The sequence below is a fragment of the Salmo salar genome, chromosome ssa15 (genome assembly GCF_905237065.1).
Source record: "Salmo salar chromosome ssa15, Ssal_v3.1, whole genome shotgun sequence".
NCBI classification, from domain to species: Eukaryota; Metazoa; Chordata; class Actinopteri; order Salmoniformes; family Salmonidae; genus Salmo; species Salmo salar.
This window is the reverse complement of record NC_059456.1, coordinates 68,621,818-68,757,735: the sequence shown is the minus strand read 5'-3', so window position 1 is coordinate 68,757,735 and position 135,918 is coordinate 68,621,818. Positions and strand designations below refer to the sequence as shown.

Here is a 135,918-nt window from a genome sequence, read left to right as displayed (position 1 = left end):
CAGTATCTCTCTGTATGTAGCTTTTCCTTTTTCCTCACTATCCACCTTTTTACCAGTGGTTCTACAATGGTTGCTCCGTGGTTGTTCTATGATTGATCCATGGTTATCACCACAGATAGAGAGTCAGTTCAGTTCAGTAGAGTTTTGTTATCACCACCTGATCTAGCCCTCTCTTCTTGATCTACCCCCGCTAACCCACATTTCCTAATCATGCTCACCAGAGACCATCTCTGAGGGGTAAAGCAACCCAGTTATCATGACACACATGGAAGAGCCATATGGGCAATTACATGTTGCCCTCATATGATCATGCAGTGGTTCAGAGAGATGAGAGACGAGCATTGTGTTTTTACTCCCTGATTGCCTCTCATATCACTGCTGCCTTACTCCTCCACTCTAGAGTCAATCCACAAATGGATGTGTGGTTGACTTGACGGCATGTGTGTTTGTGTGTGTACGTGCTAACATGTGTGTGTATGTATATATATATATATCATACACACACATACACTCTTCATGTGAAGTGTGAATGTAGTGCACGTGTCTGGATGTTGGATTTGCGTTAGTCTCATCTCATTTCTCCTCTGTGTGATAGTTCAGTACAAATCCTTAGGGGGGAAAGGAAAGGGGGGTAACAGGGTATGTGTGGTCTCACATGTGTAGGTCTCTTCATGCTGTATCTATTTCTCTCACACTGGTTGAAATGTGAGGACATTTTCTGAGCCTGACCAGTTGAGTAATGATCTAATTGGGCAATACAGGGCTCAAGTGGTATTGATATTACGGTTAAGGCTGAGTTTTTTTAGGAAGCAATGTAGCTGTTGTGTGTGTGTGTTTATGCGCCGAGTGTAAGTGATTGTGTGGTGTGTGTGTGTGTGTGCTTGAGTGTGTGCCCACGCATATGTGTGTATTTTACCCTTCACAGGCATCATCCAAATAAAGGCATTATAAAAACGCCAAGAAAATAACATCCTTAACTAGCAACAATTTTTCTCTCTCGATCCATCCAATTATCTGTACAGACCCTATAATCCAGGGCAATTTAGAGGGCTTATAATTCTGCTGTCTTTTGTCATCTGATGGCACATCTGGATGTGCTTCTGATCTGAACCTGTGGTGGTTCAAAGCTTGGGGAGAGAGAGAAAGGAACACATCTGTACCCCATCAGGAGATGAACGACTTTGACCCTGCAGTAACTCTGCTGCGCGTGCGCTGTTGGGATGCTGTACCTCAATGAAGAGAGAGGGGGCACTGTAGCTTTTTGTCGTTGAAGGCCTTCTGACATTGCCTTTGTTGGAAAGAAGGCTGAAAAAGATAGTGGTAAGTGGTGTGCTATAGAAAGACCTGTTTTAGGCTAAATGACAGACCATGAAAACAATTCCCAAGTACTTTACTTCATTGGTAGAGAGAGAGGAGAGAGCGGGAGTGGCGCTTGGAGAGGGAAATGGTGATGGTAACATTGTTTATCCTGCGTGGAGGAGTAGATTGACAACTAGATGTCAAAATGCTTTCAAGGCTTTCGAGAGTTGCATCATTTTCCTGCAGCTGTATTCATTTGGTAATACATTCCAACAAGGATCTTTTAATGCTGGGAAATTGATAATGGATACAAAGCCAATGTTCTACCTACAGCATAACTTGCTCTGTAATGCATTGGGTTACTTAAATGAACAAATGCTATAATGGAGAGATGTATACTGAACCAAAATATAAATGCAACAATTTCAAAGATTTGGATGAGTTACAGTTGATATAAGGAAGTCAGTTAATTGAAATTAATTAATTAGGCCCTAATCTATGGATTTCACATGACTGGGAATACAGACATGCATCTGTTGGTCGCAGATTCCTTAACAAAAAGGGAGGGGCGTGGATCAGAAAACCAGTCAGTATCTGTTGTGACCACGATTTGCCTCATGCAGAGCGACACATCTCCTTTGCATAGAGTTGATCAGGTTCTTGATTGTGGCCTGTGGAATGTTGTCCCACTCCTCTTCAATGGCTGTGCGAAGTTGCTGGATATTGTCAGGAACTGGAACACGCTATCATACACGTTGATCCAGAGCATCCTAAACATGCTCAATGAGTGAAATTTCTGGTGAGTATGCAGGCCATGGAAGAACTGGGACATTTTCAGCTTCCAGGAATTGTGTACAGATCCTTATGACGTGGGGCTGTGCATTATCATGCTGAAACTTAAGGTGATGAATGGCATGACAATGGATCTGTCACAGTATGTCTGTGCATTTAAATTGCCATCAATAAAATGCAATTGTGTGCGTTGTCTATAGATTATGCCTGCCCATACCATAAACTTCACCGTCACCATGTAGCACTCTGTTCCCAACGTTGACATCAGCAAACCGCTTGCCCACACGAGGCAATACATGTGGTCTGTGGTTGTGAGGCCGGTTGGACATACTGCCAATAAACGATGATGGAGAAATTCACATTACATTCTCTGGCAACAGCACTGGTGGAGTCCTGCAGTCAGCATACCAGTTGCACACTCTGATCTGTGTCATTGTGTTATGTTACAAAACTGCACATTTTAGAGTTGCCTTTCATTGTTCCCAGCACAAGGTGCACCTGTGTAATAACCATGTTGTTTAATCAGATTCTTGATATGCCAAACCTGTCAGGTGGATGGATTATCTTGGCAAAGGAGAAATCCTCACTAACAGGAATGTAAACAAATTTGGGCAAAGAATTTGAGAAAAATAAGCTTTTTTTGCGTATGGAAAATTTCTGGGATCTTTTATTTCAGCTCATGAAACCAACACTTTTACATGTTGTGTTAATATTTTGTTTCAGTTTAGTAGATTAGTTGGCACTTGGCGACGACAGCAAGCGATTATGTCCATAACACAATTGCTGTAAAAAGACAATTGGCAGAATTCTATTTGTTCTTTTCAAATGTCTGTAGGATCAACTGATGGATTCTATCTCATTATGTGAGCTTACATTAAACCAGGGGCGTCAAACATATAGACCGCGGGGGAACGAATTCAATATACTTTTAAATGACTAAAACCAAATCAGAACTGTGTAGTAATGATAATGGTCCTCATACAATTTCTTGACTGGCCAGCTGCTAATAATCACTGAAATTAAAGCTAGACAGTCAGGGAGATTGGCAAATTCTAAGAAAAAAACAAAGGGTTGAGGACGATTATTTTGGCAATTTTGTTGGCGAGGAAATATCACCAATTTTCAGTGCCGCCCTCCAGACCTCGTTGAAGACCGAATGTGCCCCCGGGGCAAAATGAGTTTGATAACCCTGCATTAAACCATGTATCCTAAAAACTCTGGGAAGAAACTGAAATTAAACCTGTCTTTTTGAATAACTGATGCAGTTTAGGGCTTGCAGCACAATGTAAGTGCTTTGTTGATGTTATACAGTGATGTGCAGTGAGGTCGGTGGCTGGGTAGAAACTGGCTATTATCAAAGCCAGATTTACTCACAAATAAACCTTGATGAAGCCCAAGTTTACCATACAACAGATAGCTCAGATGCAAGCGGCAAATTATGAACACACGCCCAAATGTGCAGAGTTTACCCACACAACATGTTTAGGCAATACGCATGTGCAAAATATGAAAATTGCTCAATGGAACGAATGAAGCTAGGCAAAACAGCAAGGCCTATGCTGACCCTGTCCATCAACAGTGATTGGAGTCAGGAACGACCATGCGTGTCAACGATTGGAATGAATGGATGGACGGGAGGGAAGGCAGGACTACCCTTGCACTTTTCTTTAGCTTTTGATGCAGTTTTAGTACAATAAACACCAGAATCAAGAAAAATAAAATATTTGAATTGTATTTATTTCACCTTTATTTAACTAAGTAGGCTAGTTGAGAACAAGTTCTCATTTGCAACTGCGACTTGGCCAAGATAAAGCATAGCAAATCGACACATACAACAACACCGAGTTACACATGGAATAAACAAAACATAGTCAATAATACAGTAGAAAAAAAGAAAACAAAAAGTCTATATACAGTGAATGCAAATGAGGTAAGATAAGGGAGTTAAGGCAATAAATAGGCCATGGTGGCGAAGTAATTATAATATAGCAATTAAATGTATAATTGTATTTTGTATTTGGCTCTTATAACATCTTACATTTTTTTGTTGTTGATTATTACAGAGTAAGCACTGCCTACATGTCACTGATCATTTGTTTTTCTCTCTCCATCTTTCCCTCCTTTTCACTGCCAACTCCTTGAACGCCAGGCTGTGAGGTTGCCATGGTAACGTGGACTGGTGCATGCAGTGAGTTGCCGGGCGAGTTCCTCCGCCCCCCTGCTGAGCCCAGCAGTATAGAGAGACAGAACACTGCTCAGAGAGAGAGAGAGAGAGAGAGAGAGAGAGAGAGAGAGAGAGAGAGAGAGAGAGAGAGAGGGGCCACACGAGCACATCTCCTCCAGACAGACATGGTGTTCAGGAGATGAGGAGGGCTGAAACTGTGACATCAGTACTGACAGTGAAATCTGTACAGACAGAAGGAGGGAGATGGCAATGCGCCAAACAAGCTCCAATTTACACAATGCCGTTCCTCAGTCTCCTCAATTTTGGAGTTTGCTGTGTGGTTTTATTTTGTTACTCTGTTACTAATGACATTTAACAATCCTTTTGGGAATATCTCAGGCCCACAGCGGTATGTGTGTGTGTGTGCATGTATCTCACATTAATAAAATGTAATGGAGTCTGTTGCACATTCTGTTAATGTTGCCGTTCATATGAAAAACTAAAACATTTCAAATATATATTTTTAGGATTCATGAGAAATATTTAAAGTTGTCTAAAAAATATATAAATTGTTCATTTTTAAAAATGTTAAATACATTCCAACATGTATTTAAAATGTATATATGAATGTGAAATGTATTTCCCAATATATGTCAAATGCATGTATTTTAGAATATATTTCCACATGTTTATCAATGTTTTGTAAAATATATTCCAACGTTCATTTTTAAAAGTATTTGTAAGAAATATCTTTAGAAATTAAAACGTACCAAGTTATATTGTAACAAAATGGTTTCTATCTTAACAATTAGACTTCAGTAGGATCTTTTGGCATTACATGCGTTTACATCAGTCACAATATGATTAGAGAACGACCACAGAACAAAACAGATTAACTGGCATGAATTGTCATCACATGGGAGGCCAAAAAGTATTAAGCCACGCCCCTAACAAGCCACGCCTATGACAAATAAACAAACAAACTTGACAAAAGCATTGCAACCAATGTCCAACGGGCAGAACTTAACGTGTGCTGAGTTGTTCCACGAAATCAGTGCCTGAAATGCCCTTTAATATAGACCACATGGAGAATTCAATAAATCTGATTTTTAATATGAGTAAAGACTTGCTAGAATTCAGCATTTTGACATGTCCCTCCGTGCACCCTCTGTGATGTCTAAGAAGATTTTAATCCACTAAACCCCCCAAAAACTCAAACGTTTTCACCATCATTGTAAAGCCCTAGTTATTTTGTTGCTTTGACAAAGTTATTTCTCAAGATTATTATTTCATGTGATTAGTGATTCATTTACGTCTGCCCCTCATTTTATGGTCAACCAGTGGTGTAAAGTACTTTATATTACTACTTAAGTAGTTTTTTGGGGTATCTGTACTTTACTATTTATATTTTTGCCAACTTTTACTTTACTACATTCCTAAAGAAATTGATGTACTTTTCAAGCCACCCAAAAGTACTCACTACATTTTGACAGAAAAATGGTCCAATTCGCACACTTAACAAGAGAACATCCCTGGTCATCCCTACTGCCTCTGATTTAGCAGACTGACTAAACACAAATGCTTCGTTTGTAAATTATGTCTGAGTTTTGGACTGTGCTCCTGGCTATGCATAAATCAATTTAAAAAAAACAAGAAAACGGTGCCGTCTGGTTTGCTTAATATAAGGAATTTGAAATGAGTTATACTTGAAACAGAAATACTTGAAGTATATTTTAGCAATTCCATTTACTTGTGATACTTTTGATATATTTAAAAGCAATACATTTTAGACATTTACTCAAGTAGTATTTTACTGGGTGCTTTTACTAGAGTAATTTTCTATTAAGGTATCTTTACTTTTACTCAAGTATGACGATTGAGTACTTTTTGGTCAACCCTGTTATGTGAACTGAACTCTCGTATTAATATGCTGAAACTATTACTTTTTAAGTATTTATTTCAAAAGAAACATTGAACATCTGATAGTCAAATCATAGTGTAAAAGCAGGTTCAACCTTTTTTGACAAATTTCTGTTTTTTTGTAATGAAAAAACTGAGAAGGTCAAGCATAACACGTCAACCTTGTTACCCATAAATAGACAGGCTAGAAATGTTTTAACAACTGACATTTTGTTGTGAATCTTGCATTAAATTGTCCCCCCCCCCCCTGTTACATACAACAGGCTTATGTCACAAGGGGATTTATGGCTGATTTTACAAGTGTTAAAGGTGGGAGGGCTGTTCAAGTGGATTTTTCGCAGATGTGGTAAATTCCCACTTCCCACACACCATAACACCACTAACCATCCACTGTAGAGCCATCCACTGTGGAACCACTCATTGGAAGCACAAGACCTAGACCTACACTTTGACAGATTGTGGAGCGTTGTACGATCTATAGTTTCTGTTTAAATTGATAAAAACTCAAATCAAATAATAATAAAAATTGCCTAGTGCCCGATCCCATGCACTCGATTAATTTAATTTTTTAATGAAGCTGAAGAGAGGCACTTACAAAAAAAAGTCTTAATTTCTTTTACGTTTTCATAAAAAAAATGTAACCTTGATTTAACTCGGCAAGTCAGTTAAGAACAAATTATTATTTACAATGACGGCCTACACCGGACGACGCTGGGCCAATTGTGCGCTGCCCTATGGGACTCCCAATCACGGCCGGATGTGATACAGCCATCTAGAGATGGGAAACTTTGTTTTTATTAAGTTGAACAGATGGTCTTTGTGACCGAATGTAAAAATGAGGTAAAATCAAAGTAATGTTTTTACTTACCATTACAATTATATCATTGCCAAAAAAAAAATCTTGGGTAGCCCAAAAATTGATCTCCATTGATCAATACGTAAGGAGTAATTTAAGAAACTGAGTTAGGAACTACTTTAGCCACCCTGTAGACTAGATGTCATAGCCATGCATTTCTAAAATATTGTCAGGTATTACATGCATTTGAGCAAATATGCAAATGTATCTAAATGTCTTTAAAAAAAATGTATCACCTTGTTGTCTTTACAACTAGTGAAGTGAACCAGGCAGCATCACCATCAGTGCATATTCACAAACATCCTCTTGTCAGAGGAGCCTGGTTTGATGTTGATGATCATGTGTTTTCTTGTATACCCGAATATGCCAGATATTGTTTTTGTGAGGGGACACCGGACGGAGGTACTCATTTTAGCAGTGGGTTACTCTTTTGACTTTGCTGCCCAATCGCTGAAATACCAGCCCCTTGTGTCACGCATGAACAGCCTCGGTTATCAGTGCATACTTGTGGTGCTGCTATTTGGGAGTCTCGGCCATGTACTGTACATAGGCTGAGTACGTAGGCCTTTGATTGTGTATGTGACCAATACAATTTGATTTGAGTATGTGGCCTTATGATTGCAGGCCTGTACGGGACAAAGGAAAAGCAGCTTGCACGGACTGCTCTGTCAGCACTCATGGGCAGCCTAGCTGTTTGAAGAAAAAGGTATTTTTCTGTATCTATAAGTGTCCAGATATCCTTATCTTTGAAATGGTTGAATCCTTCTCAACTGTACTGTGATTTGTGGGGCTTATCAGGGGCTTATGATAGGGTTTTCACAAGCCCACTGTGGTGCGTGGTCTGAACATACCACTATCAAATGATTTGGTTTCTGTACTAGATCAGCACTCCTGCTCTAAGATGCTTTATGAGCACAGCACTTGCTGTGTGGGCTAGCAGTATGTGCAGTATACTATCCACAGTGTTCCTCCCTCCCTCCTTTCTCTCCCCCTTTCTTTAATCACTCGTCCTCCGCACGCCGCTCTCCGCTCCCCACCTTCCACCTCTGCGTATAACACAAGCGTCCTCCTTCAGGTTTCTCAGGGAAATGGTGGCGGTGGCGTTCCTCCCACCTGCCTGGTTTCAGAGGCACCATCAAGTCCCCATCAAGCCACCCATGAGAAGCCATTGTGAAGATGAAAGTTATTAGACTGGCAGACGGTGAGACTCACGGCCAGGGTCTGGACTATGGGGCTCTATGGAGGGCGCTGTAGATAGGGCTCTGCTGGGCATCTGCCATCACAACCTTACCTGAGGTAATGATGACCATCAAGGTGAAGCCCATTGTATATAGAATAAGGCCATTCCCCTTTGTTTGAATTAAGTATTTGTATCAACTTGAGAGGCTTATTATTGAAAGTTAAACAAGCAAGGAACACACTACCTCCCAGAACTACTCCACTATCTTCGATTGCACGTCTGGCCGTATCCAGGAATGTAATGTCCCGCGCAAACACATGGGAGGGTGTTCAGCGTTCTTTATCGCTTATTTACTGTGATATACACTTCTTCTTCTCTCTGATGCAGGGACTTGTTAGTCAGAGGGACTGTGTAGGTGAGTCACTGGCAGCTCCAGTTCTGCTCTGTGTTTCTGACTAATGAAGCAGCAACAAGAGTAGAATCACCCCCTCCACTGCCTTATAAGGCCAGACCAGTGTCAGATCCATTTCCCAGGGAGGACCCCAGTCTTACCAAGGCTGCCCAGAAGATCTGTGTCACAAGGACTGACCACTTAATGTGCCCGTTTGGAAAGAAATCATCAGGGAAATGCCATATTGACGTTTAAAGGCAGTTTAATCCTTAAGAGTGTATTGACGTACCTGTGAGTCAATCGAAGTAACATGATAAAAACATCTCCATCAAAATCTGTCAGTTTAAGCTAGAAATATGTCCTCACTGTAACTTAAATCTAGATTAGAAGTGAACAAGTCAATTGTGTCTCTGGGCAACATTCACCCTCATGTTGAGTATATGCTGTAGGCACTGTAACACCTCTGTGTAACATATTGTGCGCTTCTCCTTGCAATACATTACAGAGAGCCTGTTTTCCATCACAGATGTGCTGTGGTTTCTTCAGCTCTCCAGAGAAATGCTGATTGTTGAGTAATCTTAATATAACCTTTACATTACTCACTGTGTGTGTGTGTGTGTGTGTGTGTGTGTGTGTGTGTGTGTGTGTGTGTGTGTGTGTGTGTGTGTGTGTGTGTGTGTGTGTGTGTGTGTGTGTGTGTGTGTGTGTGTGTGTGTGTGTGTGTGTGTGTGTGTGTGTGTGTGTGTGTCTGTGTCTGTGTCTGTGTCTGTGTCTGTGTGTGTGTGTCAGATCAAACCAAGATGTATTTGTCACATCCTCCGAATACAACAGTTGTAGACCTTACTGTGAAATGCTTACTTACGAGCCCTTAACCAACAATGCAGAGTTTAAAAAAAGTAAGTAACAACAATTTGCTAAATAAACTAGAGGAAAAATAGTAATACAATAAAATAACAATAACGAGGCTATATACAAGGGTTAATGTGCGGGGGTACGGGTTAGTCGAGGTAATTTAGGTAATTTAGGTAATATACATGTCGGTAGGGGTAACTATGCATAGATCATAAACAGAGAGTAGCAGCAGCCTATGTGAAGAGTGTGAAGGAATGTGAATGTATATATATATGTGTGTGTGTGTGTGTGTGTGTGTGTGTGTGTGTGTGTGTGTGTGTGTGTGTGTGTGTGTGTGTGTGTGTGTGTGTGTGTGTGTGTGTGTGTGTGTATGTGTGTGTGTGTGTGTGTGTGTGTGTGTGTGTGTGTGTGTGTGTGTGTGTGTGTGTGTGTGTGTGCGTATGTGTGTGTGTGTGTGTGTGTGTGTGTGTGTGTGTGTGTGTGTGTGTGTGTGTGTGTGTGTGTGTGTGTGTGTGTGTGTGTGTGTGTGTGTTGGAGTGTCAGTGTAGTATGCGTGAGTGTGTGGTTAGTTAGGTTAGGTGTTAGGTTATGTGTGTGTGTGTGTGTGTGTGTGTGTGTGTGTGTGTGTGTGTGTGTGTGTGTGTGTGTGTGTGTGTGTGTGTGTGTGTGTGTGTGTGTGTGTGTGTGTGTGTGTGTGTGTGTGTGTGTGTGTGTGTGTGTGTGTGTGTGTGTGTGTGTGTGTGTGTGTGTGTGTGTGTGTGTGTGTGTGTGTGTGTGTGTGTGTGTGTGTGTGTGTGTGTGTGTGTGTGTGCGCGCGGCAGGTTAAGAGCGTTGGACCAGTAACCGAAAGGTCACTGGTGGAAAAATCGTCCGTTCTTCCCTTGAGCAAGGCAGTTAACCCCCAGCAACAACAACTACTCCCCGGGCACTGACAACATTGGTTAAGGCAACTCCCCGCAACTCTCTGCTTCAGAGGGGTTGGGTTAAATGTAGAAGACACATTTCAGTTGAATACTTTCATTTGTGCAGCTGACTAGGTATCCCCCTTTCCCTTTAATGGGCCGTGGTCTTTCAAGCTTATTCATTCATTCACGCTCGGCCCAATGGTTTTATGGTCAAAATTAAGGCACATAAGACAGTCACAGTCTTCTTCCAGTGGACCAGTGAGATTCTTCCATTCAGTACAGTGTCTGTTGCTCTTGGATTGATCCTCTGTGCTCAACGCCCCGTAGCATCATCACGTTACATCTTTATTGAGATGGTTTGCAGAGATGACACCAGTGTAATGCACAGTTAGGTACATCAAATTACAGCTGCACATCCATACAAACAGAATCTCATTCTAGTTCTGTGTGCACAGTCACATTTACCAGTTCCCTACAGCAAACACAGGAAAGCAGTATGTCCAACGCTCAATATCCTGTAGTTCAAGACCAGTTCAATTGTCCAGAGTTTGTCCTCCAAAAATCGAGCCTTTGTGTTCATTCATGGAATGTTTTAATGGCCATAGTTTTGTCTCTGTCTGTCTGTCTGTCTGTCTGTCTGTCTGTCTGTCTGTCTGTCTGTCTGTCTGTCTGTCTGTCTGTCTGTCTGTCTGTCTGTCTGTCTGTCTGTCTGTCTGTCTGTCTGTCTGTCTGTCTGTCTGTCTGTCTGTCTGTCTGTCTGTCTGTCTGTGCGCAAAGTATAACTTGTGTTACTTTACAACATCTCCAAACAAATCATCCTACAATGAGAACATTAATATTAAATGTACTGAGAGTAGAGCCAGCCTTGTGGCGCTAATCTGCTACATCTGAATGACTTACATCACAATGGAAGTGGAGGCCTTTGAAAACACCCACCTGGGTCCCATGCCTCCCGTTAGATGCCCCATTTAATTACTCTCAACACTCTGCAGAATACAAAATCACGCATGCACATGCGCAGAGGTATACCAGCTCCCCGATGTTTACAGCATTTTGTTTACACATGAATCCCTTTGTTGATGATAGACACGGCTGTATTTACGATTTGATTGGCGTGATAATCATACACGACATGATAATGATTGTGATAATTGACATGATAATCATATCGACCAAAGCCGGAGGGGAGACCTTGGCCTAAAGAGCCAAGGTGAAGCCTCATCCTCTTGGAGTTGTTTGTCAGTGTGGATGCTAGACCTGCTAGTACTCTGACGGGGAAGCGAAGAACAACAAGAGATTGGTAGATTCTTTACAGGGCGGCAGGTAGCCTAATGGTTAAGAGCGTTGGGCCAGTAATTGAAACGTTGCTGGTTTGAATCTCTGAACCTACTAGGTGAAATATCTGTCGATGTGCTCTTGAGCAAGGTACTTAACCCTAATTGCTCCTGTAAGTCGCTCTGTAAAATAGAATGTGGAGTCAACGATTGAGATCAACAGAAACAAACCCCTATCATCAATATTCCTCAACAGTGTTTTCCCTAGATAGCATGTTTCCTTGACAGGGCACAGAGGCACCTGATGCAGCTGAACTACCCTGTAATGTCATATTAGTGGGAAACACTGAATGCCACTATAAAAGTTCAATGTGACTGCCACACCGCCGCTTAATGACCAAATATTGTGTCATTTAGATTCCTGATATCTCGTAGCCTCACCTCTGGCGACAGCAGTGTCTGTGTTCCGCTGGTGTTAAACAATGATGTTACGAGCCTGCCGACCCGAGAGAAAGAGTTCCACTAAACACCTTACTAGAGTACATACCAGACCTGGGTTCAAATACTATTTGAGTCTTTGAAATCGTTTTAGCTTTTGCTTTCCCCTGCCTAGAGCACCAGATGTGCTGGGCTTGTTGTTTTGTGTCTATTCCGTTTGCTGCGTTGCGCCAAACAAGCTCAATCACACACAGATAAAGTATTTCAAATGATTTAATGATTTCAAATGGTACTTCAACCCACCTCTGATAGGGCTTCACCTGCCGTGTTCTACAGCTACTGACTGTCTGGCCAATGTCTGGCCAAAGTTATCTGTGCTTTATCCGAGAGTTACAGCCCCGTATCGAGCGCCTCGTGTCTTTACAGCTCCTGCTGGATTTATGGATGAGGGGCTGAACAGATATATGGGCGAAGGTAATTGTCCGGCTATCCAGCACACATCACCACCGCTCAAGGTTAATTGGCTGTTGGTCAGAGCTGCTGATGATACCTTTGTCTGCGTAACATTCATTTGACGTTAAAGAACAGGAACATACAGACCGTTAAATCTACTGCCAACTAACGATCAGCTGTAACCAAAGTATCTCTCCATCAAATGGAACAAGATGCTTTTTATTTAACTAGGCAAGTCAGTTAAGAACACATTCTTAATTACAATGACAGCCTAGGAATAGTGGGTTAACTGCCTTGTAAAGGGGCAGAACGACATATTTTTTACCTTGTCAGCTCGGGGATTCGATGTAGCAACCTTTCAGTTACTGGCCCAATGCTCTAACCACAAGGCTACCATGCTTAGCTTTGCTCTTGAACTTTTTTATGACTGAGTCAATGTGGACCCTTGACATTTCTCAACATTCGAAATATAGGCTACATTTCGGAGCACCCAAATAGAGACCAACCAGGAGAGGTCCCCAACTAGTTTTTCCAGAATAATCTCGACCTTCTTCCTCATTCCCACATTTATGATATCGAAGTAATTTCTCTCACTGTGTGTGCAAGCACACAATTATGGTCTGGGTAGAGGCAGAAGTGCTTACTCAAATTACAGTCCTCTGTTTGATGACACCGAAGCAAAGCAGTGTGGACCAAAAATGCAATGCTGCACTATCTGCCATGTCAGAACAGCAATTCCCACAAGAGATTTAGCCAGCGGAAAATGGAGCAGTGGCGTTCCACAGAGAAAGAAACTGCAGCTCTGTCAATTTATAGAGAAAAATTGCAATAGGACCGGAATAGGCCTACCTACAGTTGAAGTCGGAGGTTTACATACACCTTTACCAAATACATTTAAAGTCAGTTTTTCACAATTCCTGACATTTAATCCTAGTAAAATTTCCCTGTTTTAGGTCAGTTAGGATCACCACTTTATTTTAAGAATGTGAAATGTCAGAATAATAGTAGAGAGAATGATTTATTTCAGCTTTTATTTCTTTCATTACATTCCCAGTGGGTCAGAAGTTTACATACACTCAATTAGTATTTGGTAGCATTGCCTTTAAATTGTTTAACTTGGGTCAAACAAGCTTTCCACAATACGTTGGGTGAAGTTTGGCCCATTCCTCCTGACAGAGCTGCTGTAACTAAGTCAGGTTTGTAGGCCTCCTTGCTCGCACACACTTTTTAAGTTCTGTCCACACATTTTCTATGGGATCGAGGTCAGGGCTTTGTGATGGCCACTCCAATACCTTGACTTTGTTGTCCTTAAGTTGTCCTTTGTTGTCCGGTTTTGGAGCAGTGGCTTCTTCCTTGCTGAGCAGCCTATCAAGTTATGTCAATATAGGACTCGTTTTACTGTGGATATAGATACTTTTGTACCTGTTTTCTCCAGCATCTTCACAAGGTCCTTTGCTGTTGTTCTGGGATTGATTTTCACTTTTTGCACCAAAGTACGTTCATCTCTAGGAGACAGAACGCGTCTCCTTCCTGAGTGGTATGACGGCTGCGTGGTCCCATGATGTTTGTACTTGTGTACTATTGTTTGTACAGATGAACGTGGTACCTTGAGGCATTTGGAAATTGCTCCCAAGGATGAACCAGACTTGTGGAGGTCAACAATTATTTTCTGAGGTCTTGGCTGATTTCTTTTGATTTTCCCATGATGTCAAGCAAAGAGGCACTGAGTTTGAACGTAGGCCTTGAAATACATCCACAGGTACACCTCCAATTGACTCAAATGATGTCAATTAGCCTATCAGAAGCTTCTAAAGCCAGGACATAATTTTCTGGAATTTTCCAAGCTGTTTAAAGGCACACTCAATTTAGTATATGTAAACTTCTGACCCACTAGAATGGTGATACAGTGAATTATAAGTGAAATAATCTGTCTGTAAACAATTGTTGGAAAAATGACTTGTGTCATGCACAAAGTAGATGTCCTAACCGACTTGCCAAAACTATAGTTTGTTAACAAGAGATTTGTGGAGTGGTTGAAAAACGTGTTTTAATGACTCCAACCTAAGTGTATGTTAACTTCCGACTTCAACTGTATATCCCATCTGTCATTATTGGTCCTGTTGATTACTGGTCCAACAAATTATTATGTTGTAGTTGTATTGCTGCTGTCCTCTGGAAATTCAGTGCATTATTGGTTTCAATTATCTTTCGCAAGATAATAACTACGGCTATCGATTTGACAAGACATCCTTTGATAAGCTCTTGCCGTTTAAGCTACCACTGCATGCTATGTTACCGTTTATCAGTGTGGTCAATGACAATGGCAACCCCATTCATGTCAAACCTATCTTATCTTTCTCATAAAGGACTTGACAGGGCTGAGGAAGTCCAGCAACAAATCCACTCCCGACCTCACCCGTCCACACTAACCAGACCACGACTCAGACAGGCTGAGTGGATGTGACACATTCTGTGACATCACCGCCTAAGTAGACAAGGTCCTGACCTGGGCCATGGCTGGAGAGGGACAGGAGTGGTGGAGAGCAGTGGAGGGATGGTGACGACAGCCCCTGTCCAAGGACAGGGTCATCAGGGCTTGGTGGTGTGCGTGCCACAGACCTGTCTGCCTGGTACACTCTGAGTTGTTAGCCTTGCAGTCATCCAGTGAGACAAAGGGTAGGGGAAGAGGGATGGGGTGTCCTGTGCTGTTTGCTGTCATCTGGGTTTGGTGGAGGATGAGAAGGGTAGGCGTGGGGGTGAGGAAAGGTGGGGTCGGATGGGGTGAGAGGGGGCTGGACAGGGCGTCCTGAGCAGCACAGAAGAACAACACAGCTGGCTTTTAGGACTCGCAGGCAGGGCCCTTGGGTAGGGTGACATTTTCCATCTCTCCCTTTGACTAAAATAAGACCTGTACTTCAAAAAGGTGTGTGTGTGTACATGTATGCTGTCAAGAGAGCATCCTTTAAAGGGAGCATGTCCCAGTGCACACACATGCTCTGTTCTGACATGCTCTCTGTAGGAAGCTGATGCAACTCCTTGAGATTTCAAAGTGAAAAAGAACAAAAGCTACTGGTTAGAAGAGTCTGACGTCAGAGAGGTTTGGAACTAAAATTGGATAAACAGATATAGAATCTTAATTTGATCAGCCTGTTGCAGGAGAACCTTTCTGAAATGCAGGACATTTAAAACCTGTAGTGTATTTGAGATGTAAATAAGACTTTTGAAGATTGTAAGTTCCACTTTGAAATTTAAGGCTATAGTTTCCCGTACAAAACAATGTATCAACCACAACACAAATGTCCATTAATTATAATCCACATAATAATTCACATTTCCTGTTGCTGTAGGATTCTTTTCCTGCTGTAACAAACTGGCTCAAATTAAGATCCTACATCTGTAGACTTTGTTATAAGAGAGAGTTCAATACAGAGTGGTTCAGTATTCTCTCTGATTCCTCTTCCATCTGTGTTTGTCTGTGGTGGATCGAGAGTGGTTTGAGAGGTCTAACTTGTTAATCCCTCTGTCTTGCCCACGAGCAAAATTCTTCATTTCGGTTGTACATTAAAACTCACTAGTTCCCCATTAGAACTCAGATGTTAAACCATTTGGACCGCCGCCTTTAACCGTATGACTCCCGTCTCTTATAAGCATAACAGCAATTATCATCAGGCACTATATCAACCCACTACCTCATGCTTTCATGATAATGATGTCCTTGATAATCACTCCAGCTTGGCTTGGATGTGTGGGAGCACTTAAAAGAGGCAGCATACAGTTGAAGTCGGAAGTTTACATACACCTTAGCCAAATACATTTAAACTCAGTAAAAATTCCCTGTCTTAGGTCAGTTAGGATCACCACTTTATTTTAAGAATGTGAAATGTCAGAATAATAGTAGAGAGAATTATGTATTTCAGCTTTTATTTCTTTCATCACATTCCCAGTGGGTCAGAAGTTTAGACACTCAATTAGTACATGATTGCCTTTAAATTGTTCAACTTGGTTCAAACGTTTCGGGTAGTCTTCCACAAGCTTCCACAATAAGTTGGGGGAATTTTGGCCCATTCCTCCTGACAGAGCTGGTGTAACTGAGTCAGGTTTGTAGACCTCCTTGCTCGCACACGCTTTTTCAGTTCTGGCCACAAATTTTCTATGGGATTGAGGTCAGGGCTTTGTGATGGCCACTCCAATACCTTGACTTTGTTGTCCTTAAGCCATTTTGCCACAATTTTGGAAGTATGCTTGGGGTCATTGTCTATTTGGAAGACACATTTGCGACCAAGTTTTAACTTCCTGACTGATGTCTTGAGATGTTGCTTCAATATATACACATAATTTTCTTTCCTCATGATGCCATCTATTTTGTGAAGTGCACCAGTCCCTCCTACAGCAAAGCACCCCCACAACATGATGCTGGCACGCCCGTGCTTCGAGGTTGGGATGGTGTTCTTCGGCTTGCAAGCCTCCCCCTTTTTCCTCCAAACATAACGATGGTCATTATGGCCAAACAGTTCTATTTGTGTTTCATCAGACCAGAGGACATTACGAACTTTGTCCCCATGTGCAGTTGCAAACCATAGTCTGGCTTTTTTTATAGCAGTTTTGGAGCAGTGGCTTCTTCCTTGATGTGCAGCCTTTCAGGTTATGTCGATATAGGACTTGTTTTACTGTGGATATAGATACTTTTGTACCTGTTTCCTCCAGCATCTTCACAAGGTCCTTTGCTGTTGTTCTGGGATTGATTTGCACTTTTCGCACCTAAGTATGAAAATGGTGTTTATACATGTGTCCCATGGTGTTTATACATGCGTACTATTGTTTGTACAGATGAACATGGTACCTTCAGGCATTTGGAAATTGCTCCCAAGGATGAACCAGACTTGTGGAGGTCTACAATTTTCTTTTGAGGTCTTGGCTGATTTCTTTTGATTTTCCCATGATGTCAAGCAAAGAGGCAGTGAGTTTGAAGGTAGGCCTTGAAATACATCCACAGGTACACCTCCAATTGACTCAAATTATGTCAATTAGCCTATCAGAAGCTTCTAAAGCCATGACATCATTTTCTGGAATTTTGACAGCAGTGGAGGCTGCTGAGGGCAGCACGGCTCATAATAAAGGCTGGAACGGAGAGAATGGAATGGCATCAAATACCTGGAAACAATATGTTTGATGTATTTGATACCATTCTACTAATTCCACTCCAGCCATTACCACCAGCCCATCCTCCCCAATTAAGGTGCCACCAACCTAGTGTGCATGACAAGGTATATTTTGTGCAGCAGGTAGCCTAGCGGTTAACAGCGTTGGGCCAGTAACTGAAAGGTCGCTGGTTTGAATTCCTGAGCCGACTCGCTGAAAAATCTGCCGATGTGCCCGTGAGCAAGGCACGTAACCCTAATCCCTCCTGTATAAGAGCGTCTGCTAAATGACTAACATGTCAAATGTAAAGATTTACTGGGACATGATGTTGTATTGATGTAAATATCAGTCCCACTGGAAGATACAGGGAATCCCAGCTTGGTTGAATGATGACTTAAAGACAGACTGCCTGACGAACATGCACGTGCGTACACCGCTGTCATTCTAAACAGTCTGGATACTTTGATCTTTCAGCGGATGCCCTTTGTGTTGTATTAGATTTAAATCTTCGACAGGCGGATCTACAGATGATATGCCTGGCCTTAACGTTAGGATAACTTCAGTACAACCCTCCAGAGACCCAACTAACTCTCTGCTCGTCTTTAATTCAGGAGAGGAGCTTTGAGCAGGGAGAAAACACTTCTGTTTAGATCTGATTAAGGATCACTCATCTTTGTTTTTGTAGTTCCCACACCATTGGCACGCATGCTCACAGGCACCCAGGCAGGCAGGCAGGCATACACACGCCAGACGCACACACGCACACGCACACACACACATGCATGCATACACGCACACACACAATAACATACACACAGAAAACACTAACACTCATCTGCCATATTAAAGGGATAGTTCGGGATTTTGGCAATGATGCCCTTTATCTACTTCCCAAGAGTCAGATGAACTCATGGATACCATTGTTATGTCTCTGTGTCCAGTATGAAGGAAGTTCGAGGTAGTTTTGCGAGCCAATGTTAACTAGCGTTAGTGCAATGACTGTAAGTCTGTTGGTTTCTAGAGTTCATCTGACTCTTGGGAACTAGATAAAGGGCCTCTTTGCCAACAACCTGAAGTATCCCTTTAAAGTGATGCTCACTTAACCTATTATTTTGATCACATAAAAGCTGACAGTATAAATAACAATTTAGCCTTTACTGTCATCATTTCAATATTTTTTGTTCCACCTTTAAGCAGTGCCATAGATGAGGAAAGATTTGAGGTTTACATTATGAGGCCCCTAGTCAATGCATTCCATATCATAAATCTCCTTCCATCTTTCAATTGCCTTGGCAACCCAAGAGCCAATCCCATGAGTGAGGCTGAGACAGCTGAGGGATTGTGAGACGCTGGATAGGTGGGTGGGTGTGGTGCATTCCTCAGGAGGGCGGGGCTCTGAACGCTGAGGGGAGGATGGTCAGGAGGGCGCAGCGTTACACAACATTTCGATAGCGATGCTGAGAACTGACCTTAGATCAGCTTATGAATCAACATCCTTGATGGTATTTGACTGACAGGATTGGGTGATTACCACAGGGCCATGAATAAATTCATATCTCTCTCTCTCTCATTCTCTCGTTCTCTTTCGCTCTAAGACGCTAATGATATATCAAACCTTTTAGTCCTCAAGCCTATCCCCCATCATTTGGTGAATGTCTGATTTTGATTTCTCAGCTAGCACAGCCTAGAGTTTAGACAGATCGTCTGCTGCCACATGGCATCGTTAGCCTTGCTCGCTGGGAAAGTATCAATTGATCCGTCTCACCTCTGAGAGCTGTTTGGTGAATGTTACTATGGTTACCATGTGAGATTAAGGCACAGCAGAGATCTGTTTAGCTGTTTTGCTTTTGTCATTGACTCTGAGATGGGACTGTGAGGTGCTCTGTTTGAATGAAACATGAGGTTTTTATGGTCCTGGCTGGAAGAGAAAACATTGACTATTCGTGACATGAATAGGAGTCACAGAGGCTGGTGTGGAAATGTTTTGGTTTTAGAAGCTCTGTGACGTTAGTAAAGGAAGGACAGGTGAAACAAAATATGCTTTTCTAAACTTAAGGGCTAAGCTCTTTCTTTGGTATCTTCTCAGAGGAGTTGGTGCCAATGGAGAGGAACTTTCATCTCTAATTGTCATGGCTGTTCGAATGATCGGACCAAAATGCAGCATCAGTTTCGTTCCACATATTTATTGGACAGTGAAACTTAATGTGATACAAAATAAACTGAAGGAACAAAACAACAAACCGTGACGCAGGAGGAACAAACACACTCACAAAATATAATCACCCACAAAACGCAAGTGGGACAAACATCAACTTAAATATGGCCTCCAATTAGAGACAACGACAACAGGCTGCCTCTAATTGGAGGTCATGCCAAACAAAACCCAACCTAGAAATACAAAACTAGAAACTAAACAGAAATACAAAAACGGACAAACACCCCCCTGTCACGCCCTGAACTACTCTACCATAGAAAATAACAACTTACTATGGTCAGGACGTGACAGTACCCCCCCCCAAAAAAATGCGGACTATGATCGCACCTACAAAACCAACAAAACCCCCCTAAACAACAACCCCCCCCCCCAAAAAAAAATAAACACAATGGGAGGGTAGGGTGGATGACTAATGTCTATGGCGGCAGCTCTGGTTCCGGGCGTAGTACACCCACCGCCCGCTGATCCCCCCGCTTCTACATGTCCGGAGGAACCAGACCATGGATCATCGCCGGATGCTTCGGACCTCCAACCGCCGCTGAAGACTCTGTGCTAAAGGTCGCCGCTGAAGACTCTGGGCTGCAGACCGCCTCTGAAGACTCTGGGCTGCAGACCGCCGCTGAAGGCTCTGGGCTGCGGACCGTCGCTGGAGGCTCCGGACTGGGGAGCGTCGCTGGAGGTTCCGGACTGGGGAGCGTCGCTGGAGGCTCCGGGCTCCGGAGCGTCGCTGGAGGCTCTGGGCTGAGGAGCGTTGCTGGTGGCCTGATGCGTGGGACTGGCATAGGAAGCGCCAGACTAGTAACACGCACCTCAGGGCGAGTGCGGGGAGCAGAAACAGGACACCCCAGACTGGGCAGGCGCCCTGAAGGCCTGATGCGTGAGACTGGCATAGGAGGCGCAGACTAGTAACACGCACCTCAGGGCGGCACAGGAGGCACAGGACGTACTGGGCTCCGGAGGCACACCGGAGGTCTGGAGCTTAGAGCTGGCACACCCCGGCCTGGCTGGATGGTGATTTGAGCCAAGCAAGGGCGGAGCGCCGGCACAGGACGAACTGGGCTGTGCTGGTGAAAGGGGGGTACCGTGCATAGAGCAGGCGCAGGATAAACTGGACCGAAGAGACGCATTGGAGACCAGATACGCTGACGGCCAACTACCTGGCTGACGGCCAACTCTAGCACGGCAATGGTGAGGAGCTTGCACTGAGCGCACCGGGCTGTGAGTGCGCACTGGCGACACAGTGCGCATCACCGCATAACACGGTGCTTGCTCGGTCACTCGCTCCCCACGGTAAGCACGGGAGTTGGCTCAGGTCTTAAAATCGCCTTAGCCAATCTGCCCGTGTGCCCCCCCAAAAAAATGTTTTTGGTGCTGCCTCTCGTCCTTGCCTCTTGGTGGATATAGCGCCTCATAGTATCGCCGCTCCGCTCTTGCTGCCTCGATCTCCTCCTTCGGACGGCGATACTCCCCAGCCTGCCTCCAGGGTCCTTTCCCGTCTAATATCTACTCCCAAGTCCATTTTTCCCACTGCTCCATTCCACGCTGCTTGGTCCTTTGTTGGTGGGTGATTCTGTCACGGCTGTTCGAATGATCGGACCAAAATGCAGCGTCGGTTTCATTCCACATATTTATTGGACAGTGAAACTTAATGCGATACAAAATAAACTGAAGGAACAAAACAACAAACCGTGACGCAGGAGGAACAAACACACTCACAAAATATATTCACCCACAAAACACAAGTGGGACAAACATCAACTTAAATATGGCCTCCAATTAGAGACAACGACAACTGGCTGCCTCTAATTGGAGGTCATGCCAAACACAACCCAACCTAGAAATACAAAACTAGAAACTAAACATAGAAATACAAAAACGGACAAACACCCCCCTGTCACGCCCTGACCTACTCTACCATAGAAAATAACAACTTACCATGGTCAGGACGTGACACTAATTAAACATCATGTATTAGTGTGTGCATGCACAAGGATGCATTTGTGTGTACAAATGAATTTGACTGCAAGTGTGCAAATGTGCTCTACAGTATCAGTCAAAAGTTTGGACACACCTACTTATTCAAGGGTTTTTCTTTATTTTTTTACTGTTTTCTACGTTGTAGAATAATAGTGAAGACATCAACACGATTAAATAACACATGAAATCGTGTAGTATGGATTGCTTTTCCAACAGTCTTGAAGGAGTCCCCACATATGCTGAGCCCTTGTTGGCTGCTTTTCCTTCACTCTGCGGTCCAACTCATCCCAAAACATCTCAATTGGGTTGAAGTCGGGTGATTGTGGAGGCCAGGTCATCTGATGCAGCATTACATCCCTCTCCGTTTTGTTCAAATAGCCCTTACACAGCCTGGAGGTGTGTTGGGTCATTGTCCCTTTGAAAAACAAATGATAGTCCCACTAAGAGCAAACCAGATGGGATGGCGTATCGCTGCAGAATGATGTGGTAGCCATGCTGGTTAAGTGTGCCTTGAACTCTAAATAAATCACAGACAGTGTCACCAGCAAAGCACCCCCACACCATCACACCTCCTCCTCCATGCTTCATGGTGGGAACCACACATGCGGAGATCTGTTCACCTACTCTACGTCTCACAAAGACACAGAGGTTGGAACAGAAAATCTCAAATTTTGACTCATCTGACCAAAGGACTGATTTCCATCGGTCTAATGTCCATTGCTCGTGTTTCTTGGTGTCCTTTAGAAGTGGTTTCTTTGCAGCAATTCAACCATGAAGACCTGATTCACACAGTCTCCTCTGAACAGTTGATGTTGAGATGTGTCTGTTACTTGAACTCTGTGAAGCATTTATTTGGGCTGCAATTTCTGAGGCTGGTAACTCTACTGAACGTATCCTCTGCAACAGAGGTAACTCTGGGTCTTCCTTTCCTGTGGCGGTCCTCACGAGAGCCAGTTTCATCATAGCGCTTGATGGTTTTTGCGACTGCACTTGAAGAAACTTTCAAAGTTCTTGAAATGTTCCATATTGACTGACCTTCATGTCTTAAAGTAATGATGGACTGTCATTTCTCTTTGCTTATTTGAGCTGTTCTTGACATAATATGGACTTGGTCTTTTACCAAATAAGGATATCTTCTGTATACCCCCCCGCCTTGTCACAACACAACTGATTGGCTCAAATGCATTAAGAAGGAAATAAATTCCACAAATGAACTTTTAACAAGGCACACCTGTTAATTGAAATGCATTCCAGGTGACTACCTCACAAAGCTGGCTGTTAGAATGCCAAGAGTGTGCAAAGCTGTAATCAAGGCAAAGGGTGGCTACTTTGAAGAATCTCACATCTCAAATATATTTTGATTTGTTTAACACCTTTTTGGTTACTACATGATTCCATGTTTTATTTCATAGTTTTGATTTCTTCACTATTATTCTACAATGTAGAAAATAGTAAAAATAAAGAAAAACCTTGAATAAGTAGGTGCGTCCAAACTTTTGACTGGTACTGTATATATTTACACATACCCTTAGGATTTTCGCACTTTCTAATTAACCTGTGTGAATAAAGTTATAGAGTGAAGCGACGTGTCTTCCCCTTCCTCTCACTCCGTTTCGAGATGGCCTCCCGCTGAAAGGCGAGAACCGCGTGTTTCTAACGGGTTATCAAAGAACGCTATGTTTTCCCTCTCTCGCACTAGACAACGACAGACGGGACATCTGCTCTACCACAGACACACATAAACGCAGGTAAGCACACAAACACTGTTCCCTAAAACATCCGTCTTTTCTCCTTTTCTTGCCCTTTCCACATTTCGGCCAATGTCAAATTTCCTTTGTGAATTTCTGCCAATATTTCTCTTGGTAGGGTATTACAATTTGAGTCAATATCAGTGGCATTTTCTTGCTGGCATGGGGGTAGTGTTTCTAACAACCTTGTTGGGGAGGGTGACAGGAAGTCAGCAGAAAGGCTACATCTGAGAGGGGATGACAGCTCTTGTGGCAAAATTGCACAACTTGGCATTTCAGCACCGCATGCACCTGCGTGCACCTGAGGTATAGACAGTTCTCAGATGAACATGGGGAAAGAGAGGGATGGGTGAGAGAGATTATAGTGGAGAGAAGAAAAAGAGAAAAAAGAGAGAGCAGAGCAAAAATATCAGAGCAGAATTAGGCCCATACCCGCTAATTATCAAAATCCAGTCAAGAGCCGTTAAATTCTACAACCACCTAAAAGGAAGCGATTCCAAAACTTTCCATAACAAAGCCATCACCTACAGAGAGATTAACCTAGAGAAGAGTCCCCTAAGTAAGCTGGTCCTGGGGCTCTGTTCACAAACACACAGACCCCACAGAGCCCCAGGACAGCAACACAATAAGACCCAACCAAATCATGAGAAAACAAAAAGATAATTACTTGACACATTGGAAAGAATTAACAAAAAAACAGAGCAAACTATAATGTTATTTGGCCCTAAACAGAGAGTACACAGTGGCAGAATACCTGACCACTGTGCCTGATCCAAACTTAAGGAAAGCTTTGACTATGTACAGACTCAGTGAGCATAGCCTTGCTATTGAGAAAAGCTGCTGTAGGCAGACCTGGCTCTCAAGAGAAGACAGGCTATGTGCACACTGCCCACAAAATGAGGTGGAAACTGAGCTGCACTTTCTAACCTTCTGCTAAATGTATGACCATATTAGAGACACATATTTCCCTCAGATTACACCGATCCACAAAGAATTCAAAAACAAACCCCATTTTGATAAACTCCCATATATATTGGGTGAAATGTTAAATAGTTAAATAAAGGTTCAATATTATTATTTTTTTAAATACCAGTGTGCCAATCACAGCAGCAAGATTTGTGACCTGTTGCCACAAGAAAAGGGCAACCAGTGAAGAACAAACACCATTGTAAATACAACCCAACCCATTTAACTATTTGCACCTCCTTACAACACTGTATATAGACATAATATGACATTTGAAATGTCTTTATTCTTCTGGAACTTCTGTGTGTGTAATGTTTACTGTTTATTTTTGTTGTTTATTTCAGTTTTGTTTATTATCTACTTCACGTGCTTTGGCAATGTTAACATGCCAATAAAGCTCTTAAATTGAATTGAGAGGGGGGGTGGGGGGGGGAGGGGTGCATTCCTCAGGAGGGCGAGGCTCTGAACCCCGGGTGGGGGCTGGTCAGGAGGAAGCCTTGATGGTCTTTGACTGACAGGATTGGGTGATTACCACAGGGCCGTGAATAATTCATGTCTCTCTCTTGTTTGCTCTCTCTCGCTCTCTCTCTAAGACACTAATGGGATATCAGACATTTAAATCAAAGAGAGGGAAGATAAAATACATTTGAAATAAATAGAGAGAACTGGTGAAGCTAGGGGGAGAGAGAGGGGGAGAGAGCGAGAGAGAGAGACCTGGAATATCCTGGAATATACTGGAATATACAAGGTCTGAGGTCATCTGCCTTTGGCCTAAAGAGCAGGAACCCAGACTTCATCAAAGAAATTGGAAATATAGACATTGTCATCCTACAAGAAACATGTTACAGAGGAGACGGACCCACTAGGTTGCCTGCCCTCTAGGTTACAGAGAGCTGGTAATCCCATCCACCAAACTACCAGGTGTGAAACAGGGAAGTGTTTTTTGGTATAGAGTAGACCTAACCCACTCTATTAAATTAGTCAAAACAGGAACATTTTACATCTGGTTAGAAATGAATAAGGATGTCCTTATTAATTTCTAACCAGATGTAAAATGTCTCAACAGAGAAAGATTTCCTTATGTGTGCTACCAATGTGTGCTACCTATATCCTCCCAATAGAATCGCCATACTTAAACGATGACAGCTTCTCCATCCTAGAGGTGGAGATCAACCATTTCCAAGCCCAGGGACATGTACTACAGTAGTCTGTGGCGACCTAAATGTCAGAACTGGACAAGAAACTGGCACTATCAGCACACAGGGGGACAAACACCTACATGGAGGTGACAGTATTCCCCCCAAAATATGCCCCCCTAGACACAACTATGACAAAACAACAAACAAAAACAGGTCACAACTCCTGCAGCTCTGTCGCACGCTGGGTCTGTACATAGTCAATGGTAGTCTTCGAGGAGACTCCTATGGTAGGTACACCTACAGCTCATCCCTTGGCAGTTGTACTTTATCACTGACCTCAACCCAGAGTTTCTCAGTGTGTTCACAGTCAGCCCACTGACACCCCTATCAGATCACTGCAAAATCACAGTCTATTTCAACAGAGCAATATTCAATCATGAGGCATCAAAGCCAAAGGAACAGGGGGAATACGACGTTATAAAATCCATGTACACAAACAAGAAGTGTGCGGTTAAAATTGGCAAAAAACACAGATTTCTTTCCACAGGGCTGTGGGGTGAGACAGGGATGCAGCTTGAGCCCCACCCTCCTCAACATATTTATCAACGAAAATGGCGAGGGCACTAGAACAGTCTGCAGAACCTGGCCTCACCCTACTAGAATGTCAAATGTCTACTGATGCTGATTATCTGGTGCTTCTTTCCCCAACCAAGGAGGGCCTACAGCAGCACCTAGATGTTCTGCACAGATTCTGTTAGACCTCGGTCCTGACAGTAAATCTCAGTAAAATTCCATCGAGACACCGTTGCTCTAGAGCACACCAAAAACTATACCTACCTCGGCCTAAACATCAGCACCAGAGGTAACTTCCACAAAGCTGAGAACGATCTGCGAGACAAGGCAAGAAGGGCCTTCTACGCCATCAAATGGAACATCAAATTTGACATTCCAATTAGGATCTAGCTAAAAAAATACTTGAATCAGTTATAGAACTCATTGCCTTTTATGGTTATGAGATCTGGGGTCCGCTCACCAACCAGGAATTCACAAAATGGGACAAACATCATATTGAGACTCTGCATGCAGAATTCTGTAAAAACATCTTCTGTGTACAACGGAAAAACACCAAATAAATCATGCAGAACAGAATTAGGCCGATACCCGCTAATTATCAAAATCCAGAAAAGAGCCCTTAACCTCACGAGGGTAGGGGGCAGCATTCAGAATTTTGAATGAAAAGCGTGCCTAAAATAAACTGCCTGCTACTCAGGTCCAGAAGCTAGGATATGCATATAATTGGTAGATTTGGATAGAAAACACTCTAATGTTTCCAAAACTGTTAAAATAATGTCTGTGAATATAACAGACCTGGCAGGTGAAAAACCTGAGGAAAATCCATCCAGGAAGTGCTATTATTTTGAAATGCCTGTTTTTCCATTGAAAGCCTATCCACCATACAAATACTTATGACACAGTTCACGATCCCTATGGCTTCCACTACATGTGGCCAGTCTTTAGGCATTGTTTCAGGCTTTTACTCTGAAAAATGAGGGAGAAACACCACTTTCAATGAGAGGACAGTGGAAATTTCCAGACATGAGTCCTGCGCGTGACCGGGAGCGTGCCTTTCTTGTTTTTCCTTTTCTATTGACGAAGCTATTGTCCGGTTGAAATATGATCGATTATTTATGACAAAAACAACCTGAGGATTGATTATAAATATCGTTTGACATGTTTCTACGAACCTTTATGGTACTTTTTTTGATTTTTCGTCTGTCTGTTGTGACCGCGCTTTGTTCCAATGGATTACTGAACAAAACGCACCAACAAAATGGAGGTTTTTGAATATAAAGAGGGACTTTATCGAACAAAACAAACATTTATTGTGTAACATGGAGTCTTGGAAGTGCAATCATATGAAGATCATCAAAGGTAAGTGACTTTTGTTACTCCTTTTCTTGGCTGCGACTGTTTGTAATGATTTGTCTGCTGGGCGCTGTTCTCAGATAATCGCATGGTTTGCTTTCGCCGTAAAGCCTTTTTGAAATCTGATACAGTGGAAGGATTAACAATAAGTCTATTTTTAAGCTGGTGTATAACATTTGTATCTTTTATGTATGTTTATTATGAGAATTTCTGTTTTGTTGAGTTTCACGCTCTGCAATTTCACCGGATGTTGTTTGAGACATAAATATAAAGAGGGACTTTATCGAACATTTACTGTGTAACATGGAGTCTTGGGAGTGCAATCATATGAAGATCATCAAAGGTAAGTGATTAATTTTATCGCTATTTCTGACTTTTGTTACTTGACTACTTGGGCTGGTTACTGTTTGTAATGATTTATCTGCTGGGCACTGTTCTCAGATAATCGCATGGTTTGCTTTCGCCGTAAAGTCTTTTTGAAATCTGCCACTGTGGTTGGCTTAACAAGAAGTTAATCTTTAAACCGATGTATAACACTTGTATGTTTCACGAATTTTTATAATGAGTATTTCTGTTTTTGAATTTGGCGCTCTGCAATTTCACTGGATGTTGGCCAGGTGGGACGGTAGCGTCCCACACCCCCTAGAGAGGTTAAATTCTACAGCCACCTTAAAAGGAAGCAATTCCCAAACCTTCCTTAACAAAGCCATCACCTACAGAGAGATTAACCTAGAGAAGAGTCCCCTAAGCAAGCGGGTCCTGGGGCTCTGATCACAAACACAAAGAGACCCCACAGAGCCACAGCACAGCAACACCAACACAATTAGACCCAACCAAATCATGCGAAAACTAAAAGATAATTACTTGAGACATTGGAAAGAATTTACCAAAAAACAGAGCAAACTGGAATGCTATTTGGCCATAAACAGAGAGTACACCGTAGCAGAATACCTTACCACTGTGACTGACCCAAAATTAAAGAAAGCTTTGACTATTTAGACTCAGTGAGCATAGCCTTGCTATTGAGAAAGGCCACCGTAGGCAGACCTGGCTCTCAAGAGAAGACAGGCTATGTGCACACTGCCCACAAAATGAGGTGGAAACTGAGCTGCACTTCCTAACCTCCTGCCAAATGTATGATCATATTAGAGACACATATTTCCCTCAGATTACATTATAAATTCCCATATCTATTGGCTGAAATACTACAGTGTGCCATCACAGCAGCAAGATTTGTGACCTGTTGCCACAAGAAAAGGGCAACCAGTGAAGAACAAACACAATTGTATATACAACCCATATTTATGTTTATTTATTTTCCCTTTTGTACTTTAACTATTTGCACATTGTTACAACACTGTATATAGTCATAATATGACATTTGAAATCTCTATTCCTTTGAAACTTTTGTGAGTGTAATGTTTAGCTGTTTATTGTTGATTGTTTATTTCACTTTTGTTTATGCTCTATTTCACTTGCTTTGGCAATGTAAACATATGTTTCCCATGCCAATAAAGCCCCTTGAGTTGAATTGAATTGAGAAAGACTGCAGATGAATGTAAAAGCTATGCTGCAGAAGTAGCAGCACTCCACCCTGCTAAGTTGGGGGCTCTGTCCTAAAGCTCTGAAAAGCACAGCATAGTTATCTGAAAAGCCCAAATATTTGCTCAGCAGGGCCAGCGAGCATATTACATATTACCTCCATTGTCCCGGGGAGATTTTAGGAAGCCCTAACACATAACAATGCACTCTCTCTCACACACACACACACACACACACACACACACACACACACACACACACACACACACACACACACACACACACACACACACGCACACTTGCACGCACTTGCACTCAGATACGCACACAGACACAGACACACACACACACACACACACACACGCACACTTGCACGCACTTGCACTCAGATACGCACACAGACACACGCACACACACACACACACACACACACACACACACACACACACACACACACACACACACACACACACACACACACACACACACACACACACACACACACACACACACACACACAGTGATCTCATTGGCCGGTGGTTCCCAAATCCGGTCCTCGGGTACCCCCAACAGTACACATTTTTATTGTCGTCCAGGACAAGTACACCTGATTCAACTTGTCAGCTAATCATAAGGCCCTCAATTAGTTGAATCAGGTGTTTTTTTGTTGTTGTCAGGGGCTACAACATAAATGTGTCCTGTTGGGGGTACTCGAGGACTAAAGTTGGGAACCACTGTCCTAGGCAACTAGGATGTACACCATGCTGAGGCAGAGAACAGGGAAGGCACACACAAGTCTTCCATGATCACATCTATATATAGACAAGTAATTCCCCTGCAAAGTCCGCTGGAATTTCCCTTCCACATAAGTTTTGAGAGAGACATGGGAAACTGTCTGTATCATTACCATGATGGATGACTGTAGCTTCCCTCTTGTTTCTCCACTAGAAGCAATCATACTCAATTCTAGTTTTTTAGGATGGTGAATTATGTGGGTGTGTGTCTATCCTTTGTAATTACGTAATCACATTTTGATATAGTAAATGTAGATCACAAGGTTAGGATTCTTCCTTTACACAGAAAGGGATCACTGCTTATACACGTTTTCTGTATGTTCTTATCCTAGAAATGACTACTTACTGTAAATTCCCTTGGTTCATTCATTTGTGTGACGCAAATGCCGTTGGCTAATCCTGAGTGAGATTCCCAGATACAGTCCACCGTGTCACGTTATTGTGAAGTGCCTTATTTAAGAAATGCATGAAGTATACCTGTGAGGATGTGAAAACAACTCCTCTCTTCGGTGTGACATGCTAATTACACCTCTGTCTGTCTGTCTGTCTGTCTGTCTGTCTGTCTGTCTGTCTGTCTGTCTGTCTGTCTGTCTGTCTGTCTGTCTGTCTGTCTGTCTGTCTGTCTGTCTGTCTGTCTGTCTGTCTGTCTGTCTGTCTGTCTGTCTGTCTGTCTGTCTGTCTGTCTGTCTGTCTGTCTGTCTGCCTGCCTGCCTGCCTGCCTGCCTGCCTGCCTGCCTGTCTGTCTGCCTGCCTGCCTGCCTGCCTGCCTGCCTGCCTGCCTGCCTGCCTGCGAAATTCCCTGTTTGCCCATGTGTCAATCTCCCTCACTTAGATATGCTTATGGGAAATGCATCTTTCTCTGAGGTACAGTCGGTACTGTACAGTCTCCTCCCTCAGCGCTCGTAGGTCCTGTTAGTGAGATGTCTCTCCTCCTAGAGCTATTAGCTGTGTGTGTGTGCATGCGTGTGGGTGATTTAATATATAGAGGTGTGTAGTCTGTAATAGACTGTGTTCAGTGCTGTGTGTAGAGGTGTAGTCTCATTTGTGTTGGCAGGTTATTAGGTTTCTCTATTAGGTGATTTCACGGGAAATGGAGAAGGAGAGCAGTAACTTCACCTGGCAGTTTCGTGATGAACGATCTTAGCTAACAAGGGTTCCGGGGGCAGAAGTAAACCATGATGGGCCTCCCGAGTGGCGCAGTGATCTAAGGCACTGCATCGCAGTGCTTGAGGCTTCACTACAGATCCGGGTTTGATCTGTGTCGCAGCTGGCCGTGTCGCAGCTGGCCACGACCAGAAAACCGCACGGCCAGCTGTGTCGCAGCTGGCCGCGACCAGAAAACCGTACGAGGCAGCACACAATTGGCCCAGTGTCGTCCGGGTTAGGGGAGGGTTTGGCCGGCCGGGATGTCCTTGTCCCATTGCGCTCATGCGACTCCTGCGGCGGCCGGGTGCATGCACGGTCGCCAATTGTACGGTGTGTCCTCCGACACATTGGTGCGGCTGGCTTCTGGATTAAGCGAGCAGTGTGTCAAGAAGCAGTGCGGCTTGGCAGGGTAGTGTTTCGGAGGACGCACGGCTCTCGACCTTCGCCTCTCCCGAGTCCGTACGGGAGTTGCAGCGATGGGACAAGACTGTAACTACCAATTGCATATCACGAAATTGGGGAGATTTTTTTTTTAAATAAAATGTCAATCACGATACATATTCCCCATCCCCAATATGCCTTTATAATAAAAATAGATTGAACCTAATGATCTAAACATATTGGTGGGTTGACAGTATTTGTGTTTTTTAAGATGCAATTGACATGCCATTTATTTTCTTCTGTTACCTGTCACGTGAGTCAACTTTAATATTCTTGCAGATAAGTGTTTTGTGTGTGGGACACCAGGTGAAATTTGACTCTGGGGGTTCAGGAATGTCCAAGCCCCGGGGGTGATGAAGGTGATGGATGGGGCGTGGGGTGGTGGGGAGTGGGGTTAGGGGTGTTAAGCTCACTCCTCATTGCCCTGGCTAATTGAACTTAACCTTGTCTAGTGGAATGTTTCCTGGGCTCACAGGAAGGAAGGTGCCTGGGGCATTACCCATGCTGCACTGTGTGTGAAGGTAAAGCACGGAGCTGGCAGTGGTGGCGGTGACCTAACGAGTGACCCTCGCTACAGCAATTATATTACCCCTCTTTTTCATCTATATCCTTGACAGAACGTCTTCATCAGGTATTCACAGTCTTGTGTGAGCTACTATGTTACTGTAGAATATGACCTCCTTGTCCTTGACTCAGTGAGTTTGCCATTGAAGCTCAATGCCAGTAGAAAACCAAAGCCTGTTGTTCTTCCCACGGAGCACCTGCGTTTTTCGCATGCCTTTTGATTCAAAGTGGTTCACAGAGGAGTAGGACGGTGGATGTGGCCTCATCTGTCTACTCTCTCTCTCTCTCTCGCTCTCTCTCTCTCGATCTCGCTCTCTCTCTCTGCATGCTGGGAGTGTTGGTGCCTGCTGGAAATTGTATCTTTTTGTTTCCTTTTCTTGGTGGTTTTCCTTTTTCTATGCATGATTGATTTTTTATTTTTTGTGGTAGAATTAGGTATAATGTATTTCTCATTGGAATTGCCCTGGTTTTGGTGGGCAAGGCGACCCAGGTGTGTTACTGAAGCTGTTGTCACTGTGGAGGAGTTTCTGGTCACCGTAGGAGAGAAGGTAGGCTATGAAAATGTTGCTTATGCATCGCAGATTAATAAATCGGGGGTGTTTTTTCTGAAAGAAGAGCTTCTTGTCGATCGGATAGTTGAGCATGGCATACTTCTTAAAGGTATGTTTATCCAAGTTACGGCTCTTTTTTTCACCATCACCAAGGGTAACAATTTTTTATGTACCCCCCCAGCACGAGTTATTGCGGTTTGGGAAGTTTGCAAGTTCACCCGGCTCTGAAACAGGTTATGTCGTTTTGGTGACAGGCGTGTTTATTTTTTTGGACTCCCCAGAGCAGACTTTGGAGTTATCGTTTAAAGTCAAATATGACAACAGACTGTATATGGCTTATGCTAGAACGGGTAGTCAACAGTGTTTTGAGTGTGGGGATGTTGGCCACAAGCGACATGCTTGCCCGAAAAGGGAGAAGGCGGAGGGCGGGACGGTGGTCCTCGTAATGCCTGGGCCCACTGAGGTGGACTGAGGTGGACTGACAGTGGTAGAGCAGCCACAAGCACCTGTTGCTGAGGAACAAGTTGTTTGTGTTGACGATACTGAGTTGCAGATTGTACCAGATGGGAACATAGCGTCTGATGTGCAGCAGGAAAATATTGTTGTAGGAGGTACGGATGGATCTGGGGAGCCATTTTCCCAGACTGGTGACGAGATGCCCAGTACGAGTGATGGGGTACAGGAGGGGGTTCAGGTGGAGCTAGTCTCCTAGGCAGTGGAGGAGATGCCCGGTACAAGTGATGGAGTGCAAGTGGGGAGTGTTGAGAGGGATGTGGCAGAGGGGAATCAGGGGTCCGTGGCCTCAGTTGAGGAGGATCAGGAGAAGGATATGGACATATCTGATATCCCTGTTGATATGACAGCTGGCGATGACTCAATTTACAATCTAGATTAGGCAAATGGGTTCCTGGACCAGACTTTTGGGAAATATGTTAAATCTAGAGAGTTCTTTGATGTTGATAAGTTTGAGGTCAGCTGTGGTGTTACAGAAGACGGTGGGGTTAGACCAGTTGAGTGTGAAGAAGCGTTTCCGCTTGAGGAAACTGCTGTCATGGCACCAAAAGGTAGTGGGAAACCTGGTAAGGTTAAGAGAAAATTAAATTAAAACAACGATGATTATCCTGCATCATAGGGTGCTTCTTTCTCGTTGTCTGGTTTCTTAGAGGTTTCTTCTGTTTTTCCTTTCTCTTTTTATATGGCGGTACTAAGGGTAGGTTCTCTCGAACTTAATGAGGTAAGGGACAGGAATATGGTATTATAGAAGTAATAAAGCAGAAAAGGCTTAAAACAGAAGTCGTTCTGAAAAGGCTTAAAACATAAGTTTTTCTACAGGAGATACATAGTGATGAGGTGTAACGGCTGTCGGGAGAGAGAGTAGACCAAGGCGCTGCGGAGTTAGTGTTCATCATGATTTTAATGGACGAAAGAACACTATACACAAAAACGAGAAAACTGACAGCCAAACAGTACTGTCAGGTGCAATACGTAACAGAAACAATTACCCACAAAACCCCAACGGAAAAACAGGCACTTATGTGTGACTCCCAATCAGCAACAACCAACAACAGCTGTGCCTGATTGGAAGCCACACGGCCAAAATCAATGAAACAGACAACATAGAAAATGAACATAGAACGCCCACCCAATGTAACACCCTGGCCTAACCAAAATAAAACCCCTCTCTATGGCCAGGGCGTTACATGAGGCTAATGAGGTTGACTGGGGAATGTGGTGGGAGGGGCAGTATATACTCAGTCATGGTACCAATTTCAGTGCTGGGCTGGCAATTTTGTTTTCCTCAGGCTTAGGGGTGACTGTTTAATCAGCTAATGTTGTGGGGGGTTTTGTTAAAATAAAAATAAATGTATGCTCCTAATGAGGGTACAGAATGTATTGCTGTATTTGATCAAATAAAGGAAACCTGAAGACAGTGTGACCAAGAGGGGTGCATGGTTTTAGGGGGGGACTGGAACTGTACAGTGGATTTTACTGTTGATCGCACTGCTGAAGAACCTCACTTGCGGTCAGAAATTTGTCTGTCTGGTCTATTAACTGAGTTTGAGCTTTCTGATGTGTGGAGAGAAAGAAATGCAAAAGTTAGGCAGTAGACATAGCGAAAAGTCAATGAAGGTTGTGTCAGTGCAGCAAGGTTAGACAGGTTGTATGTATCTGACCACTACTGTAGTAGGGTTGGAAGGTTAGACAGGTTGTATGTATCTGATCACTACTGTAGTAGGGTTGGAAGGTTAGACAGGTTGTATGTATCTGACCACTACTGTAGTAGGGTTGGAAGGTTAGACAGGTTGTATGTATCTGATCACTACTGTAGTAGGGTTGGAAGGTTAGACAGGTTGTATGTATCTGACCACTACTGTAGTAGGGTTGGAAGGTTAGACAGGTTGTATGTATCTGATCACTACTGTAGTAGGGTTGGAAGGTTAGACAGGTTGTATGTATCTGATCACTACTGTAGTAGGGTTGGAAGGTTAGACAGGTTGTATGTATCTGAACACTACTGTAGTAGGGTTGGAAGGTTAGACAGGTTGTATGTATCTGAACACTACTGTAGTAGGGTTGGAAGGTTAGACAGGTTGTATGTATCTGAACACTACTGTAGTAGGGTTGGAAGGTTAGACAGGTTGTATGTATCTGAACACTACTGTAGTAGGGTTGGAAGGTTAGACAGGTTGTATGTATCTGAACACTACTGTAGTAGGGTTGGAAGGTTAGACAGGTTGTATGTATCTGAACACTACTGTAGTATTGTTGGAAGGTTAGACAGGTTGTATGTATCTGAACACTACTGTAGTAGGGTTGGAAGGTTAGACAGGTTGTATGTATCTGAACACTACTGTAGTAGGGTTGGAAGGTTAGACAGGTTGTATGTATCTGATCACTACTGTAGTAGGGTTGGAAGGTTAGACAGGTTGTATGTATCTGATCACTACTGTAGTAGGGTTGAAAGGTGTGATACTATTCCTGTGGGTTTCTCTGATCACCATATTGTTACTGTTGATATTCACTTGTCCTGTCCACGAAGGTCATCACCTTATTGGTATTTTAATGTTGAGTTATTACATGACGCCATGTTTTGTGAATAGTTTTTGTTGTTTTGGGAAAAATTGAGGGTTGTTAAATGGAATTTTGAGTCCTTGAGACAATGGTGGGAGGTTGAGAAGGCCCAAATACGTGTGTTCATCAACAGTATACTGCCCTGTCTAGTACTGAAGTTAAAGAGACTATCAGGGCCCTTGAACAAGACATCAAATATATTGAATTGAGGTTGCTCACTCAGAATGACCCCGGACTAGTCATGAACTTACAGGACAAGAGACATGAACTGAGGTCGATTTTTACATGAAAGAGTGAAGGGTGCCTTGATTAGGTCTCGTTTTGCTACCCTCAAGGATATGGATGCTATTAACGCTTAAAAAAAAACCTAGGGCAGTCGACATTGCAACTCAAACAGATGGTCTGCCTTCGTCTCCCTGATGGGAAGGTGACCACAGATGACGGTGAGATGCGCCAACATGCCGTGGATTGTGATCCTCTGTGTGCTGAACAGTTGTTACATGGACTTCCTCAATTGGGCCCTGAGCAGAGAGCTACTTTGGACTCTGACATTACTCTGCAGGAGCTGTCCACAGCAGTTACACAGCTCTCATCAGGAGCCCCTGGCGTCAATGGTTTACCATCTGAGTTCTATAAGCACTTATGGGGGTTTATTAGGGGGGACTTTTGTGGAGTGGTGTGTGAATCTTTTCATGAGGGTTCTCTTTTTGTATCCTGTCAACATGCTGTGCTTTCATTGTTTCCAAAAAAGGGGGATTGGGCTCCTTTGAAAAACTGGCGACCTGTTGCATTGCTGTGTGCAGAATATAAAATGATATCTAAGTGTCTCTCAAACAGGTATAAAGAATATCTAGGTCTGTTGGTCCTCAAGGACCAGTCGTACTGTATACCTGAGCTCTCTATTGTTGATCACTTGTTTCTAATAAGATATGTTTTAGACATTTGTAAATTGTCTGATGTGAATGTGGGTTTGCTTTCTTTGGATCAGGAGAATCCAGGTTGGTCGGGGTGACCGTATGGTCCACCAGTACTTGTTCAAAACAATGAAAGCCTTTGGGTTTGAGGATGTTTTTTTGGCTTGGATGAGTTTACTGTATGCTGGGACCTCATGTATGGTGAAGGTGGGGGGTGGTTTGAGCTGCACCATCCCCGTCCAAAGGGATATTAGGCAGGGATGTTCAATTTTAGGACAGTTATATTGTCTGGTAATTCAACCAATGCTTTGTTTTTTATAAGAGCGAGGCTGACTGGTTTCTCTGTGCCAGGGGTTATGAAGGGACCTACGATAGCACTGTCTGCGTATGCAGATGACGTGACAGTTTTAATTACAGGGGCTGAGGATGTTAAGGTTCTCTCAAACACTTTAAAGGTGTATGAGGGGGCCTCCTCAGCTAGAGTCAATTGTGGAAATAGTGAATCGCTGTGGGCAGGTCAGCTTCAGATAGGGTTCGCTCCACGGTTACCAGGGGGGCTTCAGTGGGGCAGAGACGGGATGAAGACTTGTTTTTTTTTCTAGGCTCCGATGTCTTTCAAAAAAAGAACTGGGAGGGTGTATTGGAGAAGGCGTGTGCCATATTGTCTAGGTGGAAATGGGAGCTACCCCAGCTGTCTTATAGGGGAAGGGTGCTGGTAGCCAATAACCTACCCTGTGGTCTGATAGAAGAGACTGTTGTACAGTGACGACTGTTGTACAGTGACGGTTCTAGCTGGGGGGATACAGCCTACACATTGATGAGGAGAGCGGGATATTTGGGCTTAGACAAGCACCTTTTCCTCTTAAAGCTAGAGGGGGGTGATTTGTCTGGTCTGACTCCATTCTATGGGTCTGTTATGCAGGGATGTGGCTTTTTGAAGAGCCTCTGTTTTATAACACTGACATCCAGCCCCGTGCTGTGGGTTCAGCCAGCCTACGTTCATGCCTGTTAGGTGTGGGGTGTACCAAGCTGGGTCATCTTCTGCGGAACAGGATCGGATCGTTGGAGAAGCTGGGAGAGAGACCGGGGATCCGATCATCTCGCCTACTGAGGAAGGTCTTCGCTGAGGTCTGCGTTTCCTTGCCAGTACTTCATCTGCAGTAGGTGACTGACACTTCCAATTCTGATCGGTGGACGGAGGGTCTGGATTATGTGTTCCCTGCGCTGAATGTTAGTGCTGCGGCGGGGGGCATTCGAGGAGGATGCTGCTTTCCTTCGGTACCTCGGAGTTCGGGGAGTTCAAGGCGGTTGGAAAGAAGGCCATGTACATAATATGTGTTAAAGTGTCCCGAGCGTCTACCCTGGAAGGGGTAAAATTGACGAGGTGGGCGGGTGTGTTTGGTCCAGGTGCCTCCCCAAAAGGCTGTTGGCGGTCATGTATTATTCTCCAATGGAGGATAATACATGAAGCTATAGCCACCAATATGCATCTGGTACACCTGGACCCTACTGTTGGGGAGGGGTGTCCATTCTGTGCTGAGACTGAAACTCTGGCACATCTGTTCTTACAGTGTCCCCAGGTTGGTCGGGGTGATTGACCTGATCACTAGTTGGTTCTCAGCTCTGGGAGAGGTTTTCTCTTCCCAACTGTTTATTTTTGGGGCAAAGTACAGGTTTAGTAGAAGGGGTGTAGTTCTCTTACTTAACTTTGTGTCAGGGGCAGCTAAATCAGCAATTTGGAAGACACAAAATAACTGTGTTTGGGGACAGGGGTCTGTGGACGTGGTGGGCATGCTGGAGGGGATGTTGGCAGCGAGACTTGAGGGTTGAGTTTGCCTATTACCAACTGGTTAATAACATTGGGCTGTTTATGAGTATATGGGGTATCTCTCTCTCTCTCTCTCGCTCTCTCTCGCTCTCTCTCGCTCTCTCTCGCTCTCTCTCGCTCTCTCTCTCTCTCTCTCTCTCTCTCGCTCTCTCGCTCTCTCTCGCTCTCTCTCGCTCTCTCTCTTTCTCTAGAGAGGGAGATCACAGTGTGAAGGAGAGGAGAGAAGCTTTTATAAGAACAGAGGCGCTGGAACAAAGCTCTCACACGCATGCACGCACACCAGGGCAACAACGACAACACAGTACATCGTGCCCCGTGCATCCTCAGTGTGTCTCTGAGCAGAGGGCCCTGTCTGTTGTTCTCTGAGCCAGATTGCCTCCTGGGTTGGCCCCTGGCCCCTGGCTGGGCTTCTACATGAGGCAGACTCCTGGAAAGTCCTCTTGTTGTCCCCTTTCCTATTGACAAAAGAGCATCACTCCTCCAAGCTGTAACTCACACAGAGCCACCCCAGGATGGATGCGGGGAGAGACCTGGCCACGGGCTGATAAGAAAGCTCGTTACATAGTGTGCGTGCGTGCGTGACTCATGTGCGTCTCAATCTGAGAGAGAGTGTGCGTGAGTCCCCCCCCTTGCATATTCATGTTCCATAATGAGTGACTGTGTATATCCAGAAAAAAGAGTACTTCAGCTAACTAGAGCGAGACAGTGCAAGTTGAATGTGTCATCAGTGTATACACATCGAGACACAGTCAGAGTGGAGCAGAGAGGAACAGGTGCTGCTTTCCCTTCTTAGAGGAGGGGGAGATCACCCACTACCCAGAGTCCCCCAGAATAATAATATGATAAATCCGATAACGCACGAGGGTATGGAAGGCTTTCATTTCAGCACAGACGTGGCGGGTGTGTTCATCATCCAGATACCGATATGCCTCCTCTCTCTATTCAGCCATCTGTGGAGGAGGCTGATGGAGGGATAGAATTGTGTCTCAAATGCCACCCTGTTCCCTATATATGGGCCCTGGTCAAACGTAGTGCACTAAGGAATAGGGTGCCATTTGAGACGCACACAGTACTTTGTGAGGGGTTGCCGTGATACTATAGTGATAAGCTCCAGTTTAGAAATCCTACTGGTTCGTAGCTACAGTATAACTGCTGACTGCGGCACTCTGAATTCGATAAGGCACCGTTCATTCAGTACTTCAGTACTTGTGTGTGTGTGACCGTACACACCCCGTGTGTGTATGCGCGTATGCATGTGTTTGTGCTGCCGGTGTTCAAATACGTGTTTAGAGCTTTCACGGTTAGTGCGGGAGGCCACTGTTGTGTCTGTGTTCAGCAGTTTTCTGACGAGCCGGGTCTGTGAGGTGACTGTGAGGCCGTGGCCCTGCCATGCTCTGCCCCGTGGAGGAGGGTTGCTCCGAGGTTGGAGGTCAGAGGTCAGAGCCAATAGTCAAATCAAATCAAATCAAATCAAATGTATTTATATAGCCCTTCGTACATCAGCTGATATCTCAAAGTGCTGTACAGAAACCCAGCCTAAAACCCCAAACAGCAAGCAAAGCATGTGAAAGAAGCACGTGGCTAGGAAAAACTCCCTAGGAAAAACTCCCTAGAAAGGCCAAAAACCTAGGAAGAAACCTAGAGAGGAACCAGGCTATGAGGGGTGGCCAGTCCTCTTCTGGCTGTGCAGGGTGGATATTATAACAGAACATGGTCAAAATGTTAAAATGTTAAAATGTTCATAAATGACCAGCATGGTCAAATAATAATAATCATAGTAGTTGTCGAGGGTGCAACAAGCACGTCCGGTGAACAGGTCAGGGTTCCATAGCCGCAGGCAGAACAGTTGAAACTGGAGCAGCAGCACGGCCAGGTGGACTGGGGACAGCAAGGAGTCATCATACCAGGTAGTCCTGAGGCATGGTCCTAGGGCTCAGGTCCTCCGAGAGAAAGACAGAAAGAGAGAAAGAGAGAATTAGAGAGAGCATATTTAAATACACACAGGACACCGGATAAGACAAGAGAAATACTCCAGATGTAACAGACTGACCCTAGCCCCCCGACACATAAACTACTGCAGCATAAATACTGGAGGCTGAGACAGGAGGGATCAGAAGACACTGTGGCCCCATCCGATGATACCCCCGGACAGGGCCAAACAGGCAGGATATAACCCCACCCACTTTGCCAAAGCACAGCCCCCACACCACTAGAGGGATGTCTCCAACCACCAACTTACCGTCCTAAGACAAGGCCGAGTATAGCCCACAACGATCTCCGCCATAACACAACCCAAGGGGGGGCGCCAACCCAGACAGGAAGACCACATCAGTGACTCAACCCACTCAAGTGACGCACCCCTCCCATGGACGGCATGGAAGAACACCAGTAGGCCAGTGACTCAGCCCCTGTAAAAGGGTTAGAGGCAGAGAATCCCAGTGGAAAGAGGGGAACCGGCAAGGCAGAGACAGCAAGGGCGGTTCGTTGCTCCAGCCTTTCCGTTCACCTTCACACTCCTGGGCCAGACTATACTTAATCATAGGACCTACTGAAGAGATAAGTCTTCAGTAAAGACTTAAAGGTTGAGACTGAGTCTGCGTCTCTCACATTGGTAGGCAGACCATTCCATAAAAATGGAGCTCTATAGGAGAAAGCCCTACCTCCAGCCGTTTGCTTAGAAATTCTAGGGACAATTAGGAGGCCTGCGTCTTGTGACCGTAGCGTACGTGTAGGTATGTACGGCAGGACCAAATCGGAAAGATAGGTAGGAGCAAGCCCATGTAATGCTTTGTAGGTTAGCAGTAAAACCTTGAAATCAGCCCTTGCCTTAACAGGAAGCCAGTGTAGGGAGGCTAGCACTGGAGTAATATGATCAAATTTTTTGGTTCTAGTCAGGATTCTAGCAGCCGTATTTAGCACTAACTGAAGTTTATTTAGTGCTTTATCCGGGTAGCCGGAAAGTAGAGCATTGCAGTAGTCCAGCCTAGAAGTAACAAAAGCATGGATTAATTTTTCTGCGTCATTTTTGGACAGAAAATTTCTGATTTTTGCAATGTTACGTAGATGGAAAAAAGCTGTCCTTGAAACAGTCTTGATATGTTCTTCAAAAGAGAGATCAGGGTCCAGAGTAACGCCGAGGTCCTTCACAGTTTTATTTGAGACGACTGTACAACCATCCAGATTAATTGTCAGATTCAACAGAAGATCTCTTTGTTTCTTGGGACCTAGAACAAGCATCTCTGTTTTGTCCGAGTTTAAAAGTAGAAAGTTTGCAGCCATCCACTTCTTTATGTCTGAAACACAGGCTTCTAGCGAGGGCAATTTTGGGGCTTCACCATGTTTCATTGAAATGTACAGCTGTGTGTCGTCCGCATAGCAGTGAAATTTAACATTATGTTTTCGAATGACATCCCCAAGAGGTAAAATATATAGTGAAAACAATAGTGGTCCTAAAACGGAACCTTGAGGAACATCGAAATTTACAATTGATTTGTCAGAGGACAAACCATTCACAGAGACAAACTGATATCTTTCCGACAGATAAGATCTAAACCAGGCCAGAACTTGTCCATGTAGACCAATTTGGGTTTCCAATCTCTCCAAAAGAATGTGGTGATCGATGGTATCAAAAGCGGCACTAAGATCTAGGAGCACGAGGACAGATGCAGAGCCTCGGTCTGACGTCATTAAAAGGTCATTTACCACCTTCACAAGTGCAGTCTCAGTGCTATGATGGGGTCTAAAACCAGACTGAAGCGTTTCGTATACATTGTTTGTCTTCAGGAAGGCAGTGAGTTGCTGTGCAACAGCTTTTTCTAAAATTTTTGAGAGGAATGGAAGATTCGATATAGGCCGATAGTTTTTTATAATTTCTGGATCAAGATTCGGCTTTTTCAAGAGAGGCTTTATTACTGCCACTTTTAGTGAGCTTGGTACACATCCGGTGGATAGAGAGCCGTTTATTATGTTCAACATAGGAGGGCCAAGCACAGGAAGCAGCTCTTTCAGTAGTTTAGTTGGAATAGGGTCCAGTATGCAGCTTGAGGGTTTGGAGGCCATGATTATTTTCATCATTGCGTCAAGAGATATAGTACTAAAACACTTTAGTATCTCCCTTGATCCTAGGTCCTGGCAGAGTTGTGCAGACTCAGGACAATGGAGCTTTGGAGGAATACCCAGATTTAAAGAGGAGTCTGTAATTTGCTTTCTAATGATCATGATCTTTTCCTCAAAGAAGTTCATAAATTTATTACTGCTGAAGTGAAAGCCATCCTCCATTTGCGAAGGCTGCTTTTTAGTTAGCTTTGCGACAGTATCAAAAATAAATTTCGGATTGTTCTTATTTTCCTCAATTAAGTTGGAAAAATAGGATGATCGAGCAGCAGTAAGGGCTTTTCGATACTGCACGGTACTGTCTTTCCAAGCTAGTCGGAAGACTTCCAGTTTGGTGTGGCGCCATTTCCGTTCCAATTTTCTGGAAGCTTGCTTCAGAGCTCGTGTATTTTCTGTATACCAGGGAGCTAGTTTCTTATGACAGATGTTTTTAGTTTTTAGGGGTGCAACTGCATCTAGGGTATTGCGCAAGGTTAAATTGAGTTCCTCGGTTAGGTGGTTAACTGATTTTTGTCCTCTAACGTCCTTGGGTAGGCAGAGGCAGTCTGGAAGGGCATCAAGGAATCTTTGGGTTGTCTGAGAATTTATAGCACGACTTTTAATGCTCCTTGGTTGGGGTCTGAGCAGATTATTTGTTGCAATTGCAAACAATAGTGCTTCAGTACAGGATTTTCCCGGCTGGAGAGATGTACGGTATGTGTGAGTAGAATGAGGAATAGAAGAGTGGAACTCTGGAGACATTAATAGTGTTGTAGGGATTAGTGTTTGGAATCATGTAGAAATGTGTGAGAGTTATTATGTGTGTGGTAAAGAGTGTTAGTGTGTATTATCTGCATAATGTCTACATCCTGTAATGTACAGTGCATTCGGAAAGTATTCAGACCCCTTGACTTTTTCCACATTTTGCTACGTTCCAGCCTTATTTTAAAATTGATTAGTTTTTTTTCTCATCAATCTACACACAGTACCCCATAACGACAAAGCCAAAACAGGTTTTTAGACTTTTTTGCAAAATAAAAACTGAAATATGACATTTACATAAGAATGCAGACCCTTTACTCAGTACTTTGTTAAAGCACCTTTGGCAGCGATTACAGCCTCGAGTCTTATTGGGTATGACACTACAAGTTTGGCACACCTGTATTTGGGGAGAGTCTCCCATTCTTCTCTGCAGATCCTCTCAAGCTCTGTCAGGTTGAATGGGGAGTATTGTGGACAGCTATTTTCAGGTCTCTCCAGAGATGTTCGATCAGGTTCAAGTCCGGGCCCTGGCTGGGCCACTCAAGGACATTCAGAGACTTGTCCCGAAGCCACTCCTGCGTTGTCTTGGCTGTGTGCTTAGGGTCGTTGTCCTGTTGGAAGGTGAACCTTCACCCCAGTCTGAGGTCCTGAGTGCTCTGGAGCAGGTCTTCATCAAGAATCTCTCTGTACTTTGCTCCATTCATCCTTCCTGACTAATCTCCCAGTCCCTGCCGCTGAAAAACATCCTCACAGCATGATGCTGCCACCACCATGCTATACCGCAGGGATGGTATTGGCCAGGTGATGAGCGGTGCCTGGTTTCCTCCAGACGTGACACTTGGCATTCAGGCCAAAGAGTTTAATCTTGGTTTTGTCAGACCAGAGAATCTTGTTTCTCATGGTCTGAGAGTCCTTTAAGTGCCTTTCGGCAAACTCCAAGTGGGCTGTCATGTGTCTTTACTGAGGAGCGTCTTTCGTCTGGCCACTCTACCATAAAGGCCTGATTGGTGGAGTGCCGCAGAGATGGTTGTCCTTCTGGAAGGTTCTCCCATCTCCACAGAGGAACTCTGGATCTCAATCAGAGTGACCATCGGATTCTTGGTCACCTCCCTGACCAAGGCCCTTCTCCCAAGATTGCTCAGTTTGGCCTGGCGGCCAGCTCTAGGAAGAGTCTTGGTGGTTCCAAACTTCTTCCATTTAAGAATGATGGCCTCTGTGTTCTTGGGGATCTTCAATCATGCAGAATTTGTTTGGTACCCTTCCCTAGATCTGTGCCTCGACACAATTCTGTTTCTGAGCTCTATGGACAATTCCTTCAACCTCATGGCTTGGTTTTTGCTCTGACATGCACTGTCAACTGTAGGACCTTATATAGACAGGTGTGTACCTTCCCAAATTATGTCCAATCAATTGAATTTACCACAGGTGGACTCAAATCAAGTTGTAGAAACATCTCAAAGATGATCAATGGAAACAGGATGCACCTGAGCTCAATTTTGAGTCTCATAGCAAAGGGTCTGAATACTTATGTAAATAATGTATTTCTTTTTTAGTATTTTTAAATGTGCACAAATTTAAAAAAAAAACTTTTCGCTTTGTCATTATGGGGTATTGTGTGTAGTGTGTGTACACTTTATTTGTGTGTGTGTGTGTGTGTGTGTGTGTGTGTGTGTGTGTGTGTGTGTGGAATGCTGAAGAGGGGAGCATTTGTTTATGTTCCTGGAAGATGACAGAAGCCCTCCCCCCACCTCCCTCCCAGTCCCAACCGGCCCCTCTCTTTCCCCCTCAGGGCCTCTGTTTAACTTTTCTCCTCCCGCTCTGTTTACTCTAAAGGGGCACCATTGATTTACATCCACCACTGTGCACAGAACTCTACCACCCAACCATACTTTATATGAGAATGAGGACCTAGGCTATATAGAGACATTGCCCATCCCAAAGTTTGTGATGATGTTCATAAAATCTTGATCACCCTCACCTTTCAAAGTGTTTTCTTCTCTTGTTCTGTTTGAATCTACAGATGTAGGATCTTAATTTGACCACCCTGTTGCAGGAGAACTTTCCTGCAATCTAGGACATTTTAACCTTGCAGTGTGTTTGATGTTTGAAAAGGCTTCTTAAGTTTGTAATTTCCACTTTGAAATTTCAGACTTGATTTTCCCTTACAAAGAATGGATCAACCCCTACAAAAATGTCCAACAATTATAATCAACATAATAATTCACATTTCGTGTTGCTGCAGGATTATTTTCCTGCTGTAGAAAACTGGCAAAAATTAAGATTCTACATCTGTAAATGTGTCCGGATCGAGTCTGACATTAATAAAATATTGGACCACCTGGCAGATCTTTTAGCATATACTGTTCCTCAGTCACAGACTCAGCTAGACTTTCTTTATAAATACCTCTTTATAAATAGACGACTGAGATTCTACATTGAGCTTAAACATGGTGGCGATGTGAAACATTTAGCAGACAGTAGGCTCTGTTATGTACAGAGAGACATTTTTGTGGGCATTGTTGGACTTGTGGTCGGTATGTTTGACAGTCTCCGTGTGTCTGAGGGTGTGTGTGTGTTTTGAGAGGGGTGGGTGGGGGGGTGTTCGTGTGTGCTCTGCCGGTGTCAGCGTCTTTACAGTCCTGGGGCTCTGCTTGGTGACAACTTTAAATGGTTGGACGATCGATGTGAAAACAGAAAACCCAAAAAATACAGGAAACCACTGCTGGTCTTGGTATGTGGTTAGTGTGATTTTCAAAGGCTTACTAAAACTCATATAAATGTACACCCACAGTAAGAGACACACATTTTCACATGCACACACAGCTGTCAAAGCATATACTGCGTAAAGTCAGTTTGTGTATCTGTGTGTATGTGTGTACGTGTATGTATGTGTGTACATGTGTGTGTATGTTTGTGTGTGTGTTCGTGAGGAGCTCACGCAGAGCTGCTCAATATGTGTAAGACGGAAAGAGAGAAAGCTCATCTCTCTGTAATTATGGCTGTGGATGGAGGTTTAAGTGTGTATAGTGGATTTCTACTGCTGCATCTCTGAGGGGAACTGAGGGTTAATGAGCGCAGAGAGATACTCTACTGGCTCTGTTGAAGGCCAGGCATGCAGCACAAAGATAGCTTTATAGGAGCCCTAATACACACACACACGACCGCAATATTGGTATGATTACTTATAAAGCTGATCAAATGTTCTCTCATTTGAAAATGTCTGTGTCAGGTTGTGGCCTCAGCAGTTTTGTGGTGTCAGCATAGCTGTTTATTATTCAAGAAGAACATTCACTAAGGTCTAATAGCGTACAAACATGGCCTGGCACACCTAACCGTACTGGGTTATATGAGGAGGAGTGAGCCTGCCTGCCTGCCTGGGGGTGGTTACCAATAGCACTTAATGGATTATTCAAACGGAGCTTCCATCGGGTGCTAAAACGTCTGTGGCCATGAGGCATGGTTTCAGGTCAGTACATACGTTACATAGTGTACATCACAGTACAGGCATCCTCTGACTGACATCCCCGGCGATAGCGAGGAGATGCATCCACGTTAGATGCAATCTGTGGAATCAAGTAACGGTCTTATGTAGGTAATCATACTATTAAAAATAACATCCAAATAAAGGATATGTATTTACACTGTTGCAGAAAGTATACATTATTTTGTCTGTTACTGAGGAAATGGCAAGGTTGTGGTTGTAGCAGTACATGTCTGTGAGGATATCGGTAGTGGCACTTGTGTGATTCTACTCCGTTGTTTGTACTCCTCTTGCGCACACTAGGCTGGCCAGGGAGAGAGAGAGGGTGGGGAGAGAGAGAGAGTGAGAAAGAGACACAGAGAGAGAGAGAGAGACAGTGACAAAGAGAGTGAGAAAGAGACACACAGAGAGAGAGAGAGAGAGAGAGAGAGAGAGAGAGAGAGAGAGAGAGAGAGAGAGAGAGAGAGAGAGAGAGAGAGAGCGGGCTGCAGTGCTTTGACAGTTTTACTGACCACATTGAATTTGAGGAGCCAGGCAGAGACAGAAAAGGGCAAGAGGAATGAGCAGGGTGTCAGTCTTCATGACAAATCACTCAGTCCCCAATGGTGTCCTCTGGGACACACAGCACTCCCATTGGTCCACACAAATAGAAAAAAGTCCCCTTTTCTCTCTCTCTCACCATCTCTCTTGTATCTCTTTAACTCTCCCTCTCTCTCTGTTTTATCTCTCTCTTGCTCTCTCTCTCTATTAGGTCAGTGACAGAAGTGGTACAGTGAAAGAGAACGAGGAATCTGGCTCTAGGTGGGGTTTTAAAGAGCTGAAATGTAAATACAGAGTCCTTGGTCTGGCTAATCACTTGAAAGCATCTCACTAATGTGTCCTGGCCTGCATCATCGGCTCATCTGCTATCCCTTAGACCTGGAGACTTCCCTCACCAGGCATAGTATGGTGCCATGACTCCTGGCTCCTGTCCTGAAGCATCCAAACATTTAAGCAATAAGGCCTGAGGTGGTGTGGTATATGGCCAATATAACACGGCTAAGGGCTGTTCTTATGCGCGACACAACGCAAAGTGCCTGGACACAGCCCTTAGCCGTGGTATATTGGCCATATACTACAAACCCCAGAGGTGCCGTATTGCTATTAGAAACGGTTTACCAACATAATTAGAGCAGTAAAAAGAAATGTTTCGTCATACCTGTCGTATACGCAGTGGCGGATTTTGGCATAGGCGACATGGGCAGCCGCCCAGGGCGGCATCTTGCCGGGGGCAGCATGGGGCACCAGCACAAAATATATATATATATATTCCGAATGGTGACATTTGCGTGATTGGTTTTCTATCGCTAATTTGCACGTCACGTCAATGATATCATGTCACCGTGTGGGACTGTGGGTCCATTAACCTTGTCGGAGTGGGCGCCCTGATTCTAGTTTGTGAGCTAGGCAGGCTACTGCCTGAAAGGTCTCCCACTCAGAAGTATGAGATGGGGGGGGTTATTTTGACCTCAGGTCTTCCCACTGGAAGCTTGAGGTAGGAGGAGCGGGGGAATCTTTCAAATAGCACACCTCTAACTATGTACAGTACTAATGCAATTAGTAATGCAATTAGTTGTGCAATTTAGTTTGTGTGTTTCTTGTTTGAAGTGCAATAGTGTAATAATCAGGTTCTCTTTTTTACAAGTGTGTTATTCTATTTGTGTATTTGTGTGATATAGGTTTTGTGCAGTTTAGTTTTATTTGTGTGTTTTTGTTAGCAATAGGGTAATAGTGTAATAATTTGATTCTCTTTTTTATTTGTATTTATATACTACAGTTTGTTTCTATTTGTCTTTGTTACTTATTTTTGATATTTCTGAGTCTTATTTTTGTATTTATATTTCTATAGTTTTAAATGTTATGATTATATATTTGTGTTGTTCCAAATGTCTGAATAAAAATGACAGTTAGTGCAGAATGGTGTTGTTGTTTTTTGGGGGGGGCACTACAGGGGGGGTTGCCCAGGGAGCCATACAAGCTAGAACCAGCACTGCGTATACGATCTGATATACAACGGCTTTCAGCCAATCAGCATTCAGGGCTCGAACCACCTAGTTTGTAATATACAATATACCACAGGTGTTATGTCTCAGTGGCTCTTGTTGTTGGTTTGTGTTTACCGTTGTCTTCCATTCTGGAACAACACGTCTGTATGGTTATCTGATTAGGGATCTCTAGGCTACTGCACACCAGTGAGTGCACATCAGCCAAGTTCACATTGACTCTGTCTCCCTCCCTCTCTCTCTCTCTCTCTCTCTCTCTCTCTCTCTCTCTCTCTCTCTCTCTCTCTCTCTCTCTGTCTTTCTCTCCACTTTGACTCCCACTGGTCCCTTTCTCCATTATTGTGGTTGTGATTTGGAGTTGCCACGGTTCCCTGAGTCTGTTTTCATCTGCGTTATCAGTGGAGGGAAACGCACACCCTTCCTCAGTTTAGATGGCCACAGCCTGAAACCAGCCAACAAACACCTCTGTTTTTCAGTTTTGTTTTTCTTCAGTATGTGAGGGCAAGCCTGAGAGAAAGGAGTTTGATTTCCTGGCATTGAGCTCAATTTCACTTTTAATTGAAGGAGGCCCATTGCCTGCATCCTGCTTTTGTGTGGGATCCGGTCCAGGCCCTTTTCATGTCCGTATACGATCCAATCTGGGACAGTCATCACAGTGGCTTGACTGACCCAGGGATAGACACAAACAATAGAAGTGCTGATCTAGGATCAGTTTGACATTTTAGGTTATAATGAATGCGATTACATAGACGGGTGACGGACGGACGGGGGGCTGATCCTAGATCAGCCCTCCTACTCTGAGACGCTTTATGAATACAGGCCCTGAAGAAGGAGAGTGGCCAGACTGGACATGGATCTATCCACACTATATGGATGGGAGAGTTTACCCCAGACACCAATAAGTAGTATATACAGTAGCTACTTATCAGCATAGTACGACATGGAAGGAAACCATTGAAGAATTGCTCAGATCAGCATGTTCCATTGGTTGCACATATTGATTGATATCTGATTGTTACAAGTTCAGCAGGGGAAGTGTATTAATGCAGTCTTGATGGTCACATGCCTATTTCCAAAGCCTAATCACTGCATTGCTGCTTTATCACAGCCAATCAAACCATTTGAGTGTTCATGCATAGTATAGTGGGCCTGTACCTTATGCATGGGAAACAGAGAGGAGGGGGTAGTTAAAAAGTTAACCCCTGTCCAGTAGCCACTCACCCCACTGATTGGTGTGAGGGGGATTTGGGCCCCCTAATCAAAGGGCTACGCAGACACCTCTTTTACGCTGCTGCTACTCTCTGTTTATAATCTATGCATAGTCACTTTAACTCTACCTACATGCACATATTACCTCAATTACCTCGACTAACCGGTGCCCCGCACATTGACTCTGTACCGGTAACCCCTGTATATAGCCTCGCTTGTTATTTTACTGCTGCTGTTTAATTATTTGTTACTTTTATTTTCTATTTTCCATTTTTTACTTGTCTATTTTTTAATCAACTCTTTTTTATGTATTTTTTTTAATCTTAAAACCTTTTAAAGCGTTGCTTATAAGTAAGCATTTCACTGTTGTATTCGGCGCATGTGACAAATAACATTTAATTTGATTTGACCCCCAGTTTATTTTTGTAGCGTGCAGTGTGCAGTCCCTGTCTGAGCAGGCCATAGCCCTTTCCTGCAGTCAAAGGACCTAGTGGTCTCATGGGTAGAATGATGTTCATATTTTTCAGAAGTTCATCATTAATAAACATTATTTCAAAAACTCAGCTGAAAATCCAGTGCTTCTACGTTAAACGGTTTTGTTATATTTCAGTCTTCTGTGATGTATATAACGTGTAATATTGTGATGTAAACTCAAAATTCAATACATTTCAACTCTGTATCTGACATGGTACAGGTGTCTTCTTTTTTAAAGCCCATAAATATGTGTGTGAGGTGTATACTTCTGTTGCAAGGTAGATTTGTTTGACTGCCAAGAAACACTCTATGTGACCTTGATTTAGCCCACTGCAGTAAAAGGTTAAACAGAGGAGGGTTATGGGATTTGGGATCTCGGGGCCTTGAATCTATGTTCATTAAAGATAATCGATGGTGACTGCCCTCTCTCTCGCTCTCTCTTTTTCTGTCTCTTTTTGTCTCTCTCTTTCCCTCTCTCTTTCTCTCTCTCTTTCGCACTCTTTTTTTCTCTCGCTTTCTTTCTTTCGTTCTCTCTCTCTCTTTCTTCCATTCCTTCTATCTCGCTCTCTTTCTCTCACTCCCTCTCTCTTTCTTTCTTTCTTTCTTTCTTTCTTTCTTTCTTTCTTTCTTTCTTTCTTTCTTTCTTTCTTTCTTTCTTTCTTTCTTTCTTTCTTTCTTTCTTTCTTTCTTTCTTTCTTTCTCCTCCTCTACAAATGTTGAAAAAAGGAGCTCATTGTGACCCAGCTACCACCCTCCGAAGGGGACTTTTAAGATCACCCCTCCTTTGGGGTTGAGAAATTATTTATATTTTCCATATTTACATACAGGAATTCCTCAATAAATGGGTGGAAATCCAACCTAAAGATGGTAGGATCTGTGTCTTCCCTATTGGGAAGGAGGAGAGGGTGGAGGAAGAGGAGTACACTCTTAGGAAAAAAAGGTGCTATCTAAAACCAAAAAGGGTTCTCCTATGGGGAAAGCTATAGAACCCTTTTGGAACCCTTTTTTCCAAGAGTGTAGTGAGATAAGGAGTCGATCCATGATGGTTTGTCTACCCTCATCTTCCCTGATATGGGAGAGCATACCGATGGTACTTACAATACCGAGAGCCAGGTTGAGATAAGCTCTTTCCCTCCCTCTCCACCTTGACCTACTTTAACACATATTGAGGACACTCTCAGGCACCAGCTCTATATCTCAGCCCAGAGTGCCTGACCCTGCAGATCTCCTGACACAGCAGTAACAACAGCAGCAGGCATAACATAACATTGGTGCTTACAGACATCTGTAAATCTATGCATGGATCCATGTAAAGTCCCTGGGCTAAATGGTCTGTTTCATTTAAGTCCACCTTTTTCATTACCTGCGATAATCTTTCTTACTATGATCTCCCTCGTTTCTCCACATTGACCTCCCGACACGGCCACTTTATTTCGTTCTACAATGTTCTCTATTGTACAGTATAAGAGCATCACACAGACTTGTAGTCTGTGGTCTAAGTGATATGATCACATCAGGTGAATGTTTAGTTGGTGAGGTGGAGGGGTAGGAGACAGGTACTGGGGAGATAGTAGGAGGTATTAAAGCCATTTTCTTCTCAATATCAAATCATTTCTGGGAAACAATTCATTACAGGGATTGTTTTAAATTAAAATGGTAAAAAATAAGAAGAATAGCTTCTTAGCGAAGAGCAATTTCTCAAGCAGAATTTAGCTAGAACTGTCTGATAGTGGTCTGAATGGGGAGCGGAAAACTGAAAACTAGAGCCTCTTTACACTTTTCGTAAAAAATACCATCGGCTACACATATTGCTCAAATGCAAACTTGCATACTTGCTACTTCTCGACCACTACCTCCGACCCTCGGCCGACAGTTGCCCCTCTTGAAGCAGGGAAGTGTAAACAGAGCTGTCTTGTTGAGCCAATACTCCTGCAGTATAAATGCTAACAGCAGAGTCATCTTTTTGAAACAGCTGAAATGTAGAGACATTTTCCAAATATTTGAGATTTCCCACTGGGCACAGACGTAATTTCAACGTCTAGTTTTGTTCACGTGAATTCAACTTCAAATCAACAACAAATGTCACCATGTCATTGGATTTATGTAGGTTAAACGTTGGGTGAAAAAAAAGCTGAAATTGACTTATGTTGATGAGTTTTTGCAAATCCAATCAGTTCTCCATGTTGATTAAATGTCGTCACATTGGAGTTTTTTGTTGAAATGACGTGGGAACAACGTTGATTCAGACAGTTTTTTCCCCCAGTGGGTTGTTTTATTGAGTTTTTATCTGAAATTGCAGTAACAGCTTGTAGCATTCGGACATTTTTTGCAGTAGCTGCCAGCTGCACTGAGCCACGTAAAACTACATGCCTACCACCAATTTCTTTTAAATGTAGATCATACAAATGGGACATGTTTTTTTCAGTTGTAACATTGTGTGGTGATTTCAGAGGTGGCACTACAGGTGGTGGAGGAAAATAGTCTTCCTGGGGCCCAGAGTTTTTCCTGATCTGGTATTAGCCAAGGTGAATTCCTTACCCTAGGTGTAGGGTATGACATAGTAATAAATCAGATGTTAAACACAGTTTTATATGGGCTAAGATGGGACCAGATTCTTTTTCTAATCAGGTCATGGTTTTAAATCTCCTGGCACTAGGGAGGATGAAAACATTAAAAACCCTTTACACAGACAAAGAGACAACAACTGCGATTAGGCAATAAAACTGACAGGGCTGAGCTCGCTGTATGCAGGGTTGCATCGTGTAGGCCAGGGGTGTCAAATTCATTCCATGGAGGGCCTAATGTCTGCAGGTTTTATCATTGGTAGATTCTCATATATTAAAATAGCATATGTATGCTATTTTAATATATGAGAATTAACCAATGATATCAGGCCACACCCGGCCATGATTACAGACACCTGTGTGTCTTCTGACACTATATAAATGAGTCATCCCGCAGTGTTTGTCATTATACCCTGATGAAGACAGCTTGTCTGTCGAAACGTTGGACATTAATATTTTTGCATCTGAGCTCCTAGAGCTCCTCTCCTTTATATTTGAATTGATTAATAATGAAACCTGGTGTGTTGTAATGTTGTAAGTAAAGCATACTGTACTTTTATATTCGAATGAGAGGGTTAATCGTAATTTTTGTTAAGCTAATGCAACTTGATGAAGACATGCTGTTAGCAACTCTGTGCTTTTGTCTTGAAGCTAAAATGTATTGAGTGTAGCCTACAGACAAGAAAATAAACCCTTTGTCTGACCATGCTTGTAAATTGTTGCATTATTCAAGAGTGTAATATGGTTTGGTTGAATTATTCAATAGTGTAATATGTTTTAGAAGAAACGCTTGTCATTGTTGAATAGTTTGTGCTTACTGGCTAGTGGCTACTGTGATTTTTACTATCAATTTGAGCTGAGGATCAAGAATGCCTCGTAGAAATCACTTTCGCCACTGCGCTCTTCATGTTCTCCTTCATATCTCATAGTGAGAATAGGGTCCTAGCTGTTATTGGCAGAGATTTATTTTCTTTCTTATTCATCTACTAACCATTTTACCACCTGGTGATGTCACCCGGCAGGCCAAAACGTAATCCCATCAAAACAGGCTGAAATTTCCGTCTTTCTTTTCAAATGGCTCTTACACTGAAATGGCATTATCATAATTTTCTAAATGTCACAGCATTATTCCAACCTCATAGTGTGGAAGTGTATATAAAACACAGGAAATCACATTTTTGAATGCACTGAGCCTTTAACTACTGTAAAGTGGTTGACACATGTCCTGGACTGGTGAGGTAAGTGTGTGTGTGTGTGCGCTCGTGTGTGCGTGCTCCCATGTGTGCATGTGTGTGTGTTTGTTTGCGAGCACGCATGTGTCTGCATGTGCACGGCGAGGGCGGCGCCAGGTCCGTTGGAATGCACCCAAGTGTGAAATGAAATGCATTATGGGCCTGCCAGGCAGCTTGGTGCTGTGGGAGGAGTCCCTCTGGCAACACTCGGGGCAGACTTTTTTTCACTCCCTCTCTTTATACATCTTTTATTATATAGTTAAATAGTACTTTTTCTTCTCTCCTATCCAATCCCTCTCTGCTTTCTCTCGCTGGTATCTGTATCTCACTTTACTTTGGTGAATCTGAAGATGATTTGAAAGGTGACAGTCTCTCCATGACTGGGGATGTTTCACTGACCAAAATTAAAGTCTAAAGTTAAACATTAGATAATAATGGACTCATCTATTTTTGTGATTCATCTCATAGGGTATATTTGTGTTACATTTTTTAACTCCCTTGACAAGTTCTAAATATAAAGACGTATAAACATCTAACTTGTGTTACATAAGATGTGAACCCAGTCCTCTAGGACACCTAATGGTCATGAACTGTGTAGCCATTTTAAAAGAGCTGCTCCATTACATAATGACACCATGATTTATTTCACCCTCTGGTGATAGTGTCACCTCTACCCAAACAGGAAGTCTTGCTTTGTTTTTAAATGTCGCTGTGGTGAGGTCATTTCCTGTCTGTCCACCAGCCAGTCGGCCCGGCCGGCGACATTCAAACCCACACTTGTTTTGTTTTAAAAGGAAGACAGGCGGAGAGAAAGAGAGAAAAAAAGATTCAACTCAACTCAAATCCCAGATGTTTCCAAGAACGTGTAGCCAACAGGATCATGCACCGCCCCTCTAACCACTCCCCCTTCCCCCAAAACCCCCATAACCCCCGAACATCAGTTACCCTCTGATGACATCACAGTCAAGTGTAACTAATCAGAGGACAGAGAGCAGCCTGTGTGAGACAGACACAGTGGCGGCCACAGGCGGACTCTCATGTCTATTTTAGTACATTAGAACGCTAGAGGACACAAACAACAAGACGCTACTGTATGTGATGGACACACAGCCGAGAACCATGTTGCATATTCACTGCAGAAAACCTCTATCTCTTTCTCGCTTTCTCCCTCAGCAATTTCTCTCTCCTCTCTCACTCCTCAATGTATTCCCCCCTCTACCTTCTCCTCCTCCGGCTTCTCTCCCTCCCCTCTTCTCTCTCTCCCGCCTCTCTTTCTCTCTGCCTTCCCGGTGTTTTATCATTTCTCTCTACAGCTGCCCAGTCAGCTCAGAGAGTGTGTACAGGGACAGCTGGGCTGCAGAGAAAGACAGAGTGAAAGTAGGTAAGAAAGAGAGAGAGGGGAAGAGAGAAAAGACACAGAGAGAGAGAGACCACAATTTCTCTCTCTCACAAATACCAAACCCACAACCAATATATTGTAGTGTTATTTCAAGAATTAAAAAAATATATATATAATGATTCTTTCAAACAAACATTTATTTGTGAACTATATGACAAACAGGAGGCAATGAGATCTCAGCTGAACGGGCTACATAGTTGGAACCCCCCGTACCCCAAAACCCCCTAAAAATCCACTCAAAATCACTTTTCATTTATTTTTCTCTTCCTTTCATTTCCTTTTTCAAAACGAGTATGTACAAATAAATGTTCAAGTGTCTCTAGAAAGGGAGAGCGCTACATACTTCAACAGTCAGCTCAGCGCTACTGTAGACATTCAGCTTTATTCTCTACGCGAGGATAGAAAGAGTACAAATTATACCTCAATGTATTCTTTTCAAGTTACAATACACGTGATTCTTTTTTTTTGTTTGTTTCGTTTTCAGTCATTGCGTTCTTTTACCAAGAGTCAATGTATTAAAAAGAAAGAAAATATATCAAGCGAATATACAGGCAATCTTTCAGTAATAATTTAGCTAATATTATTAACAGCATAAGCTAAGAATTCATGTACATATTGCTAGGCATTGTGACGTGACAGTGGACAATGTGGATGGGGAGGTGACATAATACAGTTTGCTTTAGGACAGATGAACAATGACAAAGGTATGGTACAGTGGCATTGCCCTCTCATGCCTAGCAGTACCGCTTTCCAATTGGACTGTTGCTTTAGAATGTACCAAGGCTCTCTCCTATCATTGGCTACCTGCCGTGTGACCAGCTACTGTTACCTGAGGGGGAGGAGCCTGACATACGAGCCTGCCAGACAGGTAGAAAAGGCTATATTAGACCGAAACAACTTCAACAACACAAGAGGAAAGACCTTTACTGTAAACATAAAAACCTGAAGTGTATTAAGAAGAAGCATATCATCATATTTTCAGTTCCCTTTAAATTGACATAATTCAGGACTTCACGTTTCCATTCACTTCATGTGCTCTGTTAATTGTTTTGGGAAAGTAGAAGAGCAAAGTGGTCTTTGATACTGTATAACACTTTAGTATGTTTTGATGACAATGAGATGGCAGAGCCTTGCAGAGCCTTGCAGAGTAAGCCTATAACCCTGACACTAACCTGACTGTACACAGTCTGTATCTATCTGGACCAGGGGGACTGTAGGTAACTAGGCAAGCGCAGTTGTCAGAAGAGCTGCTGCTCACCAAGACAACTTTATTTTCGAAAGGCACTCTAGTGACCTTATTAATGACAACACAAAAAAAACACGGTGGGCCTCGGGCAGGTAGGTAGGTACTGCGTTTAGTTCTTCAAGGTCCTGTTTGTGAGGAGGGCAGGGAGGTAGCAGAGGACGGGTTTGGCAGCAGCGTCTATCAAAGGCAGGAGGAACCAGACCAGTTAGTCTGTCTGTGTGGACTGGAATCATGCTCGTCAGTGGTTGGATGGCTGGGCCTGGGAAAGACTGGGTCTGAACCACAAGGTCATTTAAAGACTTAATACTAAAGCCTTCTACTATAATGCCCTGTTCTTAGAACCAGAAGCGCAACACAAACAAAAGAGCATGTTAACTTAGCTTCTGGAGAGAAAGAGGGGGGGGGGGAGTGGTGAGAGAGAGCAAGAAAGAGTTAGAGAGCAAGAAAGAGGGGGTAGAGCGAGAGAGGGGGGGAAGAGAGAGAGAGAGGGGGGGGAAGACAGAGAACGAGAGAGAGCGAGAGAGAGGGGGGAAGAGCGAGAACGAGAGAAAGCGAGAGAGGGGGGAGAGAGAGAGGGGGGAAGAGAGAGAATGAGAGAGAGCGAGAGAGGGGGGAGAGAGAGAGCGAGAGAGGGTGGGGGGGGGGGGAGGGTATGTGCATGTTACACATTCATTGAGGCTCTCGGGGGTAGTGGCCAAATCAGTGTTTTTATGACAGTGACATGCTCATCTTTAAGGCACCTGCCAGGGACTGACTCCTAACCAATAGCCATTTATATTGAATACTGTGTGCCACTGCCAATTTGGCAAAAACTCAGTTTTTTCTCTTACCAAAAGCCTTGTAAAAAGCTCTTTTTAAAATTAGGGAAGAATCTGCACTATTAGTTAAGCACCATTGCAATCCGAGAGAAAAAACAAACAGATATAAACATTTATTTATATATATATATATATATAAAAAAAATACAAATAATTTACTCCTCTGAAAAAAGTTCCTTGGTATCAAAAGAACGTAAACCATTCGCTCTCTCTCCCCGTGCTTTTAAGAGTTGGTGACGACTTGTTACTTTTGAATGACGTGTACATAAGATTATACTGTATATCCACCTTGTGTCTAAAATAATTATAAGAACAACAATCTGGGGTTCTAGTTGTTAAATGCCGTGTGGTGCGAGCTGACCTAGTCTAAACAGGCACTTCAAAGTCAACACTACAACAGTCACCATAGTAACAGGCTGACTGACAGCTATCAGACCTTAAAGGGACACTCCAAAATGGAAGGAATCAATCAAATATAACTAGACAATTTCTCAGTCTCTCTCGTCTCGGATTTCATTTCAAGGTACAAATAACCCTCTTCACAGCCAAGGCTTTTGTCCCCCCTTCCCATTTTAAAGATAATATCGTTTTTTTCATTAAACATATTACACAAACGATCTCAAGAATTGAGTGATGACGTGAGAAAGTAACGAGCTAACCTTCTGTAGAGGACGTTGTTACACAAAGCAGGAGAAAAGAGGTCAGGAACACACCGACAGTCAATGAAAGAGAAACACACACACAATTGAACAGATTGTGCGTGTGTCATTGGAATTGTAACTTAACAAAGGAATGCATTTCGTCTCAAAATGGGACAAGGAGTTTGTGTTTTTTTTTCCTGGCAGGGAGTTATCTTTACAGCTGGGTTTACATTGAGTATAGTTCCTCCTATACTCATACAGCCTACAGTACAGTACACACAGGAGACACCCCTCATAGTCCTAACCACCATATTATCATTGTGTGCCAACAGCAGGCGGATGACAAACCTTCAAACAACCTTTAGAAAACATAGGATCATATCATACGTGGCATATCATAACAACGTCAATGTCCTAGCCCTACATCGGATTCAAGTCTTTTGTTAAAACAACAGGCATAACATCAGGCAGTTGTCGTAAAAAATAAATAAATGAAGAAACGTTGAACGGACGTTTTTTGATGGTTGATGGTTGACAATGGCAAGAGGTGGTAATTCAATAGTCCAGGATGTTTTCCCCTGTGCAATTCCGGGTAAAGTAGAGTGCTGAGGGTTCTGACATGATATAAATCCACACACTGTCCAAAATGGCACCCTATTCCCTAAATACTGCACTACATAGGGAGTAGTGTGTGAAGTGGGGTTGTCCTGCTGGTAGTTGATATTGGATATGGTGGTCAGAGAGGAATCCTAGGAGATTGTGGTCTTCCTTTGTCCTTGGCATTAGAATGTTCTGCTTGGGTTTTAGTTCCAATTCTAGACATCTGTGTATGTGCGTGCACTCGTGTGACAGTGATTCTGTGTGGCAGTTTGTGGGGAATTGTGTGTATGTACATTATGCATGTGGCAGTGTGTTTGTGTGGCGGTTTGCAGGTATATATATATGTGTATGTATGTATGTATGTATGTATGTATGTATGTATGTGTGTGTGTGTGTGTGTAGCCAAGATGCTTGTGTGTGTGTGTGTACGTTTTGTGACAGTACTGTAGCCTATGTGGCAGTGTGTTGGCGAGGCAGCATGCATGTTCGTGTGTGTGTGTGTGTGTGTGTGGCAGTGTGAGCTTCCGTGCTCTCTCTGATCCATCACTCATTGCTTGGATCCAATCTCTCCTCTGTTGCCGTTGGAGACTCCTGGGAGAGGTGGATGCAGAGGCCTGGTGAATGGCGTGTGGCCGAGCGGGAGGGCCGGACGAAGCAGGAAGTCAGAGCCTGGGAGGTGCAATCACACACTGCATCCTGGGACAGGAAGGAGACAGTAAATAGTTATGTTATAATCCAATCCAATGAAAGACGAAGCTGTTTAAATAATACGCTTGGATGATGTCCTGTGTGTGTGGGGGTGTGTGTGTGTGCGCACGTTCATGTGTATACCCCTGTCTCTGCGTGAGTGTATGTGTGTGTGCCTGTCTCTCTGTGCGTGTGTGCGCATGTCTATCTGTGTATGTGGGACCTACCTCAATGCTAGAGCTCATGGTCAGGTCCCTGGTGGTGGGGTCCTTGGCGGTGGGGTCCCTGGCGGTGGGATCCCTGGCGGTGGGGTCCCTGGCGGTGGGGTCCCTGGCGGTGGGGTCCCTGGCGGTGGGGTCCCTGGCGGTGGCCCCAAGCTCCTCCCTGGGCATCTGTCTCATGAACCTCTTGTTGACGATCTTGGTGACACTGTCATTCCCCACCAGCGAGGCCCCGGAGAGGCACTCTGGCTTAGGCTCATCCATGGCCCCCACCTCCCTCTGCCCTCTCTCCCCTCCCCCAGGCATGGGCGTCCCGGTCCGACCGCATACATTCCTGAAGAATTCCTGGAAGGGACCGTATTTCTGGGCTCCGGTGTCAGGGCCAGGGCCAGAGGGCTTCCCTGCTGCCTGGCGGGCTGGGCTGACCCCCGGTTCACTCTTCCATAGTGACTCCATGCTGCCTGAGTGCTCCACCACACTGAACAGGCTTGACAGGCCGTCGTTGAGGCCACTGAGCACGGGGCTGTCCCTGGTGGTGGTGGAGCGGGCCCAGGCCGAGCCACTGGAGGTCGAGGAGCGCTGGTGCAGGTTCCACAGGCTGCGATCCCGGGAGGAAGCCGAGGATGACCCCCCTCCGTCCAACTTGGAGGAGGAGGCAGAGATGCGGCGCTGAAGCTTGGGGGAGCCGTACTTGGGCGAGCAGCAGGGCCTGTCGATGCGGCTGTGCACCTTATCCAGGGACGAGGAGATGTGGCGTGAGCGGGCCGAGGCCAGTGAGGACGAGGGCCGGGGAGACCAGGAGGACTTGGTGTGGAGGCCCCCCACCCCCCGAGACCCGAGCCCGTCCGTCTGCAGTCCCACACTCACAAACTGGGCCGTCTGGGTGGAGCGGCTAGACACCCCCACCGTCTGGCTGCCCGCGTCCTTGCTGCACTTCCTCTCCACAGAGCTGGAGCGGATGGCCTGGCGCACGCAGTTGGTCATCTCCTTCATGTCGTCCGAGAGGTTGGCAGAGATCTCCAGGCCGTGGAAGGGCGCCACCCCCGCGCCACCGCTGCTGTTCTCCAGAAGGTCCCTGTGCTGCTTGGACAGAGAGCTCAGCCACTGGTCGTAGGACGAAGAGGAGGAGGCAAAGGAGGAGGAGGGAGACTGGCCCTCCGGGGCCCCAGCGTCTGACGGAGTTGAAGCCCGGGACAGGTGGCCTTGCTGGGCTTGAGGTTTGTCCCGCTTCTCCTTGGCCAGCCGGCTCTCCATACGGCGCATTGTAGGGGGGCTGTAGTAGATGCGGATGCCGGTCTTGTCGGGGGCCGTGTAGCTCCTCTGGATGCTCCCCAGGCCCAGGAAACTACTGGGGGAGCTGGGGCAGTCCCACGTCTTGAAGGGGGCATTACCCTGCTCCATTATAGCCACCTCATTGGTCAGGTACTTCCAGTTCTTCCCGGTGAGGTCACCCAAGTCTGTGTGGGCTAGAAGGGGAGGGGCTTGGGTGTTGGGCTGGTCCTTCTCTCCCTCCTCATTGGTTGTCCCATTGACCTCCTGACCAGGAAGGAAAGGACAGGCCTCCAGCAGACCCTCCAACTCTGGCATGGACGGGATGGATTTGGTCCTGGGAGGAGAAAAATGACATCACTAAACATTTTTCATGATAACTGAAATGTCGATTTTTGTATACATTCAAAGCCAATGTTACCTTGGTAAATTGCTTCCATTTGTAACAGCCTCTGTTGCAGTTTCCCTTTCGGAGGTGGTTTTGTCGTGCAGAGACTGTAAGGGAGAGAAACAAGGAGAGGCTGTTAGGTTTTCTAGGTAGTGTTTAATGGAGGACATGATGAGGATGTGGGCATCATGAAGGAGATACAGTATCTCTCCCTGACAGAGGGCTCGCTGTCCATGTAGTGACGCTGACTCAGGACCGTTCAGCTCGCAGGGAGATGAGCTCACACACACACTAAACCATTTCCTCTCAGAGGGGAGGGATGAAAGAGGAGAGGGGGAAGGAGAGAGGACAGGAGGGGAGAGAGGAAGGAAGAAGAGGAAGGTTCATTGGAATCCTACAGTACATGACTGCTGTCTACTTCATGAAGGAAAGGAAACAACTTGTTTTTTAAACAGGTTTTCTTTTCAGGGCATTGTGAAGCACAGCAAACAGAAGCAACAGTAGTGCTGTGACAGATTGGAGAAAATAGTAGAGAGAGAAGGAGGCGTCTGTCTGAAATAATGACATGTCCTCGTGTGCTTGGCCTCAGTGCTACGTTTCCTGCCACGAGAGAGAGAGAGAGAGAGAGAGAGAGAGAGAGAGAGAGAGAGAGAGAGAGAGAGAGAGAGAGAGAGAGAGAGAGAGAGAGAGAGAGAGAGAGAGAGAGAGAGAGAGAGAGAGAGAGAGAGAGAGAGAGAGAGAGAGAGAGAGAGAGAGAGAGAGAGAGAGACCGAGACCTATTTTCCAAGACCAGCCAGTCAGTTTGGGATAGACTGGATGACAGCCAGGCAGACACAGGTAATGAGGCTGGGCTGGTAGTAGGGCCAGTCAGACTATACTGCGCGCGTGCGCACACACACACAAGCCTCCAGTGTGGTTAGACCGCACAGCAGACACACTCCTGTAATGCATACAAGCCTACAATTTCCTACCCGTGACAACCTCCCATTCCACCCCATCAAAATACCACCCCGAGGAAGGAAAACGAGGATAGTCATTAGATGTCACAAGGATAGCCAGTGTCACTCTCAATACTCATGGCTAAGTGTCACTCAATATACATGGCTAAGCCAGACTACTAGACTATGCTAGAATAGAATAGAACAGAGTAGAGTAGAAGCTCTGAGGTGCAAAGAAATCGAGTTACCATCTTGTTCTGTAGCCTCTGCTCCCACTGGCCTCTCTCCTGACTGAAGTGTTCCAGGAGCTCCAGCTTCTCACGGCTCCAGTTCCTCTCTCCCATCTGCAGCTGCTTGGTCAGGTCCATGACTGCGGCGTACGAGTCGGCCAGGAGGTGCGGGTACTCCTCACACTCCCTCTTCAGGGCCATCTTCAGGTCGGGAGGTCCTTGGAGGTCCTTCTCTCCCCCGGCCAGCAGAGCTTGGCCCAACTTGCTCTCCAGCTGGAAGGGGGTGACAGAGAGAGTGGACTGGGTGAGGTTAATGAACATGATGAATTATGAGAGATGTAGTGCGATTGGTGCACAAGTTCTTGTTCAATGCATTTCTGAACAGCTGATGAAATACCCAATTGCAGAAAAACTTCCTGAATCCCACTCTCTCTCACTGATTTACACTATTTTTCTTTCTTCCTGTCTTGTCTCTGAGAACAACTGTTAGTATGTATCTGAATTAGTGATGTGAGGGTTGAGGGTCGTGACATATTATGTGGATTAAGGGTGTTGGGTGGCGGGCGGGTAGACTAAAGAGAAGACAATGCATAAAGAAATCTACAGTGAGGGAAAAAGTATTTGATCCCCTGCTGATTTTGTACGTTTGCCCACTTACAAAGAAATGATCAGTCTATAATTTTAATGGTAGGTTTATTTGAACAGTGAGAGACAGAATAACAACAAAAAAATCCTGAAAAACGCATGTCAACATTTTTATAAATTGATTTGCATTTTAATGAGGGAAATAGGTATTTGACCCCTCTGCAAAACATGACTTAGTACTTGGTGGCAAAACCCTCGTTGGCAATCACAGAGGTCAGACTTTTCTTGTAGTTGGCCACCAGGTTTGCACACATCTCAGGAGGGATTTTGTCCCACTCCTCTTTGCAGATCTTCTCCAAGTCATTAAGGTTTCGAGGCTGACGTTTGGCAACTCGAACCTTCAGCTCCCTCCACAGATTTTCTATAGGCTTAAGGTCTGGAGACTGGCTAGGCCACTCCAGGACCTTAATGTGCTTCTTCTTGAGCCACTCCTTTGTTGCCTTGGCCGTGTGTTTTGGGTCATTGTCATGCTGGAATACCCATCCACGACCCATTTTCAATGCCCTGGCTGAGGGAAGGAGGTTCTCACCCAAGATTTGACGGTACATGGCCCCGTCCATCGTCCCTTTGATGCGGTGAAGTTGTCCTGTCCCCTTAGCAGAAAAACACACCCAAAGCATAATGTTTCCACCTCCATGTTTGACAGTGGGGATGGTGTTCTTGGGGTCATAGGCAGCATTCCTCCGCCTCCAAACACGGCGAGTTGAGTTGATGCCAAAGATTTTGGCATCATCTGACCACAACACTTTCACCCAGTTGTCCTCTGAATCATTCAGATGTTCATTGGCAAACTTCAGACGGGCATGTATATGTGCTTTCTTGAGCAGGGGGACCTTGCGGGCGCTGCAGGATTTCAGTCCTTCACGGCGTAGTGTGTTACCAATTGTTCTCTTGGTGACTATAGTCCCAGCTGCCTTGAGAGCATTGACAAGATCCTCCCGTGTAGTTCTGGGCTGATTCCTCACCTTTCTCATGATCATTACAACTCCACGAGGTGAGATCTTGCATGGAGCCCCAGGCCGAGGGAGATTGACAGTTCTATTGTGTTTCTTCCATTTGCAAATAATCGCACCAACTGTTGTCACCTTCTCACCAAGCTGCTTGGCGATGGTCTTGTAGCCCATTCCAGCCTTGTGTAGGTCTACAATCTTGTTGTTATTCTGTCTCTCACTGTTCAAATAAACCTACCATTAAAATTATAGACTGATCATGTCACGTGCTGACCAGTAAAGGGGTTATCTGTTCTTATAGTTTGGTCAGGACGTGGCAGGGGGTATTTGTTTTATGTGGTTCTGGGTGTGTTTGTGTATGTGTTCATGTAGAGGGGGTATTTGGTTTATATGGTTTGGGGTGGTTGTGTATATAGAGGGGTATTTGATTTATTAGTCCAAGGTTTGGTTATTGTTCTATGTTAGATTATTTCTATGTTCAGTCTAGTCGTTTGTATTTCTATGTTTAGCTAATTGGTGTTGGGGCCTTCAGTTGGAGGCAGCTGTCTATCGTTGCCTCTGATTGAAGGTCCTATAAATAGGAATGTGTTTGTCATGGGATTTTGTGGGAGATTGTTTCTTGTTTTGCTGTATGTCTGACGAGACTGTCTAGTTCGTTTGTTTTTTGTATACGTTGTTTGTGTTTTCCTTCTTCACTAATAAAAAGAAGATGAGTATACATTTTCCCGCTGCGTTTTGGTCTACACCCTACGACACCCGTGACAGATCATTTCTTTGTCAGTGGGCAAACGTACAAAATCAGCAGGGGATCAAATACTTTTTTCCCTCACTGTAAAACGTCAGCATCACTAATGTGAAGATCTAAACAGACTTTAATTGCTCTTTAGTATTTCTCCCTCTATAAAACCAGATACGGAGCAATGAGAAAGCCCTATGAAGAACAACAGCAGATGCTGTGTGTGTGTGACAATTTGAATAAGGCATCCCTTGTTTCTGAGGCGGAAGAGAAAACAGACAGAAAACCTGGAAACTCAGTCACATTAAAGAGACAACAGCTGAAGACACCCCACTACGTTTCTCCCCTCGTCCTCTTTTCCTCCTCTCTCCACCTCTCCCTCCTCTCCCTCCTCTCCAATCCCCCCCATTAGAATGAATCAAGCAGTGCTTCAAGGAGGCGATTGCTCTTTATATTTTTTACGAGTCTGTCTCGTTTCTTTCTTGTATTAGAGCTCACAGCTTTCGGCGGAGGGAGCCCCATCAATCGCTATGGTAGGGACGACTGCAGGTTCCTGCCTTATATGGTGCTAATGGAGTCTGGGCGGCCTATTGGATGACTACGCCATTCGTCTCCGACGGCGACGGAGCGTTGATCTCATGTGATGATGAATATCCCTAATGAGTTTTATTGGTGAGGCGTTGCAGGGCTGTGACTTAATAGTTGTCTGGAGGTTTATAGCACAAAGAAAGACATTTGCTTTGAACGCTCCCAATTCACCCCAGATTCCCCCCAAAAACCACTGTAGACAGACTTCCTTAGAGGGTTTTCTGTAGGCATCTGTAGGCATTAGGCCCTAAGCCTGGTTCCACAATGCAACAGCTGCCGGTTCCATGCCACGTTGCCAGGATGACATCCTACTGATGTGGTTGGCAGAGCAGATCAGGGAGAGATTGGTCCAAGCTGTGCCATCCAGTTCTTGGGCACCAGACCAGTGGGTCTACACAAGACAAGGGCACACTAACAGCATAGTTTATAGAGTGAAGGGGGCATTGTAGAATTGTGTGTGTGTGTGTGTGTGTGTGTGTGTGTGTGTGTGTGTGTGTGTGTGTGTGTGTGTGTGTGTGTGTGTGTGTGTGTGTGTGTGTGTGTGTGTGTGTGTGTGTGCATGACTCTCAGGGTGGGGCAGCAGATGAAGAATGAGTTTCTCCAAAGAGAAGAAAAGCAAAGTCACCTGTCAGCCTTTTCAGATGACAAATGATCCCAGACTGGGGAAAGGGAGCCAACACTTTCATTATGGCCATGATTCACACAGGTGACGCCATTTTAAAGTGATCCAACTGAATTACTACTCTGGCGTTTGGGTCTTCCGGGGAGTTCACAAACAGAACACAAAGGACGTTAATTAACCCAAGGCTACAGCATGTGACCCACTCCTGCAGTCCATGTAGGGCCTTATTTAATCAGGAAATATCAACGATGTCCCTCTCTCGGGGACACACAACACATTACTACTGCCATGGAGGAGAGAAACAAAAGCCTCTACGGGGGATTCGTGAGGAGGGAGGGAGGATGGAGAAGATCTGGCCCGGCCCACTCCTCCATGGCTGTAAATTGTGACCCAGTTATGGTGTTGAGTGGCTGTGGTGGTGCCACCAGGACAGGGGATCCCCATGGCACAGTGCTGCTCAGGGCAGGTGAACATTTAGCTGTGCCCTTTCAGAGCTGTGAAGGCGGGACCGCAGAGGGAGGGAACAGTCTGACAGGACCAATGAACCATGCTTCAAATTGTCTACTGTTGTCACGACTTCCGCCAAAGTCGGCTCCCCTCCTTGTTCGGGCGGCGTTCGACGGTCGACGTCACCGGCCTTCTAGCCATCGCCTCTCCATTTTTCATTGTTCCATTTGTTTTGTCTTGTTCCCTGCACACCTGGTTAACATTCCCTAATCATCTGCATATATACACTGCTCAAAAAAATAAAGGGAACACTAAAATAACACATCCTAGATCTGAATGAATGAAATAATCTTATTAAATACTTTTTTCTTTACATAGTTGAATGTGCTGACAACAAAATCACACAAAAATAATCAATGGAAATCCAATTTATCAACCCATGGAGGTCTGGATTTGGAGTCACACTCAAAATTAAAGTGGAAAACCACACTACAGGCTGATCCAACTTTGATGTAATGTCCTTAAAACAAGTAAAAATGAGGCTCAGTAGTGTGTGTGGCCTCCACGTGCCTGTATGACCTCCCTACAACACCTGGGCATGCTCCTGATGAGGTGGCGGATGGTCTCCTGAGGGATCTCCTCCCAGACCTGGACTAAAGCATCCGCCAACTCCTGGACTGTCTGTGGTGCAACGTGGCGTTGGTGGATGGAGCGAGACATGATGTCCCAGATGTGCTCAATTGGATTCAGGTCTGGGGAACGGGCGGGCCAGTCCATAGCATCAATGCCTTCCTCTTGCAGGAACTGCTGACACACTCCAGCCACATGAGGTCTAGCATTGTCTTGCATTAGGAGGAACCCAGGGCCAACCGCACCAGCATATGGTCTCACAAGGGTTCTGAGGATCTCATCTCGGTACCTAATGGCAATCAGGCTACCTCTGGCGAGCACTTGGAGGGCTGTGCGCCCCCCCAAAGAAATGCCACCCCACACCATGACTGACCCACCGCCAAACCGGTCATGCTGGAGGATGTTGCAGGCAGCAGAAAGTTCTCCACGGCGTCTCCAGACTCACATGTGCTCAGTGTGAACCTGCTTTCATCTGTGAAGAGCACAGGGCGCCAGTGGCGAATTTGCCAATCTTGGTGTCCTCTGGCAAATGCCAAACGTCCTGCACGGTGTTGGGCTGTAAGCACAACCCCCACCTGTGGACGTCGGGCCCTCATACCACCCTCATGGAGTCTGTTTCTGACCGTTTGAGCAGACACATGCACATTTGTGGCCTGCTGGAGGTCATTTTGCAGGGCTCTGGCAGTGCTCCTCCTGCTCCTCCTTGCACAAAGGCGGAGGTAGCGGTCCTGCTGCTGGGTTGTTGCCCTCCTACGGCCTCCTCCACGTCTCCTGATGTACTGGCCTGTCTCCTGGTAGCGCCTCCATGCTCTGGACACTACGCTGACAGACACAGCAAACCTTCTTGCCACAGCTTGCATTGATGTGCCATCCTGGATGAGCTGCACTACCTGAGCCACTTGTGTGGGTTGTAGACTCCGTCTCATGCTACCACTAGAGTGAAAGCACCGCCAGCATTCAAAAGTGACCAAAACATCAGCCAGGAAGCATAGGAACTGAGAAGTGGTCTGTAGTCACCACCTGCAGAACCACTCCTTTATTGGGGGTGTCTTGCTAATTGCCTATAATTTCCACCTGTTGTCTATTCCATTTGCACAACAACATGTGAAATGTATTGTCAATTAGTGTTGCTTCCTAAGTGGACAGTTTGATTTCACAGAAGTGTGATTGACTTGGAGTTACATTGTGTTGTTTAAGTGTTCCCTTTATTTTTTTGAGCAGTATATATTCCTCTGTTCCCCCCCATGTCTTTGTGTGGGATTGTTTTGTAACGTGTTTTGTATTGACGCGCCTAGCTGGTTTTTCCCTGGGTACTATGTGTCAACCCGGAGTATGTTTAATTGTTAAACATTTTTGCTTATTTGTGACTTTGTCGCGCTTTGCACTTTTGCCTTTGGCTGGAGGTTTGTTGGACACTGCTGCGTCCGTCTGTTGTTTGCTTCTGCTGAATAAAGCGTGCCCCTGATCACAACTCTCTGCTCTCCTGCACCTGACTTCAACACCAGTAGCGCATACGCTGACAACTGTACTGTGCCCCTCCCTCTCCTTCTCAACCGCTCACAACCCCCCCCCCACTCTCTCTCTCTCTCTCCCTTCCTCTGTTTATTTCTCCCCCACTCTCTTCACGCTTTCTCTCTCTCTCTCTCATTATTACTCTTCATCTCTCCTCCTCCTAATTACTTTTTTATTTTTCTCCTTCTGTTTCCCCCCTGGTCTGATATTATATATTATCTTGCTGTAATGCAGTGGCCTGTCTCAAAGCATGTTAGTTTAAGTCATTGCGGAGGCTGCTGTTATGAGAACGTCTCAGGCTGGCAGTCATCTGGATATTAAACTCATCTCTCACTGCCAGACACACACACACACACACACACACACACACACACACACACACACACACACACACACTGAACGGCGGTCCGAGGGCAAAGCAGACGGCCAGACGGAACCAGACAAATAGATTGGTACAAATCCACCACCTCAGGATATCAGCAGTTTCAAGCCATTCGTTACTATGAGCATTGGTGATGAAATGAATACCCAGTGACTGATTCATACTGATCTGTAACACAATCCTCCACAGCTCGGCAGCTTTCACCAGTGAGTAGATTGTAACAAATGGCAGGTCATCTCATCCTTCATGAATGGCAAACTTGATCTGTGTACAGCTTCGCGGTGTGCTCTCCTGCATGCTGAATGGATAGCTATAGTTCCACTATAAAACCCTCACTTAAACGGCCGTACAAATCAATGGCTTTGCCCCAGACATCCAGGTAGCCAAAAGGAGAAACGATTGGGGCCAAGTAGCTATAGAATATCTGACTGATCAGGCATGAATCTACACTAAAGTAATGACTCCACCTCCAAGCAGGGAGAGATCGTAACCCTGGTGACTAGAGTCCTATTATCTGTCCTCTCTCTCCAGTAGTCTGTGTGATACCTGGGTGCTAAAAGGCCTGATGAATTACTGCCCTCCCAGGAGAGGCTTTACACTAAGCCTAGATAATGGTCTGTAAGCTACATAATAACCTGGCTTCTAAAATAGCCCAATAACACCTGATGGTTAAGGGTTTTTAGATGGGTTTATGTCAACAAGCTATACACTCTTAGAAAAAAAGGGTTCCAAAACGGTTCTTCGGCTGTCCCCGTAGGAGAACCCTTTTTGGTTCCAGGCAGAACCCATTGGGTTCCATTTATAACCTCTGTGGAAAGGGTTCTACGTGGAACCCAAAAGGGTTCTAACTGCAGCCAAAAAGTGTTCTTCAAAGGGTTCTCCTATGGGGACAGCCGAAGAACACTTTTAGGTTCTAGATCGCACCTTTTATTTCTAAGCGTGTGGGTATAAAACTATGCAACAGAGCGTTTCTATAGAGTAGCTGACAGAATACCATGTCAGCCACATTGAGTGCACCGACGAGGGTACAGTCAAATTTCCATTTTAGTAATTATATTTTAATGCCAGTTACTTTCAGTAGGTGTTCTGGTCTTACCTGGGTGATGAGGATCTTAAGCTCTGTCCTCTCCACTTCCCAGGAGGCCTTGGCACGGGCAAACTGCTGGGTGAGTTCCTGTGAGCCCTGGCGCTCCTCTCGCAGCTCTCCGCTCAGATCCTGGAGCGCTCCCTTCAGGTCCGCCAGCGTGCTGCTCACACCGCTCGTCTAGGGCACGGACAGGATAGAGAATCAGGGAATGACCTCGTCATAGAGATGAATATAATATTTACATTTAAAATGATTACTATCTGAGTAATACCTCGATATTATCTCTAACTATCTATCTCTCGTGGATCTCTATGCCACATTTAGTCTAAAATATTCCCTGCTTTAATATGATATTTTCCTGTGTGTCCTGTACCTGTTTGTAGCTCTTCTCCAGCAGGAAGAGCTCCTTGGAGATGCTGGGGCTGAGCGGCTGTTCCTCTGCGGCGGCCATCTTGTTGTCTCCCTGGTGGGCTGCCAGACTCTCCTCCTCCAGCAGCAGGTACAGGTCCTTCAGACTGTTCACCTTTAGGGAAACACACAGCACATTATCTGTCAGTCAGTCAGTTAAACAATTAGTCAGTCAGCCAGCCAATCAGCCAGCAAGCCAACCAACCAACCAATTCTGCCACAACTAAGTGGCTGATTCAAAAGGAGAAGGTATCAACCAGTCCCGTACCTCCAGGACATCTTTGGCCTCTGTGTCCAGCTTGCGTCCCAGACGCCACTGTTTGAGGAAGCAGCGCAGCTTGAGGCTAAGCAGCAGCAGGGTCTGCTTGAGTTGATGGGACTCCTGCACAATCAGGTTCCTCTCTTGGCTCCAGAACTTCTGTTGCAGCCGTGTCTGCAGACTCAGACTCTGCAGCTGGAAGTCCTTCCGCGTCAGGGCCTTCTGGTGCTCCTCCTGCAGCTGGACACACACACACACACACACACACACACACACACACACACACACACACACACACACACACACACACACACACACACACACACACACACACACACACACACACACACACACACACACACACACACACACACACACACATACACACGCCAGTTAGTGAGGGCTACAGTGACATATTTGTTATTATAAGGGATTAGCTTCATAGCAGTTGTTTGTGAAGTTTGCGTTTAGCTGTTTGCTAAGTGGGTGCATGTATATAATAAACTGTTGTTAAATATATAGTAGCGATACAATACTGTTCTCTAGTGGGGCGCATATTATGTATTAGCATTGACAGGATGTGACAGTGACAATGCTCTGCGTGGTTTAGCAGGGTTTGTCTGTAGTCACTGTGGTGTACATAGATATAGAACAGTCGTATCTCCATGGTGGTGTACATAGATATAGAACAGTCATGTCTCCATGGTTGTGTGCATAGATATAGAACAGTCATGTCTCCATGGTTGTGTACATAGATATAGAACAGTCATGTCTCCATGGTTGTGTACATAGATATAGAACAGTCATGTCTCCATGGTTGTGTACATAGATATAGAACAGTCATGTCTCCATGGTCGTGTACATAGATATAGAACAGTCATGTCTCCATGGTTGTGTACATAGATATAGAACAGTCATGTCTCCATGGTTGTGTACATAGATATAGAACAGTCGTGTCTCCATGGTTGTGTACATAGATATAGAACAGTCGTATCTCCATGGTTGTGTACATAGATATAGAACAGTCGTGTCTCCATGGTTGTGTACATAGATATAGAACAGTCGTGTCTCCATGGTTGTGTACATAGATATAGAACAGTCGTATCTCCATGGTTGTGTACCTGTGAGACTGTCTGAGAACTGCTGTGGGTGTGGTCTCGGTGGGCCTGTCTCTCCAGAGTCAGTTCCTCCTGCGTCCCGTGAGCCGTCTCCCTCGCATCCAACAGAAGGGCCTGCAGCTCACTGATCTGCTAAGGGAAGGAAGGCGGGAGGGAGCGAGGGAGGGAAGGAGGGAGAGAGAAGTACACCATTATAGCTAGAGTGAAATACACCACACCACCTCCCAACTGAAAAAATATCCTCCTTTAGATTGTATAACACAACAAACATGTCTCATTTATTGATCATAACTGTACTCCAAACAGGGAACAACAATCCCTGCCTTTTGTCCCACTGCTAAAGAATGCACTACACTTACACACCCACATTTGGCCCTGTGCTGGAACGAACACGCCTCATCTCAAATACCATCTCACGCTTCGTATTGGCTGTGGAGTGAGAGGCATCAACCGTTCCCCATAATGTTCTTCTTCTTCACCCTCCGCTAACTCGCGGCGAGGATCACCCCCAGCCCGACCTAGCCCCACCATCACCGTTAACCCACTAACTGCGAACTCAAATGGCCTCCTTTATACCGACAGGCACAAGACCAGCCGCTCGATCTCTTCATTATCACTCAGTGCCAAAATTAGACAAAGCGTGTAACATTTGATAGGGTGGGACACTGGGGATGGGATGTTCTATGGAAGACTGAGATACCCTGAGGGCATTTTAATACTCTAAAGGCTTGTGAGGTTTGAAAATGAAAATTCCATTATTTAATATCCACTGTGTGCATCATGTGCCATGGTTATCTGTGTTTAAATGGTGCTTGGCTACTAGTTGCTGCTGTTTTGAAGTATAAAGACGGCGACCATTACGCTTTGTCTTGCGATTCTCTCAGGGCTTTGTGTCATGTCCTGACCAGTAAAGGGGTTATTTGTTATTGTAGCTTGGTCAGGACGTGGCAGGACGTGTTTGTTTTATGTATTTCGGGGTTTGTGGTTAATGTTCTATGTTAGTATATTTCTATGTTCGTTCTAGTCTTTCTATTTCTATGTGTAGTTTATTGGGTTGACCTTCAATTGGAGGCAGCTGTTCCTCGTTGCCTCTAATTGAAGGTCCTATTTAGTAGGGGTGTTTTTTCATGGGTTTTTGTGGGTAGTTGTTCCTTGTTTAGCTGTGTGCCTGACAGGACTGTTTTCGTCGTTCTTTTTGTTCATGTGTTTTTGTTTCGTTTCTTTAATAAAAGGAAAAATGAGCATACACATTACCGCTGCATTTTGGTCCAATCCTTACGACGCCCGTGACACTTTGACAGATAAGTGAAAGTACTATGTCATTTATTTTCATATGTAAGCTTGACAGGCGTTGCTGGATTTATTTTTTGGTTGTTGTACAATTCCCCCACCATCCGTCTACCCTTATTGTGTATTCTGAGTGAGTAAACTTTCCTGTCAGTGTAAGTCCTCATTGCGCTATGACACTAGCTCACTATTGCTCAGCAAGTAACATAATTGATTTACAGCTGATTTTTTTATATCAGTTACACCATAACCAGCTTCTGAATATCGCTGCCACCTTCTCCTCTGCAGCCTCTGTAAGTAACTTCTGACACCTTCAATTTCTCACCAAAGGGATTGAGGAGCAAGAGTGAGGGGAGCTCAATTTCAGCTGGTAGTTTCCTCACACTTCAATGCATATTTTGCCTCGTAGACCATAAAAAGAGTATAAAGGGCTTACACTTCCCAGGAAAGCCTCAGGCGCAGACTCCGTGTACATAAATGGATAACCTGCCGTCAGTTTCCGATGCCCTTCGTAGCTTTTTGTCAGTCACGCCACTGCCCAGCAGAATAATCTCCCATTTAAAGGTAGACTCAGCGATATGACGTAGATGCAGAAAGTAAAAAAAGCATAATGGGTCAATTTCCGCAACAAATAAGAGAGTTAAAGTGCGAGGCTCAACTTCTCCACTGCTTTGGTGACCTGGCTATCACGCTGTAAACAGCGTGAAGGGAACCCGTGAACATGCGTAGATACTGCGTGTGACTGTGTGAGAGCGAAGTGTTGCATCTCGCTAATCTCAAATATCTCTGGTGCTGCTCATGGCAACATAATTTCGCTACCTTTAAGTGGCTTTCTGAGCAGGATATAGTACCCTATTTCTAACATTCTGGCTAAGAAATGGAGTAGCAGATTATCATACAGTACATTACTGAGTTATACCCTGAAAGGGTTGGGTGGAGAGAATGAACAGGTCCAAATTCATTAGGCACCAAACAGAAGAAAACGGACTGAAATGGGGAGAGACTACCTGAACTTGTCCAATAAGAAACGTTCCTTTTCATTTTCCGTTGCACAACGTTTTGAAACCATGTTCCCTAATGAATAGAACAGTCACCCTGATGGGCCCCAGGTTCCCACCAACACTCCCACATCCATGTCCATACATCAGCCTGTCTCGCTTCTATCGACGACTCCGTCTCTACAGACAGACATAGCACTCAGGCAGTCTGTGTGTGATAACATCATTGCCTGGCGCGGTGCCAAGGTGTGACTGCCTGACAGTCCTGTCCCCTGTCCTTCCCTCCTTCCCTCCCCGGACCCGGTCCTGGACTTCCCTGTCTCTGTCCTGGCAGCCTAATCACTGAGAGGAGCAGGGTGGATGACAGATGTGTAAAAGCCAACAGTAGTCTGCAATGTAGTGATTACTGAGAGAGACACAGGTTAAATTAATAGGCCTACAGATCTCAAACACATGGCCCGCGGCCAAAAGTGGCCCACAAGCCAATTTAATATGGCCCGCTATGTTGTCATAGTTCATAGTTGTCATCGCCTACTATTATATCATTCTTGATTTCAATGCATTTTAATTCTGCAGATACAGAGGAATCAACTGAGTTATTGCACCTTTAATAATCAGCCTACTGACAGCAACAATAAGGTTCTTTAGTTCTCTCAGTATATAAAGAGTGTGGTGTGTTCAGATGACTAACTGATTATGTGCTACAAAACAGTCCAGAGAGAAACCTTTCATTTCATGACTCCCACATTATAAAACCAAAATTGTAATATCCTGTAACAGGAGAACAGGCTGTGGCGATTGTGTTTCTCTCTGCTCTCTGCTCTATTCATTGCTTCTGCTGATTCCCCCTCACAGCCCAGGTTTCCAAGGAGACCTATAGAAAGGCCAAACAAACACTGAGCAGCAGACACGTCCTCTCCTCACCTCAAGAGTTGATGTCATTGTGTTTACAGCAGCAGCGTGAATCCAGCCTGATTCACCCACATGAAAGAATGAGGGAAGCAAGCCTAAAGACAGCCTAAACTGCATGTTTGGGCCATCAAGGAATGCCCAGTGTTTGTTTGAGGGGGAGAGGGGGGGGGGACAAAAGTCACAGGACTAAGGTCGAATCTTACTAGATGGATGTAGCAGGGCGACTTGCAAACTATCACAGACTAAAAAGGGAAACCCAGCCGTGAGCTGCCCAGTGACGCAAGTCTACCAGACAAGCTAAATGCCTTCTATGTACGCTTCGAGGTAAGCAACACTGAACCATGCATGAGAGCACCAGCTGTTCCGGATGACTGTGTGATCTCGTGCTCTGTAGCCGATGTAAGACCTTTAAACAGGTTAACATTCGCAAGGCCGCGCAGCCAGACGGAATACCAGGACGATTACTCAGAGCATGTGCTGACCAGCTGGCAAGTGTCTTCACAGACATTTTATCCCTGACACGGTCTGCAATACCAACTTATTTCAAGCAGACCATCAGACTAGAGGACATTTCTCCAAAAAGTATGATCTTTGTCCCCATGTGCAGTTGCAAACCGTAGTCTGGCTTTTTTATGGCGATTTTGGAGCAGTGGCTTCTTCCTTGCTGAGCGGCCTTTCAGGTTATGTCGATATAGGACTCGTTTTACTGTGGATATAGATACTTTTGTACCTGCTTCACAAGGTCCTTTGCTGTTGTTCTGGGATTGATTTGCACTTTTTGCACCACAGTACGTTCATCTCTAGGAGACAGAACGTGTCTCCTTCCTGAGAGGTATGACGGCTGCGTGGTCCCATGGTGTTTATACTTGCGTACTATTGTTTGTACAGATGAACATGGTACCTCCAGGCATTTGGAAATTGCTCCCAAGGATGAACCAGACTTGTGGAGGTCAACAATTTATTTTCTGAGGTCTTGGCTGATTTCTTTTGATTTTCCCATTATGTCAAGCAAAGAGGCAGTGAGTTTGAAGGTAGGCCTTGAAATACATCCACAGGTACACCTCCAATTGATTCAAATGATGTCAATTAGCCTAAAGGAAGCTTCTAAAGCCAGGACATCATTTTCTGGAATTTTCCAAGCTGTTTAAAGGCACAGTCAACTTAGTGTATGTAAACTTCTGACCCACTGGAATTGTGATACAGTGAATTATGAAATAATCTGTCTGTAAACAATTGTTGGAAAAATGTATTGTGTCATGCAGAAAGTAGATGTCCTAACCGACTTGCCAAATCTATAGTTTGTTAACAAGAAATTTGTGGAGTGGTTGAAAAACTAGTTTTAATGACTCCAACCTAAGTGTATGTAAACTTCCGACTTCAACTGTACCACACTCACACATGCATACTCACACAAACTCACACACACACTCTTTCACAGTCCGTACATATGCTCCTGCTACTGTCTATTATCTACCCTGTTGCTTAGTCACTTTAACCCTACCTAATGTATATGTACATAGCTAACTCAATTACCTCTTACCCTTGCATGTTCTCCCTGAATATAGCCATCTTATTTTTTACTTGTTATCGTTATTCGTTATTCACTGGGGATTTATTCCTTGCATTTTTGTGTATCTTTAACTCTGCATTGTTGTAATAGGACCCTTAAGTAAGCATTTAACTGTTCGTCTACACCTGTTGTTCACAAAGCATGTGACAAATATAATTTGATTTGATTTTGTGGGTGTGTATTTTGACTGTACTGTAGCAGCGACCTACCAGAGCTGTGTCCGTCTCCTGTGTTTCCTGGTTCTGGTTGCGGTCAGTGCGGCTGTCACCCTCCTCCTTCTGACCTTTCACATCGCGCTCCGATTGGTCCCTAAAGTTGGGCTGCTGTATGCATGCATGGGCAAGTTAATGAAAAAAAATAAAACAAAAGAATAAAAAGAGGGGAAGACGAACAGAGGAGGAAGGGAAGGAAGAGGATGAGGGGAGACGTATTGGGGGGGGAGGGGGGGCGGGTAGTGAATCGAAAACAAAACAAGACCAAATCAAAAAAGAGATAAAAACAATAGAACCAAAACGGACGATCCATAAGACACGTTCCAAAAAAAAAATTTTACCTCACAGGACAAAGAAAAGTATGTAAAGGAAAAACAGCTTTTTCAGAGTGGTGTAGGACAGAGTGGAAAACAGAACCAAAACAATGATGAGAAGTGCGAGCGACGGCTGGAGGTTTGGGGGGGGGTGAAGGAGAGGGTGATTACAATAATCAAAAGAGAGAGAGAGGAGAGAGGAAAAGGAAACAAGTGCAGAAAACGGCGGTCACGGTGCCCATGCAGTGAGAGAGAGAGGTGGGAGGGGGAAAAGAGGGAGGGACGGGTGGAAAGACGGAGGGATGGGGGAAGAGACGGGGGGACGGGGGGAGAGATGGGGGGATGGGGGAGAGATCGGACGGGGTTGGCACTCAGTAGGCCTCTAATGTAGCTTAATTAAAAGCATAGAACCAACTTTACTAGACTGACTTAAAGTTCTATCCTAAACATTTGGCCAAGGTGTGCTGAGCTATATATAGTAAGTAATACAGTACAACTACTCAACGAGCAAACCAACCACTATTGATACACTGTTTGCTTCTGTCTTCATTATCGATTCTCCTTCCATTCTGAACCACACAGCCACGTCCTTGGCCTTTACAACATTCATTATCAGAATAAGAGGGTACTCAGCAAGTCTAATTCAATACACTCTTTTATTATACCTTAATAGCCCTACTCGCGCATATACAGTACATTTACATGGCTATGACAATTGCCTGTTGATGTGTGTAAATAGATGGTGGTTTATGGTTTCTAGGATTTCCTTATCACCCTACATGTCATGCAGCACAGCGGTGGCTGCGTTTGAGGCCTGAGCTCTATGTAGCATCTATAGCAGGCTGTAAGGCATCAAAGCAGCATGCGTGTCATGTGTACTGGCAGCATTCTGTGCCAGGGAGAAACCATAGTGTGAGCTGGGATGGAGGAGGAGTATTAGTAAGCCATAACGTGGTTCAAAGAGCAAACAGGACAGAAATAATAGATTTGTTACAACAACAAAAAAGAGGATATAAAAAGAAAAGGAAAGAAACACGATCGATAATAAAGGAGGGGTGGGAAGAGGAGGAGTAGGGGGTTTGTTCTTACCTTCTGCTCTGCGGGGATCTCACCCGCCTGGTCGTCTGGAGGGCAGGGGTGAGAGGCAGAGGGTGCACCCACCACAGAGTCCCCAGCCTCGGACAGTAGAGGCAGGGGGGATGCCCCCTCCACCTGTGCCCTCCCTGGGGGGGTGGTGCTTAGGCTCTCAACCCGCTCCACAAAAGCCTGGAGCTGGGTGTGCAGTGCTCGCAGCCTGCCCGTCAGAGCCTCCACCAGGGGAAGATCCTGGAGCTCCGAGGGCTGGGCCTGCTGGTTCTTCTCTGGGACACATGGCTCTGCAACCTCCCCGGAGGAGATCTTGCGGTAAAGGGAGATGGAAGGGCAGTTGGAGTCGGAGGCAGTCAGCAGCTGGATGGCTGTAGAGATTAGGCGGGCTTGGTCCCTCATGGCTAGCAGGGATTCGCGGTCCGTCAGGCCCAGGGCGACATCACCGTGCAGGGGGACAGGAACCCCAGTTGACGTCTTCTTCTCCCTCTCCTCCAGGGGCTCGTTCTCCCCTCCGATGGGGCCCTCACGGTGAGCCTGGCTGGGGAGGCACTCAGCTGAGTCCCCTGCCTCTGCGTCGGTCTCCAGGGCGGGCCTGGAAGAGCTGTGGTAAGAGGCCAGGTCGCAGCGCTGCAGGTTGGACAGCAACACACGGTTCTCATACTGGAGCTTCTTCACCTTGCCGCTCAGATCCCCAATCTGGAGCCTGGCGGCCTGCAACAGCTCCTCCTGGGGGGCCTCTGTGCTGATCAGAGCCCCCCCACCATGACCGTCCTCCAGGAGAGAGATGGACGAGGAGTCGTCCTGGTCTGGGTCCGACGCCAGAGGCAGCTCCGACTTGTAGCGGTTGATCTCGTTCATCAGCAGCTTGTTCTGCTCCTCCATCTCCAACAGCGAGCGCCGCAGCAGCTCCGCTTCCTCCTCCACAAACTGCAGGTGCCTCTGGAGCTCCATCACGTTATCCAGACCTCCTCCTCCAGGGCCTCCCATGCCTCCGACCCCCAGGCCTGGTGGCAGCTCCTGGCCCTTCATATCGTCCATCTCGGCCCGCAGGCCGCGGTTCTCCACCTCCAGTTCCACAATGCGCCGGCTCAGCAGGTTGGCCTCCTCCTCCACCAGCTTCAGGTGAACTCTGACCTCGGCCTCGCGCGTGTGGGGTGAGTCGTTTACCTCCTCCACGGTGAGCGAGGCGTCTACATCGCCGTACATCGAACGGTACTTGGCCAGCTCCTCCCGCATTTCCTCGCTGTCCTTGGCCATCTTGGTCAGCTTCTTGCACATGAGCGCTGACTCCTCCTTGGCAAAGTGGAGCTGGCACTTGAGGTCAGAACTGTCCTCCTGCTGGCCACAGACAGAGGTAGTTAGGAACACTGACAACACACTAACTAACTCACACACAAAAAGACAATCTCCAGCTAACATATCACAGAGAGAAAGATTATGAGGCCAAAATGACAAATGAAAAAAGTGAATTGTTTCTTTCCCATTAACATAATAGCTTGAACTCATCTGACATCCTCATGGTAACCCCAGCAAATAGTTAGATCAATGCAAAGTTATGGATTTTTTGAGGCAAAGTGGGGTAGGTGGATGCAACACCGGGAAGTCATGCCCGCTGTATTACAGTGATATGAAATGTGTGGTGGCTGGGGGCACTTAGGGACATTGGTGTATTTATAACAGACAGAAGCCATTTTGAATATTAAACCCACATTTATTTTGCAGAGGGTATTACTCAGATTCCCTTCCATTTATTATTTAACCAAGTGGCCCAAAATGATCCAGGCCCATTAAATAATACTTTGTGTGGTGTGATTTATTGGTTATAGACTATTCCTCAGAACATTAAACACAGTCTGGAGAGGGTTTATACTATTTACAGTATGTTTGCACTCAATATTCTAATATTAAGCATTAACCTCATCCCCACAGGAATGAAGGACGAGAGAGAGACTTTTGACTTTACTTTAATAAGACGTCCTCATTATACTAAAAAACACCACATTCCCCTCCCCACCACACACACACACAAACACACACACTGTGTACCACCACAACCTCAACACGAGAGAGAGGGAGAGAGAGAGAGAGAGAGAGAGAGAGAGAGAGAGAGAGAGAGAGAGAGAGAGAGAGAGAGAGAGAGAGAGAGAGAGGAATGTGCGCAAAAGCTTTATCTGCGATTGTCAAACTAGTCAAACGTTGTGCTATCTTGAAAGTGTATCGTCTCCTTCCCAAGTCGCGAAAGTGAGAACAATCAGTTTTAACTGTAATACTTTAGCATTGACTTTGGGTTCAATAGCTGAGGTAAGGTGAGAATCTTGAGACAAAATGCTGCAGCTGCAGTTTGTTTTATTGGTTGATTTTATTTGGGAGGTCTCTAGGGAAATGTTCCTTCTTGCTGTTCAATGTAGAAACAAAATCTAAGGTCTCTGTAAGTCTGGGCTACCTGGGGAGACAGCTTCTTCTCTGGCTTGTTGTTTGGCCGAGCGCCTCGCTTCTTCAGAGAGTTCTGAAAATAGAGGGAAACACATATATTGACAATAATTAGTATCAATCAATCAACAAATCAAATTAACAAAGTGCTTTCACATTAACCCAGCCTAGGCCCTAGACCCCCAAAGAGCAAGCAGCAGCACATTGGCCAAGGTGTTATACAACATAATAATAATACCACCAATCTCCAAGCCTTCTCCCCCGCCACCCCCTCACCCAACTTGCCCCTGTCGCCCCCTTCACCCCTGCCACTTTACCCAGTTTATCATCACCATGGAGATGTTTACCCCTACAGTGACACTGATAGGGGTGTGGAGCTACAGTTGACCGCATTCCTGCTATGTAAACAGAGAGGAAGGGGTGGCGAGGGGGAGAGGGAGACAGAGATAGAGAAAGAAAGAGAAAGCTGATGAGAGGAAGATAGTAGACTGAGATGAGACCATAAAGAGAGAAAAGGAACAGCATTGCTAATGATAGCCAGCCCTTCCCGTTGGTCACCTGGGCTTCAGTACACGGAGTTAAATCCTAATAAATCCCAATTCCTACCAGAGTCCAGAGAGACACAAACACACACACACACAACACACACAACACAGAGACAGACAGACACGCTGCAGTACAAGCTTATCTCGCCAAGGCGTTTCCATGGAAACTGGCTACTTTCTCCGCAATGAGCTGGCTGGTGAAAAAGGCAGGGATATCCACAGTCCTCTCTGCTGTGTTTCATTAAATCAAGCTGAAAACAAACAAGACCCTGCTACCACAGTACAGTATAGAGCCTTCAACACAGTGGACACACACGTATGCACACCACGCACACACAACATCCAGAACAAATTCCCCCAGTGCAAAAATCCAGCTTGGAGAGCAGAGTAACTAGATTGGATTTAAAGCGGTGCCGGTACAGCATAAAGAGATGCATCCAATCCTCAACCCCCATTTTGCGTTTGCCGACAATGTCATGCAGTTTAGCCGGTGGCTGAGAACATTTTAATGGTGCTAAACATCAAGGTAGAATCAATGGAGCGATAATGGAAGTATTGATCCCTGCCAAGTATCGACCAACCTTGGGACACGTTTTCATTTTGTTTTGACCATTGGTTTCGACAGGCCAGCTGTAACAGGGATGTAGTGGTGCCACTGTGACATGGCAGGCTTACACCATTTTAACACAGAGCTAGACCCCAATACCCACTCATCTATAAAACCCCTTTAAGATACAAACATCTCACATCAATTTGTTTCTGTCCCCCTTACCCATTTTGTTATCTCCAAGGGTGTGGCGGTTGTTATCATGCAAAAGACTGCCGGTCTCACCGTAATTGACCGTTCGTTAACATAAACACGTTTAGCATCTCCAGGCCTCCACACATACAATCTGCTGATGCGCGCCTTTGAAACATCTACATTTAAAAACGTCTAATAAATCCATTTAATATACACCATCACAATACATCCATTATTTGTTTTACGCAAGTCTAAAGAAACATTATGATGTGAAGAAACTGTATTTCAGAAGAACAGAATATGATACTACTGTATGTTATCCGGCTATGTGCCATGCCATAGGCTGTAGGCTTGTTCCTTTAGCTGACAATATATGTTTATATATACTTAATCAAGTTTTATTTTGTATGATTTTATAGATAGAAGAATAAAATTGAACTTAGCTTAATTAAATAGAAAGGATATGTTTCCAATTATGGAGCGAGTGCGCATATGAAGTGGCTATGTTGAGCATAAAAGTGAACATTTGAAATAGGAGTTATTTGGCAACTTTAGTTGTGAATTATACAAACTTTAGAATGTCTTAGAAATCAAAATATATATGGGCTTCATGATGCGAGTATAGGCTATTCATGATTTGAGAAAGTAGCCACAGAAGCTTGCTCTCTGTTCAACAGCTGACCATATTTTCATCCATCAAACGATTTACATTTTTTTAAATGTAACTAGGCAAGTCAGTTAAGAACAAATTCTTATTTACAATGATGGCCTACTAAGGAACAGTGCCTTGGGTGGGATATTCCATCCAATCTGCCTTGTTCAGGGACAGAATGATAGATTTGTACCTTGTCAGCTCAGGGATTTGATCCAGCAACCTTTTGGTTACTGGCCCAACGTTCTAACCACTAGCCTACCTGCCGCCCCTACTCTCAATTAAATCTTGGCTTTACTAATATGTAAAATTAGTTTAGATGTAGAATGGCCCATTATCAGGCCCGGGCTCCCGAGTGGCGCAGCGGTCTAAGGCACTGCATCTCAGTGCAAGAGGCATCACTGCAGTCCCTGGTTCGAATCCAGGCCGCATCACATCTGACCGTGATTGGGAGTCCCATAGGGTGGTGCACAATCGGGCACAGCGTTGTCCGGGGTGGGCCATCATTGTAAATGAAAATGTGTGCTTAACTGACTTGCCTAGTTAAATAAAAAATCATGCACTCAAATAGGGAATTGGAGGCTGCACACTTTCCCACCGGTCCATTCTGTAGGCTACTTTGGTTTTATAGGGGAGCTGTGCTTAATATGATCAGCTGAAAAATAAATACAAGAACACTTATTTCACTCCATCAACCACTGTTTGAGGAGTATGCTCTCACTGCGTGACAGATGATATTCCGCCCAAACTCTGTATGCCATGGGCTCTCCAACCCTGTTCCTGCAGCTACCCAGTGCTTCATTTGGGAAACCAAGTGAAATCTGTTCGGGAACATCGATAGTAACATGTTTTCCCAACTAAACATATTTCACTAAACTGTTGACAGCCTGTCGCTCGCTCTAGAAATGAATAAATGAGAGAGGGGGAGATGGAAACGCACTGTGGTGAGATATTCTGTATAGCTAAAGGTAATGTGTCACCCAATTAATTATGAAAATATAAAATTACCTATTACTAGGCTATTCTAAATCAAATAGAAATTCACTAATTGTAGACTAACTGTAAGCCGCCCTCCACAATCAATGAAACAACAGCATCGCCTCGCTAGGCTAAACATTCTCTCCCAGACTCATGAATATACATGTTGGAGCGTGCAATAAGGTAACCAGTCCATTTAGTTTGCATAAAAATACCGTCCACACTCGAAGGCAATTACTCAAGTCTGTTTAATTTTGGAGTATAGGCTAGACCAATTATGCACCAAAGACATCTTAAATCAGTTTTGTTTTATGTTTTTCTGCCATGGGTAATATGCATTAGGCTATGTATTGTATAAAGGCACAATGTCATTTTAATTCCGTTTTTTCCCCCCAGGATTGGGCTCATAAGCCTATGTGTATGGGAGTCTTTAATGAATCTCCACGCTGTCCATTTCGATTGTTAGGCTTTGAAACAACATCCCCAACGACCATGTTTTACACTGTTTAAACCTGCTGTTGAACTTCTTTCTTCAAATTGATCATCACAGCAAGGTGATTTTAACAGTTTTACCAAGTACGATAGCCATACTGTTTTGATGATAAGTGTTTGATGCGATTTTCGATCCCCTATGCATTGATGTCAGAGTGGTTAGAGGGGCAATAGAGCCCTGAGTACCAGGCCATTAGCGACCTGATGGTAGTTAGCAAGTTTGGTACTACCAAAGCATGTCCAGAGTGCATAAAAGGAGATCACCTTGACTCAATGGTCACATGGAATTTTACTGCGGTCATGACTCATGACTGCAGGTGTGGCGGTAATATGGTCACCCCAATAGCTGTATCAAATATCAATCATTTTCACACTCAAAAATGTTTCTCCTATGGGGACAGTCGAAGAACCCTTTTGGAACCTTTTTTTTCAAAGAGTGTAGGGTGTAATTTGGGACACAGTCTTCCTGCTCTGCAATCTCACACCCCCAAACAAAACCAGACAAAATTCCACCCGCTCTGCCAAGTTGATGTAATCTTCCGGCCCTCTCTGTGCAACAGCTACGTGTCATTCAGAACACAAGGCCACTCACACAAACAATGCAGCGCTGACTCAACCTCAGGAAAACACAGAGGCAATACTGGGACAACGTTAGGGAGATAATGTTTGAAATTATGTTTCTGTACATTGTAAAGGGGTTACCGTGAATTTGACAGTAGCTTACAGGCAACTTGATGCCAAGTAAAATTCTGTATTTCATATTATAGTACACTTACTGTAATATAAGTATGGTATCAAAGCAAATACTGTGTAATGACACACAGTACAATACCATACACTGTAAAAAAGTAAACACTAGTGTAATCTGAATTAATTAATTAATGGATTAATGAAATTCATTGAGGGGAGGGCTTTGTATTTCACAGTATTTTACTATAATTACAAGGGATTGGTGCAAGCAGATTTGCTGCTATAGTGTTTACACATTATAGCATATTAATGAATATTTTGTGTTTTATGTCACTTGCACATCTAGAGGCCTTAACAAAACCTTCCAAACAGGTAGCAAATACAGGGCAAAACAGACCAGAAAGACATGGAAAAATGGTAAACCAGTTAAGGTTTAAGAATTCCTGCCACTCCAATCTGTCCCCTATACAGTTTAAATTAATGGGTCTCTATAACCACATAGGAGTTAAAAATTGATACATCATTCTCACTCACGGGTCAACAAATATAGCCTTTTACAAGGCATGCCTCAAAATATGTTAATGATCCAGCAACAACAATACCATCCACCCACTAGTGGTCAAAAGGTTTTCAGCCCTCTAAAGATACGGTACTGTATTCTGTGGAGTGGAATGACAGAGCCATTCAAAATACCGCAATTGTTTTTTTACTGTTGATAATATCTAAAACTACAGTTTTCTGTTACAGTGTATGTAAAGTGGTGCCACTCCAAGTCTGCCTGTGTCATGCCTAAACACACCTGCACAATGCACAGTTAAAGACACGCACGTGCACACACATACAGATGCGTGCACACACACACACCCTATCCCCAGCAAAAGAACCTGAGCATTCAAAGGCTCAGGCCCTACACCCAAACAAGGGCACTGCGTTCATCCACCTCTGGCCTGCTGGCCCCCCTACCTCTGAGGAAGCACAGTTCCCGCTCAGCCCAGTCAAAACTGTTCGCTGCTCTGGCACCCCAATGGTGGAACAAGCTCCCTCACGACGCCAGGACAGCGGAGTCAATCACCACCTTCCGGAGACACCTGAAACCCCACCTCTTTAAGGAATACCTAGGATAGGATAAAGTAATCCTTCTACCCCCCCCCCCTCCCCCTTAAAAGATTTAGATGCACTATTGTAAAGTGGTTGTTCCACTGGATATCATAAGGTGAATGCACCAATTTGTAAGTCGCTCTGGATAAGAGCGTCTGCTAAATGACTTAAATGTAAATGTAAAGGCATGTGTCTGTGCTATCTGATAACATGGTTCTGTGTGTGTGTGTATGTCAACAGGCTGTAACTCTAGTGGTGTGGGCTGGGTAACCAGAGGACTGGAGGGGGTAGGTAGGTAGGATGATCCCTGGCTGGATGTCTCTCTCCTGCGAAAGGGAGGTAGAGACGTGTAGGTCCCCTTAGACATGTGAAATTGCATTTTCACTAGTAAAATAGCAGTTTTCACACGTTGATGTTAAAATTCACATGTTGAAACCATATTTTCACATGTATTACATTTACATTACATTTTAGTCAGTTAGCAGACGCTCTTATCCAGAGCGACTTACAGTAGTGAATGCATACATTTCATAAATGTTTTCCACCCGTACTGGTTCACATGTTTAGAGTTCACATGTTAAACACCACCTTTCCACGTGAGGATAACAACCTGTTTTCACCTCGCATGTGAATTGCGGTTTCAAATGTGACATTTTCGGTATCGCATGTTCAAAACTTTCATGTGGAAATCGGATATGTAGTTTCACGTGGAAAACATTCACATGTAAAAAGCTCACTTTCACATGTGGAATTGCAAGTTCACATGTGGGGTTTAAAATAATGTTATGGTGTGAAAAGATGGTGTTAACATGTTGCATTAGCAATGTTTCCAACGGTAGAATTAGGGTGACCACATCTAAAAAGCACAAGACGGGAAAGATTTAGCGGGAAAATTTGTGAAACAGAGAACAGAACAACTTTTTTTAGGGGCAGGTTCATAAATGCTTCAAATAGATCAAATTTGTTTTGATCAGTCATGAAAATAAAAGTGATGAAAACATGTTTGATATTATTTAAAAAGATGGAGTACAAGCTATAGGATGAAAAATACCGGAGTTTTGGCGCTGGTATTGCCAACTAGTGCTAGCTAACGCTACCTTGCAATTAAAAAAAAAATCTAATAGATAATTATATTTTAAAAAAAATACAAATGGATACTTGGGGTCACAGTATTGATATAATATTGTCCAAAATAATGTTGCGATATTAATAGATTTCCACCATCACTAGTTATTATATGATGCAATCCTCTAGTGAGTGAGTTACTTTTGTGACATTAATATTAAGCAAAACTTCTGAAGTCGAGAACACAAATCTTAGTATAGCAAACAAAAAGAATGATATCGAAAGCAAAACAAAATATTGCAAGAAAATAATTAACTGCGAGAACAAATGAATGTAAATGGATGCAAAAATTGTTTTCCATTAAAACATTTTGTGTAACGCGATTAAATAGAAATGCCTCCCTCTTTCCTGCAATTTTCCCTCTCTTTGGTTATATTACCCTGGCCTTTGCTTTCACTGCCTTTTTTTTGGCACGTTCATTTCAGCAGCATAGCACCCTGTATCCCACTGCTGGCTCGTCTCTGAAGTTAAGCAGGGTAGGTCCTGGTTGGTCCCTGGATGGGACACAGGAAGTAGGGGAAAATATAATTCACATGATTTGTTTACAAGTGTGTTGAAAAACCATGTGTTTTTTTTGTAAGGCCTGGCCATCATGCCTGCACACTTAAGCCCAGTACAGCTCTGCTTGGCTTTGCCCTATAGTGTAAATCAGGAAACAGTCAGCCTGATTGGACTTAGGAAATAATGCCTGGTGCAAAGAAAAGGACGGATACGTTGTTACACAACCTCACAGTCCAGGGCTTGGAAAGATTAACTTGTGCAACAATGAATGTTAGGATAGGAACAGACATCATCGCAACACTAATGTGGGTTTACTGGATTTGGTGGACATCTGATAGCTTTGTTGTGTGTGAGTTTGATCCACACACACACACAATTCTACAATGCCCCCTTCACTCTATAAACTATGCTGTTACTGTGCCCTTGTCTTCTGTAGACCCAGTGTGGGATATGCTGACTAGTTAATAATGGAGAGTAATAGTGTACAACAGTTGAGGCTGCTGAGGGGAGAATGGCATCAAACACGTGTTTGATGTATTTGATACCGTTCCACCAATTCCGCTCCAGCCATTACCACGACCATGTCCTCCCCAATTAAGGTGCCACCAACCTCCTGTGGTGTACAAGGGACCCTGGCATGCTTAGATAGACGAGGGGTCATGACTCTGGTGGCGGCTCGACCAGAGGGGAAAAGAAATAGTCCCACACTCCTGCTGATGACTCTGTCAGGCACTCAAACAATGGATCGCTCCGCCAGCCCGGAACATAATCACACAGAACTACTACTTCGGTCTGCACCCAAGGCAAAAAACACAGCCGTCACACAATATGGCTTTATCATATTACTACACCATTCAATACGGCGGAAGCATGAAACAAAGGGAGCAATAAAAGTGTAATAAAATTTGAAATATGAATATCCTTATCAGTAGGATTATTAAAAGGCAATCGATGCTATTCTAGTCGTAACATCAAATGGTGTGTTATAGCAGTAATGGAGGAGGCACTTTCTAAATAAATTACATTTTATTCTATCTGCACTCCAAAGAGGGAAGTCAAGTAGAATAGTAAATGTAAATGTAAATGAATAGTAAATGAATAGTATATTTGCATGACACTTCCCAGACTGCTATAGCAGAGCTGCGGGTGATGTGAGTGGAGATGACAACAACACCAGATAATACACCCCCCACTTTGGTTTTGGTCTAATCCACAGAACAATCAATGGTGTTCGGATCAATGTCTCTTTGTTACCACACTCACTGCTTCTCACTTTTAGACATTGTAGGAAGGCTGTGGGAAAGAAGACTGTGGTTGGTTGGTTGGTTGGTTGGTTGGTTTGTTGTTCTGACCCTGTGTGTCCACTGGTTAAACATCTTTCTGAAAGCTTGTTATTAATATGATTGGTCAATTTCAAGTAGATGTGCGTGTGTGTTTCTGTCTGTTCGTGTGTCAGTCTGTGTGCAGTGTTAGAGTTTAGAGAAAGCGTGGAGTCTGCGCAACAATGAGTTGAGGAAGGTGGGAGTGAGGGAGGAGGGGAGGAGGGGTCTGTAGATGTCCTCTAAAGCCTGTCAGCATAGCAAAATCCAGGGGGACAGCCTAAACACCAGCCACCCCTCTGTCTCAGTCCCTCCTCTCCTCCTATTGTCCTTTTACTGCACTCACAATGGACCAGCAGCAAAACCCCAAATCTGCATACACAGAGTCCCCGGAACCAAATGTAACCCACAAATCAAATCAAAGATTATTGGTTGCATACACAGATTTGCAGATGTTATCGCAGGTGCAGCAAAATGCTTTGTTTCTAGCTCCAACAGTGCAGTAATTACCTAGCAATAAAAAACAATACACACAACCCCAAAAAATACAAAATAAAGAGACTAAGAAATATCAGAACGCACAAAAATAAATATTCTGTATATACATATAATGTACACATATACACACACAGTATATATACATATAATGGTGTGTATAGACAGTATGGACAGTATAGGAATAGAAAAGGTGTGTACAGCAGTACTTATATGGGATGAACCATGACTAGAATACTGTATATACATATGAAGTGGGTAAAACAGTACGTAAACATTAAAAGTGACCAGTGTTCAATGACTCTATGTACATAGGGCAGCAGTCTCTAACGTGCAGGGTAGAGTACTGGGTGGTAGCTGGCTAGTAACAGTGACTAAGGTTAAGGGTAAGGTACTGGGCAGTGGTGACTGTTTAACAGTCTGATGGCATGGCGATAGAAGCTGTTTATCAGTTTCTCGGTCCCAGCTTTGATGCACCTGTACTGTCTCCGCCTTCTAGATGGTAGTGAGGTGAACAAGCTTAGGCTTGGGTGGCTGAGGTCCTTGATGATCTTCTTGGCCTTCCTGTTGATGTCCTGGAGGGTAGGCATTGTGCCCCCGGTGATGCGTTGGGCTGACTGCAACTCCCTCTGGAGAGCCCTGCGGTTGCGGAAGGTGCAAAAGTTTTTGACCCTCTCCATCACGGCCCCGATGGGGGTGTGCTCTCATTGCTGTCTCCTGTAGTCCATGATCACCTCCTTCGTTTTGTTGACGTTGAGGGAGAGGTTATTTTCCTGCCACCACTCTGCCTGGGCTCTCATCTCCTTCCTGTAGGCTGTCTCGTCATTGTTGGTAATCAGGTCTACCACCCTTGTGTCGTCTGCAAACTTCATGATTGAGTAGGAGACGTGCGTGGCCACGCAGTCATGGGTGAACAGGGAGTACAGGAGGGGGCTGAGTAAGCGGGTTGCTGCCTGTTTTCACCACTTGGGGTTGGCCTGTCAGGAAGTCCAGGATCCAGTTGCACAGGGAGGGGTTCAGACCCAGGGCCCTGAGCTTAGTGACGAGATTGGAGGCCACTATGGTGTTGAAGGCTGAGCTGTAGTTGATGAACATAATTCTTGCATAGGTATGTATCTTGTCCAGCTGGGATAGGGCAGTGTGCAGTGAAATGGAGATTGCATCGTTCGTGGATCTGTTGGGGCAATATACGAATTGTAGTAGGGTCTAGGGCAGGGATATTCAACTCTTACCCTATGAGGTCCAGAGCCTGCTGGTTTTCTGTTCTACCTGATAATTAATTGCACACCCATGGTGTCCCGTGTCTAAATCAGTCTCTGATTAGATGGGGAACAATGAAAAAACGCAGAGGACCTGGTCAAAGATTTTAGTTGGAGGGGTCTAGGGTGATATGATCCTTAACTAGCCTCTCAAAGCACTTCATGATGACAGAAGTGAGTGCTACAGGGCGAGAGTCATTGTTTGTGCTATTCCCACTATGAGAGATGAAGGAGAGTCTGACAGGTGGAGTGGCGAAAGAGATTTGTACTTTTCAATTCACATCACATCCTTGCCTTACCTTTAGTTGTGACTGGCAAGGCAACATTCTTAGTCAGCAGCTCAACATGACCCGTGAATATCACAGTAGCCAGTAAGCACAAACTATTTAACAATCTGAGCAACTTTTCTTCGAAAACATATTATAATATTTAATAATGCAACCGAAACATATTACACTCTTGAACAATGCAACAATCCACAAGCATGTGCAGACAATTAATGGGTTTACATTAAATTAGCTGACCGTACACAGCTAACTCCTGCTAGCTATGTATTATAATATAGGCGACACAGCTAGGTAACATTAGCTAGCTAAACAAAATGTGACCCATGACGGAGGTTACTATTTCAAAGTAGAGGCATTTGAATGTAATAAACAGTTGTTGTTTTTTCATCTAAAGGCATTTTTTTAGCTGGCAAAGTGTACCTACAGTTTTTAATAACAGTGTTGTCCTGAATACAGCTGCTGGTATCGACACAGGATTATTTTATGTGTTTCAGTCTGCCATGAATCATAATAATCCATAAACAGGTACGAGTATACAGTTAAAATGCCAACATAGCTACATGTACATACGTTATTGTCTCAACTGTATCAAACATTTGTTTTCATTGCTATCTATTGTTAGCTATACAGCTAGCTAGCTAGACAGTTGCATACAGGTAATGTTATTACAAGCTAACGTTAGCTAGCAGAGCTGGAAAGTTGCATTCTGCAGTTAATGTTGATTGCTGATGTGCTAAAACCATGCATGACATGATGATAATGTTTGTCAGTTTGTCATGTTTAACTAGCTAGCAACCGAAAATAGCCACTGTGGTGTGAATACTAATCGATTAGCAAGCTAATCAAGTCCCATGGTTAAGTGATAAGGACACATGCTAAGTTGGTAAGCCAGCTAGCCACAATTAAAGCTAGCTATTGGATTTGTAGATTTTGTGGTCGTTTTTTGCCTGTTCAACTAGCTGGTTAACTAGATGAATACCATTTACATCTAGCCAGTTGGTAATTATAAAGCTAAATATAGCTAGTTATCTTGTAGTGTCTGCATTGCCATTGTTTGGCTGGAAGCAGGTTGCGTGTGTACAGGGAATTTAAGTACAGCTGTAGCAGTCAACCAGCAATAGCACACTACAGGTGACGAAATAATTCATGTTTTAACCTATTTTACTGGAATTAGTCTTTCGGCATAAACCTGTTCTTCACCACCAGTACAAAGAGATGATCAAGGGTGAACAAGCAACAATTCAGGTATTTGTCTTATTGCTTGTTATTTCTGGTATGCAAGGTTTTAATAATGTCTTGTTTATTTTTGTCTGCTTTCCTCCTTTACAGCATCAACAGTCTGGACCCTGATGTTGTTGTGGCCAAGGAGCTTTCACTCAGATGGAACCAGGTTTCAGCTGTTGTGCAATGTTGACGTCCTTCCTCCCAGAGATGTGAAAACATCCTACCAGACTGGACACAACCCGGCAAACATATTTTTCAGAAGATCAGGACTTTTGCAATGACAAGGCCATGGACATTACATGTCCTGCTCCAAAGGCCAGGACAAAAATATGCTCTCAGGCTAGATTCCTTTGTTAATATCATAACATGACCTGAATGCCATACAACTCTCCTTCCGTGGCCTCCAACTGCTCTTAAATACAAGTAAAACTAAATGCATGCTCTTCAACCGATCACTGCCTGCCCGTCCAGCATCACTACTCTGGACGGTTCTGACTTAGAATATGTGGACAACTACAAATACCTAGGTGTCTGGCTAGACTGTAAACTCTCCTTCCAGACTCACATTAAGCATCTCCAATCCAAAATTAAATCTAGAATCAGCTTCCTATTTCGCAACAAAGCATCCTTCACTCATGCTGCCAAACATACCATCGTAAAACTGACCATCCTACCGATCCTCGACTTCGGCGATGTCATCTATAAAATAGCCTCCAACACTCTACTCAACAAATTGGATGCAGTCTATCACAGTGCCATCCGTTTTGTCACCAAAGCCCCTCGTTGGCTGGCCATCGCTTCATACTCGTCGCCAAACCCACCGGCTCCAGGTCATCTACAAGTCTCTGTTAGGTAAAGCCCCGCCTTATCTCAGCTCACTGGTCACCATAGCAACACCCACCCGTAGCACGTGCTCCAGCAGGTATATCTCACTGGTCACCCCCAAAGCCAATTGCTCATTTGGCCGCCTTTCCTTCCAGTTCTCTGCTGCCAATGACTGGAACGAACTGCAAAAATCCCTGAAGCTGGAGACCCATATCTCCCTCACTAGCTTTAAGCACCAGCTGTCAGAGCAGCTCACAGATCACTGCACCTGTAAACAGCCCATCCAACCACCTCATCCCCAAACTGTATTTATTTATTTATCTTGCTCCTTTGCACCCCAGTATCTCTACTTGCACATTAATCTTCTGCACATCTACCATTCCAGTGTTTAATTGCTATATTGTAATTACTTCGCCACCATGGCCTATTTATTGCCTTACCTCCCTTATCTTACCTCATTTGCACTCACTGTATATAGACATTTTGTTTCCTTTTTTTCTACTGTATTATTGACTACATGTTTGTTTATTCCATGTGTAACTCTGTGTTGTTGTATGTGTCGAACTGTTGTGCTTTATCTTGGCTAAGTCGCAGTTGTAAATGAGAACTTGTTTTCAACTAGCAACCTGGTTAAATAAAGGTGAAAAAATTCCTAATTAAATTTTTTAAAAACCAAGTCACTCAAAGGATCTGATGAAATAAGCCTAGGTCTAGATAGTGTTTTTACCTAAGTCTTTATGGTGTTTGTGTGTTTTAATATTTTCCTAAGTGTAGGCTACTACCTTTAACACTTAAAGTCAATAGTTAAGTTAAGTCTTAAAAGATTTCAACAAGTTCTTCGTTTTTTAAGCACTACCTCCACAGTCACGTGTTTCAATGTAATTTCTTTGAGATTTAGAGGGTGTGAACGATGCTACATGAGTGTAAACAAAGAGCAGCACTGTAGCAGTTCAATGTGAAAGGTTATCTTTATTTCTCAACAATATGCTATTTAATACTGTTAATGGTTTGCCTAATGGGGAAATTTGGTGAGGTAATGTTCAGAGAACCCATTTAGGCAATTTGGTGAAAGTATTCATTTTCTAAATATGTTTCCCAAGGATTAAAGCAGAGCAAGTGTGAAAATCGCAGCAAAATGTCTGAATGCCTTTTTTTCCTAAATGGGATTATAAATGTATCAACTTTGAAAGCAGCATCACTTCCCCATGTTTCTTCCAAATACAGTGTATGATATTCCATTTTGAAGCTCTGAGTCTGTACTTTTATTCAATATACAAAACACAATTTAACATTTTGGAACAAAAGACCGAAAAGAGATGGTCGATGACAAATAGCTAATTTCTTCATCCTCCTTCATCCTGGATGTAGCTGAAAGCTGACGTTTAGCTGAACCATAGCTAAATAGGAGTTATTGAGCTTACACCAGCTACCGTATTAAAGTTACCATATTACAAACCAGACTTCATTTTATCAATATCATGGAAGTCATTATATGAGGTAAAAGCAAATTGTGACTGAAAATGTTAATAATAGCCTGGGGAGTTGCTTCTTGCCTGGACCTCAGTTTCCACTAGATAGCACAGCCACAAAGTCAACACTGGCTATATTATAAAGATTCATGAAAACAAAAAGTTGCTTTTTGGTCTTCATTTAAGGTTAGGGTTAGGCATATGATTAGCAGCGTGGCTAAGGTTAGGGTTAGGTTTAAAAACTGATTTTAAGAAGATACATTTTAGAAAAGGAAGGGGTTAATGACAGTGGCTGTGGTAACTAGTGTCGATGTCGATGGCGGTTCAGTGGAGTCAAGCAAAAACACACTATTTAGATTTAAAACTACGGTGACATTTTCAGAATGTAACAGGCCGTTACTACAATTTCAGGTAAAAACTCAATAAAACAAATCTCCAAAATAAGGAAAAGGTCTATACATTTCAGCTGTTTCAAAAACATCGCTATTACAATTTTTACCGTAAGGAGTGTTAGCTCAACGAGACAATTCTGTTTACACTGCCCTGCGTAGAGGGGGGCAATTGTCGGTCATGTGTTGTGCGGTCGAGAAGTGACAAGTTTGCAAGTTTACATTGCAGTATATGCATAGGCGAGGGTATTTTTGCAGAAAGTCTAGTAAGTGTGAAGACCTAAGAAAGGAGCTCTGCAGGTGTAGAGAGAGGGAGAAAGAGAGATCTAGCAAAGGTACAGGGATATATTCAGGGTGACAAATGAGAGAGGGAGAAGTGGGGGGAGATAAAGCCAATCTGCATAGGAAAGGAGAGTAAGAGAGGGAAGGGGGAAGGAAGAGAGAAGGAGGGAGACGTATAAGAATGAGTATTTAAGTATTTAAACTACAGTGAATGTTCGATTCAGAGATTGGGTGGGTGGGGTTATCCCACCACCTCCACCGCAGACCTTAATGGGTTCCCTTGACAACCGCTTGTGCACTCCCTCGTTCAGTTTCTGACAGTGGAGGCCAACAAAACAAGTTGGTGAAAGATGGAGGGAAAAAACATGGAGGACAGGAAATCCCTATTGACATGAGACAGCTCCACTCTTCAAAAACCAATGGAAATAACAACAAACGCAATAACACCCCCTCCTGCCCTCTCTTTTACGTCAAACTGGGAATTAGGGGTGGGCATTAGAAAATATTTTACTACTCAAATAATATCATACAAAAAAATTGGATATCTGAATAGTTGAAATACTAAAAAGCACAAATTTGCTCTTGAGTCTCTCCACCGTACAATGACGCAAATGGCTGAGGTAAACAGTGGACAGGCTGCTTGCTTTTCTCAGCTAGTTTGGCTCGCGACAACAGCGAAAGAGAAGTTTGATTTTCACCACGATAGAACAGATTCTGTTACAGAAAGGTTTTCTGGTGAGTATTTGGCATTGATCTGTGTCAGGTCTTGTGGAAACTCCGCTAGGCGCTAGGTAATTGCTATTGGAAGTGGGTAAAATAACATACCGATGTCAGGCCAGCCTGTAGGGCTAAATGCGCAGCAGAAGTTCAATGCACTGTTAGAAAAACTAAATTCAAAAGTTTGTTGTTTTATTAAATTAAGAATTTCAAATGTCATGGTATAAAAATGTCACAAGGATCATACATTTTATATATATATTTCTTTACATGAACACTCAAGTAATAGAATACCAACGTCCTTTCAGATATCCGGACATTCGATTAACCGTGCCCATCCCTACCGGAAATGTGATTATTTGCATATGGATTACTCAGAGGTGTTAACGTGCACATACATTATTGCACACGCTATATTTTCTAATGTTGTATTTACCTGTATACTAAACACATAGGCCTGACAGATATATACAAATACACACATTGGAAATCTGTTCTGTACATGCAGACAATACAAAATCATTGAGGTAGGACCTGGACAGTCATTCACTTCATCCCTTCACCCCTCACCCCCTTCTATTCAGCATATCTTGGCTTTACTGTACATGCAGGGCCGGCCCTGTGCATAAGCGACATAGGCATTGTGTGTGGGGGGGGGGGCTCAGTCCCGTTAGAATAGTAGAATTTCTAAATGTGGTTGTGTCAGCAGTTTTCCACTTGTTATGCTAGTCAATCAATTAGCCCACGTCAGCACTTTGATTTTGATGAGTAAAGTTAGTCTACCAAGCTATCTAAACTTGTTGTAATCATGTCCAAATTGCCCAGGGGCCCTGACCTCCAGGGGGCTCCCATTGATTTTGTTAGTCACTCTCACTCAGATACAGTATCATATTAACATGACATAAGTCATGGCAAAATATGTAGAATTTCAGGAAATTTGCTTTAAAACTGAAAACACGTTCTCTCTGCCCCATGGCAAAATGTGTAGAATTGCAGGAAATTAACTTCAAAACTTAAGATGTTTCTCTCCGGCGTCCAGAGGGGGGCCACGAAAATGTTTTGCCTAGAGCCCCCTAAAGGCTAGGGGCGGTTCTGTGTACATGTCCATTGTCTACACAAGGAGCTAGCAGATTGGCCAGCTCCTGAAAGCCTGATCCCTTTCTGCAGGCAACTCTCCCGCCCCCTCCTTCTCTTTCCCCCTCCTCCCCCTCTCTCACTCTTACCACGGAATCACAGCACGCACCCATATACCATCCCAAACAAACAGACCCTGTTACAACCCTAAAAATAGACCCCCATCTTCGATAACAGAACCCCCTCGCCCCTCTATAGCCATCCTCCACACCACCCACGTAGAGCAGCGGTGACACCTTCCATCATATGCTTCTGAGGCTGGGAGAGAGAGGAGCAGTGTTTATGACGAGGTGATTGGACTTGTAATTAGCACTGTGAAACATTGTTATAATGCTGCCCTGGGGCATATAGGGGTTGAGTGGCCAGAGTGAGGGAGGTCTTTCTGAGCCTGAGGGGACACAGCATGTTGACTAGCTTTATCAGTGTCGACTCCAGAGTGCAGAGGAGAGGAGGCCATTTCTAGGCCGTGAAAGGACGTTGAACGATGGAGGTTGTGTCTTTGGTTGTATCACGTTGACCACGGTCACAATAACACTTTGCAAATCGGCCCATTAGAATCCATGCACCGCGGAACAAAAGGTAGATAAAAGAAAGGATTGACGTGAAGGCGTTATCCCTCTATCCGACTGCCCTTTAGATGAGTGTCACAAACAGCCACACAAAGACTAGGATCAAACCCAGCTGAGCTCCCGACGTCCTCCCTTTCATCTCTCCCTTTAATGTGCTGAAGCCCAAATGGCACTCTATTCTCTATGGGCCCTGGTCTAAAATAGTGCACTATATAGGGAATAGGCTGCCATTTGGGATGAACCCCCGAGGTCCTGCCCTGACTGCTTTGACTGCCATTTAACTACCAGTAACGGCCCAAACGTCAGGGATTGTACTGTTTGTCTACTGGAATTAAACATCACACGAATCGCTCTCTGAAACCTCTTTTCATCTAACACTTTCCTGGAGACATGACTTGTGTAATCCAGGCAATCTCCCCTTTCTGACAGGACATCAACGTTGAAATGGGAAATTGATGAAACATAACTTTAATGCAATTGTCTCTCACGGCACATTTCTGTTATGACCTTGTGTAGTTGCTCTACGCTCGGCTCTAAACGCAGGTGAGGCTTACACTGTACACTTCCACATGGAGAGGGGCAAGAGAGAGAGACAGAGACAGAGAGACACACACAGGGAGAAAAATAGAGAAAGAGGGATGGAATGATTGAAATGACAAATCATAAATAAGTAACAAAAGAAAAAAAAGCCATCTGTACGTGCTCTTCACACCTGCAGTAAAAACATGGTTAATTACACACAGGTGTGGGCCAATCATATTTACCCACCAAAACATGTTTCTCATTATTCTAACCAAAATGGCGGCCACCGAGTCAATACAGACTACGGCTGCGGTATAAACTCATTAAAGACACACCCTCGTCCACCTACCCTCGCCTTATGCCCTTTGGGGAATCCCCGTCGCCATCTTGGATGATTAGTCAAGCAAGGGAAGTTTGCAACGTAAGCCCCTCAGCCCTCGTTTTTAGTCGAGTTTGCGAGTGTACAATTATGTTCACTCCGGGGCCTGAAACTCCCCATAATTCAATTTGCGACGATTGTACATCCGCTAAGAAAAGTCAGCGAAAACTTGAAAACAACATCAATGGAGAAGTCAACATACAAGAGAAAGTAAAAACGAATGATAATGAGTTAGAAATTGTGCTACTAATGCACATGACGGCACAAACACATCTCTTAAAAAGTAAATATGTTTTTGTTTGGTTATCTTTTGGAAATTGTAGAAACATTATCCTTCTTCAGAAGTTCCAGCTAGGCAGGCTAACGCTAGTTAGCTAATTCATTTGCTAGCTATCATACAGTTGGTGTATATTAATAATTATATATTTAATATAAGTAGACATACACTCATAATTGACTGTAGCGCATATAAAGCTACATAAAGCTATAAATACAAGCTACCGGTGGCTGAAAACACAATCATCGCGGGATGAACGAGTGACGAATTTCCGGCCAAGGGCGGCCCATTTAAATATCATTCCTTCCTCCCTCCCCCCTTGCACTGCAAGTGTATACTCGTCAGACGTCATGATACATCATCAGAAGTGTCCACTTAATTTGAGAGCTGAGGGGATAGGGTGTGTCTTTTAAGTGTTTGGACTGCAGCTAGTGTCCCGCTGATTTAAGGATGGATAACTCCAGTTCTCAGGGGCCTGATTGGTGTCCCACTTTGGCCCCAGCTAACACTATTGACTCCACACTTGACTCCAATCAACTAATCATCATCTTCGGTTTAGAATGCAATTAGTTTAATCAGCTGTGTTCGCTAGGGATGGGGGGGAAGTGTGACACCACTCTGGCCTGAGGACTTGAGTTGCCCATCACTGCTCTGATGGAACTACAGGGAAACATAAATCTGATACCATTGTTATGATGGGGAGTGGGAAAACAAGAAATATGTCAGGCCTGATATTACACATTTGTGACACATAATTCTGGCAGTAGAGGAGTAAAAAAGTAACATTTTACCCTTATTTTACCAAGTAAGTTGACTGAGAACACATTCTCATTTACAGCAATAACCTGGGAAATAGTTACAGGAGAGGGGATGAATGAGCAAATTGGAAGCTAATGATGATTAGGTGGCCATGATGGTAGGAGGGACAGCTTGGGAATTTAGCCAGGACACTGGAGTTAACACCCCTACTCTTACAATAAGTGCCATGGGATCTTTAGTGACCACAGAGAGTCAGGAGACCTGGTTTAACGTCCCATTTGAAAGACAGCACCCTACACCAGGCAATGTCCCAAATCACTGCCCTGGGACAGCATATACATATATCTTTTAAAGAAAGAGTGCCTCCTACTGGCCCTCCAACAACACTTCCAGCAGCATCTGGTCTCCCATCCAGGTACTGAGCAGGACCAACGTTGCTTAACTTCAGAGGCAAGCCAGCAGTGGGATGCAGGGTGGTATGCTGCTGGCATTACTAGGCCACTCAGCTCAGAGCAGAATGTTGGCAATTAGATATTTCATTTCAGAGCGGAAGATACTGGGTAGTGTGTTAAGGTTCTCTCTCTATCTGATTCTGATTCTCTCTCTCTCTCTCTCTCTCTCTCTCTCTCTCTCTCTCTCTCTCTCTCGACTGGGATGAGAGATAGCAAAATAAGTCAAATCAGCCTTCAAAGTCAAATCAGAACTGGGAGGCCAGTTTGACCCAGTTAACAGCCCTCCTCCCCTCCCTCCCTGTCTCCCTTCCCCACCTGGCACCTCGCCTGCTTTTGGATGTGTGTTTAAAAGGGCTATCCATCAAATGCCTGTCTGCCTTTACTGTCTATTAAGAGTTACTGACGAGTAGAGGCAGGAGGAGACAAGACCTAAACAGTATATATCCCAACTGCCACATAGACAAGACACCGTCTCCCTCTCTTCTCATCTCCTCTCCTCTCCTCCCTTCTCCACTCCTTTCAGTAGAATTCAGTTAAGGAGCATGTGCCTCTCGCTCCCCTGCTCTCGCTCGTTAGGAGAATCTGGAGCACCTGACGCTCATTAAGCCGTCAGTTAGCTGGTCGCTAACGGAGACAGACGCTCAGCCGAAGGAGAGGGGAGTGACAGTCCCCTGCATTCCCCTCATAGCTCACCTCATCTCTTCATTAAGCCTCCTACACAACAACAACACTGGCAACGGGGCCTTCTCCCAGTTCTTTCCAGACTGAAGAAAGATGCATGAGGCCAATGAAATGGATTCAGTTTCAATCTATAAGAGATTGTATCTGATTGTATCTCGGGGCATGCTGTTCAAGAGGGAAAGCTTTTCGTTTGGCTTTTTTTCTGTAGAGTGGGCAGGTGCACACTTAACACATAAAGACACACAGACGCACACAAACTCATGCACGCACGCACTCACACGCATATGCAAACACACGCACACAGACACCAGCCCCCCCCCCCACCCACACACACTCTCCCACACAAACTCACACCAATCATCCTCTTTCGACTAAACCCCTCACACTCTCAGTAAAGAGGGGCTGCCAGCCAATTTATTTTCCTTTCTGCCACAAAATGAGTTTGGAGAGCTCTCCACCCCCCTGAGAGAGACGAGCACTGAACGCTACGCTGCTCTGATAACATCGCTGGGAGGAGATAGAAGTATAGACATTTACAAAAGCCACTCCCTGTGTGACATCTAGGCAACTATCTATGAGCTCTCATAACCAAGCAGGACCAAACAGGAGCACTGAGGCTGAAACTGGCCATCAGCTCATCCCGAGCTGTGGTGGTGCTGATGGGTGGTTCAATAGAGAAATAAAGAGAGAGACGGATACCCAGCTGGGATGGACTAAATACAACCAACAGTCATCACACAGTCATCACGCAGAAGACAGATTCACTCTTATGTCGTGATGCTTTGTCCAGTAAGTCCTATCTATATAACACTACGGATCATCTCACGAGCCATGTACATGAAGGTCATGAAGGTCAGGAGAGACTACATTACCACTATGTGTGTATAATTGCGGTCTTACAAGCATTTCGCTACACCCGCAATAACATCTGCTAAATATGTGTATGTGACTAATAAAATGTGATTTGATTTGACTATGCTGAGGTTGGCAGTGCCAGAAATAGTCATCAATTTATAGGTGATAATTGATGAGTGCTTCATTTCACTGTGTGCATCCAGCCTTCTCTCTTACAGTCTGCGGCTGCCTGGGAGTTAACTGATAATTATCAGAGGAGAGAGAGGAAAAGAAAAGCGTGTCACAGCACGGGGTAGTGCTGAGCTCTAGGAGAGACAATGCAGGGGTGGGTGTGTACAGTATATCACGCCACTGCAGCATGCTACTGCTGCACACACACACACGCACACGCACACACACACACACACACACACACACACACACACACACACACACACACACACACACACACACACCCATACTAATGCAGGCAGGCAGACACATGACCACACACACTCAGAGAAGCATGCCCAGTCAAGCCCCTGTGCACTCTAAGCAGAGAGAAGGTGATAAGAACTCAGACTGGCTCAGACCACGTTGTAATTGTTTAACGGTCTACACACGGTGGTTTTGATGATCTCACCAGGTCCTCTAAAACCACATCAAATTCTGGAGGACATACAGTTACAATCATTTTTATGCCTGGGGGGGGGGGGTCATTTTGTATCTAGATGTCCCCCATGGTTCCCTTCTCTCTTCTTGTCCTTCTTTTCGTCCCCCCTCTCTCTCTCTCTACCTCCCTCCATCTCTCAGGGTCTGACAGGTCAGTGTACGGCGCACTAGTAATGGAAGGTGCAATTTTCCTCATCCAATTGAGCAATCAATCTCACGTCTCATTTGCTCCACTCAGCCACGTCACACAGCTTAGTAGCCCAGCGGTCTGGGGGAGCGTGACTGGGCCTCGAGGACCCATCCCTGGGTAGAGGAGAGCAGGGAGGCAGGAAGACTGATCGTACTGGACATGGAACAACGTTACGTCAGCTTAGCATACAGCTAGGGTTTATGGAACGAAGGTTACGTAAGGAGAGGTGGATCCCACTGGACGGGACACTCACTAATGGCTCAAGACGGAGAGACACAGAACCACACACATACTTAGCAGTCAAACTCCAATTCTTCAACAGTCAAACTCAAGGATTTGGGACTCTCCGATTCATTATCAATGTCTCATTCCCTGCCAATTTAATCAGTAATGATCTAAATCCTGCTTTGCTGGTTTTAAAATGACTTCATCTGCAAGGCTCTTAGCCCGACCCTTTGTTGTCCTACTGTCTTAACAGTCTCAACAGCACTCAGACAGACAGACAAAGAGAGAGAGAGAAACAGAAGAGAGAGAGAAATAGAGAGAGAGAGAGTGATGGAGCGCGAGAGAGAGAGAAACAGACAGAGATCAAGTTCAAGTGGAGCTCAGCTCCTTCTCAGCCTTCTGATGCAGGCCGACATGTCGGTCTCTTATATAACAGGGTGTTTTTTCTACAAACATGCATGGGTGCAACTTTGGTTTTAGAAGTGGGGGGGGACATAATAATAATAATTATATATTTTTTTAATTCTGTCGGATAAACGCTTCAAACAGCATACCCGACCGCTCGGAGGCGTCCGCATTGTCCTCGTTTTGTATCACATTCCAAAGATAAAACTTGGGGGGATGCAATTTCAGAAGGTGGGGGGGAACATGTCCCCCCCCGTCCCCAGTGAAATTTGCACCCCTGCAAACATGCACACACACACACACACACACACACACGAGAGGAGCGGGAGACTCCGGGGGAATCAGGATCTACCGATCCTCTGTCAGTGAGAGAGACAGGAATGTTCTGACAGGACCTAATGAGGAGAACAGAGAAAACAGAGAACACTTAGAACTAGGTGCTGTAACGATACACGTCTTCGTACTGCTCGGAACACCAGTGAATACATTAAAAATTCAATAAAAAGAAACACTAGGCCATTAACTGCGTTGTATGCCATTGCCTCGTGAGTAAATCTGAGCTGGAAAAACCATTGTAGGCTATTTTGTTAAAACAAGTACAGCCTATGCCCACGTTGTAATCAAAGTTCTAATCTTGAGTGGCGGATTTCAAACTGTCCTTTTGTGAGGCGCAGCCGGGAACTGTTGATGTGGTGGGGCGGGTGGTGGGGCAAGTGTTGGGATCGATAAACCAGGAGGATCCTCCGTCATCTTTTAAAATCTCCAGTTTGGGAACATTTTGGCTTCACAGTCGATTACAACGGCGACGGACAGAGAGTTTGGATAAAAAGTGAATAGGATGTTCTCCGCTGCTCAACGAGAATAGTCTATGCAGGGCGGCGCGTGCAGCTTGTTGTTGTTGTCGGGCCAATCACAAGTCATCAAAGTGCCACCACAGTCATAGAGCCTCCATGTGTGGCAAAGCAAGTTAGGACATGATCTAATCAATGGAAGTTGCAATTAAAATGAGGGAATTAAAAGTTTAATGAGAAGTATATGTTACAGTGAACAAGAGCCAAATGGCAGGCTGCTATTTAATAGTCTGAATGGAGGTGTTGTTATTTGTAACTGTAGGACAGGAAAAAAGATAGCTGGCTAGCTATTTTAGCCAACTAGCTTCTCTCGGTTTGATGCGGTCAAGACAGGTACTACGCAATCATTTTGGATGATAAACAACCTAGCTATGACAAGCTAGAAGTTAGTATACTAGCGCAAGTCAGCTCTCCCTCCCTCCCTCCCTCCCTCCTTGCTCCCGTTTCACTCGCTCACAGTACACACACCCGTCCTCTCCCTGCTCTCCCTCGCGCTATATCAGGTCTGGTTAATAAAGTAGCTTACAAATTGACTTTTCTGCTGCTTCCTTTACTTGGATCCGACCACGTCTATACGAAACTGGTCGTGCTCGTGTTCCGTTCGGAATGGGTCTCTATATTGAAAAATGTATTTATGCATATTTGTCCAGATGGGAAAGCCCCAGGTACATTTGGGAACGGGTCCAACTTTTTAGACCTCTACTTGATGCCCAACATATCAATCCCTGTCACAACAGACAACACCAGGAACATTGTGAATGATGTCACAGAAACTGGACTTGGGCCACAAATAGGGTGCTTTTTAATTCTGCGTATTTTGCCAAATAAACAACAGTTAAAATAAGAGTAACTGTTGGAATTACATTTTTACCGAAACCGAACCGTGACCCCAAAACCGTGTACCGAACCCCGTTACACCACTACTTAGAACCCTGGAGAACAACCTTGGTTCAAAGCTCCTGATGTGGAACCAGACAGACATACACGCCGTGATGAAAACCATAGGTGGTGAAATTCTGTAGTCACACAACAGCCATTCGTTCAATATACTCATTCTATACGGCAGGCCACATTTTCGAGATAATAAAACGTCCCTACTGTCCTACTATTCTACGATTCTGTCTTTTGTTTTCTCTGTTAGGGATCTGTCATAGGCTTATTATAGTCTTTACCATAAGCCTCGCTATAAAACCTATTCCCAATTGATGTGACCGAGAGGCTAATATGTCTAGCCAAACAGGTGTCTGAGTTTGGGTAGCCATGGCAACCAAGGTCCAAAGGGACAGCATAGCCAGCATAACATGTCATTGGCCTATTCCCATTACCTTGTTGAATATCACAGTAAACACAGGTGCAACTGGCAGCATGTTGATGATGTCACTGCCTTGGTCTGGTAGGATGACGGGGATTGTGGAGTCTGGGACATTATCTGAGCCAGAGCTCCGAATAGACATCTGGTAAAACTATTATTAGTCTTGGGCCAAGGCAGTCGGTTCAGACAGGGTGTGTGGCGGTGGGTGACTTTACAAATGACCTGCCAGAACAGGAAGCCTATCACCCAGTCCACCCTAATCACCGCTCGGTCTGATAGGCCCGCTCCTCCTGGAGAATCTGTATAAATGTGACAATCATCATAAATCACAGACACATCCCTGCATCTGGGTTTCTTCCCCTGTCAAAATGGCCGAGAGGGTTACTTCGGGTCTTCCGATAAGGAAATATGAAAAGGGGCTGCATGCGAGATTGCTCAATGACGATTCCCTCCGGTCCTTTGTTTCCCTGAAAGCAGCATGTTGAGTAAAGTGGCACCTTGCAGCACATATGAAACCTGGGCAATTAATGCCACAGTCTAGTGCGCAGATTATTCTGACATACTGAACCAGTCAAAAGCTTGGACACACCTACTCATTAAAGGGTTTTTCCTTATTTTTACTATTTTCTACATTGTAGAATAATAAGAATAATAGTGAAGACATGAAAACAATGAAATAACACGTATGGAATCATGTAGTAACCAAAAAAGTGTTAACCTGTTGGGGGTAGGGGGCAGTATTTGCACGGCCGGATAAAAAACGTACCCGATTTAATCTGGTTATTACTACTGCCCAGAAACTAGAATATGCATATAATTATTGGCTTTGGATAGAAAACACCCTAAAGTTTCTAAAACTGTTTGAATGGTGTCTGTGAGTATAACAGAACTCATATGGCAGGCAAAAACCTGAGAAGATTCCATGCAGGAAGTGGCCTGTCTGACAAGTTGTGTTTCATCTTGGCTCTTTTTATTGAAGACTGAGGATCTTTGCAATAACGTGACACTTCCTACGGCTCCCATAGGCTCTCAGAGCCCGGGAAAAAGCTGAACGATATCGAGGCAGCCTCTGGCTGAAACACATTATCGCTTTTGGCAAGTGGCCGATCAGAGTACTATGGGCTTAGGCGCGTGCCCGAGTCGACCGAATGCTTTATTTTCTTTCGTCTGTTTACCTAAACGCAGATTCCCGGTCGGAATATTATCGCTTTTTTATGAGAAAAATGGCATAAAAATTGATTTTAAACAGCGGTTGACATGCTTAGAAGTACGGTAATGGAATATTTAGAATTTTTTTGTCACGAATTGCGCCATGCTCGTCACCCTTATTTACCCTTTCGGATAGTGTCTTGAACGCACGAACAAAACGCCGCTGTTTGGATATAACTATGGATTATTTTGAACCAAACCAACATTTGTTATTGAAGTAGAAGTCCTGGGAGTGCATTCTGACGAAGACAGCAAAGGTAATAACATTTTTCTTATAGTAAATCTGACTTTGGTGAGTGCAAAACTTGCTGGGTGACTAAATAGCTAGCCCTGTGATGCTGGGCTATCTACTGAGAATATTGCAAAATGTGCTTTCACCGAAAAGCTATTTTAAAATCGGACATATCGAGTGCATAGAGGAGTTCTGTATCTATAATTCTTAAAATAATTGTTATGCTTTTTGTGAACGTTTATCGTGAGTAATTTAGTAAATTCACCGGCAGTGTTCGGTGGGAATGCTAGTCACATGCTAGTCACATGCTAATGTAAAAAGCTGTTTTTTGATATAAATATGAACTTGATTGAACAAAACATGCATGTATTGTATAACATAATGTCCTAGGGTTGTCATCTGATGAAGATCATCAAAGGTTAGTGCTGCATTTAGCTGTGGTTTGGGTTTATGTGACATTATATGCTAGCTTGAAAAATGGGTGTCTGATTATTTCTGGCTGGGTACTCTGCTGACATAATCTAATGTTTTGCTTTCGTTGTAAAGCCTTTTTGAAATCGGACAGTGTGGTTAGATTAACGAGAGTCTTGTCTTTAAAATGGTGTAAAATAGTCATATGTTTGAAAAATTGAAGTTTTTGCATTTTTGAGGTTTTTGAATAACGCGCCACGGGATTACACTGGCTGTTACGTAGGTGGGACGATTTGGTGCCACCTACCCTAGAGAGGTTAAGCATCGCTCACACACACACCACACACACACACACACACACACACACACACACACACACACACACACACACACACACACACACACACACACACACACACACACATAGAACAGATGTACTCTTGAGAGCAATTAGTCTTCCCCACTAAACCTTGGTGAGGAAAGGTAAGGATATCAATAAAACCGTCTACCGCCTACATCCCCATTCACACATATGACCTCAACCCCACCTCCCCCTGGCTTTAACATGTTGTTTTCCAGACTACAATGGCTCCCTGAAGACTGCATGGTCCAAATTGAACCTTGTAGAAGACCTCTCCTCGCCACATCCAACGGGTCCCACTGCGTGAGATAATCTGACACTTTAAAAACCTTTTAATGTCTATAAAACGGGAGGGGGGGGTTAGAAAGGGGGAGAAAGAGAGCTGTTAAAACAACAACCAGCAGATGTTGAGTAGATGTCTGGCTCAGGGGGGTGATGAACGGGGAGGTAGTTTTAGATGTGTCTGCTCTCTTTCTCTCTCTCGCTCTCTCTCGCTCTCTCTCTCTCTCCTCACTGCAGACTGGCTCAGGTGTGGATATTCTGTCTGGGGATGGAGAGACTAGCAGGGGATGGATATAAAATGCCTTTCATGTAACCTGTCATGGCTCCAGCGCTCTGCATTCACTCTGTCTGCTGCATGTGTTTCTATGTCCACAGTGTTTTCACTCTGTACGAGGAGGAGGATGCAGGCTATACAGCCTGAGGTCGCTGTCTGAGGATCTATCCATTCCACAGTTGGCCTGACTCTTTTTCATGAGCATTAAATTACCTTGCGATTCCTTGGGTGGGTGGGTGGGGGGTATGGATGTGTTTGAAAAATTCAACACTGTTTGCTTGGCTGTGCCTGACGAGGAAATGGCCCATGCAGCTCCAAGATGTCACATGGATTTTGTGATGAGTATGTGCGTTTATTTTTTTGGGAGACGTGTGTGTGTGCGTTTGTGTTCTTCTGCAGGTATTTTATGTTCCTCCATAGGGATCACTGGTCCTTCAGCAGCTCCTCACAAATCTCTGAATGTCCCACAGGGTTCATTGTGTGAAGCTTCTTTCTATCCACCCAGAAATGCTACTGGGAACATTCCTTTGTCTTCACTGGCCTTCTCTCCTCACCTTTCTTTTTAGCTTACTCTCCATTTCTCCTGCTTTCTGCTCTCTCTCTATTTTAGTCATTAGGCTAATAAAAGGTATGGTGGCCTATATTTACATCCTATTTAGTGCTGCATGACAGTGATTACATTTTAGTAGTTGCTCTTCTCCAGAGCAACTTACAGTCGTGAGCGCATACATTTTTGTACTAGTCCCCTGTGGGAAATTAACCCACGACCCTGTCGTTGCAAGCGCCATGCTCTACCAACTCAGCCACATAGGTGAGGTCCTGGCCAACCACAACGACCCAGAAAAACAGCCTTCTATCCAGTGACTTCATAACCCATCTGCTTTGTTGCCATGATGGCCCATAATAGATTTGTTTGCACTTGGCACAGTCCTGGAACACACCCAGTACAGGGCGCTCCTCATCAGAGACAGACAGCTGGCCAGCTAAATCATCATTAGGGTGGGAGAGGTTTTGACCAGGGGTAAGCACCTCGGTTTTTTAGGATGGACAGTTTGAGGGGAGCGGGAAAGAGACAGTCATTATCAGAAAAGGCTCCGTTACATGCTGGAGATCTGCAGGTCTGGAGATCTGCAGCATGGTGGGACTTAGTTCAGCCCAAACCACTGGGATTGCAAGCAGCATGGTGAGGAGTTCTAATCAGAGCACACACACACACACACACACACACACACACACACACACACACACACACACACACACACACACACACACACACACACACACACACACACACACACACACACACACACACAAAACGACAGCAGCCCGTTTGGGGCAAGTGATCGTCGCCCACAGCGACCTGATTGGTTGGCAGGGCCTGGGCTGAGCGGAGAATCCCAGATTAAACCTGAGAAGCACTCAGGACCCACCTAATGCAGCGGAACAGGTGTGTGTGTGTGTGTATTACTGTATGTGTATGTGTGCCCATGGTGAAATACCTGACCAATTCCACCGTAACCTAACTGAATAACATCACCGTTGGGTGTTAACTAAAGTGGACCACAGTGGCAAAGTGCCAGAAGATGGAACATTGTCCAAGGTACCAAAGAAAACAACGTTGTCTACTACCCACATTTAAAAAAAATATTACACTTTACTAGAGAATACTACAGTAATTACTATAGAATTATATAGCAAACTTTTGAATACTGTAGAATACTATTCTACCCTCTGTAGTATCCCTCGATCATGTGTAGTACTTACTATAGAATGTTGTAGTATACTGTAAAATACTATAGTAAATACTACAATATTATCCAAGGAAGAAAAAAACACTGTAGAAAATACTACAGTAATGTATGCAAAAACACTACAGTCCAAAAAATACTACACTTTTTAAACTTTAGTAAATATTACTGTATTTCATTTGCATACACCCTGCCCATTCCCCTCCCCCATAACACAATTTGTGCCACCCATAACTGAGAAACCTACATGCCAAGTATAGACCATATATTGCGTTTCCCTACAGGTTATAGAAAAGAGCAGAAGCTCTGAACTATCTATTCAGAACCTAGCTCTACCTAACAAGGTCATCCATGATACAGTATTTGACATCCATCCATGTCTGAGGATGTTGGGAGATAACGTGGAAACTAGAGAGGGGGGGCAACAGTGAGCGCTGTTACGTTTAAGTACAGTGAGGGAAAAAAGTATTTGATCCCCTACTGATTTTGTACGTTTGCCCACTGACAAAGAAATGATCAGTCTATAATTTTAATGGTAGGTTTATTTGAACACTGAGAGACAAAGTAACAACAAAAACACCCAGAAAAACGCATGTCAAAAATGTTATACATTTATTTTCATTTTAATGAGGGAAATAAGTATTTGACCCCCTCTCAATCAGAAAGATTTCTGGCTCCCAGGTGTCTTTTATACAGCTGAGATTAGGAGCACACTCTTAACCTCTCTTGGGTAGGGGGCAGTATTTGCACAGCCGCATGAAAAACATACCCAAATTAAACGGCCTACTACTCGGGCCCAGGAACTAGAATATGCATATTATTAGATTTGAATAGAAAACACTCTGAAGTTTCTAAAACTGTTTGAATGATGTCTGTGAGTATAACAGAACTCATATGGCAGGCAAAAACCTGAGAAGTGGGAAATCTGATGCTGGTAGTCTATTCAAGTCTTTGCCTATCTAACACACAGTGACTTAGGGTTCATTTTGCACTTCCTAAGGCTTCCACTAGATGTCAACAGTCTTTAGAACCTTGTTTCAGGCTTTTGCAGTGAACAGAGAGCGAACAAGAAGGCCGGGGAGTTGGTGACTCAGGGAAGGACATGAGTTCATTGGCGCACATTCACGTGAAGAGGTAGCTGTGTTCCAAAACGTTTTTCAAGACATTGGAATCATCCGGTTGGAATATTATTGAAGTGTTATGTTAAAAAGGCCCGAAATATTGATGCTATACAACGTTTGACATGTTTCAACGAACGTAAATATAACTTTTTTTTGACTTTTCGTCGTGACATTTTGGCCGCGCTTCCTACATTTGGAGTAGCTTACTGAACGCGCAAACAACAAGGAGATATTTGGACATAAATTCTGGACTTTATCGAACAAAACAACATTTATTGTGGACCTGGGATTCCTGGAAGTGCCTTCTGATGAAGATCATCAAAGGTAAGTGAATATTTCTAATGCTATTTATGATTTTAGATGACTCCAAAATGGCGGGTATCTGTATTGCTTGATGTCTTTTTCTGAGCGCAGTACTCAGATTATTGCAAAGTGTGCTTTCCCCGTGAAGCTTTTTTGAAATCTGTCACAGCGGTTGCATAAAGGAGATGTTCATCTATAATTCTTTGAATAACAGTTTAATATTTTATCAAAGTTTATGATGAGCATTTTTGTAAATTGTTGGGCTGATTCACCGGCAGTATTGGAGGCAAAATATTTTCTGAACATCACGCGACAATGTAAAATGCTGTTTTTGGATATAAATATGAACTTTATCGAACAAAAAATGCATGTATTGTGTAACATGATGTCCTAGGAGTGTCATCTGATGAAGATCGTCAAAGGTTAGTGCATAATTTTAGCTGGTTTTCTGGTTTTTGTGACGCCTGTCCTTGCTAGGAAAATGGCTGTGTGGTTTTTCTTGTGTTGGAACTGTCCTAACATAATCTAACTTTATGCTTTTGCCGTAAAGACTTTTTGAAATCAGACAATGTGGTTACATTAAGGAGACGTGTATCTTTAAAATGATGTAAAATAGTCGTATGTTTGAGAACTTTTAATTATGACATTTTGGACGCTAGCGTCCCACCTCCCCAAGAGAGGTTAAAGGGAGTGCTCCTAATCTTAGCTTGTTACCTGTATAAAAGACACCTGTCCACAAAAGCAATCAATCAATCAGATTCCAAACTCTCCACCATGGCCAAGACCAAAGAGCTCTCCAAGGATGTCAGGGACAAGATTGTAGACCTACACAAGGCTGGAATGGGCTACAAGACCATCGTCAAGCAGCTTGGTGAGAAGGTGACAACAGTTCGTGCGATTATTCGCAAATGGAAGAAACACAAAAGAACTGTCAATCTCCCTCGGCCTGGGGCTCCATGCAAGATCTCACCTCGTGGAGTTGCAATGATCATGAGAACGGTGAGGAATCAGCCCAGAACTACACGGGAGGGTCTTGTCAATAATCTCAAGGCAGCTGGGACCATAGTCACCAAGAAAACAATTGGTAACACACTAAGCCATGAAGGACTGAAATCCTGCAGCACCCGCAAGGTCCCCCTGCTCAAGAAAGCACATATACATGCCCGTCTGAAGTTTGAATGATTCAGAGGACAACTGGGTGAAAGAGTTGTGGTCAGATGAGACCAAAATGGAGCTCTTTGGCATCAACTCAACTCGCCGTGTTTGGAGGAGGAGGAATGCTGCCTATGACCCCAAGAACACCATCCCCGCCGTCAAATATGGAGGTGGAAACATTATGCTTTGGGGGTGTTTTTCTGCTAAGGGGACAGGACAACTTCACTGCATCAAATGGACAATGGACCTTCATGTACCGTCAAATCTTGGGTGAGAACCTCCTTCCCTCAGCCAGGGCATTGAAAATGGGTCGTGGATGGGTATTCCAGCATGACAATGACCCAAAACACACGGCCAAGGCAACAAAGGAGTGGCTCAAGAAGAAGCACATTAAGGTCCTGGAGTGGCCTAGCCAGTCTCCAGACCTTAATCCCATAGAAAATCTGTGGAGGGAGCTGAAGGTTTGAGTTGCCAAACGTCAGATTCGAAACCTTAATGACTTGGAGAAGATCTGCAAAGAGGAGTGCGACAAAATCCCTCCTGAGATGTGTGCAAACCTGGTGGCTAACTACAAGAAACGTCTGACCTCTGATTGCCAACAAGGGTTTTGCCACCAAGTACTAAGTCATGTTTTGCAGAGGGGTCAAATATTTATTTCCCAAATCAATTTATAACATTTTTGACATGCGTTTTTCTGGATTTTTTGTTGTTATTCTGTCTCTCACTGTTCAAATAAACCTACCATTAAAATTATAGACTGATCATTTCTTTGTCAGTGGGCAAACGTACAAAATCAGCAGGGGATCAAATACTTTTTTCCCTCACTGTAGGTTTCGGTTTTGCTAGGGGGATGGCGAATGGGTATAAGCTTCTGCCTCTGATTCCAAAGTTTGCAAGTTCATATCCAGCAATTGAAAATTGTTTTTGATATTGTTTTAAGCCTATCATAAACCTGAACCCTTACCTTAACCATTTGGAGTGAATGCCAAACCTTAAACCTTCAGAGTTAATGCCTAAACTTAACCTTAAACACTTTGAAATTTGACGTTTGGAACAACTTTGAAATTTGAGTTTTGAGAAACATGGATGAACATTTAATTCTGACGTGAGACTGTGAGAGCTGGTAGGTCCTACCTACTTACAGGTTATGGAGCATTTGCTCTTTTAATATTTCTCCAGTACGTTTCCTGAAGGACAAAGTCTCCACTTCTATGTCAAAGTTAATGAAACAAAACACTATAGTAAATACTACAGTAATGTCCGCAAAAACACTACATGGATTACTATAGTATTTACTACAGTTGTCTTTTACTACAGTATTTATACTATAGTTAACTGTAAATACTACAGTATTATACAGTACACTACAGTAAATAATATAGTAAATACTACAGAATTCACTGTAGTGTTTTTGCTGAATACTATAGTATTTTTATTTCTTTTTCTAGGCAAGTCAGTTAAGAACAAATACTTATTTACAATGACGACCTAGGAACAGTGGGTTAACTGCCTTGTTCAGGAGTAGAACGACAGATCAGATCGGTGATTCAATCTAGCAAACTTTCAGTTACTGGCCCAATGTTCTAACCACTAGGCTACCTGCCGCCCCATAGTTGTATAGTATACTATAGTATTTTATATGTGGGTATTCATCACATGAATACACCCCTCAGCTCTTCTGCATGTTGTAAAGCACTGAATGATCAATGGCTCAAGCCCAGAGCATAATCATTCATTCATTGGGAGAAACAACCATGTGACTGATAAGGAAGTAGCTCACGTTCACATGTCCTCCATCTCCACTGACTTTCCCTTTGCCTGTAAGGCTCCTCCCCCTCTCTCTGCTCAAGGACATGCTTCTCCCAGCCTCCTACAAACAAAGGGACAACAGCACTTCCTGAAGGCATAAATAAAATGGGGGGCACGCTCGGTATAGTGTTACCTTGATAAGTAATGGTGTAATGAGTGGCGTTTGCAATACAAAAGGAGTGCATTAGGCCTTGGGATTGAATGCTACAGAGGTCTGTGTCCCTAAACTGTCTCCACTGTGATCCCACTAAATCACTGGGGTAATGAAAGCCCACAAATACACACCAGTAAACATAAAACACTACCCAGTCTGCCCATGACCTCCAAGAGAAAAAGTATTATAAAGGGAGAGAGAGGGAGAGATAACTACTTGCACATCGCTACAACACTGTATATACACATAACATGACATTTGAAATGTCTTTATTCTTTTGGAACTTGTGTGAGTGTAATATTTTTTTTATTTCACTTTTGTTTATCCACTTCACTTGTTTTGGCAATGTAAACATGTGTTTCCCATGCCAATAAAGCCCCTTTGAATTGAATTGAGAGAGAGAGAGAGAGAGAGAAAGAGAGAGAGAGAGAGAGAGAGAGAGAGAGAGAGAGAGAGAGAGAGAGAGAGAGAGAGAGAAAGAGAGAGAGAACTTGCGAGGGAGCGACTGGGAATGAAAGTGGGAGAGAGATTGGCGAGATTGAGAAAAATAAAGACAGAGGGAGAACAAGCTAAAGAGAGAGAGAAAGAGGGAGGGAGAGATGTCCTGCTGGATGTTTACACTTAAAGGCGTTATCTTTCCTGACTGCCTGCCCCCTTCGCCAATTGGAGCTGCAACCCAACCCCCTCCCCTCCCTACCTCAACCCAACCCAACCCCCCACCCCGCCCTACCGCAACCCAACCCAACCCCCTTGCATCACTCCATCCCTCCCTCCAATCCAGCCTCATCACCTTCAGAGGGTCAAAACAGCTGCAACGGGAGTCGATGCAGTTGGAATTAGAGGAGGACTGGACAGGGAGAGGTGAGGAATGGAGGGGATAAAGAAATGCCTTAATCAGCAGTGTTCTGTCTGCGTTGGAAAGGGGAGGGGTTGCAAGCATTCCACTTTCCTTTGTCCATTTGTGTGGAATCACTTCCTATCAAAAAGGTAGCTGGTTAACAGAGGGCAAATGCGCTAGACACAGGCAGCCCAAACCACAAAAAATGTATCTAATCTCAGAGCGTTGTCCTTACTTAGCCTCACTGGTGACTCTACTTCTAATCCCAACATTTTCCATTGGTTTAGAGGGGCGGATGCATTTACATGATGAAACGCTGAGAGCCTACGACAGGTTTTAAACAGATTGTCTTGGGAAGACATATGAGAAATACTCAGCAGCCAATCTGGGTTTAACCTAGGTTTAATGGTTCATGCATCCTACATATGGACCCAAATGTTACTGACCACATCTTTCAACACAACTGAGGTTATAAACATTGGAATGTTTGGGGGAAAGGTCTGCCACATGCGAAGGGAGGAAACATAAAATGTACTATTTTCTCCATGTCTTATAAGTAATAGACAATATAAGTACCACCAGTCATTTTACATTTTGTTTGTTGAATTAGATTCTGAATGGATTGTTATTCAATTATTAAAATGGACCATTATTACATGTCTGCACTGCAAATACTGCATATTTGCTTTCTCTTTTTCCCTTCCTTCTCACTCTCTTCTCCCTCTACCTGGCCAGCATCTTCAGCCCCTCCACTATCCCAGGAGACAGACCGTCCAGCAGCAGAATCCAATGGAACAGCCAGGCCCAGCAGCTACCTCAATACTGCAGCAGCAGCGTCACTTCCACTCCCAGACAGGAGCCACAGAATACCAATTCATTACTTACAAACCGCCTTTTATTCACCTTTATACACACATCCCTGATTCTCAGGGACGGAGACATTCCTAACTGACGGGGAACAGAGACAGAGTGGGCAGTGAAACGGTGAAGCCAGGGATCGGCAGGCACACATAATAGTTCTGGATCAGAAGGGTGTCAGCTATGCAAAGAATTCTCCCTCTCCATTGGGGCAAGCACAACACAACAGCAGTACCTCGCTTAGCATAGGCCCGCCAACCACAAAGCTAGCCAACCAACCAGCCAGCCAGGCAGTGACTGAGTGAGTTAGCATTGCAGCCAGCCAGACACCCAGCTACCCACCAAGCCAGCCAGCCCTAACCTCATTCTGAGAGCTGGGCCAAGGCTACGATCAGTCATCAGTCCCCCCTCCCTGCTCTCCTCTCCTCCATAAAGGGACAGCAGGAGAGAGAGGGGCCTCCTTTTGTCCACTCCAGATTAGTCAACACAGGGGGAGGGCCAAGACTGAGAGAAGAGGACATTTGATTTCTCCTTAGAGCATAACTGAGCATAACGCAATATCTGTAGATAGCAAACAGTGTTTTTAGCAGGAGCATTTATCAGGATAGAAGACTTGCACAAAGCAACTTCCTCCCACGGTTTTCTATTCAACTCTTTCCAGTAAACATACGGCGAGGCCAAATGAAGAAAGGCCAAATGTCAACATTTGGCTTAAAGGTTACCAGTCCCTATTTGAGTCCAAACAAAAAACACAACCCTCTATCATAAAACTCAAACCGGTCACTTCACAACATATAGGACAGCATACAATTGTGGTTCAGTCTGACCGTGTATGTGTTCCCAAACTTTCCATTTACTGAAAATGGACACGTTTTTATTCCAAGCCTGGTGAATTTACATGAAACCTTGAAGAAAGGCAAAAACCAGATCAGCTCAGCTAAACCCATCCAACTTAACCCTGGCTACTTAACCCAGCCTATTCAACACAGCGTAACCTATAGCCAAACCCAGCTAAACCCAGCCAACTTAACCCTGGCTACTTAACCCAGCCTATTCAACACAGCGTAACCTATAGCCAAACCCAGCTAAACCCAGCCTACTTAACCCAGCCTATTTATCACAGCGTAACCTATAGCCAAACCCAGCTAAACCAAGTCCAGCTCAGCCCAGCTAGACACAGCCAGGGTCAACCGAACCAAGCCCAGCCCAGCCAAACCACACCATGTCTTACTTCTCTGGCCCTATCCACACGGCCCAACCATGGTAATCCCAGCTCAGCCCAATCCCACCCCACCCAGCCTTGTACTACATAATGTCTTACCTCTCGTTGCTTCTCCATCTCAGTCTGCAGGACCTGCTTGGCTACCTCGAGGTCCTGGAGCCTGACCCTCATCTCCTCGTTCTCCTGCTCCAGACGGCCCCTCTTCTTCTCCACAGAGTCCAACTCGTTGTGCAGCCGGATGGACACGTCTTTAGCCACCTGTAGTCCAAAGATGGAGACGAGAGAGAGAAGACATGAGGGAGGGTGGTCAACATCAGAGGTTCATTGAGAAGCATGATCCACAATGCCATGGTCCAGAGTCATACTAAATGACTTTATGAATGCCCTTTATACATTGTGATTTGTTTCCAGTATGACCATATACACACTGAGTGTACAAAACATTAGCAGCCCCTTTTTGCCCTCAGAACAACCTCAATTTGCCGGGGGAATGGGCTCTACAAGGTGTTGAATGCGTTCCACAGGGATGCTGGCACATGCTGACTCCAAAGCCTCCCACAGTTGTGTCAAGTTGGATGTCCTTTGGATGATGGACCATTCTTGATACACACAGAAAACTGTTGAGCATGAAAAATCCAGCAGGTACTAGGTGCGGCTGGCACCTACTCCCATACTCCGTTCAAAGGCATTTAAATATTTTGTCTGACCCATTCACCCTCTGAATGGCACACATACACAATCCTTGTCCCAATTGTCTCAAGGCTTAAAAATCCTTTGTTAACCTGTCTCCTCGCCTTCATCTACACTGATGGAAGTGCATTTAACAGGTGGCATCAATAAGGAATCATAGCTTTCACCTGGACCTGGTCAAATCAAATCAAATGTTATTGGGCACATACACATGGTTAGCAGATGTTAATGCGAGTGTAGCGAAATGCTTGTGCTTCTAGTTCCGACAGTGCAGTAAAATCTAACAAGTAATCTAACCATTCCCCAACAACTACCTAATACACACACATCTAAAGCGGTGAATGAGAATACGTACATATAAGTATATGGATGGTCAGTCTACGTCATGGAAAGAGTGTTCTTAATGTTTTGTCCACTCAGTGTATATGGGTAAGTTAAATATGTCTCTCTGCTGATGGTGTATTCACAGCACAGTAACAAATGACACCATACTGTAGCTTATCATTAATGTGTTCCAGTATTATCACTAATGTGTTCCAGTATTATCACCAATGTATTCCAGTATTATTACTAATGTGTTCCAGTATTATCACTAATGTGTTCCAGTGTTATCACTAATGTGTTCCAGTATTATCACCAATGTATTCCAGTATTATTACTAATGTGTTCCAGTATTATCACTAATGTGTTCCAGTATTATCACCAATGTATTCCAGTATTATTACTAATGTGTTCCAGTATTATCACTAATGTGTTCCAGTATTATCACCAATGTATTCCAGTATTATTACTAATGTGTTCCAGTATTATCATTAATGTGTTCCAGTATTATCACTAATGTGTTCCAGTATTATCATTAATGTGTTCCAGTATGATCATTAATGTGTTCCAGTATTATCGTTAATGTGTTCCAGTATTATCACCAATGTGTTCCAGTATTATCACCAATGTGTTCCAGTATTATCACTAATGTGTTCCAGTATTATCGTTAATGTGTTCCAGTATTATCACTAATGTCTTCCAGTATTATGATTAATGTGTTCCAGTATGATCACTAATGTGTTCCAGTATTATCACTAATGTGTTCCAGTATTATCGTTAATGTGTTCCAGTATGATCACTAATGTGTTCCAGTATTATCACAAATACGGGTAGGAGTGGAGTAGAGCAGAGACCAGCTCTTACATCATCATGTGTTGACATGTTGCTACAGAACAAGACTGTTACTAAGGCTGATCTTCTTAAAGTTGGATATAGGTTCCCCTGAGGGGTAGGAAGAGCATTAAATGCAATTGGGGATCAACACAGACACTATCCAGATGAGGATATGATGTTCTGCTGGGCCAACAACAACTTGTGTGTGTGTGTTTCTGTTTGACTGTATATCACCAGGGCACTGACAGGATGTTCAATCCAAATGCAAACCCAGCTGCCTGGTTTTAATTGTTTATAATGAAAGGAGGTGACATGTCAAGGGTGCTCTATACATACCATAGACAGGAAACACATCCAAAACATCTGAGTGGATTGTCATATTGATGTCAATTGTGCTGAAAGCATTGTATCATTCAAAATGTCAATATAACATAATGATATCTAAGTCAAAATAGGATTATCATTATTTAATATTCTCTCTCTATTTTTCTACCTCTGCAACATCATAGCATGGGAAGGGAGTCTTTTGGTGCAGTGTGGAGTGGGGTACAGTACTGATCTCATTAAAGGAGGAAGGGGGTCAGAGCAAACAGGGCTTCTGTGTGTGTGTGCGTATATGTGTGTGTGTGTGTGTGTGTTTGAATATGTGTGTGCGTGCGTGCGTCTGTGTGTTTAATTGTGTGTGCGAGTGCGTCCACATGTGTCAGAATTGGGGTATTCTCTCTGGCCCTATAACCAGAGCCAATGTGCAGCTGGGAACCACAATGCCCCTCTGTGCTGCCCACTCTGAGAGTGGACCAACCGACCAATTCCCCATCATGCTCAAATTCATCTCCCTCTCTCTCTCTCTCTCTCTCTCTCACACACACAGACTTTCTCTTTCTATCTCTTCTTGCACTATCTCTTTCGGTCTTCCCCTCCTTCTCTCATTCTGCCCCTGCCCCTCCCTCTCTCTTCTCCATACTTTAGAAGGTAGAAATGTACATGCAGAGAGACGGACTGCGTGGTCAAATCAATGCTCCCTTTCATTAGGGTTCTGGGAGGGTTCTAGGTTACGTTTTTAGACTGGCGGTATTTGGCGATCACTTCATAGTAAACAACAGTCTGTATTAACGGCCTGTTAACTTACTACATCTACAGGATTCCCTCCTCCCTCTTGCTGTTCAGCCTCTTTCCATACACTGCCTTGTCTGCCTTCGCCTCCCAATGAAATATCATGCTTTGATATGTAAAAGTAAAACACATGGATTTCAGCACTCCATGGGTGAAGTTTCCCCTAGATACAGATCTAGGATCAGCTTCCCATCCCCATCCCCAACCCCTAACCTTAACCATTATTGAAAGAAGAAAAAAATAAAACTGAACCAAGATCAGTGTGTAGGGTCACCGTACTAGCGGTTTTAGCATTGGTGAGAGGGGTTCCAGCTGGAGAGCTAGAGGATGTGAATGGCATACAGAGGAGAGGAGAGAAGGTCTTGCAGGACTGGTACATTATAGTCAAGTCCCAGCCTTCAGACTCCTAACGTCGATCCTATCCACACCCAGCACTTGGACACACATACCAAATTAAAAAGAGACATTTACCCATCAAACGGGTCTCTTTCACATGTTTTTGAGGGTGAGTGTGTGTGTGATAGAGAATATTTTGCATCTCTGAGGGTGGGTTCGTTGGTGTGTGTTTGTGTGTGTGTACGCGCACATGTGTGTGCCTGCATGGGAGTGTGTGTGTGTGTGTGTGTGTGTGTGTGTGTGTGTGTGTGTGTGTGTGTGTGTGTGTGTGTGTGTGTGTGTGTGTGTGTGCTGAAGCAGCACCCTGTTCCCCTTCTGATCCTGTCAGCATTGTCACAGCTGTTCCTCCACACGCCTTTTAACAATGACTTCCCTGTAGATTTTATCATCGGCGTTTTGCATGTTGACAGTACGCACAGGTGGTGGGAGTGTGTAAAGCATCGGTCATGTCTGTGTCCCAAATGGCCCCATATTCCCTATGTAGTGCACTACTTTTGACTAGGGCCCATAGCCAAGGCCTTACTGTACATAACCTTGGAGAGATATTGTATTTTCTACTTTAATGAGCTAAGAAGTGCTTACAAAGGAGAGCATACTCTATGAAAGCATTGAGTATTTACCATCTAGCTTAGACATTTAATGATAGGATATAGTATTGCAGTATCAGCTAACAGGCTCAGCCAACTGGTGCACTTTTATGTAACTATCATCTAGTTGTTATCCTTCCTGTTGCAGCCTCTAGAAACGGAAAATAATAATCTTCTTCCCTTCTGTCTATCTATAAAAGGCTCTTTAGCAGTGAAAGAGCAGACCCCTGCACGACAGTTGTTTAGTGGTTACAGAATAATCCACATGGTGGGCATCCACACACGCTCCTGCTAGTGCCGTGCTGAGCAGGCACAGGGACAAAAATACTTCCTGATACTGCTCGAGCCAGCCAATCGTCTCTCTGATCCGGGCGTGTCTGGCTGACACATGGAGACGGTTTCTATTGGTATCTCCAGGATGCTGCCCAGCCGTTATCTGCTGCTGAGAGAGGGATGGAGAGAGGGAGATAGAGGAGAGAGAGGAGAGAGAGGGAATCCACCTCTCTCTCTCTCTCTCTCTCTCTCTCTCTCTCTCTGTCTCCCTATCTCAACAACCCCTACTTTCCCTCCCTATATGTCACATCACGCCATACTGCAACTCGGCTGTTGCTATGCAGGAGTGCACAGAGGCTCAGCCCACTCATCCTATATATGTGAAGTTAAGAGGGGAAGGATATGGTATCTTTCACACCTCACCCCATCACAGATCACAGGCAATGTGCGAGAGACTGTGCCTTTGACTAGAAATAAAATACCTCAGTCAGTTTCCCCAGCAAACAATGATAGCATAATAACATCCAGGCTGGGAGAGATGTTGTTTATGGAATGTTTATGGAATGAAAAGTCTAGCTGCCCTGAATGAAATCCACTGACCCAGACAGTGTAATGAGAGACTGATTCTATATCATACTGGTATCTACTGTATAACCCTTAGCACATTTCCATTGTCATGGAAGACCTCACTGTTTTCCATTTCCTGTGTTTCATAGCTCTGGAATTAGGACAGTGGGTCAGAAAGGACAGGAAGTGACCAGGAGAATCCCACGACCATCTCCAGATATCACACACACACACACACACACACACACACACACACACACACACACACACACACACACACACACACACACACACACACACACACACACACACACACACACACACACACACTCGTACTCGCACGCAAAAAAATGCATGCATTGCACATTCACACCCCTCCCCCTGCGGAGCGCTGAAGAGCAGGATGCAACAGGAAGTGGGAACAGCTCACTGTGTATGTCACAAGGGAACAAGGATTTAGGAGAGAGAGCAATAATTATGTTAAGCCAATTTAAAGTATAGCCCTACTGGTATAGCCCTATCAGCTTACAGTATGCTATTTTATGTGATCACGTTGGTTGAGTGTGTGACTAATAAAGACTGACCATAGCCACAAAGTAGTTATTTTCGTCTAAGGAACCTACCTAGCCCAATGTGTGGAAACTACCTGTATTTACTGAATGTACCTAACATACATAGTACATACTATCTGTTCAATAACTCATTGCTTGCGCCACAAACACAGAGTAGTGAGTTCTTGCTGACAAGTAAAAGAAGGTCTACAATGGCTGGTACAGGACAGGTCTCAAATATCACCTGGAATACAGCCCAAATCCTCTCAAACATGTCAAGACACATTTCCTTCCCCCAGTGCTTGGTTGGTGTGTGAATAAGCCTTACTATCTGAGAACACAGCCGGCCTCACGGTTAGAGGAACTCAGTTTGAAGGGAGTCTGGAGTGCATGGGAGTGTTTGATCTGGTTTAGTTGGTAGCCAGCAGAAACAATCAGGTATGTGTTGAGTGACTGGCCCTAGCTGTTTAAGAATACAGAGAGGGAGACGGAGAGGGGAGGCCAAGGAAGCCAGGGTCACATCCCTGTGGTTTGTTTTTGGTTTCCTGTGTTAATGGCCTTCTTTGACTGGCTTCCCCCGGCCCGTTGAGCCCTGCGCCCACCCACTGCGCCCCGATTGGCTGCCGAGGACTTAACTCGGGAGCGACACCAAATCCTTATTCCCCAGAGTCAGCACAGACGGCCGGCACAGAGGCACAATATTACCTCGCCAGAAAGAAGGGACACTTTTTTTCACCTGTTTCTTTCTTTCTCTTTAAAAAAAAAAGAAGATATACAAATGGACTGTTTTTAGTGAAGGACAGCAGGAACAAGGCCTGCCTTCAGGGGATGACATCATTACCCTCTCCCCTCCCCTCTATTCCCTCCTTCCTCGACTCCTGAGAAAGACCACATTGTGCTTCTGTCACATGGATCACAGAGGGCTGTGAATTTGGGATGTGTAACTACAGCCTCAGTTCAGTAGGAAGACCAACAACCCGCAATGTCTCCATTAACAAGAAATGCCATCAATGGTGTGTGAATGTATGCATTTAAAGCCAAATGTAACCTTTGTCCTTTGACCTGTTATGTCATAACCCCCTTCTTTGAATTTTCCGAAAATCTGCAAGGACCTAAATGCAAGCAATTACCCAAAGTTCAGTCTCTCGTCAAGTTCTGTTTGTGTTACTGACATATACGATTTATGCATAGCCTTACACACAGACACACACACATCATCTTGGCTGCCCATCGGAAGTCGATGAAGGCACACACACACACATGCTCTCCATTCCAGATTCACCTTGACGTCCTGCTCCAGGGTACGGATGAGCTCCCCGTCCACCTGTCCCGTCTGGGCCACGCGGAGGCTGCGCCTCTCGGCCTTGCGGAGGCGGTACTGCAGGATGCGGCAGGTCTTGTTGGCCTGCTCAAACTGCTGCCTCAGCTCCTGCAGCTGGTAGACATCCTCCTCCATGTACATGTCCCTCATCTCCAACATCTCCGAGCGCAGCTCCTCCATCTCATCCTGGGGAGAGCGGGTCGGGGGAAGGGTGGAGGAGAAGACGGTTGAGAATGCTAGAAAAAGGTCTCGGTGAGCTAGTGCCATCCTTAGACTCCTTATAATAATTATTATATTGACTGTCTCAGCATCAGATCACCAGTCATCGTTAACGCCCTCTTCATTAGTGTATCCTTAGCAGGGTGTGTAGCATCATCTCAGACTCAGTAGGCTTTTCCTGCAGTCAAATTACCTAGTGGCCTCATGGGTGGAATGTTATTAATAATTTTCATAATTTCATAATTAATCAACTTTTTTTTTTTTTTTAAGCTGAATGAAAATCCAGTGTTTCCATGTCAAACGGTTTTGTTATATTTCTGTGATGTATATAAAGTGTAATATTGGGATGCAAACTCAAAATGTAATACATTTCAATGCTGTATCTGACATGGTACAGGTGTCTTCTTTTTTAAAGCCCATAACCATGTGTGTGAGGTGTATACTTTCGTTTTAAAGGAGATTTGTTGATTTAGCCCATTGCAGTAAGAATGTAGCATTAACAACCCCATTGCCTACATAACCACTGCAAACCAGTGCAGAACACAGATTAATACACAACGGAACTTTGCCCACCTAATAGAAAGGTGTATAATAACAATTGCAAGGTATGATTTAAATCAAACCCAAAAAGCCTTCCTAGAATTCCCTACTACTACTTACATAACAACACGGTTGAAGAGGCATTAGCCCAAATCCTACAACCTCTCTGACAGAGGCGTAGTAATAAGGCAGATCAAGTATTTATAAGGGTGGTGGTGGGAGAAGTGTGTAGTAGTAAATAGAAGTCTTTTATCGCATTGCTAATATGCCGAGAGGGCTGCCAGGGGGAATGTGGGTCACTCGCTGCAGAGCGCGTCACGTGGTGCGGCCCCGGTATAAACAATGGTGTGTGGAGTGAGTGAGGACAGTGGGCGCTCTCGACTGCAGCATCTGGGCGACGCAGGCTACCCCCCAGAAAACAGCTGCACTAGTCAGCCAGGCGTGCCGAAGACCAGCGAGAGAAAGCACGGGATAAATAAATAAAGATGTTGCGCTCTAGGACTACTCTGGCTGCACGAATGACCTGATTTTTTTTTTTTACGCATAATTAGACTTAAGAAAAAGGATGTGGCACCCCATGGCTGTTTATGGTAATTAACCAGTAAGATGGATTTGATGATTATGGTCCGAAATTAACCAAAAACCTTACATGAGTGTTAATGTTGTGGGAGTGTGTATTACACATTCATGCACAGTGGACTGTCCTAGTAAACTGCCTTCTTTTGAAGGGTCATCTTAGATGGCCACCAAATAGCCCAGTAGTCTATTAGGCCTATGTACACCATAATAATCTTATTATTGCTGTCCCAGACCAGTTAATTATGAAATAAAATGCGCTAATAGTAGCCTAGAAGTTGTTTGGATAAACCGTTATGCTGCGCAGGCCTGTAGGGTAATCCAATTAATTATTGAACCCCTCTGACTGAGGCAGTCTCCGTGACGCATGTCAATTCTTTTTTAAATTTTGATTGAACCTTTATTTAACTAGGCAAGCCAGTTAAGAACCAATTCTTATATACAATGACGGCCTACATGTAAAGCCCCCCCGGCCTTGATAATATTGTTTAACAAAATACAATTAGTTAAACTGTTTTAACCAGGTCACTGTAATCCTCCAGCGCGTAATGGATGGGCGCACTACAACCACCTCTGATGTTTTGGGCATTCACCACCTGACCATCATGACCAGTGAACACAACAGCTGAAGCAACATTGATAATGAATTCCGAAATAACACTGACCAACCCCGAAGTCTCGGTGCCTTCAAAGGGTGGTATTTTGTTGTTGTTTTTGACAAGAGGGAGGAGGGAGTAATCAATTATGCACTCAAGATGTTGTTGGCTATGTGGCCAATTTGGGTTTGCATGGATTGCCCTGCTTTTATCCTGAAGTGCAGAACAGTGATTATGCATAAATATATTAGGTTTTGTTTTTGATGATCCAATTAAAATAGTTTCTCCGGAACCATCTCTTACAGAACTGTTATTGGAGAGTTTTTTTAATAATGTTTTATTTTATTTATTTTTTTAACCTTTTCACTTTCACAAATGAGAGCAAACAGAGGGAGGAATGTCTGTAGCAAATCAGGAAAAATATTCTTACTTTTAGGTAATCGTTTTCTGATCTCAGTTCCTCGATTTCCCTGACAAATTCTTCATGCATGCCATCCATGAACTCTTCTGTCAGGTCAGAGAAAGCCAGGGATGTGCTGGCAGGCACCCGGCTGTCGAACGAGGTGAGAGACCGTTCATCCCCCGGAGAAATGCTCCCCTCCCCGGTCTCCACTCCAAAGGAGAGTCGGTCCTTATCTACGGGGGTCTTGGCATGATGGTCACCACGAGTACCCCTATCCGGTGGTCCATCTCCGCAGTCACTGCTCGGTTTCTCGCCCTCTGCCCCCCCGCCTCTGCTGCTGGATTCGGTGTCACTACTCAGAGCATCGGCGGAGAGTTTATTCTCCTCTGAGGCGCAATCCGAGATCTCGGAACTGCTATCCGTTGGCGACAGCTTGCCCGCGGCGCAACCAGAGTCTTTGCTCAGGTCGTCCGAGGCGTTGCTTGCATCGGACACCTTCTTCCGACCACCTTTCATCGATTTACTGCCGCTCTTCTGGGCACTGGCAACCGATAGTGTGGATTTCCCCGGCAGTTTTCCTTTCTCTGATTTGGTCTCTTTTCCGCTACATGGACTACGCCTGGACACCCGGCTGCCTAAATGTATGGATCCTGGTTTAACGCTCAGTGTTGGTGTACCGATGCCTCCCCGGATCTTGGTGAGGGACCATCCAGGCACATCCTTGGGTCTGGCGGGTGACGGAGCCCGGTTGATCTTTTTCTTCTCGTTCACTTGGATGGACTCCACTACGGGCTGTTGCTCGAACTGGTGCTGTTGTTGGGGCTGCGCCTGTCCGCTGTTGGCGTTCTCCGTCCCGCTTTCCATTTTGTGCCTGTGTCTCCTTTCCTTGGGCGAGACAAAGTGAGTTGGCGAATGAACATCAGCCTTTGTCTTTGTCATTCATTCCGCTTGGACAACTACAGAAAACAGAAACGAACCCCCTATCAGAAGAGGTAGAAGTTGAAATGTGTCTCACAACTGCAAACAAATAATCTGTAGCAATCCCGAATAAACCGGATGCAGCAGCGTAGAAAGATAGCAACTGCAAGTTGTAACACGTTGTAATTATGTTTTCCGGTTTTAGGATGACTTTCGTTTAGGTTTTTGCCCCTCTTCTACTTATCTTGCATGAAGCGACTCTCTCGCCGGCGCGGTTTGAAGTGGTAGGAACAGTGGCAGTGTGCTCCGGAGGTTTATTTCTCCGCCCAGCTAGCGGTTCTGCCTGTGACGAATTGCTATCCGGAAACTCAGCATCACTTGGAGCACTCTGCTGCCACCCAGACATGGAGATCGTTTCAAGAAGCACAAGTGAGACTACAATAAAACTAGGATGCATATAGGTTTACGACAAACATAGTCTGTAGGCTGCCTATTTAATTCAGAATCAAACTCTATTTGGACAGTAACAGGTGCGGAAATCCCAGGGGGGACGGGGGGGACACGACCCCCCCATCCTGGGAAAAATATGATTTGTCCCCCCCAATATATCACTGTAAACATAACTATCTAATTTAAATAATATTACTAATACGCAATGAAAGCAATTGTGCTGATTATAGACACTTAATAGCTCGTTTTTAAGTTTCAAAAGATTGCGCCCCCCCCCCCACCCTTTGCCTCACAATGGTTTGATCCACTGCCAGTTCCTTAGTTGGCAAGGTAACAGAGGGTTCGTATCTACTGTAAATTAGTGCTTCAAAGTCCCTGTGATAAGGTTAGTGATAAACTGAAGTCCAAACTGAACAGAACTACACTCTGTTCTACGATTGTCTTAAATATATTTAATGGACTCGTTGCAAAAGCTAAATTGTCTCAAGGGAACTTTTATTTATTTATTTTATTTCACCTTTATTTAACCCGGGTAGCAAAGATTATAGCAAACACCACTGAAACGGAATTGGTGCTCGCTAGCTTTGCAAATTCAGCTATTGTTGGAAGCTAGCCAATATGAAACAAACGATTAAAATGACAAAAGGTTGCAGCATATGTTGTGTAAATGGTGAACTCATACAGCTGTCAACTCTTGTCACTGCAATCCGTTTCACATTTGCTAGCTACCTTTTAGATCGAAGCCCATATAGAATGATAGAAGATAAGATGGTAGAAGCCCATCTCCTACTGTAAATAACCTGCACACTGTGTGTGTGTGTGTGTGTGTGTGTGTGTGTGTGTGTGTGTGTGTGTGTGTGTGTGTGTGTGTGTGTGTGTGTGTGTGTGTGTGTGTGTGTGTGTGTGTGTAGCCAGCCAGGTAGAAAAATGGCAGAAAAAAGACGGACATCAGAGTATTTTTCAGTATACCAAAACGCAAAGTAAGAACCCTAGTAGCCTAATATCTCAAAGACTAGTTGATAAAATGTTCATAAGAAAGAAGTGAAATACTAATGGAAATGTTTCACAATGATGTCATTAGGCAGAGCAGGCAACAGATGGCACACAGACAGCAGAGTTGGGGACAGATATGCAGGGACAGACTGGCAGAGACAGGGAGTCTCAGGTAAGTTTGTTGTGTCTTTGTTTGGCAACATTATGAAAGGTTCTCAATTTTTTTGACTAGTAAAATAGGAACATAATTGGAAAATGCCATGGATACCCCCACTCTCAACTTAAACTGGTGACTGAACTAAGATTTGTTAAAGGCAATGGTATTGCTGTTGTGATTAGTTGTGTAGTTTTGGGTACCGGTAGTTAGGAGTACGGCAAACACCTTATTTCTTTGGTTCCTCAATATACATTTACCATATTACAACGTAGGCTATGTGTTACAGCATTACTTTTGGTGTCCCCCTCAGGAATTGCTCTTGAGAAAATTTCATGTAATTGTCCCCTCCAAAGTTGATATCAGATTTTCGCCCCTGGACAGTCAACTATACAGGGTCTAATACGCAGTAGTTAATTTGTAGATCGGGAGGTACCGGGAGGTACCGAAACAAAATGTTTTAAATGTAACCTTTATCTAACAAGGCAAGTCAGTTAAGAACAAATTCTTATTTACAATGACGGCCTACACCGGGCAAACACGGACGACGCTGGGCCAATTGTGCGTCGCCCTACGGGAATCCCAATCACGGCCAGTTGATATACAGCCTGGATGTACTCTTGAAAGTTGTAATAGTAGAATGCACAAGGTGTAATTTCTAAATTGGGTAGTGTATCATCAGTTCCTCTTGTCATGTTAGTCATTGAATACCGTAGAGATCTATTTATAACTTGTCAGAAATGCCCAGATCAATTTGCCCATGTCAGCTACATTTTTTTTATTTGTATTTGTATTTATTAAGGATCCCCACCAGCTGCTGGCAAGGCAGCAGCTACTCTTCCTGGGGTCCAGAAACATTTTAGCCCATAGTATTGTTGTCATTTTTTTGTCACTGAAATATCACACGAATACAAGTTAGACGTGGCACAATGTATAGAATTGCAAGAAAATTAGCTTTATAACTCCAACATTTTCTTTGTTCCTCAATGCTGGAAAAGTTTGGGAACCCCTGCTATAAGGAAATAAATGAGGAAGTGCAACTGGAAAGGTGAGAGCTGCACGCTGATGTCTATCAGAGCAGAGAGAGAGATCATACAAAGTGAATCTCATTCTAGTCCTGTGAGAGATACAGGCTCGGCTTCTCACACAGCCACGGCCACGCATTGGTCTCAAACATAGGTTACAATGTTGCGCAAACCATAAGCCCGGGCCGGCTAAACTGTTACAGAACATGTTTACTCGTTGCTATGTTAGCATCGCTATTTATGAACATAGTTTCCTCTCAGGAGACATTGTTTGGCTCCATGTGCCTTTCTCCCGACCTGCAGGCAAATGACATCAGCATTATTTTCACTGAGAGACTTGGTTCTGTGGCCCTTACAGTGTGACAGTGGTGTATTCAGTTCACATATCCATCATTGCCAGCACACACAGAGGATTGAGTACACACGGGCCCCCACAACACGTTCTGGCCTGCTTCCATTTCACTTGAGCACACCTGTGTGTATATTCACCTCCTACGATCTTTCTTTCTCTCTTTTTGTCTTTCTTTCTTTCACTTATTTTTCATTGAAACAGGCTCTATTGTTCTCTTTCTCTCTCACCCTCTCTCTCTCTCGCTCGCTCGCTCTCTCTCTCTCTCTCACACACACACACACACACACACACACACACACACACACACACACACACACACACACACACACACACACACACACACACACACACACACACACACACACAGTATACATGCACACACAGTATAATTTCATATGCTGTAATAATATGTGTAATCTTAGAGTCGTATAGGCAGTTATTATACAACCACATTAAAACTATAAATTGACACCTTCGGGTATAAGCACAAGTTTCAGTCTCAATGCTCTAATATTTTTTTAACACTTGGATGTGTTTTCTCCTGATCATGTGTTGTTTTGTCTGTCGATTTGCCATGTGCCAGAATGAGAGTCTATCAGACTAACAGTTCAACACAGATCTAAGCCTCAGTGGAAGAATGGTATTCTCTGAATAATGACGCAGGAATCACACAGGAGCACAAAACCCATACTCCATAATTACCTTACTATGTAATGACTGCTTAATACTATGTGCCGTTCACACACACCAACACGCACAGACACACACAGACACGCATGCGTGCACACACACACGGACACACACACAGCGCAAAGCTCCTGGTTAACCACTCACAGGCTTAATTCCAGCCTATCCAGGGTCTAATAAAGGCTGATAGTTACCCCAGCTTCTCAAAAGCATATTAATATTGGATTCATAAACTGTGAAGGCAATCTTGTAAGACCAGCAATGGAATAATTGTAATGGGGTAATATTTATAATTTATGAGCTCCAAAACTATTGAGACAGTGACAAATGTTTTGTTGTTTTGGCTCTGTAGTCCAGCATTTGGATTTGAAATGATACAATGACTATGAGGTTAAAGTGCAGACTGTCAGCTTTCATTTGAGGGTATTTTTCATCCATAGAAATTACACCCGTTTAGAAAAACTCTTCAACATTAATGTGAATGCTTCCATGATTGTGGATAATCCTGAACGAATTGAGTGAGTGAGAAAGTTACAGAGACATTATGAGAAATGATGAAGTGACAAATGATGAGTGAGAAAGTTACAGAGGCATAAATATCACACACCCCCAAAACAAAAACAAAAATATGTCACTGTCCCAATACTTTTGGAGCTGACCTGTATTCCTCACATGTGACCCGTAATAAGACTACACAATTACAGTTTTTCTCAATTGTTTACACACAAATACTGGTACTTGAGACACAATGGCCACAACATGTAACTCATGCACCAACCCCCTGAACCAATTCTGCTAAACTACAAGCACAATTCCTGCTTTACACTCAAATTGCAGTTCTAAAACACACTTTTTTTCAAAACACTACACACAATTCTTTGCATTTGGCACAATTTTCATGCAGAAAATCTCTTGCTTTCACAATGAACACACTGCCATTCAAATATGCACACTGACTCATCACATGGGCCAACACCCGTCACACAGTTTTACAATTAGCAATCAGAGCTTTAGCATAAAAGGGCAACAGGTGAGCTCTTCTGTTTTGGAGCAATGGATGCCAACATTGGAAACAGAGGCAGAGTCAGAGGAGTGAGAGTAAGAGGAGGAGGACGGGGAGGACAAGGACGAGGACGAGGACGAGGATGGCCAAGAACCGTAATCTCTGATGAGATCCGTGCCACTTTGGTTGATCATGTGGTCAACCATGGTCTAACAATGAGGGAGGCTGGGCAAAGAGTACAGCCAAATTTGAGCAGGTACACTGTAGCATCCATCATCCAGACATTCCGAAATGAGAATAGGTAAGAAATCTACTCTCACTAGAAAATTGCAGTACTGCATATCAATACAGTACTCAATGAGTACAGTAGTACAGTATTGCCTGTGGACTGTTCTGTAGGACTGTAAAAATAAAGTATGTTTCAAGTATTTGGGAAATGTATTCCTACTTTGTATTTACAGTATTTGACTATTTGTTTGGCAGAACTGAAAGATTACCAACACAAGGTGGTCGGGAACGTGTTCTGTCTCCTGAACAGGAAACTGAAATCATGAACATGGTCCTAGAAAATAACGCCATAACATTACGGCAAATACAAAGAAAAATAATAGAAAACAATGAGATATTTCAAAATATTGATAGGGTAAGCTTATCAACACTGGACCGTGTCTTGCGCAGAAATAATCTCAGGATGAAGCAGGTCTACAGGGTGCCATTTGAAAGCAATTCAGAAACAATCAAAGAATTGCGATATAACTATGTGCAAGTGAGTCCTATATAATCCCACAATTGATGCATACTCTCAACACTGTATAAATTATACATAATTTAGTATTGTAATCATAATGATTGTGCTTCACAATAGTGACCACTCCATGTCTATTTCTGATATTGTCATGTGTGTTTCAGAGAGTCCTTGAGCTAGAGGTGGCTGCAGTGGAGCACCAGTTCATCTTCACTGATGAGGTTGGATTCAACCTCACAAAAAGACGAAAGAGGGGAAGGAATATCATCGGCCAGCGTGCCATTGTTCAAGTCCCTGGCCAGCGCGGAGGGAACATCACAATGTGTGCAGCGATTACCCACCACGGCGTCATCCATCACCATGCTACCCTTGGCCCCTACAACACCGCCCATCTGATCACATTCCTGGACACCCTACACAACACACTCATTCCACCAGATCAGGTAGATGGCCCAGAGCAGCTCAGGTACGTTGTCATTTGGGACAACGTAAGTTTCCACAGGGCTGCTCTGGTTCGTAACTGGCTCACTGCCACCCACACTTTTTAGTTGTTTACCTCCCTCCATATTCTCCATTCCTCAATCCTATTGAGGAATTTTTTTCTGCCTGGAGATGGAAAGTGTATGACCGAAATCCACAAACGCGTATACCTCTTCTCCAAGCTATGGAAGATGCATGTGGAGATATAGCAGCTGATGCTTTTCATGGCTGGAATCGCCATGCTAGGCGATATTTCCCCCGCTGCTTGGCCAGGGAAAACATTGCTTGTGATGTGGATGAGGTGCTGTGGCCAGACCGCAACAGAAGAGAGGATGCAGCATAGTTTTTTAATTTTTTTAATTTATTTACTGTAACTGTATACATGAAATTCTTCTGTTTTGTATGTAGACCACTGTATGTGCAACTTTGTGTTGGTTGGGAATGGGATGTACACTGTGTACATTGTTTTTGTGGGAAAAATAAAATATATTTGTTACCGTGTATTTGTGTGTTCTGAGTATAAAAACAATATTCTCAAATATTTTACAACACACTTATGTATGTACTGTCTGTAGTAATGGCAACACTGAACCAAAAAAAGTGTTTTCCATTCATCATAGTGTTTTACATTGAGCACATCAGTGTTCAACTGGTTCTTATAAATGTCTATTCATATGATGGTTTGTGTGTGTCATTTGAAAACAAAATACAATTTTGATAAGAAATAACATTGTTTTGAATGTAAAGTTTCATTTTGCTGGAGAATTGAGGGGTTTTGCCCATTGTGTGTGTGTGTGTTTTTTGATTTGTGTGTAGAGTTCTGAGAATATGAGGCATGCTTTCAGAAAATGTGTGTAAACAATCGAGAAAAACTGTAATGGACACAGTCTATTAAAAGGTATATCTGAAACCATTTAACATTATAGTAAAACCATGTGTAATCAAGTATTATGCATTTACCTGACTAAGACCAAGGAATGGTCATGAGAAGCGATTACCAAGAAAGCATTATTTAAAAACGTAATAAAATGAATGGATTCACATACAAGGCATAGAGATACTGACATTAACAAAGAGCAATTCTAGGCACATATATCCCGAAGTTAACTTACAAGACAAAACAAAAAGATACCTACTAGGCCAAAGGCCTAGACGCCTCGGAAATGAGCAAATATCATACAACTGTTCACCAATGGACAGGATGCAGGATAGTAGAGAGAACAGACCTTCATTCCATTTATAACATCTGAAGGTGTAACTTCTTCAAACAAAAACCAACCACCATTGACCAATCAAACTATACCAAGTTTACAGTAACTTGATCACCCAGGCCAAATCTCCACAGGGTGTCACCGCATCTAAAGGCATGTGTGTGGGGTGAGACCAATGTAAATAGACAATAAAACCCCTTTGAATAGAATCATTTAGAGTTCAGCCTGTACAGACACAAGTTACCACAGAGATCATACATCCATATAGATAGCATCAGAGTCCTCCTTAGGGGACAAGTTTCAGAAAGATACCAGAGATGGATACCGTGTCGTTATTCTGTCACACATTCCAGTAACCAGTCCTCTGGATACCGTAGAGAGAGATACTTATCGACCTCACTTGCTTTGGCAATGTTAACATATGTTTCCCATGCCAATAAAGCCCCTTGAATTGAGTTGATACATTTTGGTCCCTTGATGGGGGAAGGGCTGACTGATCCTTGGGTATTGTCTTGGTCCATTTGCTGTTCGGCCAGAGGTGGCAGAGAGCACATAAATTAGGGCTGAGCCTACAGAATGTCACAAAGTAGGAGTCATGATAAGCTGTGAGCTTCCTCCAGGGAACACGTAACAACGTTAGGCTACATAAAACCTATCAAGGGGGATTTGCACAGAGCGAGTACATGGAAGGCTGTCAGCATCTCAGGGGGAAACCGGCTCCATTGTCTGTCTGTCTGTCTGTCTGTCTGTCTGTCTGTCTGTCTGTCTGTCTGTCTGTCTGTCTGTCTGTCTGTCTGTCTGTCTGTCTGTCTGTCTGTCTGTCTGTCTGTCTGTCTGTCTGTCTGATAGATAGATAGATAGATAGATAGATAGATAGATAGATAGTGATGATAACATAGCAACAAGTTCTATAACTAGTATTTTATAGGGTATTATATGAATTTGGCCAGCTAGGCAGCCAAAGCTTTTCTCTGTCCTGGCACTCCAATGGCGGAATGAGAATCCCCCTAACGCTAGGACAGCAGAGTTCCTGCCCATCTTCCAAAAACGTCTTAAACCCTACCTCTTCAAAGAGTATCTTAAATAAGACATCTAGGTCTTACCCCACCCCACCACACACACACACTTTGCTGATATCTACTTTATTAAGGAAAAATCAACTTACTACAACTGTGATATGTGGATGTCTCACCTATAGCTATCTTAAGATGAATGCACTAACTGTAAGTCGCTCTGGATAAGAGCATCTGCTAAATGACTCAAATGTAAATGTATATGCCATCTGCAAGGATGGGCATAGTGTCAACAAAGCACTTTGTGGTGCCAGCCAGGGCTGCCAGGTCTGCCTTTTTGGCACAGCCAGGATATGGCGTGGAATCACAGGTGGCATCTGGGCCCAGCGCTTCACAGATCACAGAGCTGGAACAGGGAAGGAGAGACAACCAACGCTCACTAACAGTAGACATAGTCCTTAATTACCTAACACCTCCTTCTTTTCCTTCCAGTTTATTATAGTCAGATCATATGAACTCCATCCGCTCTGGACATAAAGAAGTACAGGCTAATACCCATACAGAAGAACTGCTGTGCAAGCAAGTCTTTACATTACA

At 44.1% G+C, this 135,918-nt stretch overlaps 1 protein-coding gene across 5 annotated transcripts; it reads right to left on the bottom strand.

Annotated features, from left to right (window-relative positions):
- Window positions 1–57,680: 57,680 nt before the first annotated feature.
- On the bottom strand, window positions 57,681–127,692 carry LOC106572256 (protein SOGA1). Of its 5 annotated transcripts, none has more exons than XM_014146299.2 (14): window positions 126,318–127,692; window positions 123,918–124,142; window positions 117,403–117,561; window positions 80,989–81,051; window positions 78,546–79,883; window positions 77,140–77,253; window positions 72,167–72,295; window positions 71,055–71,279; window positions 70,752–70,901; window positions 70,388–70,555; window positions 62,798–63,052; window positions 61,645–61,718; window positions 59,961–61,560; window positions 57,681–59,742 (listed from the first exon to the last, which is right to left on the bottom strand). In XM_014146299.2, exons 1-14 carry the CDS (start codon window positions 127,227–127,229, stop codon window positions 59,590–59,592), a joined length of 5,565 nt encoding a protein of 1,854 aa, XP_014001774.2. In that variant the 5' UTR covers window positions 127,230–127,692; the 3' UTR covers window positions 57,681–59,589. The 5 variants fall into 5 exon arrangements, with proteins under 5 accessions (XP_014001774.2, XP_014001773.2, XP_014001770.2 ...); XM_014146298.2 differs by having other exon boundaries at window positions 71,055–71,285; window positions 77,140–77,250; XM_014146295.2 differs by having other exon boundaries at window positions 71,055–71,285; window positions 126,318–127,691.
- Window positions 127,693–135,918: the final 8,226 nt, after the last annotated feature.

What these genes read in the sequence shown, in the direction of transcription:
- LOC106572256 (XM_014146295.2), bottom strand. Translation starts at nt 127,229, where the DNA reads ATGACAAAGACAAAGGCTGATGTTCATTCGCCAACTCACTTTGTCTCG. An exon ending in TGGAGAAGAGCTACAAACAG is followed by an intron (nt 70,556 to 70,751) that starts GTACAGGACACA and finishes TCCGTGCCCTAG; the next exon opens with ACGAGCGGTGTGAGCAGCAC. An exon ending in AGAGGCTACAGAACAAGATG is followed by an intron (nt 61,719 to 62,797) that starts GTAACTCGATTT and finishes TCTCCCTTACAG; the next exon opens with TCTCTGCACGACAAAACCAC.